Source organism: Perca flavescens, chromosome 12, assembly GCF_004354835.1.
Source record: "Perca flavescens isolate YP-PL-M2 chromosome 12, PFLA_1.0, whole genome shotgun sequence".
Taxonomy (NCBI): domain Eukaryota; kingdom Metazoa; phylum Chordata; class Actinopteri; order Perciformes; family Percidae; genus Perca; species Perca flavescens.
The window spans coordinates 15,007,144-15,151,322 of record NC_041342.1 but is presented as its reverse complement, the minus strand read 5'-3'; the positions used below and the strand labels follow the sequence as shown (position 1 = coordinate 15,151,322).

The window sequence follows — 144,179 nt, the reverse complement described above, 5'->3', positions numbered from 1 at the left end:
ATGCTATGCTAAATTATCTTCTTTATTTTACTAGAATTTGACACTCTTGCTCTTCTGCATTTTCTATCATGACTTCATGCACAGTATAGGACACTTCATAATTATTTCCACATATCAGGCCATGTTAACCTGATGCAAATCTGTGTTTATGGGCAGAAGCAGAAACAGATGCAAAAGTGTAAATGTGTAAACATGCAATCGGAACTGATGCGCCTGTCAGCTGGAATGAGGACCTACAATGAGAAAGGCCCCATAATAGGTTGATTAATCAAATTGTGCAGCTATGAATTTTTAAATAAATGACTCATGTGCCCTTAAGTGAAAGAAATTACCACATTTTCTATCAGCTGCACCGTCCTTCACACCACCCGCTGCACTGTGAACATGCTTCATCATGTAATTCAATCAATATCCACTAAAAATATACCCAGATGCAGCGGAGAATTGCATTAGGGAAGCTTTGAATCTCAGGTGTTGGCATCAGTGTTTGAAAAAAGAAGATTTTCCCCAGTGGAAGGGTTGGACGCTGACATACATAGATGTGTGCTCCCCCTCTACTCTCCCCCTCTTTCCAGCTCCACTCCTGCTGCAGTTATGTAATGAATGTGTTACGAAACCTTACATAGGAAAACACGAGCCCACTGATCAGAGCACACACTCACAAACACACACAAACACACAGAGCTCTGTGAATTTAACCCCCTTGTTTGTGTGAGCGAATGCAAACGTTGTCACCGTAGTTGACAAAGGTGGCCGTGTGTTTGCACATGTGTTTGCACATGCACATGTTTGTGTGTGCGTACTATAAATTAATTGAATACATGGGTGTAAATCTGAGCATGATTGTGAGGCTGTTAAAGTGCACAGAGCTCGTAAATAAATTATTTAGTATGTTTGTGGGTAAGCGTGTGTATAAAACACATAAATAAAAGTACAGAAAGTAAATAATGAGGGTTCATAGTTGCGTGTTGCAGTACAACAAGCGGGAATACTGGGAGCTATGCTGGTCTAGAAAGGACTATGGCAAGAGAGAGGGGGATGGACACAAAGAGAGATGTAGGCTATAGGATGGAAAGGAAAGAGAAAACAAGATAAGGCAAAGCAGAGATGGCTAAGATGGAGGAAGGAAAAATATACTGATAGATAAATACGCTAATAAACAGACAGAAAAGGAAAGGAATTGGCTACAGTCATATCTGGTCACCTCTGGCAGAAAGACTCATGAGAGGAAAGAGCTGTAAGGCAAGGTGAGCTAATCAGTCAGCTGGAAATTTCACTATTAAGACACAAAACAGACTAAATACAGACACTACATTCTCTTGTGTTGACAAAATTAAAACTTAAAATTAAAAATTGTATAATTGTATAAGCATGCATGACCTGATATAAAGAATAAATACAGTTTATTACAACCTTGGCCTTGTAGTTTTGGCCATCATCTTTATCAATTATGATAATGTATGTAATCTGCATACATGCACAACTACAGCAGGTACAATAGGTCAAAGACCAGGCAAGAACGCAGTCTGTGAACTGTGATGGATGATTACAATGGACAGTTTTGGTATTTATTTTACTTTTCGCCTTGCGTTTCTTGCCTTGTCAGACTACTTTTTAGCATTGTCGCCTCATTCCGAAATCTCAGAAAATAACTTGTTAAGTATTATATCACAACTGATAGAAATCATGGCCAAAACTACCAAGATAAAACTGAAATAGTAATATGACGATATTATCCTTTGAAGAGCAAAGCCAGACACACAGCCCTATAGTGGCAGATTCCTTTAAACAAAAGCATTTCTTTCTCAGCAGAGATGCTGTAAGGTAAGGACAACGAAACGAGCAAGCTGTCTGACAATACCTTGCATCACACAGTGCCAGGCTTATTTAAACAATGATAATGCTTATCTCTTTATTCTTAAGGTTAACAGCTCAGAAAAGACTTTGATGTCTCTCTCACTTCCAGTGAGCGTCTAGTATCTTGCCAGCAAAAGGTCAGATGTATTCCCCATCAAACCCTCCAAGTGCTTATGTAACGCTGTTCCATGTAGATTGAGTTAAAATGGGTTATACACTTGTTTATCAGTGTGAAAGGAGATGGCTATTCCATGTTGGGAAATAATAAATTATCAGCAGGTCATGAATGCGTGAAAGGGGGGGGGAGGCTGTGCTTTCACACACAAAATAAAGCAAGCCTGCACACGTGTGAACTGAGTTACTGTTGTGTGATAGTGCCCAGTTATGTAACGTGTTTCCGTCTTACATGCGCACACACACGCACAAACGTATGCACGCACAGGTTATGCACATAAAGGTTTAAACTACCGTGTGTGCATATTTTAATGTTTCAGAGGGCAAGGAGGATCTCAGCGGAACTGAAATTTCTCATTTTTCCTACTTATCTTCCTCCATTACCCATTCCCTAAAGTATATGATGTCAGGCTTCAATATCTACAGCTGTCGTCCACAGTCTAACTCTTCTCTCCCTACTTTCTTCTGCTCAGATTTAAAGTTTGAGTGGTTTTATGTGGCGGTCTTTGCAGAGAATCACAATTTCTAGCCCAGCTTACTTGTGACCTGACCTCTCTTTCCTCACATTCTTACAAAGCCCTGGCCTTCTTTTGAAATCACTCAGTACGGGGCCCGTCCTGCTTAAGTGTCATTAGGTAGGTGGCTGATAATCTTCTCTGAACTCCCCAAAGAGGAAGAGAAGCAAAAAGAGAACTTCCACAAAAGGGACAGATAGTATAGTACATTAATATTAGTGTCCTATTCAGCCCTCCTCTGTGTTCACTGATTCCTCTCCAGCCCCCAGACTGGCACATCCATCCCCTGGCCCCACCCACAGCCCTCCACATGCCAGCGGTCCCTGCAGTGTGTCCTCAGCACCGCCTGTGCCATCACGCTCAAGGATATGCTGTTGACAGCTACGGGTCACTGCAGTCCAGGCACAGGGTGGCACATGAATGATGCAGTACTCGCCGTCAGTCCTACAGTCCAGCTCTCTCACTAACACACGAGGACACATAATCCGGCTTGATCACGGGCAATGCATGCCCAATGACACAAAGGCGGGCCGCAGCATGTAGTGAAGATGCAATTAAGGCAAATCCCAGAAGCCAATAAAGAATGTAAGTCAACATTGTGATAGATTCTCTGCCTGGACAAGCCTTTGCTCCTTTATACTTAGCCTGACTCAAACTTATTTTTTATGGATCAATGGAACTCCAGCTTAGTGCTTCAACAATAAGTCGATTTGTGGATTGACACAAAATTAATATACCTTATTGTTTAAGGTCTTATTTTTTCTACTACTTACATAGAGTTTGGGCACAAGAAAAGAAAGATAAGAACGGTATAAATCGATGCAGCAAAGGCCGAGATGTCCTGACTTTTGGTTCCTCTTATGAAGTTTCAGTTTCCTACACAACCCGTAATGCACTTGATAGCGTTAGACTTTCCCTGCCTGGTAAATTCTCATATTTATCAAACTCCATAGCCCCAGTTTGTGAAGATCCAAAGGTTTTACACATGTGCAGTGAAATGCAGGTTGGTATGCTCTTCATCAGACTATGGATAGTTCTCTCCAGAACCACAGCAGACCTTCTATAACTGTTTTCACAATGAATACTACTTCATGTTTTGTAAAATTGGTGGAGGGCCCCTTTAGTTCCAGCCTCTCAAATGGGAGGATTTGCTTCTTTTACACCTATAACTGGTCAGACAAAATAAGCTAATTGAAGACACCACCTTGGGTCTGGAAAAAAGTGATTGGCATTTTTCACATTTTTCTGTCGTTTAATATGGACCCAAATGATGTAAGAAGTTTCTCAAACACACACATTATCTCAAAATTCAGGACACCAAGGGTTGCTCATCAGCAGCGTCACTGTGTCACTTCAGCCTCCGCATTCTGTCACTCAGCAGTTGCTAATGGCCTGTATACAGCAGCAGCCTGTCTCTGCAGCACTCTATACAGCCTTAATAAAGTGTGGCGCCCTAAACTGTATGGCTTAAAGTGAGCGAGAAAAGAGAAGGGAGCGATGTATTGTCGTCTTAAGCACCAGTACAATAACCCCCTTCCAGACACAGAGGTTTAGGCTTACCCTAGCATTCAACCCCCCTGGGAAGTGCATCAGGGGAGGGTGAAATGTTAGAGAGAAGCGATAAAGGAGCGGGCTGACGACACCTCCCTCTGATACCGAGGCTAAAGAGACGAGATGAGAACGGTAATTGGCAAGCCAGTGAAGTTTTGATGTCACGTAAAAGGTGAAAGCTGAGTGTGGTGAAGTGTACATGCACGTAGTCACGTACACGAGTATGTGTGCGTGTGTGTGTTTGTGTTTATGTCAGTGATTAATTAGCTTGCAGGGACTCCCCCCTGTTTGTCGCCCTGGGTTTCCCTGTTGATTTGTAGCACTGCATTAATAATGCCCGTCGCTGATAGAAATGAAGCGGGGACATTTTACATTTAAACTTCACCACTCTCAATCTTTCTCTCCTCGTCACTCTCATGGTCCTTTTAACAAGATCATAGTCATGATCAATATTGCCTTTAACCAAAAGTGCTTCCCGAAGTGTCTTATTCTCAATACCAGCATCATAAATTCTCTTTTAGTAAATCTGACAGACAGCGGTACAGCAAGCAACAATGTCCAAAATCAGTCCCTTCACATACAGTAGGTAGGATCAAAGCAGATTATGCTAATATAGGGACAATGAACTTCACCTTGAACTTTCACAATTGAACATAATGGGCCCTATCTTGCACTCAGCGCAATTGCCTTTGTACACCGACGCATCATTCCTATTTTGCACCCGACGCACAGCGGACTTTTCCCTCCACAGACGCACGTCGGTAAAGTAGGGAAATATTTGCGCTCCCGGGGGCGGTTCAGCGAAAAGAGGAGGCGTGTTCCGGCGCAAACGTTCCTTGGTGCTATTTTGCAGTTTCAGAAAACAATTCCGCCACTGACCAGGAAAAACCTGGTCTAAAGTCAGTGGCACGTTATTCAGATAATATTTTAGGGGCGCATGCTTGGTCATAATGTAGCGTGTGCACAACGCTTATACACTTTGCTTCTCACATCTAAACGGACGCAGCAGTTCCCATTTTTGCAAACCATACATAATAACAAAGAAAAATATTACTGAAAATGTACTTCAGGTGTTTGGATAGATCAGGAGGCAATTTACAGTACAGTCCTCAAAACATTGCAGCATTCTTTGTGGCTTGTTGTGTTTTACACAACAATTCCCATGAATCATGTTGATGACATAAATGATGAATTATTAGAAGAATTAAGAATTAAGGAGATGTGATGAACTACGGTGGGATTGGACACTCCGGCGGAATCTGGTCCAGGAGTGGCATAATGCGCGATGCGCTCCTGGTGGAGCGGGTGGACGGAGATGGAGTGGGGGGGAGGAGGAAGGAGCACAACAGGAGCAGGTGGTGCGTTTGGAGGCCCACGCTCCATGGCTGCAGCAATCCTCTCAAGACTTGAGGAGACGCGCCCGAGAAGCCGCAGCACCATCGCCACCCGGTCAAGACGGGCATTTATTACTTTGCCGAATCCCGGATAGCTCCCGCTGGCGTGTGCCAGGCAAATCCGCCGTTATAATAGCAATCCGCCATGGAACAAGCGTGCCTGCTCTTAAACGGAATGAGAGATGACGCTCTGATTGGTTATTTTCACGTTACGCCCAAACCACACCTAGCTACTTCAGACCAACCCATTTTTGATTTGCGTCGGGCGCAAGACTCATTTATCCCGCCGGTATAATAGCAACAGCGGCAGAGATCCGCCCACAAAGCTACTTGCGTTTTGCGTTTCATACTTGCGTTTCAGATCGTTAAAATAGGGCCCAATATGTCATAAGCACAACTACAGGCCATTTGAATTGTTTTATCTGAGTGGAAAGTAAAAATCCTAAACTGAATTACCTTCTGTATTTCAGCAATCCCTCAAGCAATACTAATCTTGCTTAATTTCTGTATGTGACACATTTAATTAAAGAGTTTAATCTTATTTTTGACACTCAAAAATTGAGGCATTAATGGAGACTTTGCAACAACTCCACTACCCCAGCCTGAAGGCCAGCATGAATGTCCATTATAGGAGGACATTTAAAAAGGTCACAAAAGCGTGAAACTGCGGATTGTTTGTGTCGCAGCGCTGGGTGAGATGTGATACAATGACATTTGGCCATTTTTAGCATTGCATAAATAACTTCTCCCTAATTCATGAGCTGTGTTAAGTGTGCATTATACAGCTCTAAAGACCATGGTCTTATTTTGCAACACTGGAAACCCAGAGGAATTCAAGTATCAATTCTGAAAGGATTCATAGTGTCAGTAAGCTCAAATTAATAAAATAAATTCTAATACCATTGTGTGTGTGCCTGTTTGTGTGAACACATGTCAGCCAGTCAGTCGCTCAATCATGACGTCTTTTATCACACATTCATTTTCAACAATGTATTGAATTATTAACATTAGGGGTGGGAAAAAATGTTTTTATGCATCGTGATTTTTTTTGCAATGATTTTTAAAATATTCTTTTCCCTAGAATCAATATCTATATATCTATCTACATTTTTTTTTTACCAATGATTCACCTAAATATTTTCTGTATACAGTACCGCTGACGACGACTACATCATATCTATTTCCAGCTAAACAGACCAAAAGCAGAAAATGCTGTTATGTACTTCTTTAGAAATGAAATGAATGCCAGAATGATTAACATGTGATGTGCATTATTTTTAAAAAACAATTAGTTTTTAGAAATGTCTCATGACATATTGTGTCTAGAAGTGTATTATTCAACTTTTGTTTTTGTTAGAGAAGGAAAAGAAAATCGCAATACTCAATGCTATCAGATCGCAATACTTCTAGAATCGCAATAAATGAAAATCGCAACACAAATCAAATCGGCACCCATATATCGTGAAAAAAATCAAATCTGAACAAAAGCATACCGTCCCAGCTCTAATTAACATGGTAACACATAGCCTACCATGCAAGTATACAGTTATGTGTTATAAACGATATATGCTCACTTATAGTGTCTCGAAAAGATGGCATGTCAACTTTAGTTTTCCCCTGTATGTGATGGGACTTTATGTACTGTGTTCACATTGAGCATGTGCTACCAATCAACGAGTAGACAGATTCCTGAGTAGAGTAAAGCAGATTTAAGTAGGCGGCAGCAGCATTTTCATAGATGTGTTACAAGAATAGCAGTGGGGTGACCAAGAGACTGGGTGAATACCAGAGCAGTGTACTGTACTATAATATCATCAGGAGCGTGTGTGTGATTGGTGGGATGACTATTTTGCTGGGCGGATCGACAAACTGCCGCCCGCTTGGGGCTCCTGTCTGAACTTGTTTTGCTCATAAACAAGGATATGAAAGTGCCATTTGATAACACAAATACACCAAAGCTGACACACTTCTTTTCAAACCTTTAACTGCTAGAGAAATATGCAGTGAGTTTAATCAGTTGGCCCACTTAAACCTAATCTCTGTAAATAACTCTAAACTCTGTGACAATGCACTCTGTTGGTTGCAGTTTGCCCACAAATTTGGCCCAGCTGATTCAAGGGTCTCATTCATCATAATGCATTATGCATGATGCAAGGGAACTTCTTTATATGAGCAGTGTGTGGTGACAATGAAACAATTTGTATCGCTGATTGGAATTATTAAGCGCTAATCCACAATGAAAGGCAGTCAAACCACTTCCAGTTTCCACTGAGGGTAGAGCACAGACACACGAATAAGCAAATTGCTGTTATTGTTAACCTCTAATGCCATTCATTATCAGAAGCTATGAAGGACTTTCGTAGCTTAACTAAATCTGACAAGGAGCCACTGATGTTGCAGGCATCCAAGTTGTTCTGGGAGACTGTATATTAAAAGGTTGCCATGTTAAGGCATTCGTTTGATGGTGAAAAAGGAGTAATAAGGGGATTCATACAAGGGAAGAGCACAAGCAATAATAAAAGGCAAACAGTGAGTGTTATTTCTCCATTCCAGCTATTCTCCCCTTCCATAAAAGTATTAAAAAATGCATCTGATGGGCAGTAGTTGCCTCGGGGTAACTGAGAAGGAAGTTGTCCATGAAGACAGCAGCTACAGAGTCAGTTGTTCTTTAATCCCACAGTAGAACAGGCCACAAAGTAATCAGACCCCAGATCTGTGGTTAAAGTTACAAGCAGTCTAGTTCAGAGCAGAGAGAAAAGAGGGAGAGACAGAGAGGAAGCCTTTCACACAAGCAGAAAGGGGGGGGGGGAATTAAAGGGCCGATCTCTCCAGATGATGCACAGGGACAGGACGAATGAATGAATGAGATTGTGATGTTGTTGCACATTCCCCGTGCCCCACGTGCTCACTTTTCTCTTTCTTCTCCTTCTCCCCCCTCTCTTCTTTCCTTTCCTTTTGTTTTGTTTAAAATTTAACAAGGTCTGAAACAGTGGAGGGCTGAAGCGGGCATCCAGGGTGTTTTGGCTCAGCTTCATGTCACATGCAGGGGCCATGTGAACACAGTGGCACTGACAGAGAGAGAGAGGGTGGGGGCAGTGAGAAGAGAGAGGGATAGTGAGAAAAAAAAAGAACTATAGAGGGGAAGTCTTTAACCAGAGCGACTGGGAAGCAGTGAGAGCTAGAAGTCCAGCGAGAGTTAATAAAATGACTGCATTTATGAGAGACACGCCACAGACAAAACAGGAACTAGAAACAGAATAAGAATGACTAAAATAATAAGCTTGTGCAATAAAAAACAGAATAACATGCAACGACAACATGTGCAACATAACTTCCTGGTACAGCAAGTGACCGCTCCACTTCTTTTTTTTTCCAGGGCCTGGGTGATTATCACACTGCACAGCTAAAAGCAGGAGACAAGAAAATTAGGAATTGAGATTGGCTGCACGTGCAGTTATGTCTCCAATATAACAATCCTGTAATAAATCCTATGGTTATGAAGCTTATAAAGTTTTAGGGCTAGCCCCTATTTGTTTTGTTTTTTGAGAAATATGTTTTTGATTTGAATATTAGAAGTACCTCTCTACACAATGCATTCCAACACACAGTGGTCCATTGATTTAAGTGCTACACTACGTACAATTTTATTAGTTGTACTTGAATATGTCCATTCTTTGCTACTTTATACTTCTACTCCACTTCATATTACAGAGAAATCCTGTACAGCTGTAGTTACTAGTTACTTAGATTAAGATCTTACATACAAGACATATGATTGCATTTTAAAATATGATACATGGTTATAGATTAAACCAGCCAACAGTATATAAAGTGGTTAAAATGAGCTCCAGTCTGACCAGCTGCAGTCTGTCTGCGGTTTGTGTTTAGAAGACAGCACGCAGTGGGTTTTTAGAGCATATTTGAGGAACGCAATGCTTTAAACTATGAATTATAGCAGCTTAAGTATATTTTTATGATAGTACTTTGGAACTTTTACTTGTGTAAATGTTACTTGTGATTACGTATTTTTACATTGTGATGTTGCAGCACCACCACTTACAAAAGACTCATTTGTTACACAAACTTACACAAAGATAGGATGTATTGCAGGTCTAACTGTACTTAATTAGGCTGCGAATTTGTAGCTATTAAACACAATGTAAGATGTGGAAAGGTAGCAAACATTTGGAATTGCAGCATCTAGCCTGCAAGGCAAGGCAGCTTGAACGCAATAATGATGTGCTGTGGATATACCTTCAGGATCAAAGTATGGAACCTGTGCATTAAACCGTAACAGTAACTGTGCAAAGCATGTACGTCTATGGGGTTGTGGCAGTGTCCTTCGGTTTTCTTTCAAAGCCTCTCTCTAAAAAGACACACTTGAGGAAGTATCATTCTTGTGCTTCAGCCTTTTTGGAAGGAGATGAACTTTAAACTAGGTCATTTCATATCACCAACTCTGCCGCTTTCTATTGGAGCAGAGTCCATAGAAACGAGCTCAGCTCCACCCAAACACACCTTATCTACCTGTGTCCAGATGACACAAACAAAGATTCGGGACAGTTTGGTAACGCTTTGAATTCCTATCACAAAATAGCCTACTATTCGATAAACACTTCATCTAGGCTACTTAGCCTTTTGTATCTGCGGTGCAGGAAGGTGCCTCTGTAAAAACAAAATCACAAATAAAACAGCTTCCCCAAAACTGATCCTTTTGTAATTACTAAATGTGTGTAAAAAAAAAAAAAAATGTAATTCTAATACATTTGAATTATAAACACAATGCAAAATAACCTCTCTGGAGACTCGAGCTTTGTAAAGCAAATCATTTTAAGCACCACTGGAGCGCTGGTATTTTAAAACCTCCCATCCAGGAATTGACACAGTTCTGTCCTGTACACAAGCAGGCAAGCAGGCCCTGTGTTCCCTAATCGGAATGTTTGGGCCTCTTTAATGTTGAGAGTTGCAGATGTTGTCTGGTATTAGGCTGTGCTGCTGCTGATCAAAGCTGCAGAGAGTGAGCCCCTGCTGGCCTGCCTCTAAACCCCCCCACTCCCTCCCCCCTCATTCATACAGTATGGTGAGGGCAGGGACTGGTGCTCAACTCGGGTACAGTCAGCCTACTCCATGACCCCACTGGGGAAACCTTTTCACTGCCTTGGCTCGTGAACACCAGATACTGCAACCCTCCGAGGTTTCTGGGGAGCATTCGGCAAGGGCAGTTTGACAGACTGCTGAGAGGCCGGGCTGCTCCCATAAGGCAGGCTGCTAACCTTCTCTACCCCCTCTCCCAATTTCCTATCTCAGAATGTGCCGCCAGGCAGACACAAATGACATATCAGCATGACATTGTTCAGCCTAGATTTAGCTGCTAACCACAAAGAAATGAGAATTTCAATTGCATATACCTCTGTTACTTATTTCCACCGGGGGCATGAACCAAACACATCTGTGCACCAAAGCATGCACATTCACACACAGAGAAGACAGTGAGAAGAGTGCTAGACCTGTAGAAATAATAACCTGAGCGGTTAGTTTTTTGCCTTTTATTATTATTATTAATATTTTGTAGAGGCGATTATGAGGGTGACCAGTAATTCTTGGGAGTGAAACGCAATAAGCTGGTGAGAGATAAAGAGATATGGGAGGATAAATGGAAACTGTCAGATGGTGTGAGGGAGGAGATGCGAGGAAAGATAGTGAGAGAAGAGGGAGGGGGATCGATCATGAGAGAAATTGAGAGAGGGAGGAAGATTCGGCGCGAGAGGACGGTGGGAGGATGTCAGCCAAGAAGGCGATCTATATTAGACAGCAAACAGTTCCCCTGGCTTTAACTGCTACAAGCTGAAACCACCGTCCTCTCCATGTCTGCCTCAGTAGACACACACGTGTGAATCCTCAGAGACACACACACATCCACCTCCACGCTGAGGCTGTATGACCACATTTCATTTAAGACCACGTCTACACGTGTAGCTCGCACGTGGAGACATGAAATGCATAAATCTATTCTTTGATTGCACGCTTTTTACCTTGGGCGCACACACGCAGTAGCGAACGCAAAAAACCTCAGCGCACACCGACACATGCGTATTGGATTTGAGCTCTAGAACGTGTGAAATCTGATTACACAATTACATAATGACTCAGCAATAGGCCATTTAGAAAGACCATTAGCGGTCAGGCGAGGACCTGGATGTGACAAAGGATGAGGCAGCCTAGTGCCTCACTCCTGCAAAGTCCTCCCAGGAGTGTTTGCATACATGGAGATGCGGTAGTTTTGGTTAACTAAGCCACGTTTTATAGATTCAAGTCCAACTGACACTCAAATATTGCAATTAATAAATCCCTGGAGAGTAACACATCATTTGAATAGCAAACTTTCATTCAAACTAAGCTACTAGGAGGGATCCCCATGTAGCTATCAGGATAACCAATGACCAACGATAAGAAACCGACGAAAAAACAATGACAACATTTGCACCGACTGTTCTCCTTCTGCCTTTAAAATGTTTTCATAGAGATGCGAGTGTGGGAGCAATCTGGCGCGCTGACTGTACGAAGAAAGCAACGTGGCACATACCAAACTGTGGTTTTCTGCTTAATAGCTGCAACAGCCTGCTGGAGAAAGTTGGGAGCTTCATTAAGCCTTTAAACCCTGCCGAGTGCCTTAAGTCATCACGTCACCAACCGCTGCCTCCTCAGAGAGGGCCCGAGGTACGAGTGGAAAGATCTGGCATTGAGATTCCTCAAAGCTTTTAGGGTAATTGAACTATTAATTAGTAATCTAACTTATCCTTGTCTTCTTAAAATGTTAACATCTCATGTCTACATGGAACATAGACATCCTATCAGCAGGACTCCTGGTGTTTCCATTACTCATGCCTCTGTTGAGATTTTTCTCTGGTTATACTGTAGATTGAGTGCTTCTAATATTAATAAAAACCTTATTTGAGTAACAATTTAAAGCCAAAAGTGTATCAAAGCCATACGTGTATTGCAGTTTTATATATTTCTATGATGTCATTTGACAATACACAATATTGTGTTCATTTTATTTGTTTTAGTCCCCTGATAGTCCTGTGGTCGTCTGCTAAAACGTGACTCAAAATTAAGTTTGAGAATGAAGCGGCTCTTGTGAGAAACAAGAGAAGATTTATAGAGAAACACAAAGAAAGTAAGCAAGAAGTGAAAAAGTATGAATACTCTACTGTAAGTACACATTTGAAAGGATTTTTTTTTGTCTTTCAAAGTCTCAATATGAACACACTGTTTTGGTCATTTAAAGATGCTGTGGATTTAAGAAGGTGATGACAATATATAATCGTTGCAATGTTAGCCTTAGATCTGTACTGCAGCTAGGCCCTAAAGCAATACAATAGTAAGTTATTATTTGACTACTATGTAATTTTAAAAAAAAACTGAGAAATAAGGGTTCCCATTACTAATCATGATCACAACTTTTGTGAAATTATAATTATTATATAATTATATAACTTTCACCAAAGTATTACCATAAATGTGCAAAGCTATAAAACGTGTAAACAGGTACATTCAACGCTTTTGTTAAAGCAGAGCCATTATCTGCAACATTCCATTAGATATCTCTGCTTTTATTAGTTCTGCATGAACAACTCCTCCTGCCAAGTTCACCTTGCTGGCAGATACTGAAAACAACATGGGAATTACCTGAAAATTGGGTGCAGCATGTTAAAGCTGTTTTCGACCCTGACTTTGTTTCACAGAAACAAAGTCTTGAGCTATAAACCTGAGTGGAGCTGAAAAGGGATTAATACCTTGACAGTTTCCAGGCCAGTATGTGCCAGTGGTCATTCTTTTTATTTCATAAAAACAAGCCAAATCTTAACACCATTTACCTTTATATTAACATGCAACTGCTTTTAAAAAAAAAAAAAGAAGCATGCATTTCAACTTTAATGGGGTAAGTAGAAAGCTCTCAAAAAGCAGTGGGTACGAAGTTCATGGATGTGAGTTTTTGCAAAGCTGAGTAGACTAATGAATCTAAATAATTGAGTGTGCTGCTTTGGTTTAGTTAGGAACTCTGGGTCCTCCACCTCTCTAGGGAAGCCCTGTGCCACTATATGTTAGAGTCTCTCTCTCTCTCTCTCTCTCTCTCTCTCTCTCTCTCTCTCTCTCTCTCTCTCTCTCTCTCTCTCTCTCTCTCTCTCTCTCTCTCTCTCTCTCTCTCTCTCTCTCTCTCTCTCTCTCTCTCTCTCTCTCTCTCTCTCTCTCTCTCTCTCTCTCTCTCTCTCTGCCCTACCCTTTTACCTGAATGGGCAATTAAATCAAGGCTATGACTCAAGTGTACAATTAGAAAAATCTGTTTTTACTCTTGAGGAAGTGTACTCCTATTTACAGTGTTGGCATTTTGGGCCTCTCAGCAAGAATGTGAATGTATTGATTATATGAGTCTGTGTATGTTTTTGTTTTTTTTACTCTTTACCCTTGTACTCAAACTCTAATAAAGCTGGCTAGGCATTACAAGAGGCTCCTGTGTGGGCAGCCCTGAAAGGATCACTCGTCAGCCTGCCAAAGAGGACAGCGGCCCTTTGATCTAGGCAGCCTTCTGTACATGTGTACGTGTGTGTGTGTGTGTGTGTGTGTGTGTGTGTGTGTGTGTGTGTGTGTGTGTGTGTGTGTGTGTGTGTGTGTGTGTGTGTGTGTGTGTGTGTGTGTGTGTGTGTCTAGCAGGGCAAAGTGAGTCCTCTCATCTGGCCACTGCAGAGTCTATGCACTCAAACCATGACCTGAACCCTTCAAAGTCAAACTGGCCTCCGCATTGTCCAAAGGATCTGGCAAAATGCATCTTAGCAACTGTTCGACTTAACAGCCTATTCCCATCATTCTCCTGCTTCCCAAATCCCGCTGAGTGCCTCTTTGGTCAATCTTTTTTAAGATACAGTACATTTTACTGGCTGCTCATGTACTTAATAATATAGGTTATATAGCATCAACATTTCACAGTGCTCTTATTGAGCGACTGGGCAATATGACAGTTTAGATACTGGACTTCCTGTATTAAAGTCCTCTTTGCATGCACAGGCACGCAGAAAAAAAGGCCCTTGGTGTGACTGAGGTCTACAGTTGTGGCAGCTGTGTCTCAGTCAGCCAGCAAGTCAGCTGAGACTGGCCCTATCTCTACTATCTAGGCAGGACAACCATTCAAAGGCAGCGCAATATGTGTCGCTGCGGTATCCCCTCGTACACCGCGTCCCCCTAACCCCCTCGCTCTACTTCCTCCTCAGCAGACGTGACTGACATTCTAGACGAGCCAGCGTACATTCCTCACATGCTTCCATCGTGTAAGGAAAGAGAGGAAGAGTAGGCCAGACATGTCACCAGTCAGCGCGGCTTTCTCTTTACAGTGCATGCATCTGTGAGTGCTCTTCTGTGTCCTTCTCTATATGACTGAATGAGAATTAGGCCTTTTGTGCAGACTGCATACTGAGTGCTGCGTAGTGTTATTGGCTGTGTGTGTGTGGGGGCTGGAGAGAGCTCAGGTGACCACAGTTAAGCTGTCTCACATGGGATGTGGAGGCGTCGCCCTCCGAGGGGCATCAGGGCTACTTTTGCCCGCCTTTAGCGGCGGCTGCTACTGCTGGTTGAGCTCAGCTGACTGCACAGGCTCGTGTAGAATTCATTTGTTTTTTTCCCCCTAAATGCACATCCACCCACATGAGTCCCAGTGTGCATGCTCATACATCCTGCCATATGATGCTATTGAAATGAAATCATTCTACCTCAAGCAAACCAGTATTCAAGAGCACAAAAGGTCATGACGCGCATGCGACTGTGAACGTGAATAGGAGGGCATGTGGCCATTTTCAGCTTCGTATTGAGTGACCTCTGGTTCAACTGCCTCTTGTTGGACAGGAAGAGTGTTAGCGCCTCTCTTTTCCATACTTCCAACAAACTGTTTCTCCTCAACTGTCCTCACCAGACACTCAGTTTCACCCCCCTCCCAATTTTTTTTTAAAACAAAACAGCAATAGCAGCAGTGGTGGAGGCAGTGGCGTGGTGAAGAAAAGGGCTTCCTGAGCTTTTGGAGGAGCACGTTAACCCAGCTTGGCAGGCAGTTAGTTAGTGTGACAGTAGCCACGCTGGATGCCAATAGGATAGGCACTGTGCAGCATCTCAATGACCAGAATTCACTGGGTACACAGAGAGGGTTTATGGTCCTCCCACCCCTACTCTCCATCCAACCACAAAGGCATTCAGCCTTTTCATTAGGATGATAATGGGGCAAAAGCCGGAAAGGGCCCCATGTCCGAGCACCATAAGTTGTGGTGATGGCTTTGTGGCGATGTCATGCGTGTCCATGGGAGCACAGTGTGCTGCTACGGACCGACAAAGACAGTCCAGGACAGAAGAAGAAAAAAAAAAAAAAAAAAAAAAACAGACCTGAAATTTTAAAGGATGTCCCTGAGGCAAGGTCGATCTGGCAAACCAGCAGCTTTTACACCCTGACCTCACTCTGACCCATTCATCCACCACACAGTTAAACCTGAACATGGTAAACCATCACTGGAAAACACACTCAGGCTAAAAGACTTTTAATAATAACCCTATAAATTGCTGCCGCAGTTATCAGTAAAGGTCTTGAGCTGCACTCACCTTGACTGACAGCATTCACAATGCGGACAGCGGACAACAATAGCAGGGACATGGGTCTGTTCTTTTCAGTCCTACAAGAATTTCCATTAAGACTCTGAGCTTACGCCACTAACTGTGTGCTCCCACCGCTCTACCCTCTTGTGAAAATGAAATTCTGTCTCAGCAAAAAAAAGAAAATAAACTGTTGCTTTGCTCTATTAGTACAATGTCACAATGCACCCCTGTCCTGCATATTTGTGCATGTCTGCCTCATTTTGTGATAGGATACAGGTTGTCAACCTGTTACAAACACTACACTAAGGATCTGCAGTCCAAACTATGTAATTTGCAACAGAGAAGGCCTCAACAAGTCCCAGAATGAGCAGAAACCTGATCATGAGAGAATGTGATTCTATCTGAGTGCATCATTTCACTTACCTGCATAGAAACGTAACAAGGAGCCAATTTCCGTGTTAAGCCCTTCCTCTTGAACTCTCCACGGGTCCTTAAATCCAAGCTTAAAGAGAAAGTCATTCTGGATCTGCAGAGGACTCTCATCTGGGCTAAGCCTCCTGACAGCCTCACCATGCAGCTGAACATACAGTGTGGGGCTGGAATCACAGGAATCTCCACTGTGTTCTGCTGTCAGCCCTGATTTTACAGCAACTTGGCCACAGTCTGGATCTTGGATATCAGGTGTATTACCTGTAGAACACTCTCTTGACAATGAGCCGGCACTACTGCTGGGTGGCAGGCTGCCCAGACTGTGTGGGTTGAGTCTGCTGTCTGGTCCCATATTGTTTGCCATGTCGTTTAAATGTCCTATGTTGCACAATTTGTAGTTGGCAGTGACAGCACTGATTCCATTGGTGTGATGTTGCAAGATGGGGTCCATGCTTGTGCTCGACGCAGGAAAGTCGAGGTCCAAATCGTCCGAGGAGCTGCCATACATGTCGTGGCCCTCTGTAGCACTATCAAATGAGGGGCTGAGGATGGATGCCTCTGTGCCCAGGACCATGTCATCGCTGAGGGAGTCCCTGTGCTCGCTGAGCGTGGCCCCGGAGCTCAGGTCATCAAACGCACTGCTCTCCACATCTGAGCCAGAATTTAATCCATAGCTGTCCAAACAGTTCCTGTGCTCCGAGTCATCATCATTGAGGGTCTCCATGTTAGAGTTAGAATTTAAATCTGACAGTAAACAGGCTATGTTGTCTTGTGACTCTGATTCTGGGGTGAAAAGTTTTCTATCAACGTCCTGTTGCTTTTGCCTCTCATCTGCATTCTCCATGAGCAGCAGTCTCAACCTGCCACTTGGATGGCCCCTTAATTCTGTGGATTCCAGGGGAGTCAGGTGGTTGCATTGCATACTCGAGTCTTCATTCACCTTACATGGGTTATCATTATATTCATACTTCACATTGCAGTTGCCATTTTGGTCAGTCTTGGGGTTATCTTTACAAAAAATGCGCATAACAGAGCTGGACTTACTGCAGAGTTTACTCAGACGGAGCGCCACCTCGCCGGCTGTGGTGTCCATAGTGCAAAGAACCGGCTTGGGATATGAGGGCGTCAGTTTGTCGTGGACATGTATGGAGCCCCGGTGGAGATCTGCTCTCACCCACTCGCGATCTGCGGGCTGCAGCTGCATGTTCTGTCGGTGCTTCAGCAGAGTCTTCCTATCCAGACTCCGAGTGTGTAAAGACGCAGAGGACAGGGCCGAATTCATCTTGGCGGTGACAGCTGAGGTGGCGGCGGTGGCTGCAGCTGCGGCGGAGAGGTTTCTCTTCAAGCGCCTCCGTCTCAACAGGAGAGCGCTCGAGTTGCTGGCTGAGCCCCGGCCATTAGACGCCACAGATCGGTTTGACGCACTAACATTAGATCCCGCTGAAGCGGAATGAGAAAAGCTATTCCCATTCTTTGCGTCTGAATGTCCACCGCCATCATCCGCTGGACTCCCCCGGGCGACAGACAGTCCGCTGGGCTTCTTCATTAACTTGGTCGCGCCTCCATCGGACACACCATCCTGAGCGACAGCCTGCACGCTTTCCATCTCTGCCAATGAAAAGTCCCCCACTCTAAATAAATAACGGTGCGCACTTGGTTACACCTACAACCACTACATTTAAAAGCGTGCCCACCGTGGTAAATGTCCGCCAACTGGGCGGTGTTGCTGACTTCCACTAGTAGTCATTCACTTCTTGCCTTCCTTTCCCTGTCGGAGTCTCCTCCGCTGCTCCTAAAAAACATTTTACCGATTAAATTTGCTGCGAAGAGGCTGGGCGCGCGGAGACGTGACTGTGCGTCCCATTTGGACTGAAATACAGCGCTAGAATATGAAATGAACGTCGGCCGACCTCCTACGCAAATGCTGACTGATATATATTCATGAGGACACAAGATGGGGGTCGCTAACAACAACGCAGTGGATTGTGGGAAGTGTATTGCGCCAGAAAACGTACTGCTGTCACCGCTGCAGGGAAGAAATGATGTCATGAATACATTTCCCAAGAAGCTTTTCTTCAGTTTCAGTCAAGTGAGGCGGTGAGCAGATGAGAGGCGTAAACATAGCTCGTATAAAATGTTTGGTGTGCAGCTACAGAAGTGCTCTTATCTGCTGTAGTGTGTTATCTCTGTATGCTAACACTGCAAAAAAAAAAAGCTCCCATATCACTCAATGTAGTTACGTTACTGCACACGCAGACAAAACTTATCAGCTGTCAACTGTTGAATATGAGAGAAACGTTGAACTGTCATTTAGGCTATTAGGGTTCCGCTTCATTAAATTCGGCTTCATAGCAATTCGCTGTATGTCTATTTATTTTAGACTAGTGGTGACGAGGCAAATAACTTCAGCACCCTCTCATCAGGACGCCATTTCACAAGGCCATTGCTGGCTCAGATGCGCCTATATTCTATTGTGTTTCTCGCCATCTAGTGGCGCAAACCGCAAAGCTTGACCTAAACTTTTTCTCCTGTTGAGGACACAGCGACCCTGACCAAGGGGAAAGCTGGTGGTTTTATATTTGTTTTATTTTTTTCAGGTCACCTTCTTTTAAACTTAACTTTAAGCCAAACGGGGTTGTACTATTATTAGACGTGCAAATCCAAATTTAGGCTGTATTGTCAAGTATATTAAGGTTTGCAACGCTAAATCCAGAACATTTACAAACTGACTTTTGTAAAAATGCTGTGCTAGATATGCAGATATCATCTTACATTGGTATCTTACATTAGTTTATCTTCAAAATCATTACCTGTTAAAATAATGAAAAAGCTCTGCCTTTATTAATAATGAAATAAAACAGACCTTTAATTTCTCTGCTTGGTGGAGAAACGCAAACAAAATGTAGATTGCAGCCTACATCTAAAGCGTAAACACAAATGTGAATATCAAATATGATCAGCTTTATCTGGTATAAAAGGGTCACCTTTTCAACCCAAGCACAGGTTGTTGAGCATCATCCTGTCACTCTGCAATTGCTCCCTGATTTAAATAAACTTTATGTTTCGATTTCAAAACCAAATCAGAATATGTTTATCAAGTTGATAAGATGACGTAATAATCAGTGGAAGGCCTGCAGAAAATAATTGGAAACATCACACTTGAAGGAAAATATAGTATTACCTATTTTGAATGTAAAGATAGAAAGTTATGTAATATTGTAAATCTCTTTATTTTATTAGGTAAGTTCCATATCCATAAGGCAAAATTTTCCAGATCTACACCGTGCTTCAGACTATTCCAGGTTGAATTTGACAAGTAGGCTACTTTGAGTCTCTTAAGTTGGTATCCAATAAGAAAGCTATCTTAATATCTGATGTCTACTCAAATTTCTTTAAGTGCTCCTGATGTCTATATTATTAACGCAAGTCTGTCACTTTTGTACGTGTGTATATATATTTTTTCTTCTTCATTTCTCTGTTTAGATTATTACTTTCATACTTATTTGCATATTTTTTGTATAATTTTATTTGATTACGAATTGTGATGACTGGATATCTGTAATCTATATTTTCAAAATAAATAAAGCTGAAAAAAAAAATTGGAACCATTGCCAAATATTTACTTACATTGTGTAAAGTTCTCTGTTAAGATTGAAGAGGTTTCAAATATCTTGTATACATGGGGATTAATAAAAAAGTTTATTGAAAGTGACTATAGTTAAAGGATAGTTTCTAGTCAAGTCTTAAAACATCACTCACATGCCCATATGTACATATTTGGCTTACTGTAATCATTCCTCCGGTTTATGCTGGTTACTAAAAGATCCCTTCCTATTTACATATGGGGGCGTGATTATTTTTTTTAAGACAGACTTGAAAAAATGTGAACCACTTCTTTAAAAAAAAAAAAAAAAACAGGATGACATGGTATGTCAAACAACTTCTTTTTACATTAGAGAAGGGACAGACATTGCCAGGCTCAACTGGTCACGTTTAACTATGTCCATTCGTTTGTGTTAAATTTACATGTTTAGAGTAATGCATTTTTGACATCTCAATGGCTGAGTAGATTATAATGTGTCACTTATTTGCAGCAAGTGTCAGACCTCCCTTGGTTAAAAATGGGACAGTACGTATGCCACGATACCATTGCATTCATGAATTCTTTCACGGTCTGAGCCTGTGTTTCACCTGAACTACCTAACACCAGTCATTATTTAAATACACATTTGTTATGAAGTACAGTATAATACAAGATTTAACACAGGCCTTACAGAAGAATGAGTAAAATGGGGAATAAAGTACTAAACCTACAGGGCAAAACATCTGTGAAGCAAGCCTAAATGTAAATACCTGAAATTGAAAACCTTGGCAATAAGCTTGGATGCAGCAGAATGTTAAAGTGGTGCAAGTACTATGACCACCCCTATGGCACCTATGGACATAGGCAGCACTAAGGGTGACTTTTAATCTAAAAGAAATGATAAATCAAACAATTCAAATGCATTCAGAAATGGAATTTAATTGGCATGACATATCCTTTACATGGTATTCTGTATTTAAAAAATGAAAAAAGGAACACTTTCAAATTCGTTCAGATGCTCTACCAACATGTTAAAGGAAACAGATTATTGCTGAATTCATGTTCCTTGATTCCAGCTTAAATGGAAAACCTCATGCTCAGCCCAGTGGCTCAGGTTTGTTTCTTAGAGCTGAAATGAGAACTGGAGAACTGTTTGTGTAAATTCATTCCTAATTATGCTCTATTGTACTGAACCTATGGATGGACATTTTCAAATAATGGCATGATGCTGGAATCATACAGAAGCTTGTTCTAACACAAGAAATACCTCATATTTCAAAGTCTCTGAGATTAGATGACCCAATGAAATTTTTATTTAAATAAAAAGGAGCATTGTGATATGAGAATGACCTGTGTACAGATTCTGAGGATAAACCGCTCCAAAATCCCCAAAATCAACCAAAATCCCCATTATTTCACATAAAATCCATAAAGTGCAAAACAAATTTTCTATGTTCCCAGGTTTTATTGGGTCATCTATCCATCACTGATCAAGACCTTGAAAATAAGGGAGAACACATTTTCCATTGCAGACAGATTCATTCTAGTAGGCGGCCAACATCCAGTTACCTCTACTACTTTTCTTCATCTGACAAAGAATTTCATATTGCAACTTTAAAAGTAATACAGTAAAAATATTAAAAAAAAATATTTGTGTACATAAAGCTTATGAACATTGGAATACTGGTGTAGGATCAGTGATCAGGTAACAAGACCGTTAAAGTGAAAAGACAAAATGGTCACCGATCAGATATCGAACAAATGTTTACACACTTGGGCCCTGACCTTAAAACAGTGACCATTGTAAAGCCAAACTCTTAACAGTGCAAAGAATTTTAGCAATAAACATTTTAAATTCCTGACTCAATGAATTCACTTATACCTGTACTCGTGTTTCAAAATCGAGAGTGCATCATCGTGTTCAATTGTAGATCTGAGCTGTTAAAGAGGCAGATGTTTTTGGTGGCTCAGTCAAGATAAATGCAGAAAAAAAGTCCTCCTGAATAAAGCCTTCCTAAAGTAAAGTAGAAAAGAAAATGAAAACCCTGAAGTGAGGCGTAATGTGTAAGCACAGTTAAAAAAAATAAATAAATAAATAAAAAAAAACAGAAAAAAGTGGGGGTAACACCTGTAGTTTAACTTTTCTCTACAAACAACAGATATTGCTTAGCCAAAACCTTATAATGACATAAGTAGAAAAGTAAAGTGTATAATACAATGCACACATTATGAGCAAAGATCATTAAACACACTGCTGCAAACGGAAAACAATGACGTGGTGAGGCAGCTCTTGGTATTCCGTTTCAGAGCTGGGACATGTAAAAACATGTAAATTAATCATTTATGATCTAAGTGCCTCTATCAAAAACAAGTAAAAACTGACAAAACATTATAAAACCGATAATTGTTGCACACACTGGAATCAGAATATATCTGCCAGCTGCATTTTTTTTACATTACATTTTTAAGATTGTGACATGAATGAAACTTGGTCAAGCATGGTTCTTCTTTAAATGTAACTTTGCTTTTTTCAGTATGAACAAAATGTACATTTGGAGAGAGTGTGGGCATTGCCCAAACCCTCAAATTCACAGTTAGCAATTAAATGTCAACATGGCCGTTACAGTAAGAATTGCACATAAGAGGGAAGAACAAAAGTCAGGACTACGTAGTAATGACACAGAAGAGACTCTAGGGGGTGCTATAACCTAGGAGAAGCAGAAGAAAAAGAATATTGCACATGATTCTAATGTTGCACCCTTCCCTCCCCTGTGTGTCTTTCTAAGCCATTTCCAAAGTCGCCAGCAGGTGCAGTAAAGATTGATCTCCTGCTGATGTAGTGAGCTCAGAACAAGCAACTCTGCATCTTCAACACAGAGTTGTCCATAAGGGCTCGAGGAGTCCAGAGTGACACCATGATAACGAAGAGGGATAAAAACACGTCCACTGAGACAAGTCCACTGTTGTTATTGAGGAACAAAGGTACGGTTGCCCTCAGTAGATGTTGAAAGTGTCAATCAATTGCAACAAAACAAAAGCAAATTCCATAGAGGGGCGATGTGAGTCAACTGGAGTCCTTATGTGCTACTACAGTGGATGGAGTAGTGGGTGTCTGCATCTTGGAGCGTAGTACCGACTCAGTTGTGTGGGTCTTGAAAAGGCATTTCAGAAGACATGGCCTTATTGTATAAACTGGCACCATTTTACTGTCCAGCACTTAAGGTTCTCAGTGGAGGAGAGCGCCGGTCCGGCACTGCTCAAGACAGTGGTGGTCTACTATGGTCTGTGAAACCTAAAAAGATTACAAACATTTCATCACCTCGCCTAGAACTCACTGCAGCATACAGCCAATACCTTCAGCATGTGAATAGCTCCAGCTGTATATGAACTGATGTTAAAGGAATGCACGGTCACATGCAAATGAATGGATTCTGCACGTTACCTGGTTAAATGGCGACTTGATTCGTGCACTTCCATCTCATTGCTCTTGAAATCGTTGAGTTCCTTCCGTATAGCTGCCTGCAGAGGACAAACAAGAAGGAGATTTGAGAAAAGCTGCTGAGGCTTAGTACACAAACGGCAGCCTCTAAGTCCTGGCTCTACCTCCTTTTAGCGTGCTTCATGCATCATTTACGCCTATCTTAAGGCCATGGATGATTCTGTTGAATTCTCTTCTCACATCACTAAGAGCCCATCTAAGAGCATGAACAACAATGATGTACAATCTGTTGCTGGCCTACTTGGGCAGTCAGCTTGTGTTTTTATAATATACAGTATGAAGTGGTGATACCATGGATTTACATAGACTTAAGTACACATTGAAAAAAACATTGAAATAGCATTTTTAGTTTAACCAACACAGGGTTATTTATTTTTATTTTTTAGAAAGTAAAAAGCTGTACAGTGTATTTAGGTGTTACAGGCTGTCAGTCCTTGGATGAAAAGCTTAAATATTATCCCAGGTTGCTAAAGATCAGAGGTATGCATTTAAGGGTTAACAACACTTTTTTTAAACATCTTATTTTCCTAGTTTGTTTTGAGAACAAACCAAAGCAGTCTTCCATTCATGTAGTTATACACATTTAACATTTGGGACAATACTCAGTGAATCATGGCCTCTAAGTAGCACCACTGGAGCAGTGGAAGGCTAAGTGCCTTGCCCAAGGGTAGGATGACTGCAAAGAGATTCTCAAAGTGGGGGATGAGTCAAGGTTCCAGAAAATAAAATGATGTGCTGTGCCTTTTTTAATAAGCTTACGTCCCGTCTTAAATCGTATGTGTGACAGCAACCCAGCCGGGTGATGTCATTGCTTCTGCTATTCAGCATGACTCAAGAGAACGTCTCCAGCCTTGGAGAGCATGCTTCCGCAAGAGGAGAACAAACAATATTCAAATCTGTGCTATATGGAGGAAAACATATCTCATCAGCAGAGCCTCGCTGCGGCTGAGGGGTCCTGAGGCACTGCTTGTCCAGTAACTCGCTTACGTAAGGGGAGTTGCGCAATCAAAACGCTGAATGTTCCCACGATTTGTCTTCAGGTGTGACCTGCCGTGTTCAGAAGCGCGCATCATCAAAGCAAAGAAGGCAGCATCACCGCTCAAAAAAAAAAAAAAAAAAAAATCAAGAACTCATTAAAAGTCAGACGCACGGACCGCTGCTGCTCCAGGTTGTGTACTCACAACTGGGAACCAAACAGCTGAGGTGGAACTACAATTACTCTCCTGGGTTATGGTTTGCGTCAGATACGACACAGGGGGGGAAGCAGAGCATGATGGTGTTTGAAGAAATTTGAAAGCAGACAAGGAGGGATCTTGAGATTTTTAAAAGATTAGCTCAATTTGACTAAGTGTAAGAGACACTTGCCTTGTCAGCTGCGGTGAGCCGGGTCCAGGGCTTATCTGCCCGCCTGTCGTAGTCCTGGGCATCGGACACCTCCACGTAGTCACTGAATTGGATGAGAATTTTGGCCTGTCTCAGCTCCTCTACAGTGGGTCTCTGGCTCAGCTGGAAAGAGAGGAGAAAGAAAGAGTTGGGGAACAGAAAACTAGGTGGAGTATTCCTAGACTTCGCTGTCACAGTTAGCAGCTTCTCCGAATTTGCATATGTTCAATTCCTTATAGAAAGATAAAAAAAAAAAAAAAAAAAGACCTGCACATCCAGTATTTCTTATGCAGGTTCGTCAGAAAGGAGTTCAATATCACATTGCTTTGGTATTCAGGACTTTTATTGAATCAATGGTCTAATAAATCTATCTTAAAAGAATATGCATAAAAACAACAACATATCAATTGATTATTCAAGATAAGGGGATGAAAATCACCACCATCTGGCCAAATCAGCCAGGGCGCAATATCGACCAATATTAGCTTATCCCAGTTATCTGTAACGGCTTTAATGACAGTCGATAAAGAACAAGAAACTACAGAACTAAGATGCCAGAGGTCATTTAGAAACCGTGACGGCATTACACAACTTGTCCATCGGGGAATAAACTTCAACAGTTAAATGTTCAGTACATTTCCTGATCAAAATGTGCTAAAAACTAAAATCAAACGTAAGGGATCCTTACCTACAGCGCATGTGCAATGTTCTATGAATGCGTAGTTAGTGCGATATACAGTATAGGACGAGCAGGTTGGTTTAAAACGGAGTGAACGTTTTTACACTGTGATGCATACAAAAAATTCCCTCCAACAGCTGTGAGATTTTGGTTTTAAGCAGCATGTCTGCAGGCGATCAGAAAGTGCTATAATCTAATTGAAAGTGAAGGGAACACGCTCAACACCTCCATATGGGGGCCAAAGAATTTGGCAGCCAACACGTCGAAGGGCCAAGGGTAACAAGGACGTCAGTGTCTCCCGGGGAGACCTGAGAACTACAACACCGGACCTGTAACAAACTAGATTTTTACTGCTCGCTACAGATGAGTCACTGTCACAGTGTTTGCTTATCCTGGCCAACAATTTACCCCCTCCAAATTTAGTGTGCGTTTGCACCTTTGGAGCTATTTTGGACTCACCTTTCGTGATAGCCTTCGTTTTATCTCCCTCTTCTCCTCAATCTCCTCTTGCTCATTGCGAGCTGCAGAGAAAGAGAGGATGAGCGTTATACTGCAAGTGCAAACAGTGGACTGAACATGAAATGTTTAGAAAGTACTGAAAGGGGAACAAACACTATTTGCATAATGTGGCTCATTAGATTCACACTAAACTGGATAAGTTCCTTACAGCCCAAAATAGTTTCCATCATTGGCGGTTTAATGCTATTAGGCATGAGTATCAGGGGAGAATGATTGCTTTGTTCCTTTTAAGTTGTCCCAGCGCTTTTTGGTCCATGTTTCTGATCAAGTGATTAACCTATTTAAGAATAATCATTTCTTTCTTTTACAAGAAAAAAAAACATCACACTAAAATTCATCCATGTGTTGTATATTCAGTGATTTACAGAGACAAAAAGCTCCAACTCAGAGGACGAAGTTAAAAGGAGACACGTAAACAAGAAGCATACTGGGACACTGCTCCCGTTTGCAAAAGCTTCAACAGTTAAATGTGTACATGTGCTGAACACATAATGTTTTCTGTAGTACTACACAGTTTTGAATTCCACTCCAGAAAACCAAGTCCTGTTTATTTAACCTTGTATGTGGGAGTGTGATAACAAGGACATGACTTGTCACTCATGAATTCCTTGACTTTGTATTTTCCTCCTGCACTCTGCCAATCATGAAGGAGCCTTTAGGAAAGCAGGAACTGCTGGTAAATCAGTCTTTGATGTGAGGGACGCAGAGTACCAGGCAACAGAACGGCTTCTCCCTCTGATAGTGCACGTGTTTGAGCAAAACAACCCGGCTCTCTGGACACGACCCCTTAGGGAGCCGTGCTGCCTGTCTGCCTTAGATGAAAAGGCAGACCAAGGAGGAATAAAAAGAGAAATGTATGCCACTAGCTTTCACATAACTAGGTCTCTAAAAAACAGGCTGCACCATGAAGTCTTCATGCACAAAAGGCTGCAACAAATAAAGACTCGTACTTTGCTACAATGTGTTTAATGAAGCGTCACGGGGTTAGAGAGGGCAATTTTGGAACCGACTTCAGCAGCTTAGAGATTATGTTAAATATATTAAGACACTCACGTTTGAGGATGTTCCTCTGTTCCAGCTCCTCCGCTGTGGGTCTCTGACTCAAGCGCCTGGTTAGAAACATACATCTATGATCAGCACATAATCACAGGCAAGAGGTCAGCAGGGAAACACTAAATCAATACAGTTCCTGATGCAAATCAACTTACTTTACATAGAATATCATGTAATTATCAACTGTCATTGTTCATAAGAAAATCTTTGCAAACATGTTGCTGGTTCTTCTTTTGTGATATATGTAGTTCAGAGAAAGCTGCTCTTTTTTTCTTCCCTCCATTTTGCCCAATATTCACTTCCATGCTTTGACAGCAGCTCCCAGTAAGGTTATCTTGTTCACATTTTGCTGCACAGCATGAATGCTTTTACAACTGACAATCCTTGGCTTTAGAGTAAGATGCAATGCCTGAGTCCCAAACTGAAATAAATAAACATCAGCTCAATGTTTCCTTACTTTCAGTACAACTGGGTTCAATGTTGTTTTCTCATAGTTGAAAGGTTTGCATCGTTTTTAGGGTCTTGCCTCACGACAGCTTGACATGAATTGTGCACTTCCCAAAAAATTCAATCTGCCATGATCAACAATGCCTTTTTGTATGGAATGACTGCATGGTAATACTGTACACTGGTGCAATGCAGGGAAGAAGGCCAGTAAAAGCCAGATATTCCTGAAGACTCAGCTCTCATCTGATGCTGAATAAGACAATATGACAGTCAGACACTGTCCCCATCACATTTTCTTCTTTTCTGCAACATCTGAAGAGATACATTTTGCACACATTATCTCCAATTTCCTCAACTTGAAAGTGGCTGAAATGACTAAGATACCAAAAGGCAATCTCTGTGAGGTCACTCGAAGTGATTTCAACTGGGGACTCTTAATATAGCACTGTGTCAGGACCCTGCGGGAGTAGACCTAACAGTAGGCGCTGGATCAATAATTGTCTCCATCTCGTTCAGATCTGACAGCCATCTGGAACTGTGCTGCCCAGTAAGCTATTACCGTGCCACTTGAGGTTATCGTTCGGAAAAAGTCCAAACACTGACTCTCAGACTGGAGCTCTCCGCCTCTCTACGTCTCTAAGTACTGAGCATCATATCGGCATTGCGCCAGCAAAAATGCAGCTACTGTGAATAAACATGCCCAGACTGCTCAACAGACTGCTCCTTTCCAAAGGATTTATATCACACCCAGATTTATTTAAAGGCACTGACATTATCTACTAAGAGAACTGCCTGCTTGTTCTCTGCAATATGAAGAGTAGAGACATGAGTATAATGACATTATATAAGGAATTACACAAGGTTTTAGGATGTGGCTAACATGAAGAACAATTTGTTTAAAGCTACATTAATCAATATTTTTCAATAAAATAATGAATCAAATGTGCATTGTGAAAGCCGTCACTCATAATGAATAACCTACAAAGAATTATTATATACAGCATTGTTGTAGTATTTGAGTTTTGACTTTTTGAAGGTCTCATCTCGAAATGTTACTGTCTTGTCTCGGTCTCAGATAAAGAGGACTCGGGATTGCCTTTTGATTATTCTATCAAGGCATTTCTCGTAAAACTTATTGCAATGAAAGAGGTGAATGAAGAACAATCTTAATTTGTTTCCTGTCTGTTTTTTTTTTTTTTTTTAAGCATTTTCCACATTTTATCGTGTCATGCAGTGTGGGACTCGCACTGGTCTGGTCTTGGTCTTGTCTCTTTCTCAACCCCTCAAAGATTTGGTCTCGACCCAGTATCTATACACTCTGACTTTGGTGATGACTTGGTCTCGGTTTAGGTGGTCTTGACTTCAACACTGCCCTACTTCTCTTTAAAGAAATTGTTCAAGATTCCAGGAAATAAGAACGAATGGCCAAGAAACAGTCTCGCACACCACAACGGATCAAACTATATGTTCATGTGTAAGCTTTAGAAGGTGCTGGTAGGCGGATGTTTTTACTAGCCCTCTCCCCCTTCTTCAAGTCTTTATGCTAAGCTAACCCTCTCCTGGCTGTAGCTTCACAATTACCTGACGGATAAGAATGGTATCGATCTTCTCATCTAACTCTCAGCAAGAAAGCAAATAAACCCATTTCCCAAAATGTAAATCCATTTCTTTAAGAGACTAAACTACATATTACATGAAATATATTAAAGCAAGTGAGATTCACAAACAAGTAGCCAAAGACACGGCAGTGCACTTTCGCAAGGGTAAAAGCCAAAACTCTTGCGTTGAGTTTTCTCCCTTGGGATACTGTAAGTGTCTTCAGGGTTTTCCCAGTGAATCAGGTCAGTAGAAGTAAGCTGAGGTCAGCGTGTCCTAGAATAGCATTATCATAATCAATTCTGAGTGGCCTCGCACAAGCAACAACATTACAGGACACAATGCTGTTGGCAAAAAGCATGAAATTAGGTATTGTGCATCAGATGACACTGTGCAAAGGACACTGTGACAGAGCTTTTTGGGAACATGACAACTAAGCAGGCAGGCCTTCTGGGAACACGCACTGTGTTCCAATCACAGTGGGGAATAGTAACTTGAGTGCCAATTTCTCTAGATTATACTTCATCCCTCCCTTGCAACCATATTTCCCACCTCTCATATCTGATTATACTATTCGGCTTTCATTTTCACCCATACGCTTGGCAGTCTTTTTCATCTCCCAACACATTACATCCCCTTCATTCAGACAGGCAAGACGTGTTCAAAGAGCGCATTGAAATCAAATGAGGCTTGTGATCCGTTGGAGAAAAACATTATGTCGTTGGAGCTGCTCAATTACTAGAATTTCACATTTATGATCTCAACATATGTATACAAATCCCTGTGATTTGTACGCACTGCACCATTGTAGAGCGTGTGTGTGTAAACTGCTGGTATAAAGTGGCTTGCGTGGTGCTGCTGTGTGGAGGAGTCGGGTGGAGATAGTTTGGCACATGCATCACCGTGGTGATTCAGTCAGCGAGGGAGGAAGTCAGGCAGGAGGAAGAAAGAGGAGAAAGAGAGTGAGAGCGAGCTAGAGAGAAGACAAGAAGAAAAAAAGAGGGGAGGGGGAGGGGAGTGATACATCGCTGAAATTAGGTCAGCTCCATTTTCAGAGCCTCTTTTTAACAAGATAAAACGTTTATCCTTATCGGATGTCGAGAAGGAAAAAAAATATATGAAAGGATATAAAAGTGTTTCAATAGAAAGAAGGCTCACATTTGCAACGCTTAGTCACAGTTCTATCAGCCGGGACATTGGGCCATCACCAGCCCAAAGAAAAAAAAATGCTCAGTTTGGTTGAGAAGGGTCAGTGCTGTTTTCCAGCAACAGTTGTTGCTACAGCAACATCAACCAGGTTTACTAAAAATATTGAAGTTTAAAAGATGCATGTGTGTATGTGTACTCACCTTGTGAGTTTGGTGCCTATCTGCTGCCTAGACTCCAGTCTCTCCTCGTCTGTCTGCATGGGCAGGATGTTTTTCTCCTCCAGCTCTCTTTTGGATGGACGGTTACTCAGCTTGATGGCCAGAGAGTCTTTCCTCAGCACCTTCTGAGCCAGAGAACCTAAACCCAAACACCACGGTCACACATGAGAGGGGCTGCAGGCATAAAGCCAAGATGTCGGGCCTCATTTACCAAAAATGTGCTTTGACTTTTTTTTTTTCCTTCTCTCTTCATCATTCTACTGTAGCTCTCAATTGTTTAGCATTTTTATTTTGTAGTTTCGATGCTGAGATTTAAGTAGTTGCAAAATGTTTGAAAAATGAAATACTGCTTTACCCCATGGCGAACTATTTTTTAATTAATTAAATAATATATATATATATATATATATATATATATATATATAAAATAATATATATATATATATATATAAAAAAAACAAGATTCTAAATCAAGTGTCCTGTACCTTTAAGTATTACTCTTACTTTCAAAGTCATGATGTGGCGTATCGAACAATTCTGTCACACATGGCCGATCACAACCTTTAAAAGCTCCCATGTGAAAACCTGACACAGCTTTGCACAGTTCAGCGTTTATGGCTGAGAGGTTGAGCGTTTCCATGGGCAACAGCATGATACTGGATAAACTCCTGTGAACCTAATTTTTGCCACGCTTTAAAAGGTCAAACTATAAAACGGAGTTCCAGGAGCCTTCAGGGGACGCCAACAGTACTGTCCATCAGGCAAATGTGTCATCATATCTGTAAACGTGAGCTATTCTTACCAACAAAAGAGAGGCAAAGACAGTTTTCCTGCCAAGGCACACTGTTTTTGTTGTAATGTCATGCCTTTGATAACACATCCTAAATAGACAATAGTATATATCTCTGTTGAAGGAAAACCAATGTTAGCCACTGACTTTGCAATCACCGTTCTCTTCATTTGCGCAGTTTAAACATTAAAGACTCCTTGGGTCACTAGAACGTCTGCTGCTCACTTGTTAATATGTCATCTTCATCATCGTCCTCGTCATCATCCACATCGTCGTCCTCGTCCTTATACATGCTGGGCAGATCTTCGTAGTCGGACTCGTTGGGCATGTTCTCCTTGTCATCCTCGTAGTCGATGATCACAGATGGCACTTCTCTCCTGTCCAGGGGGACACACTGACCGACGCCGTGCAATGCAGAGCTAGTGGAGAGAAATGGAGAGGTGTCTCTGGCCATTAACTGAAGGGGTCATGCTTATGGCCATAGCATTTGGCCTTGCTTAGAAGATGAACATGACAAACCCCTCAACATCGAAAACAGAAATCCAGTTTACATGGGAAACCTCACCTACTCAAGCTTAGATCTATTTCATCTTTTTACAGTCAGCAAATTGTTTATGAGATGTAGCATTACTGAAACTATAACCCTCGCAAACCTTCTCAATCCAGAACAAATGGGATTTAAAATACAATAATGGAGCTTCTGGTACATAGTATAATGATAGCTTAGTGGGTTTTTAATCCAAGTATAGAGGGAGAGGAGATGTATAACTGACTGAAACTGCAGTACAAAGAGCCTGAATACAGACCAAGTACAATTCTGTGCAGTCCTACGCAATAACATGCAATCCTCTGAACTACACAAGAGGAAAAGAGTAACTGACTATACAACTTGTATAATTTGAAACAAGGTGTCAGAAACAAACTTTCAGGAGCCATCAATTGCATGCAAGCGCTAACCGGTCACAAATTTGATAGATTCGATTAATCACAGTGTAGTTGGAGCTTCTTATGATGAGCCGCTGTTGCGTAACCATTTTTCAGACTAATTGTGAGCAATGTCAGGACCATAACTTCCTCATCCCTGTCCAAATGGCTTTGGAGAAAAAGAGATCCTAATGTACGAGGTTACATAATGTCCAATCCGCTACCCTGTCCCTTTTCTCCAAACACGAAGAAACGCAGCTCTTGTAAAGAGCAGCTGGTCATGTTATTATGGCAGGCCAACTGCTGGAGGGACGCCTACTTCATGAGCCTGTGCCCACACATACACACATTTACTTTAAAATTAGGTCATGCTGCCCTGTGAGGCAGGGTGCTGAAATAGACCTGTACACCAGCGCTACATGGCAGGACGCGACCTCAATAACACCAGGATATATTTGTATTTGGAGTAGCGGACAAGACCTCACAAAATTAAACCTAATAAACAGAATGTTCTATGCTAATTATAATGCTTTTTATCAGCAACTATTCTGATTAGAGCTAGTTTGGCAACAGTTTTTACTAACAAGAGAAGACTTAACCACAGACTCATTAAATGAAGGAAAATTAGTGGTGCACGATATATCGGCCGCCAATATAATATCGGCCGATATGGTAATTTTTTTAACACATCCGTATCGGTCTGATGTCAAATTATACATAAATTATAATTTTTTTCTTCTGAAAATCTGATGACGGTCATATTTTGCACACAGGTAAAGGTGCCCAATATCAGTCATTTCGGAAAATAAATCACAAAGTAAAAAAAAAAAAAAAAAAAAAAAAAAAGTGTTTTGGAAAATAGTTCTTTATTTGATTATCATAAAAATTTGTTTTCTATACAGAGATATCAACATCGGTTAATATCTGTATCGGCCATAACAGCGATATTAATATCGGCCACAATTTTCACATCATGTGAATCACTAAGGAAAATAATTCTATATAAAAAGGAAACATGTCACCGCCAAGCCTTTGGGCCAATCAGTATCAAGATATAACTTCCATACAGACAGATGGACGAACATAGGCCAATCCATAATCCCTCCCTGCCTTCACTGGAGGACAATCACATTTAATGACCCGAGCAGTGATGGCTGCTAACCTTTCAAACCTCTGCATGGAGAGCGCCAGGGTTTTGTTGAGCTCCTCGATGATGCGGCTGGGCGCATGCAAGCTGCCGTACTGAAGCTGAAACGGGTGACCGTGGCTCTGGTGAAGACTGGATAGAGCGGCGAGCTGAGAGGGCAGCAAGGTGCCGTGATATGGGGGCATGCCCTGGGGGGGCCCGCACTTTTGGGAGAGGCCGCAGAGGGAATTGGGGGGCGGAGAAGGGGAGTCCAGCCCCCCTGGAGGCACACAAATCATCACTTTCTTGGGAGGCAGAGGTGGAGAGTGCTTTCCCCCGGGCATACAGGGCAACTTCATCGGCTGGCAAGAATCTAGGAAGGGAAGAAAAAAAAAAAAAAAAAAAAAAGGTATAACAGGACAGAAAGAAGGATTTATCGGTTAACATATACTATATTGCATCAATGCAGACAGATAAACAGCTCATGTACAATCAGACATGGCTCAGAAGTAAGCGCAGGGTGGTGGGAATTAGGCCAGGGTAATGTAACTTCCCTCTGACTGACAGATTGACAATGACAGAGAGAGCCCAGCTGACATAACAACAGAGGAATTTAATGAGACTACTCTAATCCTGTGCACACGTGTGGCAACGCAGGTAAGAGTTTAAAGCAACAGCAGTCACGGCTCACTTTTCAAAACAAGTACTGTGCATAGTAAGTAGGGCACAACACATTCTGTATATTGGTTTGGAGAAAGGGAAACTGAGCATTTACTCAGACCACTAACCTGTGCTATGGTTTGGGATCCTAGAGAAAGGTTTTGGAGGGAGAGCCGGAGGCTGTTTGTGGTAATGCGGCGGCTTGGCGGGGATATCCTGAAGGTCCCCTGAGTAGGTGACAGATTTCTTGACGGGCAGGACCATAGATGACTTAATAGAGGGCTCCTGAGTGCAGACTCCGCCGTCCATCGAGGATCGGAACTCAAAGGTTGCTAAACACAAAAAAGTAACAATCTGAAAATGTGTTTGACTGCACAAGAAAAAAAAAAAAAAAAAAAAAAAAAAAAAAAAAAAAGTTCACCAGAAGACCATTTGAACAAAGTTGAAAATGAACTCTTGGTGCTGGGTTTTGAAACAATGCAGAAGGGGTGATGCAGAAAGCTAAGACTGTTTAACGACCCAAGAGCCTTTTATCAGCACGAAGCAGACCACGGAACAGTGTCAGCCAAACAGTTTGACAGAACTTTTGCTTTTTAATTCTTCAACAGCGCTGAGCCATTTGATGGTTTTTGCATGATCACATTTTAAGGCTGACAGTGCGATTCACAACGCTGCTCACATATTCTGACAAACAATGAGTGGGAGCTTTCCCCCATTCCTACATTTCATATTGACTGCCATTTTAAAACAGACAACCACAATAATGCTTATCCCTGTATAATTTGGAAAGAAATGTTTTTTGGGGGCTTTTTTAACATTCAAGGCATTATTGTAACCAGCTGTCATACAGAAAGCTTTAAAAAGGCCCTCTTTTTGAAGCATCTTCATGAGGAAAGATGTAATGCATCTTTAAATTTAGCCGTTAAAATGGCGGACTAGTGATAGGGTTTGGCCTGGCGTGTGCCACATTCAATCCAGGAACTCAAGAGTGCCAGTCAAAGACCGCGACCAGATAAAGCCGATTACAATCCAACAGCCAATCAGATGAAAGTTGAACACATTTTTGCCAACATGGGATTTCTTTTCTTTTTAATATAGTTCTATTTTTGGATCCAATTCTATTTTGAGCACAACAAAGTGAATTGTGTGGTGTATCTATACATCAAGGGATGTCAGTGCTAATAAAACATTACAGCTTTAATAGAAACTGTTTGCTTAGCATGGATAAAAATAACCACTGCTGATCTATCAAGCTGTGCGCACAAGCTTTTTATTATTATGGAAACAAGGTTGTCACTGGGCAGGAGAATTGAGCACATCTGGCCTAATTAATATGCATTGTAAGGAGTGGTACAATTATTGTGCAAAAATAGAAGAAGAGGTAGATATTTTGTTTATCAGTTTTGACTAATTAACTGAGCTGGACAGCGTCTGTCAGCTTAAGGTGCACATGGTAGTTTAAACCCAAGAGTGGCTAGCATTCTATAAATACAATATACTATTTATAATTGTACTTGATTTAGGTATGTTTGTAAGAGATTTGAGACAGCCGTCTTCTTATTTTTGAACAATGTCCCAAAAGCTCAATTTGTAAAACAATAAAATATGCCACACATTTTCCTCATTTGCTCTGTTCACATCTTGGCAATAGTTAATGGACTTTCTTAGCTTCACCAACTTTGTTTTTAAATGTCCCGAGGCATGGAGTACCCTGCTGTCAGACTTAAATATCCTCTCCAGCTTTGAATATGGGGCGTCTAAGGCACATCAAATCAAGATCAAAGAGTTTATAAAACCATACTAAATTTCAATAATGAAAGATTATACCACTAGTTGCCCCGTGCCAAATCTTGAAGAGTGCACTTCAAAGACTACTGATTAATGAAGAGATGAATAACTTTATAATTTTCCAGCTGTGTTAAATCAGACTGATTTTATAACATTAGCTCACCTTTTTCAAAGATCTCTTTAAGCACTCCTCTCTTGATCAGCTCATCTCTGCTCTGTCGCATCGACATCTTCCTTTCCAAAGCTGAGGGGGTAAAGGAGAATAATGTTAAAGTAATTTTCATATTTGTCAAACCATTCAATAACACAAAAGCGAAACTGAAAAAGATCTCCAAATCCCCGGGCAAAATAGTTTGCAATCACTAGCCATGGTTTTTAGTAGATTTTGGGTGATACTGGCAATACCTAGCAGTCTGTGAGGGACTTTAAAGATAGCAGTGCATTTGTTCTTGTTCAGTTGTATTGGTCGGTTCAAAAAAATAAATAAAATAAAAAGTTAATGTTTGTTAACTCTCTTGAGTTTTGTTGTTGAAAACATGTGATATGGCAGGCATTTTTCTATATTTTTCTTATTGTCAACAAATCCCATGAAAAGACCAAAACTAATGATGCAATAGTCTATTCTTTCAGTGGCACTCAGCCCCAAACCCATTTGTTCCAACTGAATATGTAAACCTTCGTTTAGGTCGTTCAGACAAAAGTAAGTAGGGCATTTCTTGGGGACTAGTTTCAGCTGTGGATTAATACATATTTGGTAAACTATTGAGTATTTATAGCAGCGGCACAGTGTGTTTTACAGAAACTGAACTGCAGTGTCCATGTTCATTGTAATGAGGTCATATGTCACCCAGTGCAACAATGGGACTCATTGAGTTTCTAATAGGTTTTGGACAACAATACAGGTATATAGGGTATAAAACGTATCAGGCTTTATCTACACAGTAGTAGTTAGGATCAATTCATTGTTGGGTTGTCTTTTTATGACTATCACCAAACTTATTCTTTAAGTAAATGCATTTGTTTACTTATTTACCTGAACACTACTGTATCACCAGTATATTAATGGTCTTTCTGTACATTTATGTGTAACTGTACATATGAATTCTAAACGTCAGTTAAGAGACCAGTAGTGTTAAAAATGCTGCATTTTGTTGTAAAGATAATCTGTAACTGTGACTTCACTTATAACCACCTAAAGCTACAACATGAGATCTTTACTAACAAAAGAGATGGAGGATGGAGAGGAAGGATGGAGAAGATTTTCCAAAAACACTTCTCACTATAATGCATTATGCACACGTTAACATGTCCCATTGCTCCTGCTTCTATTTTAAGGCTTCAAAAGTTAAGGATCTTAACCTCTTCTGACTATCAGTAGGCTGAACAAAAGCAGTTTAAAGAAAAAATAAAAAAAGAATCATGTTAGTAATTTCAAATTCTACCCCTGCATAGAAACAAATTAAGAATGTGAAATGAGGATCAGCAGCACTTGAGAACACTGCGCAGGAATCTCCCTGCAGGGCTCTGTAGCTCCTGCTTAAGAGGGAGCTCACAGATTGTGCCATGTGCGCTTTACATATGACCCAGGAGTCCTGTCCCAGCTCCATCAGGGGCGGTGTGTTCAATGCTAATACATCCTCAGTGTGGATTCATGAAAAAACTGACAGCTTGACCTCTCTTTTCCTTGCCCTTAGTCACAACACAGTGGATTTAAAAGCAACTGCTGAGAGTCCAAAATTAAAAAAACACAAATGAGAGCCATACAAATGTCAGACGAGCAGGCCTCCGGGGCAGAAATTTAAATCCTCAGTGCTTCAGTGTTCGAAAAAAATCCCCAGCAGAGTGAGTTATCATCAAACAGTATGCTCCATTAGGAGTTCCTCCAGGATACCAGATGTTTAATATCACTCAATCCTTCAAAGGTTTTGGGGCATTTTAGGCCTTTATTTATATTAGGATAGCTGAAGACAAAAAAGGGTAGAGAGAGGGGCGGCCTCTTGCTCACCCAGTAAGAGCGTGCGCGCCATGTAGGCCGAGTCCTTTGCAGCACCGTGGGTTCGAATCCGACCTTCTGCCCTTTGCTGCATGTCATCCCCCATCTTTCTCCCCCTTTCCTGTCTATCCACTGTCACTATCTAATAAAGGGAAAAGCCCCCCAAAAAAATAATCTTAAAAAAGGGGAGCGAGAGGGGGAATGACATGCAGCAAAGGGCCCCAGGTCAGAGTCAAACCTGTGGCCACTGCGTCGAGGAGTAAACCTCTATATATGGGCACCTGCTCTACCAGGTGAGCTACCCAGGCACCCTTCAAACGTTTTTTAATAAAAGCCTGTTCAAGATCAGCTTCAAGCCAGGAATTAGTTAAGCATCAAAACATTTGTTTGGGAAAAATATGTGACCAAAATATTACCAATGTGTCACACAAAGAATCATCTTCACTGGTGAAGAGTGTGAAATGAAAGGAAATTGTGCCGTTTGTAGATGCAACTTGGGATGCTAATGCAAGCAACTCCATCAAAATGTGATTTTCTTTTCCGCACAGACACAGCAAAATTAAATATTAAATATTATAGAGGAATGTTTCTAAACTGAGAGCAAATGCAGCCCAATCACTACATTGTTTCCCACAAAGCAAGCAGGCATCACGTTTCACTTCTTTCTACCTGCGCAGTCACACGACAGAAAAGGGAGAGGTTTCTATTAATGTCTGCCACATGAGCAGTACATGGTTAATGAGAAAAGTGAACCTTGTAGTGCTCTGAAATTGTAATCAGTACTAGGATATCTCTGCACCGTGGCAGCCAAATTTCATAAAACTCCCACAAGCTTCTATTTATGAGAAGCAACGACTTCTTCTGTTAGTGGTTTTGAATACTGTCAATATCTAAGAATTTTTTAGGATGTACATCATTAGAACACAAAATGTTACAACACTATGTCAGCCTCTCTACCATCCCTTTTCATTAAATACAATTCCTTCAACAACACTTCATTCCGGCACCTTGCATGAAGTCAGTTTAAATTAGACGTTACCATCCATGTTATGAGTTATTTGGGGAAAAAAAAAAAAAAAAAAAGAGTTGGGTGACAGACACATGGTCATAAAAATGACAAATCTCTTTAAAAACATCAGCACCAACTCTTTGCCAGAGTAGGTAAACCCAGGGCAATAGGTTGACGCATGGCTGGCGGTGCTGTAATAGGTTTAGGGATTATATTGCCGTTTCATCCAAAATGAAGAGTAATTACTCAAAGCTTCATGACATAACTGCTTTGCCATGGGATGTGCACAGTTACGTAACACCATTAACTCAAAGCCTTTGTGAGGATATGTCTTCAGATTGACAGATACTGTGTGCTCATGAAACAAAAGAAGAAATAGTTTAAATGGACACCACAGACGGCCAAGCATTGAGTCAGGAGTTAAAACACTGGCTAGTCTTACAAAAAAAAAATTTAATATTTAGTGAATACATTAATATTGTGGAATTTCATGTTCATTTCATCAGAAAAGTCCTGGGAGAGCCATAGAGAAAAAGACATTCAGTGTGGATAAATAAAAACTGCTACTCTCACCAAATATTTAACTTTGATCCAGAGTATGATTGACTGGATCACCAGAATGGCAAATCATAAGCTGTACATTTGAAATAAAGGTCTATTACTTACATCTATTAAGTACATAAAGTGTAGCGCTGAGGTACACTAATTGAAACATGCAACATACTTTATTAAAGGCCTATCAATACCAAAGAACGCAATGCAATCTTTCATATCAGTGTAAGAAAAGCACAAGCTGTCCTCTAAATCCCTTCGAATATCAACCGAGTTTTATTTTGGACGGTCCACCACGGGCCCAAGTGGTGTCCAACGCTGCAGCCACACAAGCTGTACCAAGATGAGAAGATTAGATGCCTATCGGGGAGACTCAGCTGAGAGCATATTAAATGAAAGTGGCATATCTTAGTACAGCCAGTATTGATCTGGGAACACAACACTTAATTTTTCAGAGAAATATATATTCCACTGAGAAGTGACCCAGATAGTCGGAAACATCCTACCAACCCCGAGGCTCAGTAGCTCAAAGTGGAGGCTTTTACCGACGCAATTCTCTCAGCCGGAGCCTCACAAAAACTGTATTAAAACTTTCATGGAGTCTTTTATCAGTGAAAAGCTTAAGTGTTAAGGCTCACACGTCAGAAGCTTGGATGTGGCTAAACCAGGCATTGATACATGCATACAAAGGATACAGCAGGTTTGTAATGTGACATTGGTTTTTCCTCTCCATGTCGCATAAGATCAATGGACAGGTAGGAAATCTGTGATGATTTTTAGTTAAAAAATATGCCATTAAACAGCAGGAATATTGCATTTAGATTACTGCTGTTAATAAGGAAATGCCAACTAATTGGATTAAAAATAAAAATGAAGATGAAGAAGCATGTTCTTTTGATGAATCTCTAGTGAGATCTCTTTGTGATACAAGCTCGCTGTGAGAATATACTGAGCACGATAAGACCGCATGATAAGACGTTCCAACTGTCAGGCCCTCCCTCCCTCCTTCCTTCCTGAGGTGAAGAGTACAGTATCCAGAGCCAGCCTTCATCTGCTTAATATCACAACACATTCATAATCCTCTACTGTGCTCAGTGTCCAATTATCTACGACAACATCTGCATGCCCAGTGGCTGGTCTGCTCCCCGCTGGCACAGGAAACATAATCAACAGTAAGGCAGCACTGACAACCGCAGAGACAAGAAGCATGGATCACAGCAGCACAGCAGGAATGGCGACATCGTCTCTAATGAGATTAATATTGCGACAATATTGTAGGGTTGACAATTGGTGCTTTAACAAAATAGTTTCACAATTAGATTTGAGATAAATAATCATCAATAATGTGAATATAATGATTAATTAGTAAAAGGCAAATAATAGAACAGCTAGAACAGTCTAGTAAGTTCAGAAAATTACATCACTTATTGTACTGTAATGCAGCCTGTAAAACCAGGAAAAGACAACACTTACCACAGAACGATATCTAAAATGTAAGACGATATCTAGTCTCATATCACGATATCGATATATTGCCCAGCCCTAAAAGTACAGCACATTTTCCCAGTCCAAGTATTGTTCCTAATAATGTGGCAGCAGCAGCTTTCTTATAGTTGTTCAAATGAGGTCATCCCATTCCAGGCTTTAAAGTGAGTAAATCAATTTAAAAAAAGATTTTTTTAGCATTGATACATTTAAATGAGGCCAAATGCACAGCTGCATGTGTAATTTTTTTCATTTTAAAAACACAAACCAATAGTGGGGCTACAGGTCAACCAAAGTCAATACAGTGTCCTGGTTGAGGGGAGCTTGATGTTTCTTGTATTAAATCAAAAAACAAGAGATTCAGTCTCATAAAAGATGTGCTGTCACAAGTTTTCCTTTAATGGATTGTGGGTGCACAATTGGATTAAAGAAAAGTCTTTAAAGCAGCTCTGTCGGTTCATCACTAGTAGCGACCCCTTTCACATTACACACGTGTAGTCATTTGAGCCATTGTTTATATCAAAGTATTGGTCAGTGCAGCTTTCAATCCCCATTTAAGTGCAATGGTCCATGTGTTGACCGCAAACCCCTGAGCCACCTCCTGTCATTTGAATTTACTACACTGGCTTACACTTGTCTTGACTTCTACTCTTCCACTGCCGGCTGCACGAGTGCAGGCCACATTCCTCGTTTGGGGCTTTAGAAGTCATGTTCACGCTTCTTGCTGAAATTGATGTGACAGTGCGCTGTTGTAGTGGCGTCACGGTGGCTGAAGAACCTGCCTGAGCATCGGAGCTACTTGCAAGACTGCACACCGCCTACAGCTTGAAACAATGAAACAAATTACCACTTAGAGGCCGCTCCATCGAGACATGCTGGTGGGCCATAATGCACCAGAATGCTGCTATCAAAAAGGATTGAACAAAACAATAGTAGCAAAAGAATTATTTGGAGTAGCATTATGCATACAAAACAAGTGGATAACAAAAGCGATGAAGAGAGCTTTTTTTCCCCCACTCAACTCCACTGTGCATTAACACCATTGTAAAAAATCTTTTGTTGCTCAGCTCTTCCTGGTTGTCTTTCGCCACAACAGGGGAGAGGCTGTTATCATAGAGCATACATGATTGCGCCAATGAACAGAAAACATCTACATGATTGTTTCACCAAGTACACACTCGCTATTAAAATACAGTAAAATGTCAAAAAGTCAAGCATCTAAAGCTAAAAAATAGATTTCATCAGCAGAAGTGCCAGGGCACAAACAAACTACAGCCAAACAGCACCCTGGGAAGAATAACAGGCAAATCCTAGCTGAATGGTCTGAATATCAACCAAAAATTACAAAATGAATGTTTTGTACTAGTGGGAAGTGACGGAGATGACAAGATATCACATTAGTGATCACATAAGAGACTGACATGATCTGCGGTGAGAGAGCAATGAGGCAGCCGCAGCGATAATGATCAAATCAGCCAGAGGACGGATTCATTCACAACTGGAAGATAAAACTGAATCAGAACATCCTGTCCTGTTCAGACCGGATTCAGGTCTCTGTGCAATAGCTCATCGTCTACACAAGCAAGAACTCTGCTTCCAACTCTACAAGATGCGGTCTGACAGTGTCTCCTCCTGTCCACCAGGCTGACGGTAGAATTCAGGATGTGTCAGCCGAGGGAAATAAATACAGCCACATCTGAAGAGAGCATGTCCTTCACTCGCCCCTGACAACGTCTGGCCTGCAAGATCAAAAGGAACTCTAAAGAGACCTCAAAACATGAAACTCCAACGCTGCACTTTTACACAACCAATTTGCAGTGTTTTCAATAACCCTGGAAACTGAAACGTGGAACTTTTTTTCTTTTGGCCAAATGATATAAACTAACTTTCTTCCCAACAACCAGACCGGGTATAACATAGTATTGTTTATGATACACTTGGCACTTGCGTGTGGATTTTTTGTGCTTCTATTAACATACATGTAGAATTAAAAAAAGAATGTCTAGTACCAGCTGAGGTCTGCTTGAACTTCTCACTCTTCTTCTTCCTCCATTTCCATGGCTTGAGGAGGCGTCCCAGAGTGGCAAACTTGCTCCGATGACGGATGGGTGGAGTGTGAGTGCCGGAGAGCAAGGACTCAGAACGCATGGCGGCCAGCCTCTCTCCTTCCTCAGCTGTAAAGGAATACAAAGAGGAAAAGAAAAACAGGGTCTAGTTTAGGTGAGGATTTCAGAAGAGGCGATATTTTGGAAATCATGCAGGAGAGCAGTGAATGCAGTTGACATGTTTGCTTACAAAAGATCCAAGCAGTAAGAAGCTGTGCCAAGTGGCCTCCTGAATTCCCTCCTAACTGAATGAGGTTGGGAGAGGATAAACAAACCTGCATATCAGATATTATTACACACATGGTGCTCCGAGTCTAAACAGTTTGACGCTGCATCACACTCAGTGGCTGGCATTAGCTTGCCAAAAACACACTAAACAGACTGATAAGCACCTCATTAAGGGGAAATCTTTCTACTCCTCATCAAATATTCACAAGGCCCAGTGCGTTAGACTTTTACATACCGTTGGATATCAAAAGCCAAGAATGTTAAGCATTTTATTCTAACACGAAATATTAAATGAAAAGTGACGTTAGGTTTTAAAAGATGCTGCAATCCAAGACTACAAACAACCCCACTTACAAAACACTAAGCACCAGGGCACACACAAATGTGGCAAAAGTTGCCATGTGCTGAATGTAACTGAATGTAAGGTTTTAGCTGCAGAGGTATGATCATAAAGAGGTGTTCAAAGTGAAATTTCTGTCTTCCAACAGACTCACCATCATAAGGACAGAGCTAAAAAAAAAAAAAAAAAAAAATGTGATGTGCATTTAGATATACCCAGCTCTTTAGTCTCCTCACCAATGTACTCAAAACTAATGTAACACAGACAGACATTTAAGTAATAGTCTTTCAAAAGCAATATATAGGAAGTAAAATGCCCGGACAGTCAAACTGTTAAATGCAACCAACTTGCAAGAACAGAAGACCAGCAAATTATTCACTAAAAACAACAACTTATTCTCACCTAAATTAGAACAGCACTCACAGGATCATACAAATGTTTCAAATTTCTGAATGTAATTTACCGTCTGTGTCTTCTGGGTAGCAGTTCATTTCCATACAGTATAAGATCAACTTGAAGGGACTTCATATTTGCTCGAGATGGGTAATCCATCATGTCTGCTTTTTTTTTTTTCTAACTTACATCATCATTTGCAAAGATAGCATGGGTCTTGCATTGCCAGACGTCAAGATGTCTGGCACTGTCGGAGCAACTATAACCGATAACAGTGAGAGCAGAGGACATAACGCCTCAGATCACTGCAGAATGAATTGACCAAATGGCTGGTTCTCCAAAAACAGAAACACAGAAGAGGTCACATTTTCATGACTGGGTCAGCATGTATGAGGTGACTTCTAGCACAGCGTGTTGTCAGTTGTCAGTGTCACCACATTGCGTCAGATCGTCACCCATGACATGCTGTCAGGGAATGTGCTGGTGGCTCGTTTTCTGAATAACTACGTCGCATTCACGATGTTTGCCAACACGGACATATTACTTTGCAGGCCAAGTCTCCTCCCCAGGGATATGGGACAGCAGGATAATTAATGTGACATTAATGCAGTGGAAATCAGTCCCGCGGACCATCAATTGAATGCTCTGGTGCCTCAGAGCCAACCATCTTAGAATTCCTGCCACCAAACTACTGTATAAATAGCTTTACAGTCGATGCTAATTAATTAGGAGGTCCGAAAGCTAGATAAAGGCAAGAAAAAAAAAGAACCAAACCGCTGAGTAACATCCAACAGCTTCTCACAGTAGGATAGAGAGGATGATGACACTTTCATTAACTTCAATAAAATAAAATACTTACAAACTGAACATCAGTTCACAACATCAAACACTTCTTTATAGGCCTCTAGACATCCCTGAAATATATATTATATTGACAAATGAAGCAAGCTTTTGATTTTTGGTGCATTCTGTGAAGATGAAGGATCTGTATATTGTCTACCCAAAGGGCTGTGTGTGTCTGTCTGTCTGTATTGGTGCTGTGTTTAATGCTACCCAATTTTTCTTTTACTGAACCATTTCCAGGCAGAAAATAAAGAACCAGAATGTCTACAATTTAAGTGCATGGTGATGTAATTAAACCCAATCTTCTCAAGCCCAATCTGCTTGATGAGAACATCCTCTTCCAAGTATCTAGGGTGATTAAAATGGTGGGTTTCTTTCTTTATTTTTTTAAAAAAAGGTAAGTGATCATTTCATGACATCAGGCACATACTACCCCATCTTCACAGTGTTCACCTACGTTCTCCACTACTCTCTCTCTCTCTCTCTCTCTCTCTCTCTCTCTCTCTCTCTCTCTCTCTCTCTCTCTCTCTCTCTCTCTCTCTCACACACACACACACACACACACACACACACACACACACACACACACACACACACACACACACACACTTAATTAAAAACACTTGTTTGTATACCAAGATGGCTACTGGATGGCTAAGTGACGATGCAATGACGCTGAACTGGAAATGGCTTTGTGCATACAGCCTGCACAGTTCCATTCCATTTTAATAACATCCATATGCTAAATTAGGGTAAGACATACCTCAGCTTCCCCCATAATAAGACTAATTCATAAAATGTTTTTTGTGTGTGATGCAAACCAACAAAGTAGCAATTTAAGAAGTTCTGATCCAGTCAGACGCACTTTCCACAACAGCAACAGCGAATCACAGTCGCTTTGTGTTAAAAGGTAGCCTATATATATACACTGACCAACTTCAAATTGTAACTACAGAATATTATCACACAAGCGGACACATCAAGGAAACGCAAAGCACATTCGTTGAGCGTCTGGTGTGGATGTAAAACACTTAGCAGCCCAGAAGCATGGCCCCAGATAATGAGAGGAGTAGCCCATATATCCTGGATGGCAGTACCGCAAGGCTACCGTGGGCGAAACCGTACACAAGGCTCGAGCCTGCAGGCTACTCACCGTCCCGTGTGTCGTTCCCGCGACTGCAATTGCTGCAGATGTGCTTTATCTCTTTCCCGATGTGACAGTGGATCGTAAAGGGCATGTTATTGTTGTGGTGCGGATGCTGGTCGTGCCCTTTCTTGTTGCTGAGAGACATTATTTTGACCAGGCTGAACGCCTTTTTCTTCGGTTTCTCCACCGCCACGGGCGTTTCTCGGCACCCCGTGGTAAACCAAGTGCCGTGCATGATGGTGGGCGCTGGATCCACCGTCGGGTAATTAGCCGTCCTGAACATCGCGGACGCGAAAACGGAGCACGGTGGTGGATTTAAATTAAAGGGCCATCAACTGAGTCCTACCTGACCTGAACAGTAGCAGCTTTCATCGATCCCAAATCAGCCGCTTCTCTCTCCTGCGTTCCCACACATTTACCTAACACATTTACCTGAGTTCCCAATAATGTGCAGCTATTTGGTTACGCAATGCAAAAAAAGAGCCCTGCTGCCAGATTTAAGTAAGCTAATAATAAAATATCGGGTGAGCAGCGAACAGCAGCGACTACCTCTCCCTCCCAGCGCTGTAGACTGCAGTCGGTTGTAGCTAATCCACGATTAGTGGAGCTGATCAGTGAACGCCTGTGATTGGCTGCACGGTGCGCTCCTCCAATAGGCCAGTGTGGACGGAGGAAAAGTTGCTCGTCTGATAATAGAATTCCAATTTTTTTTTTTAGCAAGTTACCTTGTGTGACAGACCATTTCTGTAACAGTACAAAAACATAAAGAGCATCATATTTGCAAAAATAGTGAGTTATGGTGTTTTTGGTCTAATCAACAAATCTATTATTTATTCAGAAGAGTGCAATAATGAATGCAATCTAATATGAAAGACTGACTCTAAGTTTATAAAAATAAAATAAATAGTCCAATCAAGGGAATAGAGCCAAACATTAGACAATTGCGCACTGATTTCCTTAGAAAGGTCATTGTAGTACTGTATAACATTGTATATCTTGACTTCAGACTTGTGTGACTACAGCAAGTGCTATACAATGAAGGGGACTGGACCGAATGTGAAAGCTCGAAGAATAACAGAATGTGGTACCTCAAAGCTAATATGTAGATTTTGAGTTGCCAACAATAATAGATTATTTTCTGTCTGAAAGGAAGGAAATGAACTATGCATGTTACCATGTCAGCGATGCCAGTCAGGTGCGCAAAACACTTGATAAAAATGAGATGGTCTACTGTGATACAAAAACAAAAAAACATACTGAGGTCAAATTTTGTATCTACGGTTAAAATGAAATCACATTATTTACTACACTAAAGGATAACAAATTAGGAGTATGTCCTCCACATTTATCCACCCCTCTTACAGATGCAAACAAGGCCAAAAAGAAAGTGCAAGAGGCAACAGAGGTGAATGCAAAAATTACATCATATATTTAATTTGGGCATAATAACAGACAAAAACTCAACGAATTTAAAATCAAAGAAAGGAAACACAGCAAAGGGACCATAATCAGTTATCAGAAAGCCCAATACTTCAAATGAAAGAGCTTAGCCTCAAGTAACAGCAAAGCATTAAATATTAACATCACAAATTCCAAACAGCAACTCGGTTGATCCCTGAAGTTACTGAGCACATTTTCGGGGTAATTGATAACATTAATGGCCAGTTAATGAGGCGTTAATTATGGAAATGATAAAGGACCCCACGGTATTTCCAATGACGTTTCCTACAGAGCAGTGAATGGTCGTGAGCTGGGGAGTATCTTTGATGTTCCTTCAATGAGCTGCAGCTTATTCCAGTCAAACATCAAGACATCAAAGCATTCTCTAAAATTAGGGGCACAGGCACTTGATTTACTCCCACAACGGTGCAATGCAGCAGCTGCCCTCAGTTGCCTCTTTTTCGGTGCAAAGTTTCACACTTTTGCATTCATGTGTGTTAAAGTTAAACATTGAACACTGAAAAACATTTTGCAACAAAGAGTCTGAGGTTAACGGATAAAGGGGCGAAAGTCTTTGCCATGCACAAAGTAGATAATATTGCAGCAAAGTGTGACTCTGTACAGTATGTGTGTGTTTGTGAAAAAAGAATAAGAGGCTTTAAACACTCAAGAAATGTATGTTGATGTCTTTCTGCACTGCTAGTTTCATAAACAAGGAGAGAGATAACCTTTCTCTGTTTACTCCCATCAGTGCACATTATTCTGCCTATAGACCTTGACTTATCTTTAAATGTTAAGGCTCAAAGCTGGCATTGGCCTCAAAAGTATGTTGACTTATATGAGCCTACGTCTTGTTAAAGGTCCCATGGCATGAAAATTTCACTTTATGAGTTTTTTTAACAGTAATATGCGTTCCCCCAGCCTGCCTATGGTCCAATTATGAGCTCATAAGGAGCAAGGTTACCTCCCCTTTCCTTGTAGGAATTTCTCCCATCTAGCGTTAAGATCATATATTGCAATCAACTCTCTCGCACCACGCAGTTCAAAGTACGTATTACAGCTACGGTAGCCTTCACACTTCAAAAAGCCGGTCTCTTGCTCTTTTCGATATCCTTTTTCTTTTTCTGGGCGAAGAAGAAGACTCCTGTTCCTGAAATTTGGATTTTGAATACGTGTGCTCCTCCATGTTTCCTTCTTCAAACTTTCCAGGGCCGGGAAGCTACGATACCCATTAGCAGCTTTAGCAGCACCTGTGAGTTTATCATGTGACAGCGAAAACGCGAAAAGCGGAGCAGTATGTCCTGTATGACCCTTACCGGCTAACGTATTTCAAGATGGCGCATGAATATGGAGCGTCTACCCCAGTTCATGCGAATGCAAATGTAAAATGTCAAGCCAAAAAGAATACTTGGAATTGATGGTGGAGGTAAATATTCATGAAAAAAGGACAAGTTTGTGAACGGGCAACACCGATTTTGATAATGAACAACTAAACACGTTACACACTGGACCTTTAAGCTCAATGCCACTTCAGCCTCATTTTTCTATTAGATCATTCATATAACAATCAGATAAGCTACAAGACAGGTCATTTGTCAGATGCCAATGCATTTTCTGTGTCAGGCAGTGCTTATCAGTGCTACATCACATCACTTATTCTTCTACACATTTAAAAAAAGACTTTAAAGACTTGAAAGTGGAAATTTTAAGTGACTGTAATAAGAGTAATGGACTAAAGCTGACCACAGCTGTCATTTGTGAAGGAGCACACTTAACACCTTTTAGAGCCACCTTTCAATCATACAATACCCAAAAGAAAGATTGTTTTTTATTTTACTTTGAAATGTATTTATAGTACTTAGTGTTCCACTGTCTTTACTGCCATTATCTGTCTAAGTGCAGACTTGTGTTAGAATGGTGTGAAGAACTAATGTTAGATTTATAATGTTAGGCTTATTATATTGCACTTTGCACAATTGCCTATTACTGTACTTATATATTTGTATCTATCAAATTGCAACAATCTTTGCAAATAGCTTTCTCCCCTGTCCTGACCACAGAAATCATTACTTGCCTTACTTTTCCTGCCTCAGTAAAAAAACACTGAAGATTCATTGAAGCATGTGTGTGTTGTGGTGGTTTTAAGTTTCTTTCAGAGGTGCTTCCAACGGGTTTTTGTGTGAACCTTTAACTAATTCAGCATTAAATTCTTGGATCAGTGCTGATCTTCAAAAACTAAGTCTACTTCCTGTGGTTGACAACATACCTGACACGTGGCACAATAAAGTTAAACTGACACAGTAAGCTCACCCAAAGCTGCTAAGAAGTATTCGCCAATCCTTTCTGACTCACCTTGGATGGACATGTTGGCTCATAGAGTTGTTGCCATTAAGCCTTATTAGTTCTTATACACTGAAAAGCAGTGAAAATGTAGTTTCTTATACACTTATTAGAATCAAATGTAAAATGGGTGACGTTTTACTTGAAAGAGAGTTAACAATGCCGTTTCTTTCCTATTTTGGATCCTGGTTTAAACTGGTTTCCATGGATGTAGTGCAGGTTTTAGGCAAAACAATTGTACAACTTCTGACTGAGCAGCCTGTCACTACAAATTTGCTGTTCCTGTTCTCCCTGCAATTCTCTGTCTCTTCCCATCTGTCATTCTCTCTCTGCATTATTATCTGTCATACTCCCTCGCGTACACACAGTACCAGATTTCCTTGACACAATCTGAAAGAGAATTAATAAGATGGTATAAGTGCAGTGCCTTGCCTTTTCTACTTTTGATGTAAGGAAATGTGAATGATAGTTATGCAATCATAATCTGTAAGGAGAATGACTCCACACATTTTTTAAGCAGTTCTTGGCTCCATCTTCAGCATTAAGCTCAATCTTCCCCCTGACAGGCAGCAGAGTAATAATGTGACATGATTATGTGAAGTCTAAACAGACTGCAATCCTTCAGGAGTGAAACAGTGATGTATTCATTTTGAAAATAAATCAAACACGGACACAGAGCAAGACACAGACATGTCAAACTGAGAAATGTATCTACTTGTTTTTAGAAACAGTTGTTCACGTCGACAACTTTCCCTCTTAACATTAATAGTCACTGTGAATATAATTCTGCTCAGCCACTGAATCCAACAGAAATGTCCATAGTACTGTCATAAACTGTCAGGGATTGTTGTAAAATGCTTGCAACTACAGTTTCAGAAAACTGTAAACAGATGACTGCTCGCTTTTCATCTTTGTTATAATTCATTTTGCCCGTCTTTTACTCTCCTCCTCCTGTTTGCTTGCCATGTCTCAGTATGTTTTCTGGAAGAATTGACAAGTCTGAATGCCAAGGCAATAACACAATGTATCAAATGGTGCCTAATATAAGGAACAGCTACCACTGAATAATGTCACAATAAAACTTAAAGAAGCTATTGAAGTACAATCCTAATGTAATCACTAGCGTGTCATATCATAATTTAAAAATGTGTCAGTATAGGCTTAAAATAAACATTTATTACATAATATGCAGCTATCATTTATTTTGCACGGTTTTGATGTTATAAATTGCTGAAAAATCCCCAAAAGCAAACAAAATTGCTATTTAAATGAGGCCAGTCCAAGTGTATCCCATGTGACAATGCCGCCATCTAGTGGGGTATTTTGGTAACGTGGCGACAAATTATTTCATACCACCCTTAACAAATCATAAACAGAGAGTAAATTCTAATTTTTCTGCCGCTCATGTGCCTCTTTCATCACAATACCGATTGTGTGTTATTAACAATGGCTTTTGTGCTATCTAAATGCCGGAATACCATTATTTAACAGGCTATGCTACTAAAATAACGGAAATGTGCATCTGCCTTGCACGTTTGTACGTAACTACGTAATGCGTATACTTCCCAAAGAGAAGTCGGAAGTGGCTTCCATATTCCACACAGTCAGGCGTTTTCCTATTCTGCGACATAATGATTATATCCATAACGCCAAAATGAGCAAGATATTAATGGACCATGGTGAGTGTTTAACACTCAACTAAATCTTACCTCAGTCCCTAACGTTAGATAAAAAGATAGCGATAGAAAGTGATGGTTTTGGGGTAACTTCATGGCTAATGTTAAGGGAAACAGTGGCTGGTAGTAACGTTACTGCAATAACGTGTGGTTTATGTTCACTCTAGTGATGAAAGCAGTTGTCTCTGTTACCACACAGTTTTACCATTTGTTTCCTCAGGTTCCCTTCCTCTTTCCTCTCTCCGTCTTATCGTGCCCCCTCTGCAGCTTGTGTCTGCAGCTCTGTGGGAGATAGTGAAGCAGGGAGCTGTGATGTACTATGGTCTGCTGGAGGAGTTCGTTACCTCCGTGCTGGAAACAGTCCCTGAACTGCTCACATATACAGAGAGAGTCCAACTAGCTATGGGCCTACGTGCAAAGGTAAGAATTTAAGCATAGCCTACTCAAGTGCTGTTCCTATGTTCAATTTTGAGGTACTTTCCATTTCAAGTTTTACTTCTACTCCACTACATTTTAGAGGGAAATACTTTTTCCTGCACTACATTCATTTGACAGCTCTATTTCAGATTTAGATTATTAATTAAAAAAAAGATAAATCAACTTATAAATTATGAAATATTGTAGCAGCATGTACCATAATCAAAATCAGCTCCACCTTTACCAGCTGCAACATGAAAGTGATTCACTAGTTATAATCCAATAATATAATATCCTAAACATTATTCTGAAATGGGCCATGACTACTTTTACTTTTGGTACTCTAAGTAGGCCTATATTCTGATGCTAATACTTTAGAACTTTTACTTGAGTACAATTTTGAATGCAGGAATTTTACTTGTAACAGAGTATGTTTACACTGTGGTATTACTACATTTTTTTCTACTTAAGTAAAAAAATCTGCATTCATACTTATACTCTACTGAATTTGAAATGGAAAATGTACTTTATTACTCGAAACACATTTATTTGACAGCTACAGTTACTCTGTGGAAAAAAAGATAATAAACATGAAATCTATAATGGTTTTATGAAATATGGTGATTGTTTTTGATTAAACAACCAACTGTATCAAAGTATTTCAAGATAGTTAAAATGAATAACCAATTAATAAAATACTGTAAATAATACTTTAACACAATAATACTGCATAACAGGCATTTTTACATGTTGCTGATAATACTCATAATTAAGATCATTGTAGTATTGCTACTTTTAGGTTAATGATCTGAATGATTTTTCCATCACTGCTTGTCTGATAATTATAGCCCTAATAGACAAATGATATATGCCTGTTGATCTCTGGGTCAACTACAAAATAGCACCTCTGGATCTGGTAGAGAATCGGTTTACTACAGCTTAAATATGCTATGATCATGATCATGTGCAATGTTATAATGCACATTTAGTATGTGGGAAATATGAGTAAATCAAACTGCATCATTAAGCACCTAACACTTGACTTCACAATGCTGTTTTCTGTTCATACTTTGCATTGTTATATATGGTACTATTGGTGATAGCTCTCAGATGATGGGCCATGCTACTCAGGGCCACACCTTCACATGTGACTGAGTTGAAAAATAAAGGCTTCACTGAATTGTTTAGTCTCTTTCTATGCTAACAGGTGGTGCTGGAGTTGTGCAGCAACAGTGATTTTGCCAGCCCAAAGGCCATCCAGCCTCATCTGAGCAGAATAAACACCTACATTACAAACCAGGATAAAGAGGTGGGTGCTCTTGTTTAATCTCCATCACTCTTTGTGTCATGTGCATTTACTTCATGTGCACTTTTATTTGCTTTTTCAAAGACTTCCAGCTCTGAGGTACAAGCATCAGTGACAAACTTCCTGAAGCTTGTTCAAACTCTAGTGGATGATCAACATCACAGAGATGCATTTTATCAGGTGAGTTGGTTGGTACTATATCTTTTAATTATTAAGATGATGTCATATGAGAACAATGCTAAAAACTAATTTAAAAAGTCGATTTCTAGCTCGATCATTATATACCATTAAATGTCTTGATGATTGCCTTAACGTAAATCTCAAGATCTGTAGTGGTATCAAAAGGGCCTTCCCTTTGTTGGATAACATTTAATGAATACTTTTCTCTTTATTCTTTAGAAAATCTTTCCAACAGTGTTCGGCCCTAGATATGACTCAGCCCTACTGGCTCTAATGAGAAAGTTCCTCTTCAATCTGCAGAAGTTTTTACCTGTTCCAAACCTTGAACAAGTAGGTACCTGACAAACCGTAATCCTGGAACAAATAAAGCACAAAAAACTATAGATATTTAATATTTTATACTGAATCTATTAAGTATTATTGTAATATTTGTTAGCAGTATGTTTGTATGTTAGCACAGAACCAATTAATTGTTTATATTGCTTTTCCTTCCTACTTGTTCTCTACAGAGCATGTCAATTGTTTTGTCCTTTGATATACTCTACTCATCAAGTAGAAAGTAGAAAATTCAGTAATTTAGTAGCAGGCTGGAGAGTTTTGTAACCTGCATGTGAAACCGTCCAGTGGATATTATTTTTCCTGACTTCATTAACTTGTTAGGTAATCATATCTAAATCCATGCATATATTTGTGGTTACTGTAAGAGGAAGAACAGTTTCACTAGCTTACCTTTCTCTGGGAAATGCTGAGATGAGAGGGAAATGTAGAAAAGCATTACCTGATTTGAGGCATATGAGGGGCGTTGTTACAATAACAAGAATATTAACAACATATATGAACACGACTGAAATGCAAGGAGGGATTTTGAATATAACAATATTTGAAATTGATTCTAACTGTCCTGTTACATTTCAAGGCTTCCCTTTGGCTCAGTCTCTCTCCTTCTATCTTGAAAGAGTGTGTAGACTTCCTGAATCAACCTGAGCCCCTGAATACACTCATTCAGCATCACAAACATCATGGCCACAAAGTTCCACAAGGTAATATTTTCACACAACTCCCAATTGTCTGTCATATTATTCCTTCTGTTTTAGTTACTGAAAATAATTTGTTTTGTCATTTTTTTTTTCCTAGCTTTATCTTCCTCCGGTGATGATTGCATTCTTTCCAGCCTGTCCTATCACCTACCACATGTGGACAGTGACAAACGAGACACACTTGGCAGTGAGTCAAAAAAGAAGAAAGAAGAAAACTCCAAGGTGAAAAATTCAGAATTGTTGCAGAATAGCGATAGCAATGGACAGAAGTATGTTATTGATCTGACTGAAGACCAAGGAGCTTCTGTTGAAGTAATACTTCAACCTTTTGATGAAAGTGAGTCTAATGATGATGACGACATGGACAAAGAATGGTCCCACCATTTGAAAACTGGCAGTACGACCTCCTCAAAAACCTTCAAGTGTCTTGTCTATGGCAAAGATTTTGGTTCCCCAAGGAAACTAAAGGAACACAAGATTAGCCACAGGGGTTGCTGTACAAACCCAACAAGGAAGTCAAATTCTGTGGGCCACAGTAGCTTTTTTGAAAAAATAAATTTACATCCTAAACCAAAGACTTTTGAGAATAATCCTTCTAGAAGTGAGAGTAGGCTTTCATCATGTGCAAGTGCCACAACACATAACCCATCAAATCTACACAGTCTTCAGAATTTTGAGCGGTCTAATGATGCCTCTAGTCTTGTTTGCCATGTTTGTGGCAAGGCTTTCACTTACCCAAAGAATTTTGACAAACACCAGAGGACTTGTCTGGTTAGTAGTAAACGACAAGCCGAGACAGACCCACAGTGTTCCACAAGCTTAGCTCATCACTCCAAACCAAACCCTGTTGATAAGACCAAAGACTCTTTCTCCACTGAAACTGGGCTTTCAAATGGTCTACCTCAGGAATCAATATCTTCGGACTCCCCACAAGAGCAGATGTGTAAAAGAAGCAGTCGTGTCAAACAGTGCTCCGCATGCGGGAAGGTATTTACTTGTTCTGTTGACTTGATGAAGCACATGAGATGCCACACTGAACACAGTCCTTACCTTTGTTCCTGTTGTGGGAAACACTTTGACAACTACGAAGACTGCGAGACGCACCAGGAAGGTAAATGCAGCGTTTCACACCAGCATTCGCAAGACAATTCATCGAGCAACGCAAGTAAAAGGAATCGGGAGAATGCCGTTGTTTCAAGCGGTATAACTCCGATCCCGACAACCCGAGACGCATCTGCCAACTCGCAGGCTAAGTCACCTCTGACGTGTCAAGAATGTGGCCAGGCTTTTACTTACTGCAAGAGTTTTGAGAAGCACCAGAGCAGATGTTCCAAAAGAGCTCCTCGAAGGAAAGAGCCAACAAATGCAAACCATTGCGTTATCAATGCTTGTAATTTCGGATCGGCCAACAATTCCGATGGGAGACGCGCTGAGGCAAGTCCTGAAACGAAGGAAAGTGAAACTGCAAAAACTCTGACCTCGGCAGAACACGCAGATGACTCCCGGACTGAGTCTCGCGCCATCAAGTGCACCATGTGTGAGAAGAACTTCTCAGAAATTGTCCTCATGAAAAGACATTATTCCAAATCCCATAAAGTTAGAGGCTCATACCCCTGTCCTCTGTGTAAGAGAACTTTTGTGAGGTTGTGCGAGTTGGTTCGACATCAGCAAAACAAAAGATTGTACCAGTGCGGCGCCTGCAAGAAATGTTACACAAAGCCAGGACTACTAAATAATCATGAAAAAGTCCATAGCGCGAGTGTGGCACCACGCATCTGTGAAACGTGCGGGAAAGGCTTCAAATCTCTCGCTCATCTGATTCTGCACCAGAGCAAGCATAGAGAACGGCAACCTAGTGTTTGTTCCTACTGTGGGAAACAGTTCAGTACGAAAGACTGCCTGAGAGCGCATATGGTGAGGCACACAGGTGGTTACCCGTGCCCTGTCTGTGGGAAGAAATTCTACCAAAAAACGTACCTTAAATGGCATCTGTATAAACACACGGGGCAAGAGCCGTACCTTTGTGACACGTGTGGGAAAGGCTGGCCGAGCGCAGCTCAGCTCAAGCTTCACATGATCGAACATACGGAGGAAAGGCCGTTCAAGTGCGAGGACTGCGGCGCGTGTTACAAGAGGGGATCCCATTTGATGGCTCACCGCAGAGCCAAACATATCAGGCTGCGGCCATTCGCGTGCGAGGTTTGCAGCAAAGCCTTTAGATTAAATGGTGAGCTGAAAAAACACATGATGGTTCACACAGGGGAACGGCCATTCACGTGTCCAAGGTGTGACAAAAGATTCACGAGAAATTCTCGCCTTAGGGAACACAGAGAAAAAGCATGTCTGTAACTTCATGCTGTTACTTACTACACACCTGTCCTGTAATAAAACCGTTTATTATTCACATGCCGTACTACACTCTACACTACATACAGTACGTACATGTTCTATCATCAACTATGTCTCAGTGCTGTATATCTATGATGGCTTTAATAACAAAGCTACAGATGTGTGAATAAACTACAACATTTTGTCTAATTTTGTAAGTGGTTTCCATTCACTGAGAATAACAAAAATCAACATTATTGTCACAAATCAAGGATTTTGTAAAATGTGCTGATGTCTACAAGGTTTCTCCAAGGGCTACAGGAAGCTCAAGGCTGTGATAGAATTTGGAGGATGCCGACTGACTTTTTGGGTTATACGGACGGGGGTATCCAATCCAAATAAATTGCATGAGGCCTGCCTTTGCTTACACTAGAGTAAAGCTGAAACAATTTGTCAACAAAAAAATTAACTGGTAACCATTTAGTTAATTAATCATTTAAAGTTTTTTTTTTAAAACAAAAATGCCATACATTGTGTCGCACCGGCTTCTTAACTGTGAGGATTTGCTTCTCTTTATTGTTTCATATCATACCTTTAGGTTTAAGCTGTTGGTCGGATAAAACAAGCACTCCGAAGACGATACCTTGGGCTCTGAGAAAGCGGCAGACATTTTTCTGAAGTTATACACCAAACTATCAACCGATTAATTGAGAAAATAATTCTCATATTATTTGATAATGGAAATAATATGGCAGTTATGGGAACTTGTATATTAAAAATTCCCACAGCTGTAGATATCATCTTGACAGTGCTTGTGTTGGGATGTCAATTTAAAATGATAGGAAGGCCATTTTTGCTTTGTAGATTACTTATTGGTTAATCAATCGTAGTATCAGCACCAGTGCATGTATTGATATACATTTAACCTTGTGCAGTAGCCTACTGTTGCAGAAAAAACATTGCTCCACCAGAGAGCAGTGGTGCTCCAGGGACTGCCTCCGTTTGATCAGCCAGAGTCAAACTGTATTTTATGTACAGTATCTAGAAGTTGATTATTTAACCGTTCTTCAACAGGTCACATCCCATGCAACACATTTTTTTTTATGTCAAACTGAAAATGACTTGGTCTGCAGAATATTTTGATTTTGGAAGTTGTTACATATGACTGTAATCTTTAAGTTTGCGAGGATAAAGATGCAACAGTGCCACTGTAAATCTTTCATTAGGTCTGTTGTGTCCAACATCAGACCTCTTTTGTCTGTGTCCCTTTCATTTGTTCTATGCAGAGCCTTGTCTCTGCAGAGCATGGAGGAACCCTCAGTTTGGGAATTTCCACTTTGTCTGCTAATTAAGAAACAGTGTTGCAGGCAAGGTGATGGAGGGTGACAGACAGCAGCTTTTTTTCGGTAGGGGAAATTAACATCTCTATAATGAAATGAATGCAATAAGGGGAAAGAGAACACTGTATACTTTTCTATTTCAAGCCTTTGAAAGGTCTATGGACGGGATGTGCTATACAAAAGCACGTTTTTGCGGCACTAAGGTTCGGTTACAAGCCCACAAAATCACACTTCTGTGCTTGACAGCAAAGTGAGTGAAAATCGAAATGGAAGAAATCCCACAAAATGAAAGCAATCTTCAGTGGGCTCTGCAACGCTAACTGGTTGGCAGACTGCGCCACTCCTCTGGGACATTCTGGCTGTCTCTTGTCTGTAGAGACACCCTGAGATTTTTCTCTGAATGAAACCTCCATCTGCCCTGCTCACTCTTGATGAACACTGCAGCATGGAGAGGAGTGGACTATCAACTAAAGCGCTTAGGTCCCCTCTGGCCTCTTATGCCTCTGCTGAAGTTAGGACTAATATCTCAGGCACAGGTAAAACTCAGCATTATATAACATGTCCCATCAAAGAGTTCTCCTAGTTACTTATGAGCCAGGACTGCTATCACAATTGCAGGTGTTAGTACAGAATGTTTCCCCATGGACCATTACACAATGATCCATACGGCATATGAGTCATTTTAAATCTTCTGGTATTGATACAGTCATAGCTCTAGATGTGATCCCATTCACTTATTGACCCCAACCACCAGACTAGAGGCCAAAATCTTTCTCTTAGAATATGAACAGAGACCCCAGTATCGTGTTTTAACCTCTATAAGGTTAGTGGAACTTTTTCCGCTCACAATTGTTCCTGTTTTGGAGCACCCTGGTGGCCTAGGGGGCTAAGCTAACCATGAACAATGTCAACATGCAAACTGCTGTTTGCGTGCAGCCAGGGACCTTAGTTCCATTATATTCCCCATATCATTTCCTGGCATCTCTCTACTGCAACTATCGCATAAAATTACAAATATTTTTGATTTTTTTGTTTGGTTACTTTTAAAACATTGCATGTCTGTCAGTGTGTGCTTTTTGATACTACCACTGTGGTTTTTCAAAGCCAAATATTTTCACAACCTACACACAGGGCCTTTAAGTAGTATTTAGAACATTTTATCACTGCAGTTATAATGTGATGTGACTACAAGATTAATTCTACATTGAAGCTGTAAGATTTGCTTGAGAAAGGGTAGCAGCAAAATGTCCCCTCGGTTTAATTTCACATAATTGTCCCGCCTCTCCAGATTTCAGTCATTTCTCCTGTAGGCTAGTAGTCGGTTTTTACAGAGTTACATAATTTTCTGTTAATTTCAGACATAGATCACACACTGTACATCTTTGTTTGATTTGAAGGGCGCCCCTCCAAATTAAGTCCAAAAAAGGTTTATACTTTAACAAAAAATAATAATATCCACTTTGATTTATAGCATAACTGATAGGGAGAGATGGTATGACAATATGATAACTAATACAGAAATATTTATATTCTAAAAATACCAAATAGCAATGCTTTTCTAAAATGGAAGTAGCATTTGGGGATGTTATTAATTTGTGGTTTATATTGACAGAACATTTGAGAATGACTCATGGCCTGAGGATGAACAAATCAAATCAAGTGGTTTAGCTAATCAAATATAGTATAATAATACACATCAGCTATTAATGTAAATCCCCCCCTCATTTAAATAATCTAAATATTATAATAATTGGAAGTGCATGAGCCAAAATCTATAATGACTTTTCTCATTAGAAATAGGATGCAATTTTGAAGGACTGCTGAGTGGTGCAATGCAGCTTTGATTGAATTGACTCCCAGGTTTGCAGCAGTGTTGAAAGGGATTCTGACTCTGTAAAATCTCTTACTCAGCAGAAGTGTCCTCAAGAGCTGGTGCACTATGGGAGCTGCATTTTTTACGCCAGCAACAAATGCCATTCTGTAGACGTTGATCATATCCACATGACGGATGCCCATCTTTATCCCCCACCTGCCTGACATTATCTTGCCGAGAATATGCATTTTGTTGTCATTGTAGATATTAGGGATATGACCTACCCATCCTTTAGGGAACAGACTGGATACAGTGTGTTGCCTCTTTTGTCTTATTTCCTTGGGCCCCACAGAATTCGTTGAATGTTGCTTTAAATTCAGTAAAACCATCATTAGAGAGTAACAGTGATTCCGGCAGAGCTCTCTCCTCCAGCGTAATTGGTCCTTGGCAATGCGGCCTTTCAGATTGCAGTCGAATCTTTTCCCAATGTGCTGCCACACTTATTGTAAATATGACCCATAAGCACATCGCCATGCCGCGTTCTCCAGCTTGGGAGGCTTTGGAAAAAGGCGTTATTTGTCAGCTGGCGTGTGGAAAGCACATCACAGCCAGGAGCCTTTCTCACACTTCTAAGTGTGGCAGAGAGAGAAAGCAGAGAGAGAGAGAGAGAGAAAGATCTTCCTGCAGCTTCCTGCAGGCTTTTATAGAAGACACCTGGCCGTCCTTTTCTTTAAACCATCTTGGCCAAGTGACACTGATGGTTGATTGAACTTTAAAGCAGCAGATGCATCCAGTAAGGGTCCTGGATATAGCATTGCTATTTCTCCCTACTGATGTTTTATTCAGACACAGGATGCTTCAGCACAAGAAGGCCTATGTGCAGCCAAGTAGGGAAGATGGATGCCAGGTTGTTTTTTTAGATGCAGCGCTGTGAGTCTATCATATGATGGTCTGTAAATGCCAGCCATATGCTGTGTGTGCATGCATTTGTTAGATGGGGGTATAAAAGAGAGGGATAGATTGGGAGCGACCGAAATAGAGAACTCATGCTGAAATCTCTTGCCACTAATTATCACCAATTTGTTAAACACTTTTGCTAATAGCCTCAAGTGCCACAAACTGCTAAGAAACATCACAAATTCAACAGCCTCTGCACTGGCTCCAGCCCAGCTAGTTAATCTGAAATTCACTTTCCCTTTGAAAAAAAAGGCTGACAGTTCGAATTGGTGATTGCAAATTCTGCTCGTTCTTGACCTTGTAGTCACATTTAGCTGCTTTTTGAATTCCAACGAAAAGTGGATCATCTGACTAGACCTTCTGTGAGAGTGAATACATGCAAATCATTTCTAAATGATTAACAGAGTAGTGAAACACAACACAACATATCTGCACACATGTCCTGTTAGAGAGGATACAGTTAAATATCTCCCAGTGCGTGTACAAAGTGTGTCTCTTGCACACTGTAAATCCTCAGGTAAACCCTGCACACACACAGAGCTCTGAAGCAGAAATTTGTCCCATCCCACCATGCATCTGGTATGTATTGATTGTACTCTTTTGGACAGCGGTGCTTACTGTACACAGGGGATTGCAATACAGAGCAGAGAGAGAGAGAGAGAGAGTCAGGGAGTGGTGGGTGGTGAATGAGTTGAGTTTAGCTTTTTTTAGCTTAATGTGGCTGCAACACAGAGCCAGGTTTGAACATTGAATTGTGAGACAGAGAGTACTTGTGCATATCCAAATATTGTGTTCGAACTTGTGTGCTTACATCTTAATTTGTAGACATGTTTGAATTTTAATACAGTATGCATGTTGTTTATGTGCAATGGTAAGAATACATACCCAATATTATCTATCCTCCAACAACTGTAATGCAGCAAAGTCTGGACTTCAGCCTTGTCTATTTGCATTCAGGCCAGGTATAATGGTGGGAGCTCCAGCCATCAGCGTCCCCACACTTCTACACTTCACACAGCACCCAGCTGTTCAGCACAATTAACATCTGTACAGTAGGTCTGCTGTGATTAATGTTCCATATGCCAGACCAGACCTGAGAAGACCCTAAGCCTGTAAGGACAAGCTGACCTGTGTGTCGAGGCTGCAAGGTGCATAGAAAAAACAACAACAAAATGATTATCAAAACACATTCGTGGCATTCTAGATCACAATATGCTACATGACTGTTATTAAGATATGAGATTTGCCTAAATTCTGGCATGGCAAGTTCTAGTGTATATACAGAATGTTTTCGATTGTATTAAAAGTAAAGAAAGCTTACCTAGATTTCCCCTAATTTAAAAACGTCTGCCATGTGGCTATTCCTGTTTAAATCACAATACAAAAGCATTCATGTGCAGCATACATAACACACCTGTACGGTAAAACACAACTGAATTGCACCAGGAAGTCTGGTTTCTTTGGTAGGAGTGTGTTAGAGGAATATCAAAAAGACACTCTGTAATTGAGTTTCTTTTGTGTATCATGAGCTGTATGCTGTAGTTGAGCTGCTGAATGATGGGAAAATAAAAACAAGCAGACAACTTCTTCCAGTGAGACGGATGCTGTGTCAGCAGGCAACACATGCATATCACACTAACAAGGGACCAATGCATGCACGCTTGGCGGTCACAAACACACATACGACAAATACACATGTTCTACCTTTTGGCTTAAAATCCATAGACAAGATCCTTACTTAAATAATAATGATTGTAGTTCAACAAACACTGTTGGTCCAGATGATGATGATGATATGTGTGTGTGTGTGTGTGTGTGTGTGTGTGTGTGTGTGTGTGTTTTTCATAACAGGCAGTAATGATTGAAATTAAATCTGTGAATTAGGTCAACCATCCGTCTACACCTTCACCCTTAAATGTTTTATGACAGGTGACACAATCGTTGATAGCTGCACAGTAACTGACGCCATTATATTGTTATGTCTTTGTGACTGTGTGCAGGGCCATTTAACGGTGGGGCAAATTAGATTAGTGCAGACACTAAATTCATATGTGCTCGCTGATTCCATTAGAAGCCCATAGAGTATCTGCCATTTGTATGCTACAGCCTTGTTTCTGCAAAAGTCAAACTGAATCTCCATAGACACCACTGACGCATGCATGGGTTAACTACGCTAGGTTTCAGCATCAGGGAATAAAGCAAAGTGTCAGCTGTTTAAACACTAAACAGTCGAGTTGGCTGTGAACCTCCGACTCATCTCCAAACCATCACATACACAAACTCACCACAAATCCAAAACAAATTACACAACTCTGTTTCATTGAAGCTGGCTGACACTGGCAGTGTCTTGATTATAACGTGACTGTGTGAGATACTAAAGTGCATTTTCTGCTCTCTGTGAGCAGTTCATTGATGAAAACATGGATACAGTCATTAATAGAATATAAGGCTTAACCATTACAATGACACTGAAAAAGCATAAAGAGAAACCAAAGCTATTGCCTTGTCCAGAACTAAGCAGAGATAATTGCTTAGTTCTTGTTTCACATCTTTGGCAGCACTGGTCATTTATCATTATTAAGCACCTAGGCACACACAACCACAATGCTTTTGGTTTCCTTGGCAATAAGCAAGCTAAAGCCTGCTCTACTTCTTCAGGTGGAAGTGAGTCAACAGTGCTGTTGTACAAATCGCCCCCGTGCCATCCTCATGCTTTGTATGAGCTCAGTGTAGAGTAGGAACACATAAAAAAAGAAGAAAAGAGACAAATTACAGTGTCCCGTCATTGACAACAAGCTTATCTCCACAGGGCCAAACACTCAGTTGGCATGAGCAGCCAGAACTACAGAGGCTTATCTGAGATAAGCATGCTGGGGGGCTTTTTTATTCAACATTCATTCATCCAGGAAAACACAACTGAGCACCAAATGCGCTTTTCCAGCAGCACCCTGGTTCAGAGAGCTAATACAGCAGCTACACTGTTGGCCACTGAGCAGCTGCACTGGAGAAAGGTGCAGTCACTTTATCTATAACCTGATGACCCTGAACCTGAGCCCCTGAAAACACAATCCCCTCACCATCCAGAGTCTACACTGCTTCTGTCCTGACTTGAGATAATACAAAAATCTGCTTAGTGACCTCCCACCTATAAACACATAGTGCTGAAATGATTAGTTGATTCATTGATGTGCTATATCAGCTTTTCAAGTGTGATGAAGGTTTGCTGCATTTCTCAGTTTATATCTTTGTACATCTCTAGGATTTGGGACTGTTGGTCGGACAAAACGAGCAATTTAAAGATGTAACTTTGGTGTCTGTTGAATTGTGATGGATGTGACTAATAAGTGAAAAGCACATTTTGATTATGACTGCTGCAAACATCACATATCCTTTAGAGATCATGACATGCTTAACATGACTACCATTAGATCTATAGGCTTAAACAGACAGCTGGATGCAGAGTGTATCTTAATAAAGTGCAAAAGATCTGAATCCGGTTGACTCAGCATAAAATGCCAAGTCACCATGGTAACAGGGAATGCAACACGCTTTGTAACTGGGTGATGTGGACAGTAGGCTATTCACAATTAACTAGCAATCACGGGATCTATTTAAAAACTATGTTTATTGCGGTGATTAAAGTCTACAAAAAAAAAAAAAAAAAAAAAACGCTGAACCAACCATATGACATTTGATTTTGTGCTCCACAACCACAGCCAAAGCTTAGGCTATATACGGGTCACGTTGAAGCTTCTTCATATTATATAACTACGTTAAGGTTAAATTACAGTGGTAGAAATGACCAAGCGCTGACGAAATCAACATTCACACATGAACGGTATTTAAAGCTATACAATTGCTGCTTTAATATCTGGACTCCTTCACTAATGTTTTTGCGCCAAGCACGTCAGTATAACCACCAGCGTTAGCCTACAAAGTTGCATAACATTTCAGTCACATTTCCCCCTGCCTTACAAGAATATTTAGAGCTGATCCATTAATAAATTATGGAGGGATACACACATTAAACTAGCGCCAGTCCACAAGAACAATAGCCGGATCGTTGTAATTTTTCATTCGCGTAAACCAGAAGCGTATCTTGGGCGATAATTCCCCCACAGTCCACCCACATAAGACATCTGGCAGGATGGGGACAGGATGGATGGATGGATGGATGGGTGCGCGCCTACCTGTCCGCAGGTTGAAGGAGAGTCTGGCTTCAACCAGATACGGGATATCGCTCTTGGAGCGGAGTCTCCTGATCGGTCTGCGGTCTGTGCTGCTGTCTGGAGTGGTCGCCATCAATTTGAACCAGTGTCCAGGGATGACTGCCGGCCGACTTGGGCAGACGCAGAACCACGGCCACTCACACCGAGGTAGCTATTGATGGGGAGGAGGGAGTTCAGACACACACAGAGAGTGAGCAAGAGAGAGAGAGCGAGAGAGAAAGCGCGCGAGAGAGAGAGAGAGAGAGAGAGGAGGCGTTGGTGGCATACGGATGGCAATTTGGGGGGGGGGGGGATCTAAATTGGCTTGACCATAGTATTGTTGTACAATGTTTAGTTACAGTATTTATATAATAATAAATTACATATCAAAAATATGAATATGTATGATCATCTATAGGCTAATTTATAATAGCCTAAACAAGACAGTTATGGCTTTCACGCTAACATACCTAGCTATCACACTATTATTAATAGGCCTATAACAGTAAAATTATATATGGTAAGAGGACATTTTTATTTAACACGTACATGCAATGGTGAGAACCACAGAAGAAGAGATCAAATGGCAGATTTTGAGAGTTGCAGTTTTTCATGTGATGTGTGATACGTTCAGATCTTTGTTGCCCGACAAAAATAAAAAATTTGCAGCAAGGCAGCATGAAAACATGAATAGAAACACAGTCAAAACAATAAGACTTTAATGGTGTAGCATGAAATGCTGCTTTGTCTCGCTAATTTGGGGGAATAGAATGAATGAATCACACTTACGGCAGTCTACCACCAGATGGCTCTCCTAAACCTACAGAGCGCGGTTTACGGCAGTGTGGTACATTTACGGCCTCTCATGATAATTGCGGTGAGGTAAACAAGCAAACTCGGCGTGACTTTCTACTCGGAAAAGTGGGAATATCATTAAGCGAAGTAAGTACGATAACGTTTCTATGGCAAGGTCATTTAAATGCGCATGTATCGGTACTGTTTTCATTGGATATTACGTGTAAATACACGTTGAATGAACACGTTTATAATTTTTTGTTCCTGTTTATGTGACAGACAGCAAAGCAATAGCCTATTAATCTAGCAAGCTACCGTAACGCTAGTTCACGACGCTACAAGCGACGTTATGTTAACGTAGTGCATTTTAGAAGTTTGTAAAGGGCTTAACCTGTTATGCTAACGTTAGCTACGTGTCCTCTAAATATATAGTTAACGTGGCTGGTTGCCGTGGAAAAAAAACTGTTTAAGTCGTTTAAAGTCGGTTTGAAAATGGCTAATACGAACCTGGGCCTAAAACCTTTTTGGATACATTTTGGCTTGTATGTTCATGCTTGTAGCGCTCCAAATTTCCTGTTTTTATAGGCCGTTTAAAACCTGCCTCTTACTTTTACTTCCAACCTATTCGTTGCACATGTATACCTTGTCTTATCAGTGCCAGTAGCCAGACTTCCTCAGGTTTGTTGCAATCGCAGGCTACAAGAAAAGAGTATCGTTGCTCTAATTGCCCAACCACTTCAACTGCATGCATTCCTGCAGCCATATCTTGTATTTATTTTTGATATATTGAAGCAATGTTATGAAGTGGGACAGATACACATACACAGGCTCCATTCTATTGAATTTCCCACTATTTGCATCATCATTTGCATCACAATGTGCTTACTCTTCATTGCATATAAACTCAACAAGACAGCATGTTCGTTATGGCTGCACTATTACACCAAATGCATATATATATATATATATATATATATATATCTATCTATCTATCTATCTCGCTTTAGCATCATTTTGTATATAAATATAGCGTGACATATTTGGAAACTTTGGGATCCCTGTAGGGATTTAAGGTAACGTTTTGTGGGTTAGAACATGCTTGACTGCACAACATGACTTTGTAAAGAAGAGTTAATGCTAAAGGATGATTTGTCATCTTTATATTAATTACAGAAAAGTAAGAATGCATGTAACAATACGAGAGAAAATCTGCACTTGTGTTCATCTCCATACTGTAAATTAAAACAAGTCGGTGAGAATAATACAAACAATTCTTTTCATTTTGTGTTCTCTTTCATGTTTTTCATGTGTTCCTTCCTTGTAACAATAGTGACAATGCTGCTTCAAAATCGAGCTGTGTTTGCACTTGGTCTTCGCATGTACTCCACTCATGTGATGAAAGGACCTTTGATGGATAAAGCAAATCCCAACTCAGGTACAATGAAAGCTATTAGGTTTATATACTGTTGGTTTGCTGCTGTGTCAGGTCAATACTGCTCCTTCATTAAGCATTGATTATCAGCCAGTCAGGGGTCATCCTTCCGGACAGGCATTGTGCATAAGAAAATCATTCAGGAAAATGTTGAAATTAAGTGTTTTTATTAGCATTTTGCAAAAGGGCAGAGACGGATCTAGGACATGAGTGAAAAATCAATCAAGTAGTAACTGAATTAATGAAAAACAAACAACTCAATCAAGATCTACTCAGATAATGATATTGTAAGTTACTATCAAACAGACTAGATTCTATGTTAAAGATCCCATGACATGGTGCTCTTTGGATGCTTTTATATAGACCTTAGTGACCTCATAAGGAGCAAGATTCCAGATCGGCCCATCTGAGCTTTCATTTTCTCCAAGGCAGAGCAGGATACCCAGGGCTCGGTTTATACCTATTGCCATTTCTAGCCACTGGGGGACCATAGGCAGGCTGGGGGAAAGCATATTAATGTTAAAATACCTCATAAAGTGAAATTTTCATGCCATGGGACCTTTAATGAACCAGTGTCTAATGTTTACTTATCTGTACATTTGCAAACATGACTTCTTTCTCAAATCAGTTGTTCTTGACTTCCCTAATGGAAAGTTTGTGGTAGGGACACTAAAACACTGTAAATTATAACTCAAATATTGTGATAATACCAAATGTAATATTTACTGATATTTCCCTGCATCCATAGTGCTTTAGTGGACAAATTGTTGGGTGGACTGTTAAAAAAGCTAGGATCAGTTGTTGAAAGTGATCATCTTAAAGGTCCCATGGCATGAAAATTTCACTTGATGAGGTTTTTTTAACATTAATATGAGTTCCCCCAGCCTGCCTATGGTCCCCCAGTGGCAAGAAATGGCGATAGGTGTAAACCGAGCCCTGGGTATCCTGCTCTGCCTTTGAGAAAATGAAAGCTCAGATGGGCTGATCTGGAATCTTGCTCCTTATGAGGTCATAAGGAGCAAGGTTACCTCCCCTTTCTCTGCTTTGCCTGCCCAGAGAATTTGGCCCACCCGTGAGAGAGAGACATCATATCATGGCTTGCAAACAAGCAAAGTGGCAGTTGGTCAAGGCCACACTTCCACCCTCCACCTTGCCCCCCCCTCTCTCCTCCTCAATAGCTACAGACACAGAAATGGCACATACTAAGGAAAGCTTATTGTGGGACTGGCTCTAGTGGCTGTAATTCTGTACCAAGGCTGGATTTTGGGAAAGAGACTTCAGATACAGTTTTAGGGGACCACTAAGGTCTATATAAAAGCATCCAAAGAGCACCATGTCATGGGACCTTTTAAGATCAAAATAATTAATCTCTCACACTGCTTTCATAGTTTGATAGTAATAAATATGTTAGAGAATGGTTTAAAAAAATATCAAGACATTTAGAAAGCATTTCATTATATACAGTATGTTGCTTTGTCTTTTATTTTTCTAGAACTGTCTGAATTCCGCAAGGTCTTTTCCAAAGCCAAGCACATAGCAATCATCACAGGGGCAGGTGTGAGTGCAGAGAGTGGAGTACTAACCTTCAGGGGAGAAAATGAGAAGTGGAGGAAGTGGAAATCTCAGGTAATTTCTTAAAAAGCAAAACAAACACACACACGTTTGTGGCTGTATTATCTTTTTTTGTCTTTTTATTTAGGTCAAAGTTTTATGTTTGGTCTAATTTCCACCTGTGGTTTGGAGTGGGTGTATTAAATGTTTACATAATACATCTTCACAGCTCAGTGGATTTATCTCAGTGGCAACAGCCAGTAAAGAGAGAAATGGTGTTTGTTGCATAATCCTGATTCTTGTCGTGGGCTGCAGCAAGATTTACCTCCCAGGAAAAAAAAATAAAAAATAGTCTTTTCATACCAAAAATGATAATCTCCCTCCCTAATTGAGGTTTTTAAACTTAATCTATGCTGCCTTTCATTATCTGTCTAATTCTTGCCTCTGATTACTACACTTTTGATTCCTACCTTCTAAGCACTTCAGTTTTGACCTAAAACATGCCTCTGTTGATGCATCCACAGGACCTGTCGACCCCAGAGGCCTTCTCTCGCACCCCGTCTCGGGTCTGGGAGTTCTACCATTACAGAAGGGAGCTGGCTATGAACAAGACGCCCTCTGCTGCCCATCTGGCTATAGCAGAGTGTGAGGCCCGGCTGAGGAAGCAGGGTCGCTCTGTGGTTGTCATCACCCAGTGCACAGACGACCTCCACCGACAGGCCGGGTCCAAAAATGTGCTCAAAGTTCATGGTGAGGGGCAGAGTTGGGCCAGAACTACAGACCAACATGCATCACACTGAAATAGTGAAATTTCACAGGATATAAAAGACATAATCATAATAATTTTGGAATCAAGTATCTTGTCCCTCGGTTTCGAGGGACAAGGGCTAGGGGTAAGAAGAAGGGGAAGGGGTAAAACAGAGAAATGAGATTCAGCCTAATTTTACAGGAAAAAATCTAGCCTCAAACAGAAGTGACGTGTATTTTTATTTCAATGTTTTGAATTTGTTGCCATCTAGAGACAAAAATGCTTAGTGAAGGTAAAATGCAGCAGATTAATTTCCCTATCTAGCTAAGTACATTATAACTGGAACCTGAAGTTGCTCCATTGTCAGTAATTACTGGAAACTATGGCAGCACACTATGACAGCATATTCCACAGTTTTACTGGCTTATGGAAACATAACATCATTTCAAGTGTTGATTCCGTCGTGTTTTCACCCAGTTTTACAGTGGATTGTGACAAAAACGGAGCGAAAGCATTTGACTGATTTCATTGTCAATACATTGTGTGGAGAGGGAGATGGGTTTTTGTGAGGCCTTAATGAAAAACAGCTGTGTTTCCCGTGTGTAACTGCAGGCAGTCTGATGGAAACGCGCTGTGTGAGTTGTGGATATGTCACCGTGAACAAGCGAAGCCCCATATGTGCTGCCCTTAAGGACAAAGGGTAAAAGGCAGCACCTTTGGAGTGTACACACACACACACACACACACACACACACACACACACACACACACACACACACACACACACACACACACACACACACACACACACTCTCTGATAAACAGACTTATTTCTTGGGATAAAATTAAAATGACATTTAACCCACTGTGTTTGTTCTCCTAATGTACAGTGCACCTGACCCAGATGTTCCTGATGCCCAGATTCCTGTGGATAAATTGCCAAGGTGGGATTACTGTCACTTCATATTAATAACACTGAGGTCAGATTTGCCTTAGCCTTTTGTACTTTCTTTTTTTTTGTTGCATACTGCGCCTGGAGTTTTCCTTTTATTAAACAGGTGCACCAGCCTGAAAACACAATTTGCGTGTGATCTTAGGTGCGTTTAATCTGCATGGCAGCAGTGAAGTTTGTCTCTCTCCTCTAGTTGTATATGCATTTGAGGTAGGATTGTGCAAATACCAGGAGGAGATTTGAATTTGCTTAATTGTGTGCACAAAAAAACATGAATGAACCTGTCTTGCACAGAAATCTCTTTGGAGGCAGACAAGTGATATAATAAAAGAAACAATACATCTGAAAATTTTATAACACTAAAAGCAAAAGAAGACAGTTTGTGCTCATAGAACATTAACTTAATGTTTAGTCTATGTATACAACCAATTGCACTCGTCAGATAAGATGAAGTGCAATTAATTTGGCATGCTTGCGAGACATTAGTTGTATTAACCACCATCTCCAGCCTCCACCTGCTCTGCTTTAAGCTTCTGCTGGACCTGCTGCTCCTTCCTGCTCTGAGCTCTCTCTCTCTCTCTGTCCCAGCTCTCTCTCACCACCTGTTGCAGTTGCTTGTAGATCTATTTATTATATTGTGCATCTTATTAAGTTGCCCCTATTCTTTTTTTATTTACTTAAAATAACATTGAATGCCTATTGCATAATAATATAAATACATAAAGCAATAGATCATTTTTGTTTGGTGAAGTTAAAGTGGGATAACCGCGTCCATTACTTTTTTTGAGTTGCCAACTAACTCTTTTACTCACAGAATGCACCTTGCGTTGGTGTGCTGCCCGAGTAAATCTGTGTGAGAGCAAAAGAAATGAAGAGCTGTAACTCTGGCCCCCAGGACTTGGTTTTATCATGCCTTAAGGGTTACACTCAATTCCTATGTCACTGATAGTGGAGTCAGGGCTTCCACGTGGGGGCATTGGTGTTCTATGAAAATGTTAACTTTCCTCTTAGACTTTAGGCTAGCAAGTGTTGCTAAATATGGCCAAAGAGTTGCAAACTGACAACAAATTGAGTTTAAATTCAAACAAACACACATACGAGGAACATTGGTCATACCGTTGAACCATAAAGAACAACAGAAAAAGGGATGCTTTAGTTAGTCTCTGTCTGACCCTACATCCTCATCGATAGGACAAAAAAAACTGCCACTTCTTCGTTCTTTATGGATTTTAACTATCATGAAACTATGTCTGTGTGGAATTTTGCGTTATGGCCAATTATTGTGATACTGTGATAAATGCAGAATGACTCAATTAATCATCTAAGGAGTGTTTGGTGCTGCTGTATGAAGGTGTGGCGAAAGTGACTGCAACGGTCTGCTGAGGCCCAATGTGGTGTTTTTTGGAGAAACTCTGGACTCTCACATCCTGACCAAGGTGGAAAAAGAGATGGAAACCTGTGATCTCTGTCTGGTGGTGAGTCATCCTCATTTTTACATGTGTGTCATATTCTCCTCTTGTGTAATATTATTACATAAAGCAATATTTGTTCAGAATCTCAGGGACTGGACCTGAAATACAATTCTGTACAAGCTGACACTGGTGTCATTGCTCCCTGTTGTTAACCTATAGGTGGGCACGTCTTCGATCGTTTACCCAGCAGCCATGTTTGGCCCCCAGATTGCATCCAGGGGTGTCCCAGTGGCGGAGTTTAACACCCAAACAACACCAAAAACGGAGTACTTCATGTAAGTCAGTCAAGAATGAAAAAGTTTTGAAAATACATTGATTTAAAAGTGAAACCAGACTAGTGGGTAATGATGCATGCGTATGTTGATATTTAGTGCCATCCACTGGCAGCATAAGCAACATACAGGCCCCTCCCCAGTGTTTGTTACCTTAAATCAATTAGTGACCTTCCACCTGGTGTGTGTGTGTGTGTGTGTGTGTGTGTGTGTGTGTGTGTGTGTGTGTGTGTGTGTGTGTGTGTGTGTGTGTGTGTGTGTGTGTGTGTGTGTGTGTGTGTGTGTGTGTGTGTGTGTGTGTGTGTGTGTGTGTGTGTGTGTGTGTGTGTGTGTGTCTCTCTCTCTCTCTCTCTCTCTCTCTCTCTCTCTCTCTCTCTCTCTCTCTCTCTCTCTCTCTCTCTCTCTCTCTCTCTCTCAGGTATCACTTCCAGGGTCCATGTGGAGCTACGCTGCCTCCAGCTTTGGCGCAACATGAGTCAGAGGTTATTTAACAGCCACAGGAATGACTCTACAAACAGCAACCATTGCCTTCTTCCTACTAATGCAATCTAAGCCTGGGGGGGGTTCATCGCATATTTTATTCCAAAGGTAGAGGGAGAGTTAAGCTTAGAATTGAGCTTTTTAAGACCTTGAGATGGATCTTGTAATACTTGAATATCATGTATAGTCCGCTAAACTGGAAATGGGATATTGTAAGTTTTACATATGTGCTGCTTTGAAATAGGCAAGAGCTTGGTATACGAAAGGGAATGCACTATGTATGTAGTTATTTGCATAGGATATCGCCTCCGATATCAGAGGTTATTTCTATTCTTCACATATCTTGTGTATTAGATGCTGCTGAGGGATTGTCATATTTTGCTGTAGATCAGAACATATTACTCCTGATGCCGATGGAGAGTATTCCTCTTTTCTCTTTGCACCAAATAAACAGATGTACAGAGTGTGACATAATCTTGTGCCTTTCAAAACTGTTTACACAACCTTGACCAAACGCTTGCTTTAAACCTCAAGTGCAAATCAACCAATGTTACAGAGATGTAGTCAAGTGTACAGAGTTTTCTTTTGACCAAGGACAGACAGGGTAGAAAGAGAAAATGACCCTTTTTAGTGATTCAGCCTGATTCAGCATTATTTCTTTCTCACGTGGTTTGAATGTGTTTATTTTGACATCCGTATAGTTACACGTCCTGGGTTATTCATGATGCATTTTTACACATTTTAGTGTCCATTTTCAAAAAATGTGTTTAACAACTGTAGATGGAAATTGTCTAAAATGATACATTAAACATTGTGCACATTTTCTTAGAATGAAAACTGCCAATGCAATTATACAGAACATAATAAATATTAAAACACTAACTGTATAGTTGCTGTTTTGTGTCTTATTGTGCATTGAAAAAGCATCCTTGGCTTTTCTTGGGAGTGGAGTTTACTGTGTGTGCCCAAAATGAACAGTAGATGCCAGCATGTAGCTTTCTATCTTTAACCAGATTATACAGTAACAAGTAACTCTGCTTTGAAAGTGGCACAGAAATCAACATTGCATCCACTTAGATTCTTCTCTTAGTATGCACGAGTGAGTGGAAATGCAGACTTAAGAACTCCGAGGCCATCAATGAGCTCAGATTTGTTACGGCTGAGCCGAGGAAACCCGTATCGGCCTCAATCATAATGCTGCTGAGAATGGAAACTGTTTGAAGTGAAAAGCAGTCTATGACACAATGAGGCATCTGTTGTCACAGCAAATCTCTTACAGGGATCTCAATACATTTTATATTTTAATAGTATTGCTTGAGTACAAAAACATGACGGGGAAGGGAGATTGTTTCTGGGACACTAGCATATTTTCAAATAAACTAATAATTAAAAAAAGAAAAAAAATTCTAAAAGCAGAAAATCCCACTCCTAAAATTGTTTGTCTTCATTGACTGACTCAACCAACATGTTTAAGTCACCCAGTGCATATGAGAGAGACAGAGGGCATTCAAATTAGCTGTGGAAGGTTATGTTCATTAGACAGTGTTATGATAATGTAATGATAGTCATAAAGGAATTATCTCAAGAGAGCTAGGGAGAGTATGTGTGGCACACACACACACACACACGCACGAGAGGTGGTAATCCATCTTCAGTATCTCAGGGAAGTCAGGGTTAGCGCATTTAATGCCCACTGTAGTTTCATTACTCTCCTTATCCAATTGTTTGTCCAAACAGCATTGCAGCCCCTCAAAACAACACCACAAACACACCACAGTTGGTCCACATTGGTGAAACAGCACATATGCGGCACTATTTCCTCATAAATTGTATTCTGTCTTCACTGTGGTGCCTCACCACCTGCTTTCTTTGCTCAACAATTAGCATCCAAATCAAATCCTTCTGTCTGTCCATAAAGTATCTCCACCTTTTAATGTATATCATCATCATCATCATCATCATCATCATCATCATTGACATGATTAGATTTCCTCATTTCCTGTTCTATTACTGCTGCTTCCCCTTCAAGGAGAGGTAGGCCACGTCCCATTTCTCATCAGGAGAAAAAGTACACGGAGGGGCACTTAAGAGAAATCTCAGCCATCTGATACAGTCATTTCTAGAGCTGATGCAAACAATTCTGCCAGAGAGCTAACAACTTGGCTTCCAAGTCCTGCAGCTCATTCATTAATGAATGCAGTCGGGAGGGCTAAAATAGTAGAAGTGGAAAGGTTCTTGTCTGACCCAAAAGCCTTTGGGTTAATAGACTCATCTTCATTGGTGGCAGCTCTACAAATATCTCTCTGTCTCTTTGAATGAGGTGGTAGATTGACCGCGAGATGGCATCTCTGTGTGTGTAGGCATATATTGGTTTTAGTATAAGTGTGTGTGTGTGTGTGTGTGTGTGTGTACATGCGTGCGTATGTGCATGCGTGCGTGTGATTGACTGATTTATTTTGTTGGAGTCTCTGTATTTAGAAAAAGCTGAGAGTGGTATTTGATGTCCAGCTGGATGTGTGTGTGTGTGTGTGTGTGTGTGTGTGTGTGTGTGTGTGTGTGTGTGTGTGTGTGTGTGTGTGTGTGTGTGTGTGTGTGTGTGTGTGCGTGTTTTTGCTGTAAGTGTACTCGTGTGATTTTTCCTTTCTGTATGCAGACCAGCAGAAGTGTCAGACCAAACCAGGTCAGGCTTGGTGAGGAGCTGTGAATATTACACAGATAAGCATACTGTAGCACTGTGTATAGTACTGTAACACATTGTGTATAGCTACAGGCATCAGTGGCATTACAGTATTTTTTTGATCATCACATATTATTAATGTGTCTATTTTCATTTGATACAGTAAATAATTTGTTATACATCAATTGGAGGCTATTGGGTGTGGTAACCTATAGTTCAGGAGAGACTGTTGAAAGGTGCAAATAAGTTTATTCATCGCATGATGCACAAGGTTGAAATGTACAGTCTTTGGAGATTAGACTACATCGCTATGTAAATTTTTATAAGGGGTAGAGAGGCCATGAGTAGGCTGGATCTGGATGGATGTTATGTGAGCAGGGCTTCTGGTGGAGAACCGTGGGTGCTGTGAATGATGATGAGTAGAGGTGAATGGGGTGGAGGAGCGCTGCTCGATTTGCCTGAAATGACAAATGATAGCGTCAGAAAGGAGAACAGATTTTAAAGCAGGGATGCAATGATGTGATTGGCTCATGGAAATCATGGCAAATTCTGATTGGTTTAACTGAAGAGTGAACGCCCAGAATCAACTGATCAGATTAGGAAAGAGAGAGAGAATGAAAGCATGGAAGTCTTCCTGAATGAACTTACGCTGAGCTTTCGGTTGGTTGAAATCATACCTAACTAATCATATTCAGTATGTATTAATGTCACAGGTGGCGTTCCACAGGTATCGATCTTAAGACCCTCATTATTCCTAATATATTCTAAATATAGTGGGATATGAAATCGGCACTTGATTGTTAGCTTTTTCTGTAAGCTGACAAAATAAAATGTCTAAAATGTTTTAACAGAAAAGACTCTTCCTTAATATTAGTTTCAAGAAAAAGTTATGTTTAGTTATGTTACAATCGAGAATTGATTATTCATGTAAATTATGTCACTATGATCAGGCTCAGTTAAAGATTATACATATATTTTTAAACAATAAAAGAGCCCATTTTATCATCATGAAAATGGTTAAACATTGCTAGCAGGGTTCCGTATTCAGTACCAAGTCATTGTGTATAAAAGAAGTACTATTTGTACAGTACAGTATAATAACTATATCTGTCCAGTATCCTCATGTCCAGGTCCCATGTTGGATTAAATGTGTGTCTTTGTCTTTGTTTTTTCTTGTTTATAACAGAATATAACCACATGATAAAGACATGCTTTAATCGATTAATGAGCTTCCAAAATAGATTGCATTTTAAAATGTGGCTTATGTATTTTCTAACAAACACACACACACACACACATGCACACACACACACACACACACACACACACACACACACACACACACACACACACAAAACACCTTTCCCTGAACTCTTTGTGTTTAGCAAACTTGGCTGTGATACCAAAGGTTTACAGCTAATCGCTCCATTGCCATGAGCACCATTGTTATTTAAAAGGACCCCTTTTTGACAGACCCACCTGTCCCCACACTGCGATGATTATGTGTTGCTTTATTTTTGGTTAAGCTTGATATTTCCACATGAGATGAACCATAAGTGATATGTGAGAAAAAGGTTTCATATACTGGCTGAGTTGTCTTTCCTCCACACCAAAACATATCACTGAATTTTGCTGATGCTGGTGCTTCTAGGTAGCCTGATTGGGAGGGAGCTGTTGTTTGAGAAAGGCTGAGATAGGGGCTCAGGTGCAAGCTAATCTGCTCTAACCCTGCACTAATTAGGATCAGGGCCAGTGGCCACTTTCTCCTGGTAATTGATCACCGCAGAAGTACTTGGCTTCTATGAGAACAGCAGCACAGGACACACATAAGAGCAAGCTCTCCCCTCCCTGCCTGCTGAATCTTGTTTGTGTCTTTGAAATTCAATATCAAGTTCCTATTCAACATCAGGTCTTTCCAAGTGTTGCTGAGTCTCATCCGTTACGTGTCCAATCAGCCTGCCACCATCTCTCTCTCTCTCTCTTTCTCTCTCTCTCTCTCTCTCTCTCTCTCTCTCTCTCTCTCTCTCTCTCTCTCTCTCTCTCTCTCTCTCTCTCTCTCTCTCTCTCTCTCTCTCTTATTTTCCCTCTTTCTCATTACACTTCACTTAAACTTGAGATAGGCTTTGCTTTGACATACACTATTTCCACTCACTCAAGTAAATTGCTAAGATCTGGGAGTCTGGCAGCATTGCTGTAAAGTCAGGAACACAAGCAATCAGATCATAGAGGTTTTTCAACAATCCCCCAAGTTATCCAAAATTATTTGGATGAGAAAGCACGGGTAAATGGTAAAAATGATAACCCAAACGTACACGACATACTTGTGCACGCACACAGTTTTCCTGTCGCCATGTTTCCAGATCTCAGCAATAACTTTGGTGAGTACAATGTTATCGGAACGGCAGAAATGTGCTCTCATGAGCTCTTTCTCTTTTTCTTTCTTTCTGTCTCTGTCTGTCTCTCTCACTGCACAGTGAACACTCCAAGCACTTAAATTCAATGGGGCATGTAATACTTTGGAAGACAGCCTTTGTGGGAGGGGACAAGGCACATGGACTAGACACAAACACACAAACACATACGCACACAGATACACACTCACACATTGCCCTCTCCCAGATTACTCAAACTATCAGAAGCTTTAAGAGGATTTCACAATGGGGCGGGTGCTGCACTTGAATCTCATGCACCTGATGGCTATTGATCCATTTTAAGCTTGCACACAGACCTATGTCAAACAGCCATGAGTGTTACTTCTTGTTAAGAGCTTCATCTTTCAGCGTTTAGTGTTGTTGGAGGTTCTAATCGGTTTCTGTTGGACAGAAAGCACCCAAACAGTAATCCACACCTTATAAAAAAGGATCAAACCAACATGCAAACCACTACCATGTTTTCTGGGGCGGCCCGGTTATCAAAGACTACAGGAGGGGGGACACGCAATGCCCTGCAAGAGATCAAGAATATGTATTTGGGAATTTAACTCAGACATGGTTTATTGAACATTCTGTTGGTTGCAGCTAAAAGGCTTTAACCAGGAAATGGTTATCACAAGAGAGCCTGACTCTAAATGGATGGATGGACATCACAATGGACATTTACAATATGGAAAAGATAACAGCATTTGTCAATCATAAATTGGAGCAATTTACCTCACACTGGGAAAAATTGATTCACTATGTAATTCCCCATAGGGCTGATTTTGTTTTCACAGATCATTAGCTGTTGTAGAGAAAAGACTACTACTACTACTACTACTACTATTTAGTTATTTCATTGTCGGTATGTGTGTACTTTTGAAATGGACATTTCTCAGATCTGTATTGTTCATGTAAAGGAATAAATACAGAGGAAAATCCTGAGTCACTATCCTTACACAATCCCATTTTCATTGTAGTCTGCAGGTACAATAAATGTGTCCATAAACAGTATATAGTAACTAGCTGTTGGGCTCATTAGCAATACTGATGTGAGTGGAGGATTAGAAGGGTGGTGTTGTCTGTAATGGAGGAGATGATGAAAAAGGTCCCTCAGATGTGTGTGTTGATATGCAAAAGGTTGCAATCAGCAAGCTGTGGTGAAAAATATGTATGCTGTTTAGTGAAAGGAAGGTGCTACAACAGGATTTCATTTGATCTGCAAATTATACAGATGCTACTTTAAGTAGTCAGTTAGGATTTTATTTCCCTTTTCACCTCTATTATTTAACCTCACACATATTATTAGAAGGCAAGATCGCTAAATATTTAGTAAGGAAAAGACATCTAAGGTCAAAAGCTGGATAATGTCATTTATTTGTTAAACCATGTTTTTGCACATTCTTTCCAAATCATTCTTTGACTCAGAAAATAATTTCTCAGTCCACTGGGTGGGAGTGAATGCATTGATCCCAAAATCGAGATTAATTTAAGAAACAATGCCGATCACACCTTTTTAAAACAAGACACACTACATAGATGCTGTTGTTTGTTTCTACAGATGACACACACAAATCAAAACAGTTAAAACTGTCTGTAAAAGTCATGTGTCATCATCTTTATACCATGTGCAATGCATCTGAGAAATAATCTCAACAATTGTTTTTAGCCACGCTTACATGACAAACAGCTGAACTCTGTTAGATCAAGATTTTGTTGTGCAAGGTTTTAAAAATGCAATCCAAACCTGTTCAATGACCTCGTTGACACTGAACTGACAAGTGCATCAACAGACAGAATTATGTTGGAATCATGGATTCTGGGGTAACTTAGCTTTTACGTTGATCTGTTGTGACGTGTTTTGTAGAGGGGACAAATCATTCTCTGTGCTGAATAAAGGATAAGCTTGTGGATTTTTTCCCCGGGTCCAGTTTTGATTTGGTAATCATGTGTGCATTATGTTTTCAGCCCTGACAAATGGAGTTCTGTAGGTTCCCGCTCAAGGCTGAATTTGGACTCATTACTTTTAAGTTCATGTGAAAAATAGGTGACGTGTGGCCATGTTTGATTTACACTTTCTATTTAATTTCAGAAGTAAAGGAAAAGAAATAAATTAGATCCATCACCATGGTATGAATGTAAAATCTCATGCATATAATGTAAAGCTCATATTCTCACAGAGTTCTCCATCTTTTGTAATTTTCTTATCCTTCCAAGATATAGCCGTTTCTCTGAGGAAACCAGGAATAGCACACCTGACTGACAATCGTGGAAAAAAGGTGTTTTGTTTCTTAGCACATTTTAATTAAGACTGACATTAGCTAATTCATAACATGCATTGCCTGTCCCTCTTGGGTCTGGCTTGGCTGTTTCATTTGCTGGTGTTAAGCCAATGTGTCTGTGATTATAAGACCAGCAATGCCTCAGCCACATCTGGACACTTGTGGGACTTGCCAGCTGCTGGGCTATCATTACAGATGATCACTTGATGACAGTGAGTTTGAAGCAATATTTAGATGAATGCAGCAGATCTAAACATTTCCTATTTTTAGGAATGCTCTGCTTTTTTTCATCTGCTTTTTATCCTATTGAAATGTGTGCGTGCGTGTGTGTGAGAGCTATCCGTTTTATGATACGGAAACACCCTGCTGTTTGGAGAATTAAAGGATGTGTAAAACTTTTTGCAAGAGATGTAAAGAGGGTGACATTTCTCACTGCTCAATTGACAAGAGGAGCCACATTTGAGACATGACCAAAGGCCCAATATGAAACAAATTTGGTTGCAAGCATTTGCTAGATCTTATGTGCTATAGATCAGCTTTTGGGAAGAGGCTATACAACTGACATGTGGCAGAGAAGACTTTAATTGCTCCAGAGAGCTCAAGCTGTTGAGTCATCAAGCTTTTATTCAAATAACGATTTTGCAATGTAAATATGTCAGATACATAATTATCTGTTTTACCACCATTTCAGACGCTCAGCTGTTTCATGTCTTTCAGTCTGAGTCAGTCTGAGAGGATTTTTTTTTGTGTGTAATGAAAGAGAAAGAGACAGAAATAGAAAGACAGACATAGAGGAAGCGATGATGATTTTTAGTAGAGAGGCACGCAGTATGGAGCAGGCCGCTGTCTCCTTGTCCCATGCCCTTGGAGTGCAGCTTTGTGGTGTGAACTCCTGTGAGACCTCTCTTTGTTCTCAGAAGATGAGGGCTAGCAGAGTGTGACCGTGCACTTACACCTGAAGCCATCAAAAGCGCAGGGAATGACACTTTGATACGATGCCTCTGCTCTCATCCCCCAAAGTTCCTGGCCACAAACAGGCCAAAAGGTCCTCCTGGAAATACCGCATGCCTTCACACAAATGGGAAAGAAACCATCTGTCAGTCAACTGCAGTCAAAAATAAAAAGCACAAACCTGCATGTGCAGATACATAAATGGCAATCTGAATGTCAGATTTTCATCTTGTTTCAATGCACAGTTTGACATTTGCATCAAAGAAATGCGAGATGTCTTACAAAATTGAAAAATAGCAGTGCTCATTATTGAGAATAATTTAGGAGCTGCTACACAATGAATATTGAAATATTGATCAGGGCGATGGCAGAAAATCAATGCCAAATTAATTACACTCTGGTCGATAGACAATAATTAAATGAGGTCACTGATTTGTTTCATTTGTCTATCACCTCAGGCTTGTTACAGTATCCCTGTCACTGACAGGCAAACTACACTAACACATCAGTGTTTGTTTGCCACCTAATGAAGTCCAGTGGAAAGTGCAGAGAATGAAAAATGTTGTAGATAAGACAGAATTTCCACCTAACAGCAATGTGTCCTACATCATGTGTCCCACATCGTTCTCTCAGAGGAGCAGGAGATAGATAACACAGAGGAGTGAGACTGGCAGGCAGACATGAGGGGAAGGTAAGGGACACTGTTGTGGACACAACAATATCCTGACAAATCATTTAGTGCGACAGCAAGCGTTTTGCAAGTTTGATTATAGTAGTTTATATCAACTAGGGCTGGAACTATTGATTATTTTCATTATAGATTGATAGATTATTTTTGAATCATTGTTTGGTCTATAAAATAAAAATAAAAATGCCATTTCCAAAATGGAATCCTAATTGTCCAAACCCCCAAAACATTCAGTTTACATTAAATATCAGAGAAGAACAAGAGGATCATCATATTTGAGAAGCTGCAACCGTAGAATATTTGTTGTTTTTGCTCAATAATGCAGATTAATCTTCGTCAATCCGCTTGATTTATCTACTAATTGTGTCAGCTCTAATACAGCATCGACTCATTCCAGCTTTTTGTTCTCAGATGTGTTAAAATCTCTTATTTTTCTCATGAAACACTGGCTTTGATGTTTCTTTGTGGCCAGACTAGTCTTTTATAGCACTGCTTCTTTTTTTGTCTCCGAATTTGGGCGGCTGCCAAATACTGTTTCTATATTCACTACACCCCATCCATTTCTCTCTCTCTCTGTTTACCTGTCAAGCTGCATACACTCATTCAATAGCTGAGTGAGATCAGTGAAAGCTAGGGTACTAATAGCTGAGAGAGAGAGAGAGAGAGCCAGGAAGGGGAACAGAAAGCATGTGAGTGTCCTGGTAGCATGTAAGAGGGCCGGACTTTGGCATGGGCCATCCATCTGTCACTTTCTAACACCCTCTCTGGCGCTGACAGCTCATGGCAAAGGCAGCCCGTGACGGATGACTAATCTTCCCATGGTAATGAATGAAACACCACCCCCTGAATGCCAAGAGGTTGCTGGTGGTAAGGGTGCCTGCCTCACTGGCAACACAGAAATCATATGATGAATGGTATGCAAGCATGTTATCTCATGTGCCAACCAAACACAGTAGCTGCCAGCTCAGCGAGAATTCCATGTATCATGGTCTGAAAACATTGATACACAGTAGGGCTACAACAGTATTCATTCTGCATTTTACTCTGCTCCTAGTGTGTGTGAGTGAAGGAGACAGGAAAAGGAAGAGCATTAAATGAATTAATATATGTAGAAAACAAAAATTGATTGCGCAGGCTTTAATGATGGAAACATGTCATGTGTGGGTGGAAAAGAAAAGGACATTGGGATTATGGATGATGTATGCACAGGCTCTGTCACATTGGTGAGAAGAGCTCTGCAGCCGCACCAGCCAAATCGCCTTGAATGTGTGTTCAGTAGCTGAGACCTGTCTTATCTTCACCACATAATGCGCAGGCGTGATCCTATCTGAGCCTTGCGAAAAGCTTTACCATCTGAACTAGACGTCGTGTGCGCTGCTCTTCATGCGCTCTCAAACGAATGTTAAAAAAAACTGATAGATATATATTTGCGTGCAAATACAGCCGGGACATGAAGGTTTATATCATAAGGTTAGCTGATCTATCCGAAGAACACAATTCAACCTGTAGATAGTGTGGAGCGCGTCTGTGGCCACCGGTCAGTCTCCAGCTATTTGGGACGCTCTGCCTCCAGCCTGCTGTGCGCGTCTCTTACCGTTGGCTCCGGTCTGTGTCGGCGTGGGATCCGGTGTTCCGTTTGACCTAAGCTGTGAGCAGGTATTCAGTTTATGAATGGCCCTGACATGGAGGAAATACCGTTTCAGAAAGTCAAAACCAGGCGGAAGAGAAGTCACTGTCCAAAGGGCGTCCCTTTGACCACCATCGCATGTGAGGACGAGTTCGACTGCAAGGAGCTCGAGTCCCTCTTCCAGAACTATAACCTGAAGCTGGAGCAGACGTCCACTCTCAAAGCCCTGGCCGTCCTCATCTTCATGTCCTCGACACTGGCGGTGGTGGAGTTGCTGTCCGGCCCCAGCCTCACCATCTCCAAAGGGTCCCATCCGGTCCACTGTGTCATCTTCGTCTCCCTGTTCATCGTAACCAATGTCAAGTACCTGCAAGTGACTCAGCTACAACAGATTGTTAACCTGACGCTACTCTTCGGCTTCACGTTCTCTTTCCTCTGCTGTCCCTTCTCGCTGGGTGCGATGGGGATGGAGCCCCCGACGTCCCCGGAGCAAGGCGTGTGGCAGCTCATCCTGGTCACCTTCGTCGCCTATGCGCTCCTACCTGTGCGGACACTTTTGGCGGTTGTGCTTGGAATAATGGTCTCCATCTCGCATTTGATTGTGACTGCCACTTCTGTCACAGCGAAAACACAGCAACTGTGGAGAACGGTACGTATGTGCTACACGTTAATTATGGTGCCTTTGTATGTTGTTGTTTTTTTTAATAGGCATATACTGTAAAATTCATCATTATTTTACCTTCATCTACACACATGCATTATACTTTAAATACAAGTATAATGTAGGCCAGTGCAGTGAAACACACTATTTAGACTTCAGTTCAGCACCAAGGACAGCTCCCTGTTGTTCGACTTAATAAGATTTGCTCAGGCTGATCAAATTTGACAAAAGTGTAATTCTTGGTTGCAAAAAAAGACTAGCTAGCTCATGTCAACTCAGCCACAGACGGGATCAAATACAATTATGAACCATGAAGAAGAATTTTAGATGAGAAGCTTGATCTGTCTGCTGGACAAACAACAAAGTGAGACAGTGTGGATTTCTGCTTAATCACCTTTTGCCTGTCCTCCCTACTACAATATCGCACCTGTAAGAAAGTCTACATATTTACAGAGGTTCAGTAATAGTGACCTACTGTGTATAGGCCACAGTTGTCGTGATGCATAATTGTAGGCCCCTAAAAAGAAAAGAAACTCAAAAAATGAATGAGCAAAGCCGTCTGCATGCCCATGACTGTTTCCCTGGCGATGTGACACAGGCCAAAAGGAGCTGGTTGGGAATGAAGAACCACAGTGACATCCTGCTTGCACAAGAAGTAGGGCAAACAGAGGCACACACACACACACTCACTCACACACACCACACTTTCACCACACTATATGCTGTTATGAAAAAGAGGGCAAAGTCATTAATGTCATGTCCGCGCCGAAATAGGAATTGGTAAACTGCTCTCTGTGAATGTACAGTATATCTATGGACCTTTTTCTATCACAATGAAACATACACACTCACAATTCTGACTGTTGTCAGGTGTGAGGAAAAAAAGATATGTCACATCAGTCAAACCCTCCAGGGGTAGTGGAACATTTCTGCCTCTGTGCAGCATATGGCATGAAGATCGTGCATTTCGTGGAAACGAAATAGAGATGTGATCAGTTCATCACGCCCTCGGATGATGACAGCGTATTTGCAGAGGAGATTGTTTTCCTGTATGTAGGCTATGAGATACCTGCATTGCCATGTGAAGGACAGTGTTAGCTGTACTACCAGAGATAGCTAATCCATTAAGCTTAGCAATGAGCTGTGTGGCATGACCCCGCATGGCCCAGGCTTGCACCAACCACCCACCTAGGGCCCAGGCGCTCTACAGTAACGTCTGCTTTCATGGCTCAGTATATACCTGAAATGTCTTATTACTAAAAAAAAACAACATAATATTGCTTTAAAAATAGGTTATAACTAGTTCTTTACTCTTCCGCTGTGAGTCTTGCTGTCATCTACTGAACGTGTTTTAATTGTGTCTGTCAAGAATATATACTACTCTTTACAGTGCCACATTTCATTGGTACCTCAAAGATTTGGGAGTAATAAAATGTTATATAGAATTAGTTTAAAACCTTGCATGTCTAGATTAAGCCTGGATTAGACAAATACAAAACAACAACAATGAACGACTGTTAGATTAGATTAGATTAAATCCCAATCCAAAACACATTCACACCATATGACTATAATGACGGCTTTTTTCTAGTATGGGATCTTGTATTCATGCATACCTGCACCTTTGTTTGTTGCACCTTACCGGTCCCGCTCCGTCTTATCCCCTGTTGTTTAGTTGATAGGAATTATACGATGCACTGTGCTATTTAATGTATGGCTTTAGGCTACATTTGTATTTTTTGTACATAAAGTCACATTTTTCGATTAAATACACCCTACGCGACCAGGAGCCCTTAACCTCTCCGACCTCTCACGTTGCGCATGCGCATCTGTCCTGCTATAAACAGTGTAACCAGTCTCTGTGAGTTTGTCTTTTGTGTTGCTGCCTAATAACGTGCATTATAAATGAAAGTCCTATTGTACAATACAATGCTATACATGTATACATTCACTACTTTAACAAATATTGAAAATCATAATTTTACATATTAAAAACCAATGTAAAAGTTGTAGTTTCCTCACTGTATAAAACTACAAGGAGCTTTCTTACTGACAGTGAATGGGTAAGATAGCTGCAAGAGTGAGTACAGCGCAATGAGGTCAGTTATCGCCATCTGAAGAGAAATTGGGGTTATCACCACAGATAAGCAGAGGAGTGTTTTACACCAATCATCTCAGACGTCCACATTTACTTACTTGAGGCTGTAAAGTAACTTGAGCATCGCTTGAACATGTCGATGCTTGCCAGCACTGCTGCCAAGCACAATGACTGACTGCTACTGCCAAAACGGGAATCCATTATTCATTGGACTGGAAAACATGCCTATCTGTGGCAATAGAAGTTTGTTAAATTTGAGATCATGTGAAGCTTTGACAGTGTATTTATGATGCCCACTAAAAAACATGAATGCCCCAAAGTTGCATTTGTTGTTGTTGTTTATAAGTGAAACGTAAAGTCATTTGTTATAGATTTTCTTTTGAGGTCAAATATGCTCCACCATTGACTCCAGCTGTAGAATACACTCATGATGAATAACCTAAGATATGAGGAGAATACATTCCTTTATTCTTCTGAATATTTAAATACTGCCAAGGGTAAAATCTTTCTAATGTACACTCTAGGTGGATATATTAGTAGTAGTTTATTAGTAGGACTTTGTTTGGTTTATGTACGAAGTCACAGCCAGCCAAACTCAGTCAAGTAGAAAAAACCTTTGTTTGTGTCCTGCACAAGGTTGTAGCAGTCATGCTGCTGTGCATCTGCTGTGATGGATGAACCAGAGCAAGGATTCTCAAATACTTAAATCTCACAGACCAAAAATAGAAAAATATTAGGCCCCACCACCCTCTCACCCATCTCTCGTATAGGAGGATGTTTTAGGAGGATTTGTTACTCCAAATGTAATAGATTTTTTCAAGTCAGTACAACTTTATTCATCTCTGTAAGCAGCAGCTTGCCACACAGATTTACACACACACACACACACACACACACACACACACACACACACACACACACACACACACACACACACACACACACACACACACACACACACACACACACACACACACACACAATAGTAGTAACATAAAAACATAGAATATCAATCAAATTACATATTTAACATTCTTTCTTCTTGCATGTAATTTAATTTAAGTGACACACGTAAAAAAATACATACAAACAATCTTCATTCACAGAATCTCTTGTTTTCCTTTATACTTGTGTGTCTTTAACGAGAATTAAAACAGTATGTTTCATGTTTAATTTTGTCTTCTGTTTGCAGTTGGTTGCCAACACAGTGCTGTTCACCAGTGTCAACCTGTCAGGGCTGTTTGTGCGCATCCTGACAGAACGAGCCCAGAGGAAGGCCTTCCTGCAGGCTCGCAACTGCATCGAAGAGAGACTCCGCATGGAGGATGAGAATGAGAAACAGGTACAGGCACCTGTACTCTGCTGAAACTATGGGTAAAATTAGATGTGTGTCGTTTTTTTTTCCCCTTTTCCCCCCTACCTCCCTCTCTCTCTTGTACCGTGAGTCATTTCGACACATTATTCATTTCTGTTAGATTTCATGCCTTTTTGTCTAGCGCATTTCTTATCGCTACTAACACTTTGTCCTATGATAACTTTGCTGTGTTTGACTGTATAAATGTATATTTAAACTTATTTTATCCTTTCGCTTTTTCATTCTCTCTCTCTCCCTCTCTTTCACACACACACACATACACACATACACACACACACACACACACACACACACACACACACACACACTCAGGAGCGCCTGCTAATGAGTCTGTTGCCCAGGAACGTAGCTATGGAGATGAAAGAGGATTTCCTGAAGCCCCCAGAAAGGATCTTTCACAAAATCTACATCCAGCGCCATGACAATGTCAGGTAGGATTCTCATATCAACACAACACAACTGCAGACAAATCCCAGTGGTATCCCTCCCTTGAATTGATTTAATTAATACCACTTTTAAAAGTGGCATTTTGAGATACAATATTCTCCTCGTGGGAGAATGCCAAGCTAAATTAGAATAAAACGGTTTCCTAATGAATTATAGGGCATGCTAATAAGGAACAAACATGTCCTTTGGAAAGAACACTGAGGGCTATGCAATGTAGTATGATCCAACCCAACAGTGTCCTAAAATAGTAAGACCGCCCCCAGGCTGCAAAAACTGAAATATTTAATTTTTCACATTGAATATCAAGGGTTGACCCCTGACTCATTTAATTATTATTTGTCCTTATAACACTGAATCCAGACTTTAGATGGAGGAGATTCCTCTGGCACTTATGCAATGTCCTGCACAGTTACCAAGCTCCTAGTTTGGGAGCAATACTTTCTGTCTTACAGTAAGATCATTACTCTTTGCTACAGGTTGATGGCTATGGAAACCCAACTGCTAACCTTGATGAATGACAATACGTGCATGTATATTTATATATAATCTTCAGAAGACATTAGCTAACATAATGTACCAAAACATTGCTGACACAGTCATCACAAACATATCAATCATCTTTCCTCCCTCCCAGCCATTTTTACTCTACCTAGCAAACAAACCAGCTGTTTATCAATTTTGTCTGACATTTGTGAATGGACCAGCCCTTCAGCAGTTGAGCACATTTAATGTAACATGTAATTAAGTGTAGTTTATTTACTTGGTCTTCTTTTGGCTGCTATTATTATACAATCTGCAGTGATGGGAATAAGTAGATCCAGATCCATAAGAAAAGCAGCAATACTTCCATGTATCTACATTGTGAGTTAAAGTCCAGCATTCAAAAATGATAAATAACAGTATCATCAGCAACATGTATGGAAGCTATTATGTAGCAGAATTGCACCTTTCAATCATATATTATTGTATTATTATTAATAATATTACAGATGCATTAGCATGCACGCAGCCTTTTAATGTTTTTGCCAGTCGAATAACTACAGCTGTCAGATAAATGTAGTGGAGTAGAAGTCACATTAAATGAAAATACTCAGGTAAAGTAGGAGTACCTCAGAATTGTACTGAAGTACAGCACTTGAGTATGCACTTAGTTCAAATCCACTAGTGCAAATCTGCAGTCTGCAGTAAAATCTTGCATTTTATCTCCTGACTACTGAAGCTTTAGTTGGCAGTGATTGACCTTTGAACCCTTTAAACATTCTCTGCAATTTATGAGTGCAAATCTATAAATCAGATTTTTTGCCTTTTCATCACCTCCTTCAATCTGTGTTTCTTACTGTATTCTCAAATCTCTTTTTATCATGCTTCCATATTTCCTTGTTTCCTTTTCTTATCTCCTCTTCCTCCTTTCCTTTGTGTTCTCATAGCAGCAGGAAGGCTTGAGGAGGAGAGTTTGCTAAACCCCAGGATTAAGTTGCTACAGGGGATTAAAAGCAATGGAGACTAAATTCTTGTTGCATAACGCCGTGTGTGCGTACGGTGGTTAAATATGGACACATCTCAGTGGAGCTCGGCTGATTGCTTTTGTGCCTTGAACTCCTTCAGATAGCGCCACCCTTTGAGAGTGATCTAAACTGGATGCGGGCATGATTTATGTGATTTGGGTGGACTGTAATTAGAAAGTAAACAGTGTGGTGCACAATGCACTCTGAGTTTTCTTCATTATGTTCTGAGACTGTGGGCAGTATTTGATCTGATTAAAATCCAGCCACAGAGATATTGTAATAATCACTCACAAAAAAATAATAGAACTTCAAAGTAACAAACATGCAGTTGAGTAGCAACATATGTGGGATATTATAGCCCCCATATGGACATAAACTTAAAATTTTTTAAGGGGTTGTAGTATCGTAACTACTATAATACAAAACATATGTGAAAATGCTCTTGAGCTAAAAACAGTGATTACTATACTGAAAGGACATTTTTCAAACCACCAGTAATTCATTCTGAATTGTTTCTTAATTTATCAAGTCAAACAAATTGCATTTTTATTATTTATATGATGTGAAAACAGTGATAAATTATGAGTGGGAACTGTTTAATATCATATTACTCTTTTAATCAAAGAGCTTTCAGACTTATCATCACTTTATAATTTAGCCCTCGCTTTAACACAACACACATCTTTATCACTCTTTGTTTTTTAATTCACAAGCATTTCCATCATGTCTACTTGTAACATTTCATTCCATGACAAAACAAAACATACTGTAAATACAGTCTGCACAAAATGCTAACTAAAGAAAAATTCCCGCCGGTAAAGGCATTCCCTTTACTAAATAGATGTAATGTTGATCAGTCGACATATCACGTAGGAAGCTTTTAACGACTTTTATTACATCACTTGAGTTTGCGTTAAATAATTCTTTGAAAGATTTGAGGAAAAAACAAAATGATATAATTCTCTTTCCCAGGTGAGCTACTTGGGCCACTTTCAGGGTTTTTGTTTATGTTTGTAGATGCTCACTCACACTATCACTAAGAAGTTACAGTTTATCCTTCTAAAATGTCCTGTAAGTGTCTTGCATACTCATCTGTGTTAGTGCCTCTATTGGCCCGACATCAGCACATATACTGCACACATACTGTAGCTCCTGAGGGGCCTTTCCAAAGTTAACCCTTGAGTTGGCTTGTCTCTTCCGCTACATGATTAACTTGAAATCACATCTGCCAAAATAGCTACAGTAATGCCTCCCATAGAGGGAAATAGGAGATAATTGAGGGAATAACTTTTCACGAGTATGTGCCATTGGAGAGGAAATAATGGATGAGGGTGTGAGGGAGGTCGAATTAGACAATATTATTACACAAGTTGTAGCTACCACAGGAAAAATCATGTTTGTATTACATTGCTTAATCATTTGAATTGTTGTGCTTTGCCCGAGTTTACTGAGTGAGAAATTTAAGTTGGGGATGAGGTTTTGGCCTTGAGCAGTGAACATGGTATAGTCCAGAACAGTGGGTTTGCTGTAGACAATGGCTGGGGGTAGACTAACTTATAGCTGTTGCCAATGATATAATAATATTGTATAATAATATTTCCTATATTTGCTAAGTACATTTACAACGGGGAATGTATCTTCAGCATTCAACCCATCCTAACTAATTAGAAGCAGTGGGCAGCCATAGTCCAGCGCCTGGGGACCAACTCCAGTTGTAATGCCAGTACCTATACATCAAGGGCAATGGCAGGAGTTTCCTAGCTGCTAGGTAACTCCTGCCATTGCCCTAAGTCCTAGCATGCATGTCTTTATACATTACTATTCATTACTAGACAAGAGAGCTGCAGTGTTTGTTTTGACTTTTTTTGCTGGAGGACATTCAAAATCAGATCCAGAAGCTCCCAGTTGGTGATCCCTGTGCTTCTCAGTAGTCCAACTCATAAAAACACGAGTGCCTTTGAGGTGTGAGATCACTCATTGAAAATTAGTCTTAATGCAACTGCAAATTCTCTGTCAAATATCTCTTGCAACACTTCAAATGCATATGTGTAAATTTTTCATAAATAGAATCAGAATCATGTTATGCAGGCATATATTAAAAGGAATGCTGTGTAGTTAAAAATGAGCCCTAGTTGTTTGTAGTAAATAAATGCATGCTCAGCACACACCCCACATTCATATTTGTCTTTGTGATTTAGTTTACCTGTCCTGGCACACTTGGACAGGGTTACTAATTGCCAAGTAAGTTTATGTGTTCTCCTATTTAATGTGTACATCTCTGATGTGCTGAGTGGGACAAGTTGCTCTTGTTGGTAAGGTATTTAATCATAAACATTTTTATGAGCTGAATGTGCAGTTACTTACATAACATTTGTGGCTTATTTTGAATTTACCAGCATCATTTGACCCCTATTACATGCGGATAACAATATTTTTCACTAATGCTGTACAGTGTCTTTACAGAGTATGCCACCATAATAACATGACAGAAGGTTTCTGCATCTCTGTTAACCAGGGACTGAGAAATCTGACCTGAACTTTGAATGGAACACAGCCCCCATGCGCCATGCATGCTTCACATTAAAGTGGAGACAATGGTGCGCATGTGCTCTAACTGAGGTAAACACAGCCACAAATAACTGAGTGCAGTGAAGTTCACACAAGGTCACAATACATGGGACCATGCACTAAATGGGATGCCCTCTGTAGCACGTAGGAGACTCATTCTTACTTTCTTCAAGTTTTTTTGCAGAAAAATCCCCATACTTTTGTTTGCCTGTATGAAATACATCCTATACATAACCAAACTACTTACTGAAGGAAAGCAGTTACAGCCTGTAGTTGGGCTGCAATTATGTATGTTTCACTTGTGTTAACACATAATACTACTACTACTACTACTACTACTACTACTACTAATAATAATAATAATAATAATAATAACTTTATTTATATAGCGCCTTTCACAAATGGATGGATGGAGGAGGTCGGAGAGGTACTGTGGGGCCAGGGCATGGAGGGATTTGTAGGTGAGAAGGAGGATTTTATATGTGATGCAGGACTTAATTGGGAGCCAGTGAAGGTGGATGTGGGTTGGGGTGATGTGCTGCCAGGTCTTGGTGTGGGTGAGGACCCTGGCGGCAGAGTTTTGGACATACTGGAGCCTGTCTAGGGTTTTGCTAGGGACCCCAGACAGGACTCCATTGCAGTAGTCGGGAGGTTATGAAAGCATGAATGAGGGTTTCTGCCACGGAGTCAGAGAGTGATGGCCGGAGTCTGGAGATGTTTTTGAGATGAAAAAAGGCTGAACATAACATAACGCATTTATAAGCTTCCAGTCCAGTATTGGCTGAGCAAATGAGGGACATGATTCCAGTGTTCACTTTTTGACTTTTTAAGTGATACGGACCTGAAAGCATTAAAGAATGTGGAGAGACATTTTATACAATACTGTTTTGCAAAAGAGCACTTGAATTAAAGGCGTGCAGTCATGAAAATTGCAGAAACGAAACAAATGTTTGCTGCGAGGAGCCTCGCAGATATCATGAACCGAACATGGACTGTGACATCAGTCACTTTGCAGGAGTCTGTTAGCAAGCACACTACAGGGATCATCCTAAAATGTGTGTGGAAGACTACTATCTTGCCTGTGTAACATCATCACGTCAGAGAGAGATGCACTATAAGCTACTCCAGGCAGATATTACAGTGCTACTGTGCTATTTTTAAAAAAGAGCTCTGAAATAATTAGCATTTCTTTTCCAGCAAAATTAGTCCTCTACTCTTAATAGCCAACAGTCTATGTAAAGACACACATACATGAGAAACAACATGATTTAGTAGTGTAGTTTGCCAACTTCCTCTTTTCAGGCACCTGCCAAAGAAAGTAGTTTTCTTGTGATAAGATGATTTGAGTAAAATTTCACTTTTAAGATGGTTTATTCAAGACTGTTTACAAGAAATAGTTTTGGCCCAGAATCAGCAGCAGGCATGAAACACAATTTGTTGTGTTAGTTTGAAGGACTAAATAACTGGGCATCAAAATCAATCTGTGTTTATCCAGCTCTTTGCTCTATTGTTGGGTAGTTCAATGCACACAATAAATATGATGTGACTGCATCCGTATACTTTTTGTCTGCATTCTGTGACATCTGTACCTGGTAAAGATCTAGCCCTCTGTCACATTGTGAAAACACCCGGTCCACACACAGGCAAGTCTGCCGTCAGTACGAGAGACACAGACATGCAAGTTGGACATGATAGTCAGAGTTTGATGACTAATCCCCTTCACACCCTCAATGGGAGGACAGCACTCAGGGCAAATCCTTCACGGGGAAAAACGTTCCCGTTCTGCTCTGATGCAGATTGATAAGGAGTTGTTTCTCAGGCAGGTGAACCGTGTTAAGACAACAAAGTTTTTCAAACAAGTAACCTTTCCTCCAGGGCCTGTTGTCATGTTATAATGGAACACGATGCATACGATAAATAGCACAAAACACTAATAGCACAGGAAAAAGCTATAAACAGTGAAAATAACTTCTACCAACCCTTAGAAAGCAATGTTTAAAGTCAACCTGAAATTCTGAATTATCCGCACTTTTAGTGTAAGGAAGTATAATCTAAAATGTAGCTATTGTTCATTATTTTCCATTTTTCAAAAGAGGATGACATTGTTTTTGTCCATTTTTGGACACATTTGCAAAAACAGTGTCTAAGCTTAGAGTGTCTATGAGGGTGGTGTCATTTCTTTCTCATTGTTTCATTTCATTGTCCAGTTGTGGGGACGGCACATAATAAGACTGAGAAAACTCAGGTAACCTCAGCACTGAGTACGCTACTCTGTGATTCAATAATCACATGGAGTAACTAACAAGCAGAGTCACTGAGTAACATACAGAGTGCTCAACTCACAGATGCGACTACCAGCAAAAAGAGTCGGCTAACAATAACATTAGCCCCCCAGCTGGTTAACTGCTTATGTGGCTGTTGGAACTAGAGTGATATTCAGAACTATTTTCAGTTCCCACCTACACAGATATCGGACCAATTGCATTACAGAACCAACATCTTCAGTGGTAACCAACAATCCATGCCATCTGGAGAACATTAATGTAGGAGGTGATATCACAGCAGAAAAGTAAAGTAATCCTAACATTTCTTCTTTTTGGTAATTGAAATTCTGACCACATCAGTACACAAGTAAAAATAAACACACACCTATTTCTTAGATTTATTTTTAATTCCAGTTCAACTTTAAACCTCAAGCCCTCTAAAACCTTGTAACAACTGTCAAAAGGGAGTACGAGTTGACCTGGAGAGCGTGACATCACCTTGATGGTTGCAATATATCCTAGAATGGCTCCTCACTACCACTCCTAACAGGACATGTCTTCACCTTGTTCCCCATGAGAATGCTCTCTCTTCTATTTTGAGTTGCTCTGCTTGACTGCACTCAGTTAGAGAACCGAGCACGTTCTCTCTTTCTCTTTTTTATTTCTGCTGCAGGTCATTAATTTAAATGTTTGATTAGTTTGCTGAAAAAAACATTATCCAAAGAGAATGTTTAAATTGACTTACTAAATGTCATTTAAAACAAATTCCTGTGAGCTAATCTGATCAGGCACCCAATACTCTTTTCTTTCCTTCATACATGCTGCTATAAATAACCTGCATTGACTGAAACACTTCTCTCTCTCTCTCTCTCTCTCTCTCTCTCTCTCTCTCTCTCTCTCTCTCTCTCTCTCTCTCAGCATCCTGTTTGCAGATATAGTCGGTTTCACCAGCCTGGCTTCCCAGTGCACAGCCCAGGAACTGGTTAAACTGCTAAATGAGCTGTTTGGAAAGTTTGATGAGCTTGCCACGGTGAGTCTGTTTCCCCTCCTTGAGCACATATCCCTCAATTACAGTCACAGTTGGCATGAATCGCTGCTCTTTTTCTCTGTGTACACTTTGTCCAAACTTTGACATTGCAAGTGTGTGTGTGTGTGTGTGTGTGTGTGTGTGTGTGTGTGTGTGTGTGTGTGTTTGTGTACTTCTTTGGCCACAGGCTGCTGGCACATGCCACTATTGTACCAGCTTAGCATGATGTCACTGTGAATACTGGAAGCCCATACGGTGCTTAATATGATTATCCAGTGCTTCATTTGAGGAAGAGTGGACAGACCCCTTTAATCTAGGCCAGATTTACCTAGGGCTAAACCTTGCCTCAACTCTGGTTGTCGGTATGAACTGAATGAAGGGACCACTGCATTGTCCCAATCTATCTTCTTTCACATGGAGAAAAGATTGCAGCTCTCCCATCTGTCAAATATCACTCTTTGTGATTTCAGTGCTGAAAATCCGCTCAACTTTTGCTGTATATATGACCGTGGCGGTTAATCCAGTCACTTTCAAAATGTGACGCTCTTAGTGCTTGTGTTACAAAATCTTTTAATAAAAATAGCCCTGGTACCTTGACACGCTTATACTTTAAAATGTGCTAATCAGAATCAAAGCACATCTCCAGAAAAGGTATGATATGGCTCCTTTTCCGTCACTGTGAGTTTGGCTGACACATACAGTATATTTGTTTGGTGAGAAGGTTGAGCCCCTGCAGATCACCCTGCCACAGCCTTATCTACGTATGTAATCTGGCCTCTATTACTTACACAAGGCACATGCCCTTGTCAAATCCATTAATCCACAGGATTACAACTAACCCTTTTTTGCTTTCATGGAAGGTTTTACTTGGCTGTGTTGGAAGCTTCTATTTTTAACTTGATTGTTTATGGTCACAAAATTAGAACTAGGGGACCGTTCGGTATTTATGGAATGGACCACCGGAGGAAAATAGGGGAGGTCATGTCTTTTTATTCTTTGTTGAGGGGAGGGTCACCCAACGTGTGTGTGTGTGTGGGGGGGGTATTGTATTCATGAAAACAGCTAAATTTCAAAGTGGCTTGTTTGGTGCACATTTTATCCATGTAGCTCTCAGTCTCGGCCCCCCATCGGACGCTAGCTGGAAGCACACAAACCTAAGAGTTTCAGTCATGCCCCTGTGTACGCATTATCCGCGTTGGGTGGACAGCACCCCGCGTTTGCATACACCAGTTTCACACAACTAACACAGACCTACCCAGAGCACCTAAAGGCAGCTGCCATGGTGGGATCCGCACTGGTATCATGATGCCACGACTACCAGATTACAGCAGTAGGCCCCAAATATATGATGAAATAAAATGATTTTATAGGCCTGTAAATATCCAGACACACTCCCAAAGTATGTTTGGCTATAAGATTTGCTATCTTGAGCTATGTCAATTTTCTTGCTGTTGTAATTAGAGTAGTCTCATTCTTTGGATTACAACTGAATAGATTGGTCTAATCTCTACTCATGCCTCATGTTAAACTGAAAGGCTGTCCCCAGCTATGAAACTTGTCACCAAATGTTCTAGCCTTGCCCTGACCCAAAGCCCCACTCATTCTGATCCACTTTGGCAGGAAGTGGCAGTGCCACTGACTCATAGCCGTGGTCACTGTGGGCACGCAGATTCGTCTCATTCCATACGAAGAGCCGGCGATGCCACATGGCCACTGGGCATCAGCTCATAAAACCATTCCAGCACCATCCCCACACCACCTGTCCACTTTGGACTTGTCAAGCTGCATGGGAAGTGAGCCAGGAACGCAGTGTACTCCTAAGGTGCAGCTGTAGTAGATCAAGTCTCCTCTCCTCTCCTCTCTTCTCCTCTCCTCTCTTCTCCTCTCCTCTCCTCTCCTCTCCTCTCATTTTCTCTTCTCTCCTCTCCTCAAGCCATCTAGCCAAATGTTTTTAACACAAATGAAGAGATAAGCCTTTTAAACTCTGTCTATTCTGTTTATCCATCCTGTGTCAAAGAGACAGGCTATGATTTATTTAATTTCAATTTCAAACACATGTAAACTATTACTATGTTCTCAGTTGTATGCAGCTGAGAACAAGCTGTTAACAAAACACTGACATGTTACCTATTTACACATCAATTATTATTATATTGTATATAATGTAGTTGAATATAAGCACTGAGACTATATGTAACTCTCCTTAGTTGCTAAGTGCTCCACCATGTTCACCAGCTAGTCGTAATCTTTGCCTGGCTGCCTTTTTTTATCCAGGTACTGTAAGTCAGTTGAAAACAACTTCTCATTTGCACACAGTTACACATTCATTCCTAGAAGGTGCCCACTGTAAACTCCACTGGAGCAGATGGGGTTGAATGGTAGTAACGAGGGAGGGGACTAGCACTGCTCTTTCACTTTCCCCACTGTCTAGTCTGGTTGCAAACAATGGTTTTGGCCTGTCAAATGAATGTAGTGGAGTAAAAAGTACATTTCCCTCTGAAATGTAGTGGAGTAGAAGTAGAGCATGAAAAGAAAAGACTCAAGTAAAGTACAAGTACCTCAAATTTGTACTTAAGTACAGTACTTGAGTAAATGTACTTAGTTACATTCCACCACTGAGAACTGGTTTTGGTGGAACATTTGCACTCAGTTTGCACTGCATTCTCACTACAGTAGCTATTGGTTTCAATATATATGTTGATAACAGTGTGAGCCTTGCCTGAGCTCAGCAACTCAGTGGACAACAGCATTAAAGTTACATTAGGAGGTATAACACACAATAATCTTTCCTTCTTGGATCATGCCATATTACTGTAAGTAGGAGGGTAGCCTGCAAATTGAAATTTACAGGAAACCCACTCACACTGATCTTTATTTGCTGTCTGATTCTCACCACCCACAAGAACACAAGCTGGGTAGTAATTATAACTCTTCACCAGCCTGAGAATCTGCCGACTTTATATCACTGAGACCGAAGACAAGAGTCACATCTTTTCTGACATCTCAGGAAAGCTTTGAATCCTTATCACTACCTACACTTGGCCTTTGGTGAAATAGTAAAACTGTAACAGCAGACTGGCACACAAAGCAGAAATAATTGCATGGCTGAAGGGACAGAGTGGTCCAAACTTGACTGTAAGCAGAAACAGGGCATTTTATCTTTCAGTTGGAATTTTTCAGGGCTGTAGTCAAGACCACCTTTGTCGAGTCCAAGACACGTCCAAGACCATGACTAGTCGAGTCCAAGTCAAGACCAAGTCCAGTGGGGTTCGAGTCCAAGACAAGACCGAGTCCAAAAAGGTTCAGGTCCGAGTCAGCACCGAGTCCAGGACAGGAAAAAAAAAGTCTAATGCATCCATGACATTATCGGTCATTTGGGGTTATTATTTGTTGATTTAAAAGCAAAAACAGTGTCACAACACCCAGGATTTTTAAGTAAAGACATTCCCCTTGATGTCATATAATCTAATCTAAAGAAAACAGAATGATGATATATGGTGATACCTCATAATAACAGTGTTAGAACTGATATACAAACACCAACCCACTACTATTACCACTTCTAGGTACTAGTACTGAGCATTTGAGTAACTAAATGACAATATAGCTTCACTCCTGATGTACAGTAGTGTAGAAAAGAAGTGACCAGTATTACAGAGTGGGTTGGTTGGTTATAAACCCTATGGTTGGTTTATGCCTTCCCTGAAAAAAAAATATTGTATTGTATTATATTGTTATTTTGAAGTGTGTGAATCAATGCAAATTAGCAGGGCACGCAGATGCAGAGCGTGCCGTGCGAAGATAACCTCTAGTGTGTGATTGGTTATTAGATGGCCAGTGTTTCACTTTCCCTCCAATATTATTATGTTCCTAGTAAACAAACATAGGTAGCGGCGAAAACGTTATATGGGAACATAGTAAAGAGTAAAGACACCTGGACTCGGTCGAGACCAAAAGCCATATTTGGCAAGACCAGTGGCCGAGACCGAGACAAGTCCGAGTCCGAATACCAGCGAGTCCGAGACAAGTCCGAGACCATAGAAAAACGGACTCGAGTCCAAGACCGGACTCGAGTGCTACAGCCCTGGAATTTTTTAAATACAGGTAACATAAAGAAATTACATATTATTCACGATAATAATGGCATTGTTTGTTTTTTTAAGGAAAGAAATTGGAGAAGGAGATTTATTTTGAAGAGAGATAACACAAATATAAATTAACACACCAACTCACTCTATAAGCACTTCCTCCCTCTCCCTGGCTAAGGTTCCCACAGTCTGGCTGGCACCTGAAACAACAATGTGAGAGGGAATCTGTGATTAATTTATGGTTATTGTGATGCTATATAACATTAACAGCTCTGGACTGGATGTGCTTTTGTGATTGTCCGCATGTGTATAAGCATGCGTGTTTCGTGGCTGTTTCCATGGAAGGGTTTCACAAAGCTTTTCATTCTTGTCTCTCTTTTCTCTCCTCTCGCAACACCTCCCTGCATCACAGCTTTGAGACTCCTCCGCTCCTTGTTTCTTTGTTTTTTGATTGACATGCAGCAGCCTACTTCCCTCAACTGTGTCTTTTATGCCCCGTGGTTCTCTGCACTCTCTTCCTCTCTTGTGTTTCCATTTTTAGGATGGATCAATGATGTATCTACTGCATCTCACTTCCTCGACAAGTCAGAGTTCCCTTTTCATTCACACATATATGACTGTGAAGGCTTACAGAATAGCCAGCATCATATGTGCAGTGCATGAATGTATGCTGGAGTTGACATAATTCATTGCCATATTTGCATCCCAAGTCTTTTTTTTAAACCTTTTTCCCACTATTTTGAAGAGAATAGCAATTCACCCAAGCACATCTGTCAGAACTAGAATTCCCTGTTAAAACATTTAAGTACTTCATTAACAGGAGGAACTGACAAAGCAAAGACTCATCTAGTTGTTACAGAGTAACCTGAGCTGGTGCAATTTTAATTGTAATGTCTTTTTGAGAAACTAGTTTTTGTAAAGATTCCCCAAACAGTGAAATAAATTCCAACTGCTTTGTAGATGTGATCATTTTTACATTTGCAGGTTTATATAATACCAAATCCTATGCCAAAAAAATTGCTTAGGATGCTAATAAAAATGTATTATTCTTAAATTAGACACAAGGACTGGTCATTGTCTACACTGTGACAGCTGCCAGAAACTAAAGTCTGGGTGTAAAACAGCTCAAATAACCCTGTTTGGGTTTGTCTCATGAGCAGGTGCAAGGATCACTGTCAAATCCTGCAGTTTCCCTCAGACGCCTGTGTACTAAAAAAACAAAACAACTGTGGACTAAAGCAAAACCAAAGCCAAACAAGATAGCTTCAGATCTTGATAGAGGAGAACAAGAGAAAAAAAGCGTCTGTTTAAAAGAAAATCATGATGATAGGTTGCTATTGCAGTAAGCATACCATAAAGTGACTTGCACTTCCATAAAGTGGGGAACTCACATGAGGCAGATTAAAGAAGATGGTCAAAATTGAAGCAGCAGAGGCCGAGATATCCTAACTTTAAGTCACTATGACAGGTCAAGCTTGCATCGCTCAGAAATGCTGATTTCATGGAAAGACAGAGACATTGTTTATGTGAAATGATTAAGATGAATACATTCTGGTTACCATTTATTTTGATAGAGAACTTATTCTTTTACTTTTACTTATTAGATTGCCATATCTGCTGCATTACACAATTAGCATATGCTGTAGGCGGCTTGGATGTCCTGAAGTATTTTAACAGCAAAATAAATATATTTTTACCAGTTTTAAAAAACACATCTTAAATCTTTTAGTCATTCCACCACAACAGTGTTCCTTGTTTCCAAGTCCAATCAAATTATCAGAAAAGCAGTGTCATCTTTGTAAATAAAACACTCCTCGACTGCTGAACATTTGTTGTTTATTTTATCCGTTATATCTGTTAAATATATCTAAATTAATATGTTAACCTAACAGATTTCCAACACCCGCTCGCTCCAACCCACCAGTTTGTTGTGGGTGGAGGAAGTGTTGATATATTATTCATTTGTTGTTGCACATAAATTATTGCATATTAATTCAAATCAATGAGGGAGCTGGGTGACAAAAAGGGAAAAATCCAGTCACTGCTTGCGTGCAGGCAGAGATGGAGAGGAGTCAGTGGAGCAGGGGAAATGTTGGGTAAACTTATGTACGTACATTTAAAGATTTTTCCCAACAGAGGGACCTTGCCCCTATGGATAATCGTCTGCCATATTGATGAAATGTTGACATGAAATAATTCAAGCCAAGGTAGATTGGAAAATGTTTGTTGAATCTATGTAGTGACCTGACGTGAAATGCATTTAATAGTTTGATTGCTCGTGATTAGAATTAGGAAAAGAGTTTCAACTCTGTGCTACAAATCTACAATTGGTATTGTGTCCTTTTAACCCCCTCAAAGCTACAGGATTGGAAAACCTAGTATTTAGCCTCATTAATAATGTGTACACAGCACTGATTTTTGCCTTTTTAGTGAAGACAAAGCACGGTGTGTACTGCTCTCTTCTTTGGGGACTTGTTGGAAATGAACTGCTGCTATTCACTGGCTCATCTTTTCCTTCATAATCATTTACCAAATGTCCTCTTGCCCTCTCTCCTTGTCCTTTTTTGTCTTCCTCTTTTTGTCTGTGGGCAATGAAGTGTTTGCTTATTTGCATCTCTGAAAGCATATGGTTATACTGTATTTAAGGTGCCTGGTAACAGGTACATACACACAGACATCAAAAGGGGCTTGAGCACATGCCCTTTTTCCTCCCCGAGAGAAAGTGCCCTTTTTCTGGATGCATGTTTTTTTTTTTTTTTTTTTTTATTAATGAATATAGCCTATATGTATATTCCTGTTTGCACACAGCTTCCCTGTCAAACAAATGTATTTATTTAATTAAAAAATCAAAATATCAGATCGGGAGATGAGACTTTGTCGAGCCCTCTCTCTCTCTCTCTCTCTCTCTCTCTCTCTCTCTCTCTCTCTCTCTCTCTCTCCCTCTCTCCCTCAGCGATCGTCAGCAGTGCGCGCCGCACACAGACACACACAGAGAGGCCTCGAGCAGGGGTGATTCTAGGATCAGACCTTTAGGGGGGCTCAGCACCTAATGAGAATGTGACACGGATACAGTGCCTTGTTAGTGTTAACCCCCCCCACTGCTAAATCAGTAATTTCATTATCTGATAATCGCTGACCTAGCTACTGAACAACAATGTCAGCTAACGGTTTTTGATGCTGTTAACACTATGATAGAGTCACAGTAATAACGACCAATTTGACACAGTGTTCTAACATTCAGCAATTTTAGTTGCTTATGTTTCAATTTGTGTTCTAATCTGCGCCATGAAATTACCAACTTCTTCTCTGGGGACTACAAACGTTAAACTTCACAACCGGACTCCTGCTCTCCTGCTCTCCCTCTGACAGATTAGATAGAGAGTCAGCCAAAGGTGAAACTCTGGCACAACTACCTCAGATTGGCCAACACTACGTGTCTGTTAATGGTAATTGTTTGTCCTCTGTCACTAGCAGACAAGTTCACAAACTCTCACTTAAGCTCTTAAATTGATTTAAAAAATATATACTTTAATAAATCCAAAAATGACCTCAATCAGATATTAAGGAAAAATGCTAAGTCCAAATACTATCTTTTCTGCCCAAAAGGACACTGAGTTGTCTAATTTCCTCCTGAACAGGTAAGCATTAGCTTCAGGCTAATTTATCACGGCTACAAGGGACCGGCATTTTATGTAATTTCAACATTCAACATTTATGTACTCACATTGAATTATATAGCTACAGTACCCGAGTTGGTTACTTGCAAAAACAATTGAGACACAGCCAGTAAAGTGATCCCGACTGGTCCTGGCTAATGCCGCCATGCTAACCCTGCTAACTGCTAATGTTACCGGAGGACCAAACGCCTGTTTACAACGTGTAGCATGTTCAGCATGGCCGACAACGGTGAGTTATTTTAAGCCAAGAGAGGGAGGCTGTAAATCGGGAAGAGAGGACCATGAGTTTGCAGTGTGTTTAGCGATTTTTCTAAGCCGAAAAAGTGTGTCTGTCAGCTGGGTACAGAGCTCCACATGAGCACAGGCTTTTATGACTGTCAATATAGCCAGCATCTAACGTTAGCTACTCCACTGTGCTGTGAAGTAACATCTGGCGAGACAATGTGAGACAAGCGTCTAGCAACATTGTTGTGGAGGCTGCGGTCTCAGCCTGGCAACCTCCATGAACTTTGAGTCTGGAGAGGAGGGGGTGGAGGAGACGACTCTATCCAGTATTTTGAATTTGTACTGCAGTAACTATTTGCCGCCCAAAATGTCTCTGCACGTCCCTGCCTGGTAATATGATGGTGTTGTTCGCAATATATTCTGACATCAAACCCTGTCTAAAACAATCATCTTGAAAATATATTGTGTTTCCATTGTAATTGAAATTGTGACCACATTCTACTTGTCCCTACCTAATACACTGTACCCATCTTGACCACCCATATTGCCCACAATGCGTCAGTCACATGATAGTGGTAATCCTGTTTGGGACTGAATCAGCCCCTAAGCCCTCACAGTGCAGATTAGCACAGGAAAAGTACAGAGTAGGAGACTCTGTAAGTACCAGGGCTTTCCCCAGCTTCCTGTATAGCTTCAACTATGCCTCAGTATAGTGCCATCTGTTACTGCTCCACCATGACCTCAGTATCCCCAAAAAGACCTTATTGGCTTTGTTACAGTAAAACAAGTTTTATATACCTATATATATATATATACCTAGTTTTTAATACCTTATTTGAGTGTCATCTCAAATTATTTCTCTAGCAGCTTTATAAGTAAATAGATTAAGATGTAGTCCACAGGATACCAAATATACATTTCCAAGAAAATAGGCTTCTCTCTTTCGACCTATGTGACTCATTGCTTGGTTTTGACATCCATTCTAAGGTGTCTATTTGAAATGTAGCTGTGAACATTATAATTATCACAGCAGTACAAGAAACAAAACATGGAGTAATGTAAGAACAATAAACAGATACAATATATACAAAAATATACAACATGCACATAACAATATATCAAATGTAGAAAGGAACACACTATACAGGAAGATACCCAGGGCCAGTGTGCATAATAAATATACTAAACATTGTGTTAGGTAATATGAAATAAGTAACCAATATATTATATATAATAATATGTATATAAAAACATGTTTTATAGCCTATATATAATGGCATGATGTCTATTTACTTCATTATTGTATCGCAAATCATTTTGAATCCTCATTTGAAATCACTAGTTATTATTTAAATTTTCATTCAGTATTCAGAACAAAACTTCTGCTGACCAGTCTCTAATATACTGCTAAGTGTTTTTTCTTTTGTGCCTTTGTGATTCCATACATTATTACATGAACAGCACATGTGCCTCAATGCCACTGAGCACTCAGAAAGCATGACCACAGCATGTACAACTACATGGGGCAAATAGTTGCAGCGAACAAGACTTAGCTATCGCTTTATTCTGAAACTCATGTACCGTAGCTTGCATGTTAAAGAGCATCGGTCTTGTCTCATGCCCACCGATTGTGCATCATTATGAGTCTTTGTGCACTTCACATGCATAGCCAGTGATCCCATTACCTTCACGAACAATAAAGGGTTAGGAGAAGGCGTCCATGGTAACCCAGTCTCCCCGGTAAAATCTCTTGCTCATAGTCATAGTCTGTTGCTCATATCCTCTAATAATGGGTTATATTTGTAAGCCGCCTTTTCATCCCACTGCTTATTGTCCCTAAAGTATAAGAAGCCACCTAGGCCAAAATTGAATACTTGACTTGTACATACAGTACATATATACAAGTACTACATTAAGCACTTGCATATACATGCATACTCTCATGCATATACATACATACACACACATGCATGCATAACATGAGAATGTATGAGGTTATGTAAGTGTGAGTATGTACGTATGTATGTGCATGCTAAGTATGTATGTACCATATGTGCATGTGGTAGGAGGTCAGGTAATGGTCGGGACAAACATGGTGTATGAAAGTCAACTTAAGGGACTTTGACGTTGACAAATTCACTTACGTTCATATTTTAATTTACGTATCAAATGTTCTTTTTGTTTGAATTCACAATGTTTAAAACTGTAACTGTGCATCCGACCAGGAGATGTTTCCTTGTGTGCAGTCATGTGATTCTGATGATGCGTGATTCAGTAGAAGTGAAAAGTAGAATGGATTGGAGTAATTATGTGAGTAATATTGACTGGAAGAAAGAATGTAAAAAAGTGCCTTTTAAGTTGATCCACAGATTCTATCCAGTGAAACATTTCTTACAAAAGTTATAGAGTGAAATGTAAATTTTTCTTTCTTTTAATTACATCCTGAAACTTGTTCCCGTTTATTTTGATTTTGTTTGGGATGTAAGTAAGTATGTGTATTACGTAAATTAAGTTACAAACACAAGTTAAGTAGTCAACGTAAAAAAAAATCACAAAAGTTGAACGAAAAATGGGTCTCCTGGGTGAAAGTTGCGTTTGTTCGACCCAGCAATCCACCCAGACGTCATACCCCAACGCACATACAATCATATTATGCACATACATACATATTAAGCACATACATACTTAAGCATACATACTCACATTCATATACCCTCATACTCATACACATTCTCACATTATGCATGCATGCCTGCATGTGTATGTATGACTGGCTGACTTGCTTTGATTGCTTTTTATTCTTTTATTAACTGCCTTTGTCTCTCAGATTGTTTGCCTATGTTCATTTATTTCTCCTATACACAGCGTCTTTGAGAACTGTAACTCTGTTGCCTTCAACTGTCTCTGTGATTGGTCATTTTGGTCATCACAGCAGATGTTGCCAGTGTATCTTTATGTGCATGCTGTCAAACAGCTGCGCTGGCGTATAACACTAATTTATTACTAGAGTATCAGGCTATTTCTGTCAACAGTTTATCCATTAAGCCCCTCCTCCTAGCCAGACTGATTTGCTTACTTCAAGAAGAAGAAGGATGAACGTAAAGCAATAGTTTAACATTTTGGAAAACACGCTTATTTGCTTTTGTGAGTGAGTTGAAAAGATCGATACCACTCACATGTCTATACGTTAACTATGAAGCTACAGCTTAGTTTAGCATGAAGACTGGAAACTGGGAAAACGACAAGTTGGTGTTTTGCAAAGGGTTATGTACCAGGATATTTATTAGCCATTAGCAGTGACTTCCCAGTCTTGTCATCACTTTGAGGTTTCCAGGCAACCTGTGGAAAGTTCAAGTTGCTGCTACTGGCTAAGAAATAGTCATGCATATTACCCCCTTTGAAATTACAACATGTTTACACTTTTCATGGATTAAACAAACAAGATATAGACATATAAACATTACATGTGTTATGATGACGATGTAACAATTTAAGGTCAATTTATAAATTAGGTTATTTCAAAAAGTCATAGCTCCTGCACCATACACCCAATTGACCTCAGAACTTGTAGCAATTGATAGCTTGAAGCTATACTTTCAAATTACACTGATTGATCAGTGTAATGGATGAACTATAATTAAATGTCAGAATTTTTAATTCAAACACCACCACTGGTGCAACTTTGATTAAAGTGAAAGTGAAGTGAAGTAATTTTTTTTAACGCTAACTGAGCTGACCATGATGATTAAAGGTTCAATTTGTATCCTTTGAAAGGTCAGAGGTGCTTTGTTACTGATTGGCTCATCTTTCCAGGAGGAAGACATGGAATCACAACCTCTTTTTTAATTGGCAGGAGAACCACTGTCGCAGGATCAAGATCCTGGGGGATTGTTACTACTGTGTGTCTGGACTGACCCAACCCAAGACTGACCACGCCCACTGCTGTGTAGAGATGGGTCTCGACATGATTGACACCATAACGTGAGTGTTCATATTTGTTTAAGTCTTTCATTTTGCAGTATTTATAATAGTGACATTTTAAGTATTAATCTATTAATGTAAACAAATGAAATCACTGTTAGCTGGCGATCCATTTGCTTTCTAAAGAAGTGCGATAGAAGCAAAAGAAATATTCCCTTGTATCTTTCTTCTATTCTAAACACACAGTGAGTCCATGTTGAAATTTTCCTTCAACTAGGGCAAATTGCCGCCTGGTTAGCCATGTGTGCTGTGAGTGAATTCTTACACTGAACATCTTAGTGAGCAGAACAACAGTTGGCTTAGAGAGAGTGAGAGAAAAAGGCTTTAATGGAGAAAGAAAATAAGATATTTTATTGAGTTTGAAAGAGCTTGTTACCCTTGCATACCCTGCATAGTTTGGAAGAGTGTGTGTGTGTGTGTGTGTCTGTTTCTCACAAAAGAAAGTGAGAGATTGAGATGCAGCAGAAGATTAAATCAGAAACTTTCATGACTTGACTGGAAGCCTGTTAATTAAGATTAGACTTTTTCCTCAACACTGATTAAATAGAGATGCTAAACTTAGCAATCTTTTTTGTTCCTTAGTCTATTTTGGTATGTTAGAGCAAAGTGGAGCATTTTGAACAGTGTTTGTTCCCTGTCCACTTCTTGACAGATTGCCACATCTCATTAAAAAGAATGCTTGTAGTACTAGTTTTATTCTATGACCTGTTCTCAATCATTATACATAAAGATTGCTTTTAACAGTAAATATTCTGATGTTATAGCAATATTGTTGTTTAAAGTAACACTGATGATTTTATTCAAGGTTTGCGCATAAACATACAATGTTAAGAGTAGTGCTCTCACCTATGATGGATCACCTGTAAAACATATAAGGTTGGATCGCCGACTGCTTGAGAACCTTTTAATATCATAGATAAATGTTTCAGTTTATGAAAGACAACATCCTCTCCCACAGTTGTCTCATTATTTGTCTAGTTTGTGATAGTCTAGTTTGACAGACATACGTATTATTAGTATAGTAGAAGTAAGTCTTATTGAATAACTGAACAGTGCTTGTCTACTAATGCAGGTCGCATTGTTGATGTCACATTGTATTTTTTTGTCACATTCTTTGCTGCCTTTTTATGCTCTGCCTAATTATAGATGTTCTGTAGATATAGATACAGACATATAGATATGACCTTATGACCTCACTCCAAAACACATGTGTTCTGCACTTGCAGGTCGGTAGCGGAGGCCACAGAAGTCAACCTAAACATGCGTGTGGGCTTGCATACAGGTCGGGTGCTGTGTGGAGTGCTCGGCCTCAGGAAATGGCAATATGATGTGTGGTCCAATGATGTGACCCTAGCCAATGTGATGGAGGCTGGAGGACTACCTGGGTCAGTACTGGACATTTTACATAAATACCAGCCTCAACGGCTATGGACACTGCACATGCACACTAACTATGCCATCTAGGATTGACACATGAAATCACCTAACACTGTCTGTATACTACTACTACGTCTTCATGCTTGGTAATTATGTTCAGACAAATCAGGGGAAAAAAGGCAAACTGCAGAGGAAACAAGTGCAGTGACCTCAACCACGTGGTTGAATTTTCACCTGTTTGCATAAATACATACATAATTACAAAAGACTTGACTATAAACAAAATAACCTCTTTGAAGAATTTTAAATAGGCTTAAGAACAGGTTCTCAGGCTTTATTTTGACAGTCTCCTGTGACTCTCGTCTTCAAATGACCGGCTCAAAACTGCCAAATGCGCCTACCTGCTGCATCTGCATAGAGACTATTATCCTGTGCCATATTTGCCTGTGCTCCACAGGAAAGTCCACATCACCAAATCTACGCTGGAGTGCCTAAATGGAGATTATGAGGTGGAGCCTGGAAACGGCCACGAAAGGAACGCCTTCCTCCTAAAAAATGAAATTGAAACCTTCTTTATAGTGCCATCTCACCGACGGAAGGTATTATATTGTAAATCTGTGCTAGAGAAATGCATATACTGTATATTTAGCTTTTAACAGAGGATGATTAAGATGAAAGCATCACTTGTATCTTGAGATTACACTTCCTGTAAGAAATTGGTCTTAGTTGAACCTTTTATTACCGAGACAGTGTGTACACATTAGCAAAGCCTCTGCAGGACGCATCCTAATCAGTATTAATGGACTTATGTGGTAAGTCAGAGTAGGCTAGGTTAAAAAAGCAGACTTATCTTGACCTGTCTTTACATCTAATATATACAATACAACCTTTAAATAGAAATATAGTGTTGACTAAAGCATCCAGCATCATATGATGGAGCTCTCACACATTTGTTGTTGAGCTGATCTCACTTCCAGCCTGTAATAGATTTGACTGGGGATAAAAAGCCTTTGGCATCTATCATCTCGAATCTGCACAGTCCTAAAAAATACAGAGATATAATGTGCGTGTGTGTCTGTGCATACACATAAACATGCACGTCTCCAACAGATGTGCCACAAGCAGCTGGAGAGGGAATTTCAGTCTTGGTTCTGTACTATTCCTCCTCTCCTTTCCTCTCCTCTCCTCTCCTCTCCTCTGCTCTCCTCTCCTCTCCTCTCCTCTCCTCTCCTCTCATCCTCTTTATTTCTTGCAGCAAGTTTTTACGTTATGCAGTATTTTGCTTGCACATAGGTTACATGGGCCTTTAATGAACCTGTAACATCCCAGTAGCTTGTATCTTTCTTCGATATGCGGGAGACTTTGCTAATCCTCTTAATAGAGCTGATGGTTAGACTTAATCAAAGACTTGGCTTAGAGAAAGATGTGCCCTGACTAAGCTGTGTTGGACAGGCTGCTACTCACTCTGCTATTATGCCTTTAATTACTCCTGCTTAGGGACTCCCTTCCAACCTTGTGTATTGAACAAAAGCTATATCTCTTACTGCAAATGACATTTCCTCAAACTCTTTAACATACGCTTAATCTTTATAACAGCTATTTCTAAAATACAAAGAGAAATGAAGGCATCAAACTTCTAAAACTATTAAAATCACCTCAGGGACTGACCTACCTTATTTTAATCACTTTCTAGTAAAATTCCTGAGCCTAATCATAATGATTGCATGCGTGTGTGTGTGCATGAGCATGTGTGCACGTGCATACTCTCCAATGCATGTGCATGATATATAGACCCTTACATAATACATATTACTGTGTGGGGTATCATAACTAAATCCTTGTGTCCCGTTTCTTATCTGGTGACAGATATTCCCAGGATTGATTCTTTCGGATATAAAGCCAGCCAAAAAGATGAAGTTCAAAACTGTGTGCTACTTACTTGTGCAGCTTATGCACTGCAGGAAGATGTTCAAGGCTGAGATTCCCTTCTCCAATGTCATGAACTGCGAGGACGGTGATAAGGTATAAACTCTCAGTGTCTGTGTTGTAGTTTCTGTGTTTGTTCGTGCTGTGATTTACGTTAATGGAGACAAAAATATATTCAGTCTGGATGTCTAGAGTTTTCTACAATAGTGAAAAATATTTGATAAACACTTGTTTGACTGAGCTAAATTTCTAAACGCCCCTAAATGTGGACTGATCTCTTTATTTAACCAGATCTTGAAACTGTATTCATGGTATTGTTTAGGCATTACAGTATGTTATTAGTGGTGAAAACTACTTTAGCAACAATATATTTCAAGCAAATGCTTTCTGTACTTTTCAGCACTTAAAAGGCATTTTAAACTATTATTCTTTATATATATATATATATTCATTCATTTCATTTATATCCCTGGATGTCTTATAAAAAAGCCTCACTTCTGGTCATGCCATAACATTTCAATGCGATTAACACCAGGACTTGGCTGTTCCACAATACAAATTTCTATTTGCTTAAGACATGAGCTAAAGCTGTATAGAACATATAGAGTTGTGAATCATCTAAGGGGCAAACATTAGAGGAGCAACAGTGCGTGTTTGTGGATTCCTTCATGGTTTAGCGGCTTTCTTAACGTGAACTCTTGGACATACAGTAGATTAGCGTGTGCAAGAGATGCTCCCATATCCAACGTTGTTACACAAATGTTCTTTGTCACCTCACTGAACATTGTACATCACACTCTTGCAGTGATATTTGCAGCACAGCCAGCTCTTGCTGTCTGTCTCTTACAGATCTCTGCTGTAGACTCGTAATTAGAGCTGAAAAACCAGCTATTATGATAATGCATTTATCCATTTTCTTTGTCTCATGTGATAGTTTCTGTAATGGCATATTTCTGGGTTTTGGGTGGTCAATTGGACAAAATAAGCAGTTTACAGATGTCATATTTGGCTATAACCAAATGATCAAATGATTAATCGAGAAAATAATTGGCAGAATAATCAATAATAATAATAATAATCATTATGCAGCCCTACTCTGAATCATAGGCTCTCTGAGAGTTGACTCTGTTGCTGACATTGAGTTGTTTTTATTGAGCAGGAGATGTCCACCCACAACAAAATGTCATCACACTGGTTGGGAATCATGACTCCCAATATTCCACTTCATAGATGTCCCTTTCTTAGTAGTTCACGCATGCTTACACTGAATTAGCAAATAACAGTTTAGGAGGAGTCTAGGTAATGCAATAAGCTTTAGAAACTTGTTCTTGCAACTGTACATCTCAGTGGATAAATACATGGCTTTCACAGGATGTGTATGTATCGTAAAAACAGGGAGTGATGCTAAGTAATGATCCTATCATCTATAATGACCTCAGCATGTCGGAGACCAACACACCATATCCCCCCGCTTATACTGGCAGCGACACTGACAATCTGGCCAAATCTCAAAGAGCTAACTTGACCTTGTGTGCCTGAAAAGAAATCGTGTGGCCTGGCAGCTGTACAATCCTTGTACCAGTTGTTTAAATCCAGATTTTCAGGTGTGTGTGTGTGTGTGTGTGTGTGTGTGTGTGTGTGTGTGTGTGTGTGTGTGTGTGTGTGTGTGTGTGTTTTCTTGTTTAACTATATTCGTGGGGTCCAAAAACCGGGAAAACAGTATACTTGTGGGGTCCCGACAGCTTTGTGGGGCCAAAATGCTGGACCCCACAAGTTTAAAGGGCTGTTTGAGGGTTAAGACTTGGTTTTAGGATTAGGGGATAGAATTAGGTTATGGTTAGAGTGAGGGTAAGGGTTAAGGTTAGACATTTAGTCGTGATGGTTAAGGTTAGGGTAGGGGGCTAGGGAATGCATTATGTCAATGACGGGGCCCCACAAAGATAGTGAAACGCACTATGTGTGTGTGTGTGTGTGTGTGTGTGTGTGTGTGTGTGTGTGTGTGTGTGTGTGTGTGTGCAGCCACTGAGTGTGTTGCCCTCAGTGGCTGCATCCAGTAGATCTTTACCTCACACTACATGATAGTGTCTCCTCTTAGATCTACATTAGTAGTAATGATGACATCCTCACACCATAGACAGAAGGCAGATTAGTATAAACTGAAAGACAAATGGAAAGGCGGAGAGAGGTTAAGTCATACATGCACCTTCTACTGAATGGTATTTTTGCATTCAGACCACACACTCTTGAATTGTGTAAAATGGCATACACATTCAAGACACGGAGGAGAGTAATATGAGGGACAAGGGATGAATCAATAGGATTTTTGGTGCAGCAGACATGCTGCATGATGTGTCCTGTGCTACGTTGAGCACAAGATGGAACATAAGTAGAAGTCGGCATCTGCAGGTCACTGTGCTGCTGCCTCATGAATAACAAAAGAAGCAGGGAAGTAACGAGGGAGTAAGAAAGAACATACAGGACCAGGGACGGAAGGAAAGAAGGAAGAATATACAGAGGCAGGGGAGAAAAGAGGGAACGGAGGAAGAATGGATGGAAACAAGAACATAAGGAAGAATATACAGAAGTGGGAAAGGAAAGATGGGAAGGGAAGACTATGGAAGCAGGGAGGGAAATAATTAAGAATATATGGAGGCAGGGAAGAAAAGAAGGAAGAATACATGGAGGCAGGGAAGGAAAGAAGGTAGTAAGGAAGAATATTTAAAGAGAAAGGAAGGAACAATATACTGAAGCAGGGAAGAAAATAAGTAAGTAATGTAGAATAGACAGAAACAGGGAGAGAAAGCAGGAAGTAAGGAAAAATAGGCCGAAGCATGAAGGGACAGAAAGAAAAGGATGAAATGAAGGAAGTCAGTGTGCTGTACACATTCATGTGTCATGAACTCATAAACAGTCTGGTGATCCTTGCTCACCCTTTGCTTCCCTACTGCGCCACCGAGCTACAATTCATCCAGCATGCTCACTTACATGCACACACACCCACATACACACACACACACACACACACACACACACACACACACACACACACACACACACACACACACACACACACAAACATCCACTCTGCCATGTTAACTCTCTGGATTTGCTACAATGCCCAATGTTTTGCAAAGCTGCTCACTTAGGCTGCCTACAGACACTAAGACACAGCGGGGTGCATTCAGTAATGAAGTTAAGTGTGAAGGCAATGTCCTAATTTGAAAGTATTATCAGCTGCCTGTGTTTATTGAGTCAACTCTTATTCATCCTTGTTCCTAATATGATAATACTCCAGTAGTGCAGAGAATAGAGGGTGCTGCATTGCAGCCTATTCATCACACTGTTGTTTTTCAAGTTCTACATTTTCTCCACCAGCGGAGGGCCATGCGGACGGCTCCACAGAAGCTGAGGAATCGTTCCAACACAAACCAGGCTAACGTGGTCCAGAGCAGCCCCAGAACCCGGGTTAACCGTTACATCGGTCGACTAATCGAGGCCCGCCAGACCGAGTCAGACACAGCAGACCTCAATTTCCTCACACTTATGTATAAGTGCTCTGAGCGCGAGAAGAGGGTGAGGACTTTAGACACTGCAGACACATACGGCACCTGTACATGTTGTGGATGAAGCCTCTGAATGTATGTGATACTTTGTTAATAATAATAATAATAATAATAATAATAATAATAATAATAATAATAATAATAATTTTTATTTGTTGGCGTATTTCAAGACACCCAAGGACACCTTACAAAACATTAATAAAAACATGTTACCCATTCTTTTCTGGTCTCTGGCCTTTCATAGTACCACCAGGTTCCTGATGAGTACTTCACCAGTGCAGTGGTCCTCTCTCTGATCCTAGCTGCCTTGTTTGGCCTTGTCTATCTTCTCATCATACCACAGTATGTACAGCACATTCTGTTGTTGTTCCTTCTTCTCTCTATGGCTTTTTCTCTTTCCATTTATCGCTTAGTTACACAGGTCTCTGCCTTTTTAACTAACCCTGCCATCTCTCCTTTGGTTCTCCTCTCAGGGGCACAGTGGTTCTTGTCCTTCTCGTCTTCTGCATCTGTTTCCTAGTAGCCTGTATCATGTACCTGCATATCACTAGAGTGCAGGTAAATGCAGCTGCTTTGTTATCGTTCTTGTCTTCCTTTCCTTAAACACTTCTTACTAACTAACATTAACTTCTTCTCTCTGATATGGTGCCTAACACAGGTGGCAAGCTTCTTCATTTAAATTCTTCCTCTTCTTTTCGCTGACTAAACGAAATATGTAAATGTATTATATACAGCCTTGTAATAACGATTCAGTATTCATTGGCTTTAAGATTGCTTTCTTAGCCCCTATGCTGTACTTAAACTCAGATAGCTAGTCTATTAATTTCAGCTTTTGTTGAGGTTGATGGTCATCCTCAAAGCTCCTTACCACATCAATTTGTGTTTTTTTTTTACACTTCGTGACTTTTACACATGTTCTCCCTCTCTTTCTCTTTCTGTTCTGTACCTTACTTACCTTATGCTACCCCAATCAGCCTTTATCAGTTTGATTTCAAGCCTTTTTCTGTATAGTATTCCTACAGCTACTAACACACTTTGTGTCGTTGTTGTCTTGCCGTATATTACCATAATATGTAAATATGTTGTTGTTTTTCACAATATCATTTTAAATGCTCTTCATGGTGTTGTTCTCTTTCATCTAACATTTCTTTGTTTTTGTCTCTCAGTGTTTTCCAGGGTGCCTGACCATTCAGATTCGCACTGCTCTCTGTATTCTCATAGTGCTCTTAATCTACGCCGTGGCCCAGACCTGTGTGGTAAGTGGGAAAGGCAACAATAAAAATGTCATCCACCAAATATGACCAACCAGTAAGAAAAATGTTGACATATTTTTGGCTGTAATTGTACTTCCTTTTTGGTTTAAAAAGGGTATGCTTGGATGCTAGACTGTACTGGTGAGATGTTTGATTATTACAGTTGTAAGATATTGCATCAGTTGTTCTTTATATATCGGTGGTGTAAGTAAGGAAACAAAAAAAAGCTATCTCATAACAGACTGTGAGAGTAGGCTGATATTGAATTATTCTCTTCTTTGATATCATCTTTATGCACATGTATCGTCCTGTTTGCCTCTGTCAGGTGGGCTGTATGCCCTGGTTGTGGGGTAGTGCCAACACCAACACCAACAGCTCCATCGTCATCATTGATATGGACAGCGGCGCCAACCACACCATGGCGGAGCTGCCTTGTGACGGTGCCGGCTATGCCTTTCTGTCCTGTGTGTTGTGCACACTCACCCTGGCACTTTTCCTGCGGGTCTTCTGGCTGCCTAAGATGGTGCTAATGTTCCTACTGGGGGTGCTGTATGTCACTGTGTTGGAACTCAGTGGCTTTCGCAAGACTGCAGGGTGAGAGCTTCACGGCACAACATGACCACAAACTCACTGATGATGGCATCTAGCTGAAACACGTTCGTTTTTTGACCACATTAAATAAGAAGATTACTTATCTGTGAGTGCCAGAGTTTTTGTTTTCCACAAACACCAGACACACACAATCATAAAAAACACTGCTTGTGTGCTGTTTTAACTTCCATCAATTCCTGAAGTTGCACAAGGCAACGACTGGCTGTGAATGTCAAGCCACGGTTTTACTTTGTGTTTGATCCGGAGAAGGGACAGATAACCAGGAGTTTGGAAGAACATTTACAGTACACGTGGTGAGGTGTGTGTGTGTGTGTGTGTGTGTGTGTGTGTGTGTGTGTGTGTGTGTGTGTGTGTGCAAGTAAGTGAGCTTGCTGGATGAATTGTGTAGCTCGGTGGCACAGTAGGAAGCGTGTGTGTGTGTGTGTGTGTGTGTGTGTGTGTGTGTGTGAAGGAGTCTTTGCTTGTCTGAAGCCCACATACTCTTTCATTTTCCACCATTTGAAGCAGCACGTGTGCTCCTTAGTTCCAAATCAGAGGACAATGTAGGGGAGAGCTTTAGTTGTTTCAACCCAGTACCGAGGGGCCTGGCCAATTTTGTTGGAAATCAGATCATAAATGTGCCCCTGGAAAGTGATTCCTTTAAATTTGTTAAGGTTATTAAGATAAAGATGTCTTTTGAAAAGCTAATTTTCTGTAGACGCAGTTATGCTTTAGTAACATTTAAGGTCTTTCATTTATAAGTTTTATTTTTGTTTTGATCTTTTTTTTATAAAATACAAAAAATCATGTTTTTACTTATTTATTTAAAAAAAGTTTACTCGTGATTTCTCTTGACACTGTGGGGGGTCCATTTTACCCTTTTGTGTAGTTTTCTGTGTGGTCCAGTCCAGTGCTGACTTGTGTGTTGGTGTATTCCACAGTGGGGGGTCTTTCCACATCCGAGGCTATGAGCCCATCCTGTCTCTGTTGCTCTTTGTCAGTGCCCTGGCCCTCCACTCCAGGCAACTTGACCTCAAGCTACGCTTGGACTTCTTATGGGCTGTGCAGGTCAGGAACTGTCTGTATCAGTGTGGATTTTGAGAGGCTTAAATCTCATTATCATAATATATGTTTTAATAGGAGTGTGCTGTAGAAATATTGCCATTTCAACTTTGATATATGTAAACTATTGGGGTATGCATGGAGGATTTGTATTTATAAGCTGCCAGCTGTCTGTTCTTTGGCAAAAATGAGGGTAAGAAACATGTTTTCATTTGGTGCCAGGATTTTAAAAAAAGCAACAGTGAGTTTGCAAAAGCTGAATTTTAAGCTGTCTAATCATTTAACTAACAGCAGTCATGTAATGTACCAACGTCCATTTAAAATCCAACTAGAAGACATATAGGCCATGTTGTAAGACTCGTAAGGTTTTTACTGACCCCGTGTGGTGAAAATGTGGGACAAGCTACATTCCTCATGGCTTTATCTGTATATTTTTGTGTGTGCTACATTTGCTGTCAGGCGGAAGAGGATAGAGATGGCATGGAGAAAGTGAAGCTGGACAACAGGAGGATTCTCTTCAATCTTCTGCCCGCGCACGTGGCTCAACACTTCCTATTGTCGAACCCAAGGAACATGGTGAGCCTCGCTTATAGACAGGCAGACAGAAAAACAGACAAACAGGTAGATAAACAGACAAACAAAACATGCATCAGAAGACATCAAAGGACACATTTTATACTGTTATACTGTATTCTTTCTTTCTACATTAGGATCTCTACTATCAGTCCTACGCACAAGTTGGTGTCCTGTTTGCCTCAATCCCAAACTTCAATGATTTCTACATTGAGCTGGATGGCAACAACATGGGAGTGGAGTGCCTGAGATTACTGAATGAGATCATCGCTGATTTTGATGAGGTGGGATGCAGATTTTTTTCCCAACTTCGAACATATACTGTACTTCTGGGAGATTTTAAATGTGTTGCTTTGTGTGTCTATTTGGATGTATGTTTTGCAGCTCATGGATAAGGAGTGCTACAAAGACATAGAGAAAATCAAAACCATTGGCAGTACATATATGGCAGCTGTGGGCCTCGTCCCCACCGTTGGTACAAAGGTAGCATGTCATTTAATGTTTCTGTGTGAGTGTTGCACATGTATAAATGGATGTAGTACTTTATAATAGAGACAATATGAAGGACCAATTTATGCATAAATACAAACTGTTTGGTGTGCTTCCTCTCTTTAGGCCAAGCAATCTGTTTACGACCATCTGAGCACAATAGCAGACTACGCCATTGAGATGTTTGACGTTTTGGATGAAATCAACTATCAGTCATACAATGAGTTTGTGTTGAGAGTGGGTACGTCTACCCTTGTATTAAACTGTTAACACAATCACAAAGTAAATCACAATGTGACTATGATAAACCTCAGTTAAACATTGGTTTGTGGTTGTTGTTGACATGTTCTTATGTTTGCCCAGGTATCAATGTGGGTCCAGTAGTTGCGGGGGTGATTGGGGCGCGGCGACCTCAGTATGACATCTGGGGGAACACAGTCAATGTGGCCAGCAGGATGGACAGCACGGGAGTACCGGGAAAGATACAGGTATGCGATGCACCTTAGATTGCAATACGTATCTAAAAGTAATTTTATTATAAGGCAAGTTTGGTTTAAACACAATGCTTATAAGGAAAACTGAATTCAAAACATCAAAGTTACATTAAATTCACATTATAAAAACACAAAACTAATAATAAACAGTGCATTTTACATGTCTAAGTAGACCAGCATGAATCAGGACCTGATGTTTGATGCATTTTGATGCAACAAACTATGTTGTCCCTTTTGTTGTCAAATTATGTCAAATATTTCAACATTCAACACATAGTTTGAGGCCCGTTTTTTTTTTATTACAGACAAGTAAATAATAATTTCCAGCTTTATTTATAAAGCACATTTAAAACAGCAGAGTTGCACAGTCAATAAGCAAAAGGGTCACAATAACAGAGAGACACAATTTTATATAAAAATAATAAGTAAATAAATAAAATAAATAAAAAAACAGGGATTGATATACATAGAGAGAAGCAATAAAACCAGCCGCAGATAAGGAAAACTCTCATTATGGGTTTTATTTTGTATTATCAGATTGAATTGGTGTGAATAGATACACATGTATGTTTCCTTGTTTTTAATATGTTTTATGTAAAGCACTTTGAATTGCCCTGTTGCTGAAATGTGCTATACAAATAAAGCTGCCTTTCCTTGCCTTGCTTAATAATACAGGTGACCGAAGACGTCTATCGCCTGCTGAGTACCAACTACGACCTGGTATGCCGGGGCAAAGTCAGTGTCAAGGGTAAAGGTGAGATGCTGACCTACTTCCTGGAAGGCAAGGTTCAGGGTGTGGGCACCATAATCACTTCTTCAGTGGTGCGTTCCGCCAGCCTGGCGCGCCGAATCCACTCCTGTGGCAAGACAAGCGTCCCGACCAATCTGGGCAGCAACATGCAGATGAACACTGCCAACAGCAGCAACAGCCAAGTGACATGTCTGCCCTCATCCTGCCTGCCTTCAGTGAGTAAAGAGGATGAGGAGGCCATAGAGGTGACACAGATTGAGATTGAGGCTGTGGCAGATGTGGCAGTGTAGGAATAAAGACAAGACTACAAACTTCACTGAAAAGAGGAAAGGAAACCCTGGTTGGAGGCCATGAGAAGACAGGGCTGTCCAGGTGTTTCCTATAAATCCTGAGCTACTGGCACAAACCAGAAAATGCTCATTCAGGATATGAACTTCCAGAGAAATTACATGGTGATACGGACCCTGTTAGGGATTTTTAATCCCTAAATCCTGTTAGGGATTTTGCTTGCCACTATTGGAAAACAAACGAAGAAGAAAAATAACCAGAATTTCAAATCCTTTTTTTAACATCTCTATAACAGATGATTAGATTTGTGGTGTTCCTGGGTTCCCTCAGATCCAGGTATAACGTGTATCTTTGTTTTCTATGTAGTACATATACCATGTACAGGAGATATGTGCATTGATATCCAGACAAAAGACTGATCATGCTATTGCTTTTGCACTGTCTTTCTGATTATGCCAAGGATACATTGCATTATTTACGGTGTAAAATGGTGTTGTTTCTTTTTGGTGTGTGTAAGCATGCATGTGTGTACTTGTGAGTGTGTGTATGCATGTGTGGCTAATTCTGAATTGTAACAAAACAGCACAGAGTACTTTTTATACTCAGAGCTTACTGGATGAAATAGGCTTTTTTACAGTTATAAATAACATATTTACAGTTAATAGTGCATGACTTTTTAAGAGTTGACAGCCATAGTAACGGTACTCCTGTTGAAAGAAAACCAAAGTATTAAGCTTTCCATAGATCTTTAGTGTTACTGCTTATATTGCCTCATCATAGCCTACAAGAGAAAAGAGAAAATGTTGCAGTAGGTTGAATATATTTGTCATATGGGACACTTTCAGATGTCATCAGTAGACTTAAAAAGGGTCTTTTTGAACTCCAGAAAGTAGAAATAAGGTTTTCAGAATATCCTTTATATCTTTTGTCCTGATTCACAATAGTTTAATGTAATGTGTGCGTGGTGTGTTAAGTCTACACTCAGACAGTGGTGGCTTTAACACTGAGGAGGCAGTAAAGGTCAATGAAAGGAACAAAGTGTCATTGTCGACCGATTCTACAGGGTTGAATGTGTGCTGCTATGGAAACTAGTTAATGCCAAAACTGGACCAGTCACAAGGTACAATCAACATCACATAGAGGACCAATACACCCCTATGTATGGTGCAAACATATATGTAGATGTCCAGGAAGGCATTCATCCACACAGAAGAGAGCACATACATTGCTTAAGCACATACAATAAGCACAAAACTTCTACAAATGCACGACCTAGTCCCTAAGCCTAAGCCTTGCAAAAGCTCCATGTACATGAACGCATTTTTATCGAGATCACATAAACTCTGGTGCAGTGTCTAGCTACTGTTGTCTTTCAGGCATACATTACCGTACTCTAGCTTTTTCGCTATATTTAAGCTACATTTTGAGTTTTCTTAAAAAAACTATAAGCTTTAGCACGTCTCTCAGATCCAGTCTCAGAAATGCTAGGCACATCAGATATCTTTGTAGCCCAAATCTTTATCAGTGTTGAACTTTCACTTGATCTGCAAAAGTGTAAATAAATCATTTTTCAAGTTTTTTGCCTTACTCAATAAGCTTACAGTGATTGCAACCTGCCTTTTTATATATATTTACTTTGATATGCAGATCATACTTTTTGTAAATAGCCAAAAGCTGTAAAGTATGTTGTATCTTGTACAGTGTAAAGTTGGGTTATTGAATATTTTGTAATAAAGACAATATTGGTGTATAAAATAAATGAGTATGGCTATGAATGTTAATTGCTATGAATGTTAAAAGATGAAGGTGTGTGGTATTGTGGTTGAGGGTGTAAATTTGGGTGTGATTTTTAGGATGAACCAAATGAGGATTTTTATGGAAGCCCTAAAAGGCAAGGTAAAAAAAAAATTTCGGGCATTGTTGGCAAAAACATAAGTTTAACTCGTAGGTACGAGTTAACCTTACGTTTTGATAATGAATTGTATCTCCTACATAAGGGAAACTATCTTGTACGTATGACTTAAACTTTTACTTCTTTATTAGGCTGTTTTGAGGGCGAGACAGTCACGCTGATGCAATTAGTGCATGATACAAAGGATAAACAAAAGGTTTTATCTGCTTAGTTAATAGTAAATGTCTACTGTATAATATAATGGAACTGTGTAGGCACCGACTTGGGTTAAACACTGTAGATAGGCTATAGTAGTGCACATGGCTAATTAATATTATCTCCCCTGTAGTCCGATGATGTCATTCACGTGAATATTAATTAGCCATGTGTTTCGCTGGAAGAGAGAAAAACTATAGCTGGTTGCATCAACAAGCTGCAAAGTTTACAAGAATTTTCTTACTAAGGTCAACAGTTAGAGTACATATCGTACAACTTTCATTTCAGCATGTTTGTAGCAATTCGCTATTTGTGCTGTGTAACACAGTGGCAGCGGATGAGAGCAGACTGAAATATCGGTTTTCTACATGTTAATGCCTGTTTAACAGGTGTAGCCAAATTATTGCCTTGTTACTCATGAAGGTTTTATTGCACTTATAGATAGATAGATAGATAGATAGATAGATAGATAGATAGATAGATAGATAGATAGATAGATAGATAGATAGATAGATAGATACAGTAGATAGATAGATACAAACCCCCCCAAAACTTTTTTTTTCACCTTGCCTTTCAGGGCTTCCTTAGATACCCTATCTAAAACTCAATATTTACATTTTGTCCCCCAAACCTCAAACACAGCATGCATCACAGCAAACGCTCAGCAGTAACAAATATGACTTTTATAGGCAGTTTTCCATGTTAGTTCCACTACTAAAATTTCATTTCTCACACCTTAGTCTTAAAATACCAGTTTTCCCTCTACACAGCAAACTATGGCAGACAATGACAGGTTTATTATGCCAAACGCTGGACTTCCACAACCCACAGCCAGATGAATGTCACCATGCAACACTGAGCAAGGCCAAAATTGTTTTCCCAGCATTGATGTAGAATTTGTCTTGGGTTCACACAGTGTAAAAGTTGAGTCAACAAACAACTGGCTTGCTCAACCATTTCAGTACAGTACAGTGTTGGATTTTTTTTGATTTGGAATGAAATACAACAAATTATGTTCAGTTATTAAAAACTTCTGATTAATTGTAATGTTGATGTATCCTGAACGAGTTTTAAAAGAAAAAAGTTATAAAGTTCCCGAGTCCAAGCTGAAGTTGACATTAAGCAATAAAGAGAATCCAAGGTGAATCATGGTTCACAAATAACACTCCCACTTGTGTCATCAGAGCTAAAAAGGGTCAAGATGAGTAAATAAGGGTTTTGGCATTCTTTAATAATACAAATTAAACAACCAAGAAAACTATAGAATTCTTTTGATAAACCTGTATTTTATGAATAGAATTTCATTATAATTTCCAAGAAAGTCTCCTGGAAATAACTATGTAGTTTGGAACTCTTTTAAGGGAAAAAAGAGACAATGTTCTGAGACAGTGATATGAGCTTAGTTAGTTGTGTTAAAGTAAGTTTATGAGCAGTTGAGGATCTCCAGATGAATTTTCATGAAATAACTGCTGAATTTAAAGTAAAAATTCATCACTTATTCACTTAGTAGCGGAAACAATCTTTTCTTGTCATAATAAAAATAAAAAAATGGAAGTTGTGTTTATATAAAATCTGTTTCACACTAAAATGCATTGTGTTTATCCTAGAGGTCTAACAAATGGGTTGAATTATTTGTTATCCTCTTGAAACATTTGCAAAGCAATTTGTTGACGTTTGTCAACATTTACATCCATGTCTGCCTTTATTCATATAACTTTTTCGACATACTATACTATACTATGACTATAATTTTCTTTCCTCAGTAATGTTGAACAACAAATACAACGTTAAACTAATGACATCCAAGCTTCACATATAACTCAGTGTGATAAATACCTGGTAATCTGTCTGAAGATTGATAGTTGTCTGTTCATACCCTTTAAAGTGCAACACATTTACTATTTGATCTAAAATCAAAAAGATTTAGAAAAAGAAGTAAAATATACTGTATATGTATATATTAAAAGTCATAATATAGTATGTCAAAAAAGTAACCCCAGCTCTGTCTTCAGAGTTTTTTTTATTTTCTGTCCTCACTAATTTGGAACAATACATACGACATCAAACCCCTAGATTTCACATCAGCGCGATAAGGCACTGAACATTTTAAATTTAAAATAGCTTATTATGTAGGTGTGCGCCTGTGTTAACGTGTGCTTGTTGCCCTGTGTGCGCTGATGCACTCATCTGTTGACATTTCCGAATGCCTTCCTACAGTTTCTTAAAAAAAGCGGGCTTTCCACACAAACAAACGTACATGTGTCATTAGTATGAGAATTCTTTGTTGATTTTAACTGTGTCGGGCTCGGGTCGGACTCGGACATAAATATTTGAATGCCTGTCTGGCTCGGGTTGGGTTCGGTTACTAAAGAAAAAATGCGGCCTGATCTGTACTCTACTTTGAATAAGAATTTTTTAGACTTTCTATACTATGACGTTTTTATGACTTTTTTTACATACCATACTATGAATTTTTTCGATATACTATACTATCACCTTTTAATGACTTTTTTCGACATACTATACTATGAATATGACTTTTTTAGTCATTGTATACTATGACTTTTTTGACATACTATACTGTGACTTTTTAATAACTTTTTTGACATACTATACTATGACTTTTTTATGACATTGTATACTATGACTTTTTGGACATACTATACTGTGACTTTTTTTATAACTTTTTCGACATACTATACTATGACTTTTTTTGACGTTGTATACTATGACTTTTTTGACATACTATACTGTGACTTTTTTATAACTTTTTCGACATACTATACTATGACTTTTTTAGACATTCTATACTATACTATGACTTTTTTCAACATACTACTAGTATGACTTTTTTGTCTTCAGAGTTTTTCATTTTCTGTCCTCAGTAATATGTAACAATAAATACAATGTCAAACCGCTAGTCTTCATACTAGACTATGACTTTTTTAGGACCTTTTTCGACATCGTACACTATGACTTTTTTGAAATACTATATTATGACTTTTTTGAAATACTATACTATGACTTTTTTACATTCTATACTATGACTTTTTTATGACTTTTTCGCCATACATTACTATGACTTTTTTGACATACTATACTATAACTTTTTCAAGACTTTTTTCGACATACTATACTATGACTTTTTTTGACATTCTATACTGTGACTTTTTTCAACATACTATAGTATGACTTTTTTGTCTTCAGAGTTTTTCTTTTTCTTTCCTCATTAATATGGAACAATAAATATGATGTCAAACCGCTAGACTTCATACTATGCCATGACTTTTTTAGGACTTTTTTCAACATATTGTACTATTTCTTTTTTCGACATACTATACTATGACTTTTTTTGACATACTATAGTATGACTTTTTTGTCTTCAGAGTTTTTCATTTTCTTTCCTCAGTAATATGGAACAATAAATATGATGTCAAACCGCTAGACTTCATACTATACCATGACTTTTTTAGGACTTATTGTACTATTTCTTTTTTCGACATACTATACTATGACTTTTTCAACATAGTTTACTTTGACTTTTTAATGACTTTTTTCGACATGCTATACTATGACTTTTTTCGACATGGTACACTGAACTTTTTGTCTAACATTGTTGGTGTCCCTTTGAAATAACGTGTTATTCTTCACTGTTGAATAGATATTTATTCTTCTTAAATTGCTTTATTTTTCACTTCATGTGTCAAAAATGACATCCACCTCCACCAGCCATCTGTCTGTAATCAAGCTTCCACACCTGATTTCAATAATCAACTAATGACAACCTCAAACTGTAGCATCCTGACACATCAGCAAAGCTCAGCCATACAGCAGCATGGACATTCAGCAGCAAAATGTAAGTTTTAGTACACTGTTTTTCATAATCATAAGTTTAAAAAAAAATCCTAAAATTCATAACTAAATGGACATTTTAGCCTATGTTAATTTTCCTCTGTTTTAAAATGGTGAATAGAGGCCATGTCTGGAGACCATACGGGAAGAGTCCGAGCAGAAGGATAAATTAGAAGGAAGCGAAACAGGAGGAGAGGAGAAGGATTTTCAAATTCAAGTAGGTGTGGAGACAAAGGAGGTAACGACAGAAGAACAGAACAAAGAAGATGAAGATAATGATGCTCCGTTTAGGGTTCTGAGAACTAAGCCTCGTTCCCTCAGCCAAGATAGTTTTCTTCAAATCCAATCAACCAACAATCACCAGGAGGAAATAGAGAATTTCTCTGATTCAGACTGGAGCATACACCGAGTGGATTTAAGAGATAAAGCTACCCCACCTCGACAGACAAAGTTAGGAAAGGAGAAGAGGTCCATTAGTAGGGAGCTGAGAATAAAGGTGAGTGTTTGTGGCACAATTTGCATTCAAATTAAATATCTGACAAGTCGAATGGAAAAGAGATGATGCTCTATTGTTTATGGTCTCCAAGAATATATGTCGAAAACACACACCAACTAAACTGTCGGTGCAGAAGAAGATGAGCAGGAAAAGGAAAACGGGTGCATCTTTGGTTGTAAGTGTTAATTTTAAGCAAATATTTTTAACCCTTTAAAAATGCAGACTATAATGCAGTTTTCTTTTTTCACCAATGTCCTCCAAAAATATTTCCAAGGAGGAGCCGTTTCCTGATTGGCTGGTGGACCTGATGGTCAACATTGAAGAGGCAACAACTCACCAACTGGTGGTTGAGTAACACTGTTCACTGGCCTCACAAGGTGAATGTGAAACATGTAGGTCACATCAACAAGTGACCTCCCATTCGTCATGGCCGGAATGTTGTGTTAAGGGCTGGCACTGCCACAGAGTACAGTTTATGTGCAAGTTAGTTTCTTTTGTCATCACCAGTAAATAAACAAGGTAGCTAAGATACAATAATAACGCATACTAATAAATGTTGACTTATACAGTCAACATTTATTAGTATGCGTTATTATAAGAATTATACTGTTAGTGTCAATATATGTATATTTTTTTTGTATAGTATTAAATACATGTTTTTTTCCCATGTTTCCCATTAGAAGTACTTTGAGAATTTACTTTAAACAAAGTATAGTAAAAGCAAAATGAGCTCATTATTTTGTGTGTATGTTCTGCAAAGTGACTTCTAACTGTCAAATGTAGTGGAATAAAAAAGGTATTTACTTTTCACATGTAAAAGTATAAAATAGAAGTAGTAAAATTGTACAAAATACACACAAGTTATTCCAAAATCAGTGAGTTTAATTGACTTTCTGTACTTTATCTAAACATTATTTAAATCCAAAACCAATTTTAACTTCAAATGACCATTAAATGTTTACACACATAAGCACATATGCTCATTATTGTTTTTTATTGTGCTGAAACACCACCTTCTCACCACCACTAGCATCCAGAACCCTCACTGATGGCATGAAGGGTTGCAGCTAAATATCAATCTCCATCTTATCTACATAGTTAATGGGAACTTGTGCTGTAATGGATTAATAAAAAATGATACAGGTAAATAATCCTGAAGGTTGAAGCATTGTTACCATGCATGTGTTACATGTCAGTTCTCTGTTCAAAAAAATAAATTCTGGAAAGCTTGAGGTCATACAGTCATACACAGCATGAGTGATGTTGGTGCGTATGTTTCACACAGAGTAAATAGAGGTATCGAGCCTCTAAAATACATGTTGTGATTCTAGCAGAGCAATCCATAACGTTAGGGTTGAGCAATGCTAAAGGGGAATGATCTTGTTTATTTGCCTGCCTGATAAGAGGAACCTTCACCAAAGTGACTGAAGGGACACATGGGGTTTTAGTGTGAAAACAGTGTCAAAGCACATCTCATTACTTCATTTAGTTTTTAGAATCACCCTCGTTATCTCATAGTTTATAACTCCTTGGATTAGTCCTTAATCTGGATATTATTCATTACTCCTTTCTCAATTCATTTCTTTAAACAGCAGTGTTAGTGTGATTTTTTTTTTTTTTTTTTTTTTTTTTAATTTCAAAGGCAAAACACAAAGATCAGTAGTTTGGTTGTTCGAAAACAGGGTTGTTGTTTTTTTAAGTCCGTGACTTTATGTTCCAAAGTCAATATTGACAACAGACCTTGTGAACCTGGATCTACGCACGTCAAGCAGGGTCATCCACCGTTTAAGCAACTGTGTCAAAAATATTTTATTTCTAGGGCAAGCATGTTAATCATTAACGCCTCTGGAGGCCAGATGTCCATATAAATACTGCTGGTTTGGAGGAATTGGTACAAGAAACAGTCATACTGAGAAGTTTGAAGAGGCAAGTCCAAAAAAGAAGAGCATATTTATCTGAAGACTGGAAATGCCTGAATTAAATGAGAAGCTGACTTCCGTGGCAGTAGTGACTCTGGCTGTCTTGGCCGTGGTGAGGTCGTCCCCAGTGGTGGGACCGGAGCCAATCCGCTGTGCCGCCTGTACACAGGAGAAACTGGATGACTGTCCTGCCATCCCAGCAGACTGCAAGCAGGTGCTGAGGGAGCCCGGATGCGGCTGCTGCATGGCCTGTGCACTGGAGAAAGGATCGTCCTGTGGGGTTCACACAGCCCACTGTGGTGTGGGTCTCCGCTGCACTCCCAGGCCCGGTGAGGCCATGCCGCTCCACGCTCTGACCAGAGGACACGGAGTCTGCACTGAAGACCTGGGCCAAGGTAGTCTCAGAGTTTTATGGTTTTCTCTTTTTCATATGTGTTAATATTAGCTACTTTTAAGATCTTAAGATCCAAAGCAACAGAAACATAAAAAAACTTGTATCTGAATTATTAAAGTCAAAATTGTTTTCTAAAACCTGAACAGATGGAGCTGGTGGAGTCCCTGACCATGGCTCCCTTCACTACCTGTTGGGTCTCAACCTTCCCTTGGACCACCAAGACTCTGCTGAGGGCCAAGAGACCATCAAAGTCAATGTCATCCGCAATAACCTGGGGCAAGAGGTGAGGAATAAGACATCTACCTGGCTTAGATGATTTAAAGTAATTTACCTTACTTCCAGTAGAGGGAGCACTTGTTTTTGTGGAGCAGCAGATTTTCAAGAGAGATAATTGAGATAATAGTGTATTTGTTTACATGTGGGCGCAGTTCTCACTGTTTGCCTTTCTTTTATGCACAGGGTCCCTGTCACATTGAGCTGCATGCAGCGATGGACATGATATCCAGCTCTCGGCAGACACTAGGAGAGAAGTTCACAACTTTCTACCTCCCCAACTGTGATCGGCATGGCTTCTACAAGCCAAAGCAGGTGAGAACTTTAGGATTTTACGAAACAAAATTCACCTGTGAAAAGAGACTCATCCTAAAAGCTAACTGGGTGATTTATTCATGTGGTTTCCTATGTCTTTTTCCTCTTTCAGTGTGAGTCATCTCTGGTTGGACCTCCCGCCCGCTGCTGGTGTGTCTCTTCCTGGAATGGGAAGAAGCTCTCAGGATCAAGTGACCTGCTCGGTGACTCAGAGTGTCATCAAGAAGTCACTCACTGAAGGATGGACTCTGTTATCACTCACAAACACAAACATATAGACACAAGCAAATATGTTCTGTGTAAGTCTACTTGCAACCACCTGATGAACTGACTTCCTTTCATAAAAACACACTCATTCACACAAAATGTAAAATCCAATTTCAGAGGGGTAATGTCCTCATTTTATTTACATGATGTATGTATCAAACCTTATTTATTCTTACTAGCACAAACCATTTGTCATTTTTAGATTTTTTATATGTTTGCTCATTTTTTTCTGATTGTAAATAGGGCAACACTGTATACATTTGTGTTTCTGACTAAATAACTCCATTGCTCAAAACCACAGGTCCACAGCTCTGCCAAGCCCATTTCAGAGTCTTCTGGATCAGGTTTTTTTTTTTTTTAATTTATTCAAAACTGGAGCTGTACATGGCACAAAACAACACAGCTGCTCATTCATTCAATGTGTTGACATTGTCTGAATGTATCTCCATTGGCGTTTCCTCAATGGGTATTGGGGGAAATACTTAAAGTGCCGCAAATATGTGCATGGTGGCCACGCACAAACATATCAGGGCTCATCCAAGCCACCGTTAGGCTTTGGATGGGTTGTTCTGCATGTCTACCTCTACTAGTCTCTGCTGGTCCACATGTTTAGCAGAGGATTGCTGAGGGCACTTCTAACCTATTTTAGCATCTATTCAAGTATTTATTATGCTTCAATTGTGTTTCTGCTTTTGTTTATTGTTGAGAGCTCATGTGCAGTGGACCAGATTGTTTGTGTATACTATGCAGGAATGCTGCTATTCTATTATTGGTTTTGTTGAATCAGTGTCATTCTTCTACAGTAATTCTGTGGATGTGCATCCAATAAAATGTTATTTCATCATCACGGGGTCATGTTTAAATGTGTTTTTCAACTGCCAAAAAAAGTCTGTTTCATACACACTCAAAGTGAGAGAAGGCATGATGAGGAGAAAAATACCTGGATAATTTTATACTGCATTTATTAAGTAAAAATAGACCTCTGAGGGTTGCATTTTACACGCAAACAGCGTATTTACTGAAACCGAGGAGAAGTGATGAAAATGATCCCTGGCTACACAGAGATCAGAGATAACGGTTTGTGGACTTTATCCCAACAATTCAGCTTATGCAAAGTGACAACAAAACATTAACAACCACAGTACAGACTAAAGAAAATGTCCGTCTTCTTGTGGCTTCAGATCTAGCATTAAAAAAAACTTTATGCGCACTGTAGTGTTTGAGTTGCACAGTCCAGTCTAACTCCTCGAGGAGCAGGAAGCAACTGGAAAAAAATGGAATTCATAGTAAGGCACTGCATGCTTACTCCGAAGGACATATTCATGCATACATAAATTACATGGTCGTTGTGACCACACACAATGTCTTTATAACAAATCACAAGCATACAAATTATGATTACACATCACAAGCATGTACACGTGTGCAATGCCACTTAATTGTGCGTAAATGAATAGCGCACTCATTCAATGTTTGTGACAAATGTCTTTGTGTTTTATATTCAGAATAAGGCTTTTGAGATTCTTTAAAGTGTATCCTCTTCTCAAAAGTTGTCCTGGTTGAAGTCGTAGACAAAAAGCTTATGAAGAATCCAACCATCGCAGAAAAGTACAGCATTTGTCACACAAGGGCTTTTTTTCCCTCCTGGTACTCTTCCTCTGTTCCTTATGCTCTGCCTCTGAAAAAGGTCCCACAGGCAACAGATAGAAAAAGCAAACATCCATATATCGGCTGAGCCATCTTTTGACCTCTTTCCCAATATCCTCAGTGTCTCCATTTGTTTACAATTCTTCTTGCTCTCACTCCCACCTTCCCTCCGTCTTGGTCCTGCTCCTATTGGCTCTCGGAGTTGTAGTACTGGGCGTCTCCTCGCTCCTTCCCATGAAAACCTGGCAGAGGATTCCCATATTTGTCCACAGACCAACAGAAGCCTCGCTTTCTGCCTTTGGATGGACGGCACTGAAAGTGAAGGAAGGGACAAGGTGAAGGGAGGGAAGAGAAAAAGGGGGAGGTGGGTAGAACTCAATGAAGTAGAACAGCAATAGTTAAGAGGCATTAATGGTCAGATTGTGCTGAGTCGACGCAGCCTTGGTTATCCAACACGCTTAGGTATTTTGAGCTGCTTTTATGGTCTACCTCCTGTTACACACACATATAGAGACCTTTAAAGTAAACAGAAACCTGGTAAAATATTTGCTTAGTCTTGTTTGTGAACAACTGAGAACCAAGATCTATTTTCAGAAGCTGGTGGCCAGTACGAATCATCTGTTGCTGATTATACCCCACAGCTCCAAATTATGGGTACTACAAATGACTTACAGAGTCTGTGGAGCTACCCAAGGGCTGTTATTTTACTGCCAATTTTACTAAAGGTCAACCTCCACTCTAGTAAAACATGCAGCCATTCATTTCAAGGGCTAACACAACTGTGCTGCTGCTCCACAAAGGAGTCAGAGCTGATCAGGAAGGAAGACATCCTTACTTAGTTCAATACTTCAGCGGGGTTTGACTGAGAGGCTGATCTGAGTCAAAGTTGGAATGTTGTTATCACATTACCTTTTGCATAAGAAGTATAGGGTGAGGAGATCTTATCTTCACTGCATTTTGTGAGGACAAAAAAAATGATCATAAGGGTTTTTAAATTGTAGCTGCAGGACAAAAGTATCACAAATTGTATGATAGGAAAAACTAATACAGAAATCCAAATTGTTTTCACAGTTAACTGTACAAAGTGCATTTGTTTCCAGCATTAAATCTGTCCTGGGTAATTTTTTCCTCTGAAAAGACATTTACTGTTATTAAGAGCTGTATGTTTTTGCTGAAAATTGTGCAAACGTCCAAATTAAACTGACCAACATTAAATGTCTGCCACTCCTTCAGCACCTCAGGGCTCAGCAGCGGAACACTATGTCCATTCTACATAAACAAAGACAATGAGCCTGGCGTTGTGAGGCTGGTTATGAGATGATTGCAGGTCAAGGAGAACACTTCCATTAAGCAGGAGGGACTGCTATGTTATAAGAAAAGCTGCCTCGGTGATGCAGTGGCGCGGGAGCCCTAAGTGACTCCATATGAATGCGTCAGAACCACTCATTTATTACAACCCGATCGTGGGTGAACCATGTGAGCGTGGGGATGGCTGCAGCTCTATTTCTGTGCATGCTTCTCAAAAGTCCAGCAATTATGGGGGGAGCGCAACGGGTGCCGGTGGCCACCTTGACGTCTGTCTCCCTGGGAGGGTTCCTGTTAAACGGCCATCGTCCCAGCCGTCAACCCCAGTGGGGTTTGGCCCCTGTGGTTCCTGTCTCCAGAGCCAGTGGCTCGGGTCTACCTCACTGGTGTGGTGGTGCAATGATGAGGCTCTAATGACTACCAATGAATACAAGAGGACAGCTACAAATCTGTAATTGGGCTGCAGGAGACCTTAAGTTTGAGTCCCTAGACTTCAGCATTGAATCTTTATTAATGCAGCATGTAAAAAAGGAACTGTGGATTTCCTTTTTACAACCTTTCAAAGTTGTGAACAAATTGAAAGTTTTTATCAGGTAGATGTTTAAATAATGTGTCGCCTCTCATGAAATTGATGCATGAATCTCTAGTTTAGCATACAGTCAATATCAAATGATGGTCCTTTGAATATGCTTTTTTTTACCTGTTTTTTCTTATAGAAGCCCTTCTTGTCACAGTTTGGTATGCGGAAACCTCTGGGGTTGAGAATGTCTGTAATCTTGAGGCTGCTGAGAATGCTCTCAATCTCTCTCCGACAGGGACCCTACGGATGAGGGAACACATTAAGCAGTTACTGTATTTTCTCTACTACTTAAACATCTCCAGCTCCAACTTCAAGAGTGCAGCGGATTCCATTAGCACACACTAATATTCCGTTTTGCAGTGTGATTGTGACATGAATTCTCTGTTGTTGTTTCTTGAAAATAAAGACGTTAACCACGCTGCAACGCACACTGCTCTGCCGTAATACCTAAACAATGGTGGCTGCAATATGAAAGAAGAGACGGATGAGATATTAATTCATCTGACCGACTTGTAGCAGCTTTGCTTTGCCAAAGCTGCTTAGAACTCTTACACTTTACACAAAGGATGAGGGATAAAGTGAATTCAAAGAGCTCAATGAGGGAGCCAAAAGGCTTGTCCTCAAGTCCAAGTACTCCAGTCACTAATCAAAACAGCCAGTCAAAGCACATTACTAGTGTGTGCTCACTTCTCTGGCCAAAGAGATCAAAATAGCAGCAGGGCTTCCCAACCGGCACTCACATAGGCCAATCCATCATTCACTGGCTCCCAGTACACCCGGCACGCGGACGCCTTGTGGCCAAACAACCGCCTGACCCAGGTCAGCCGCAGGGCCATCGTACCCGCTCGCTGCCATGCCATTCTACTGCAAACCATGCCTGCCAACCATCAGCACCGCTACCCAAAACATTTCATCACCCGTAGGGGGAGAAAAACACCAAAACATAGAGGAAGAGCAGAAAAACATTCCTCCAATATGCTCTGAAGACAGAAACAAATTGGTTTCGGTACTTACATACTCAGGCTCCTGTTTTGTCTCCAGAGAGAAGTTTTGTTGGTCTATGATAAGTGGTCCTGGGAGATCCTCCATTTTAAAGCACTGGGTTTTCTTCTGCTGCTCCCGTCCGAGGACCTCTGACTTGACAGAGGGGAAAAATGGGTGAAGAGGAGGTCTCAGGGGTCCCAACATGGGTCTGTGGGTGCTGGATGAGGTCTGAAGGCCTGAGCCGGTGGAATTCCGCTCATCGTCCTGAGGCTCAATATTCTCTGCTGAAGTTTGAGAACAACATGTTTTTTATTCACAAAACAGACCACAATCTAACATTTAAGGGAGTGTTTTTAATGCTGATTGAGACATATAGATTGTTTTCAGCAAGCTGGAGGCCAACTTGAGGGTCATGAAGAATCCAAGTTTCAGAAGCATTCCCTGAGATGAAATCATCTTTCAATTTTGGAAAGACACTGAACAGAAATATGCAAAATGACTACCACCACTTGATTCCAGATGTGTTTCTTCCATAGACTGTACAAATAAGGTTTTACACTAACCCTTGAATCCCTGAAGTCCCCTCCCTTTAAGAATACAAACTAAATAGTTACACTGTCTCTAACCTGAAAGTCAACCTTACCGATATTGAGCTGCACTCTCTTTGCAATCTCTTTTGCACCATCAAATTCTTACTAAGGCTCAACATTTAAATGTACCTATTCAGCCAGTCTCATCCTCCACCTTCTCTTTGCATGGATGAAGAGAATTCATTGAGTGAAATCAATTAGTGATTGTGGCTTTGAGATGGATTTCTATTCTCGTGGAATTGACAGTTGATTACCACTTGTGAACGGACCATAATTGACATAAGAAGTTATCTAACTACTCAATTATTCAATGATAAATAACACATAATAATAACAACATAATAACACAGTAACAAATAAAGGCCTGTACCGTTATTTTACATCAATATGCATATACAACGATTTTAAGACGTTTTCAAACGTTAATATACAGCTATAGAGTAGGCCTATATAGCATAACGTGCGCACAGAGGAAGCATATGGAAAAGGTACACGCACAAGAATTACCTGGCAGTTCATTGACTGGAGGTGTTGGTCTGGCGGTAAGTCGTTTATTAGTAGCGTTTGCACAAATCCCCCGTCCCTCCAGCAGAGCCTGCAGAGGTTTCGTCTCACCGGGCTGATGCTGACAACTCAGTCCGGAGCCACATCTCCCGGTGTACACGCCGCACGGCTGGCCGAAGCTCAGAGCGCAAGTCATGCAGCAGCCGCAGCCCGGTTCGCGGACTTTCTCGGCGCAGTCCTTAGGTAAAGGTTTGCACAAAAGCCGCGCTCCAACTTCACATGGCTCGCATCTGATAACCGGTCCGACCGCACCTGACCTCCGGGTGAACGATGCCAGAACAAAAGTCATGCAAAGTGCGCGAAAACGGGAATCCATTGTGGCGTCTGTGAGCATATGGTGTCAAAGTGAGGAAGCGCACTGTCCTACTGTGTTGACTTTTCACTGGGCAGCTTCTCTCTCATTCACATAAAGCCAGTGCCACCGGACAAAACATCTCAATATATAGACCCCAGTGACTGTAGTCACACCCCCGAATAGCTTGTGGTCTACTGATGAATTGCCTCGACTCCGTTATTCCTTTCTTTAAAACCATCAGAGCAAGTGCAGACCAGTAGAATAACATTTATGGTATGTATGTTGTTTTTATTTTAATAAAAAATAAAATGTAGCAACCCTTTACCTTAGCTGAGGGATTAAGTTGAGGTCTTAATATTCTGAATCTGAACACATTTCAATACATACTTCATTTGTCAGGTTATTATAAGACACACAGTCAAGGAATTACACGTGTTACCCAAATAAATACACAACAATGTTTTTAAATTGTATCAACTCCCACACAAGTCCAAGCATCTGCTATGCGCATATTCATTCATAGGGGGCGCTTATAATATGTGTGTGTGTGTGTGTGTGTGTGTGTGTGTGTGTGTGTGTGTGTGTGTGTGTGTGTGTGTGTGTGTGTGTGCGCGCGTGCGTCTCAAGCATTAACTGCTTTCTGTGTGCAGCTTTTTGTGGTTTTTGCTTGGTTGCGTGTTTAAATGTACAAGAGTTCGCATAAGTATGTGTTTGCATCCGTATGTGAGTCCACTGATCTGCGGCTCAAGAAGCTGCTGCAGATAACCCTGCATGACCCCTAAATGGTTTAAGCACATAATCGTTGGCCAATCCATGCATATGATCATTATTTAAAGCTTTGATACAGTACAAGCTACAAGAGTGCAGCCCTACATCAGATGACAGAATGTATACAAAAACCAGTGGTGGAATGATACTAAGTACATTAACTTAAGCGCAATTTTCAGGTATTTGTATGCCTACTTTATCTTCCACTTTATTCTTCTACTCCACTACATTTTCAGAGACAAATATTGTATATTTACTAGTTACCCTGCAGAATAATACTTTACAAAACAAATGGTTATCTTATCAAATCATTTTTTTATAAAGATGAAGCAACATTATGGGAAATTCTCCACCTTGACCATCTCAAATATTAAAAGGTTGCTTACACATTCATCTATCAGTATATTATAGAGTACAATATAACAACACTGAAAGGGGTCAATCTGCATAATGAGTAATTTGTACAGTTTTCTTCTCCTACCACTGTACAAAACATATTTTTATACACTATATATAATATAAATAATGATCTTGTTATTCCCCTTATTTATTCCTGTACACATATATATATTCAGATTAGGTTTATCTGCTTATTTACCTCAAATGTTGGCATTTGCAGAACTGTTTTACATTCACCTGTTCTCTCGATGAGACTTTATAATGATGTATAATTGATTCTGTTGTACTTGTATCTTATTCTATTGACTATTTTTACCATGTTTTATTGTCTATGCACATTGTAAAGCACTTTGTGACCTTGTCTGTGAAAAGCGCTGTATAAATAAAATTTACTTACTTACTTACTTACTTATAATAAACAGGTTTCATGTGGGCCAGATGAAAGTCAAATCAGCCATAAGATCTGCTGCTATCAGTCTACACAATCAGTTTTGTTCAAAACGTGGAGAATATCCAGCAGCTGAACATAACTCAAGGTGACCCGCCTATTTGGTATTCAGTGCTTTTGATCCGTATAAAATGCACCTCATGTTCCTGTTCCTCACATATACAGTAAAGCAGTGGTCTTTGAGCTTGTTGTTAAGACGTGTGACATAGTTGGGCCTGGTCTAGTCATTTGTCAGTGCTACAAAGCAGATTTTAAAATAAGGACACATACCACATGAGTGAGAAAATTCCTGAGTAATTACATCTGTAGCGTTTTTAGGTCCACTATTAATTGGTTACAGATGAGAGAGGGAATACACCAGCAAAAATGTCCAAAATACCTCAAAAGAATAACTGCAGGAGAGGAGAGGTGTACAGTTCCTCTTTGCTTTTGAATTTTCTTGGAAGCCAATGTCAAATCAGTTGCCAACAAGCCCTGGCGTACTGCCGCCTGTTAACAGACAGGTCTACAGCAGAGCAGTGCTCAGTGGAATGCCAAACATTTGTTTCATAAGCTGAAAAAAGACGGCTTATTTTCCTCCCTCTCCTCCACTCAGAGCTCTTTGGAAGGGGGTCTGTCAGCCACCTGTGCATATTCAGCATAGCACAGGAGAGCATCGGGCACAGGGAGTAATGTACTGGAGGAATGTCGTCGCAGAGCAGCCACTCAATAAAGAATGAGTGTGAAGAATTTGCTATTGCACACACAGGATATTACTGTACATGTGTTTAACATAACCTGCTGTCAAAGCCCACGCTGGCCAACCGCAACTGCTTGTCAAATCCTAATCTGGAGCAATTTTCCACTGTTTTAAGATGATTTGGATAAATCACATACACTCGCTTGCAGCTCTGAGAGTGGTCTTGCATTGCCTGTATCTTATTGCACTGAAGCCTTTGGCTAAATATATACTGAATGCCTGCTTCTGGATGTCACACATATTCTCAGTTTCATCTTAAATCTTATCAATGCCATAGGTTGCTGCTCTGCATCACTGTGAGCAATTATTTATATAAATATATATCTTTATCCCTGTATTTAGAATTATAAAACTGCAGCTTCAATTATTAAAGGATCAGTCCTCCTAAATTATGAAAAGAAGATTTCATGAGCTTAGAATTATAAGGTTCTATCGCCACTTTTGGTCGAAATTGAGTTTTTGACATAATCTGATCCATTCAGTGTTTATTAATGCCTGTGTGGTGTTATTTTTGTAAAAAAAATATTTTGTTAGTTAGTTATTAATAGTAGATCATACTACATAACAGTTTCGCCAGCTGGGATGTAAAAACTTTGATGCTCAATATCTCAGAACTACCCTAAACGGAGATAGAACCTTATAATTCTAAGCTCACGATTTTCTAGCAGCGCAGATCATTTTTTAACCTGACTCCGCCAGATGGATTGCTTCGCATGAGCTCGCGAGATCAGGACGGTCTCACGAGGCTAGATCATTTTGGCATTTACACATAATAGATCTTAAAAATGAAACACCAACATGTCAATTGCATGTGATATACCTGACTTAATGTGAGAAAATCTTTTTTGTGTTGGGTGAACTGATCCTTTAACCAAATTTATGGTAATCTGATGTTCCTTTGACAATCACAGGCAGGGAGAAAAAATATAGTTTACATTAATGATACATTAGCAGAATGACTTATTAGCATTCCTTTCATTGTTATTCATTATTTTGATGTATGTACTGTCGTGATGGGGAACAGCACAATAATCTGCAGCAAGGGCCAAAGCTTGAGAAGCACATAGTTTAATCAGCTATAGGTCTGCAGAACATGTCTGGGTAGACCCCAGAGAATGATGTGTGTGTGTGCGTGTGCATGTGTGCGCGCCCATCATTCTCAAACATTAGCCAACTTTTTCCCCATACTTACTTGGAATTTGGGATGGCAGTGGGGGTCCAGTGTGTCTGTGAAAGCAGAGAGAGAGTTTGTGGGTGCTGTATGTGTTGGAGTAAGAGGAAGGGGTGGGACTGTTTAGGAATGAGTCTGCCACAGACCACATGTCAAGTCTGGAATGGTCACTGTTATTCTTTTTTTTTTTTTCTCCATAGTCTCATGACCGTCTCTCATATAATTTCCCCGTCTGAGAGCTTTTCGAGCGGACTCTAAGCATTGGACGCAAAGGTCTCCATTATAATTAATATGATCATTTTTTCCCTTTGATTCTGCTCTGACCCATACAGAGCTTCGACAATTATTTGATTATTAGATGTGGTTTGAATAGTGGACAACATAAAGAGCCAAATGGGGCAAAGGCCACCTTTCATCTAATTCCACGGTCGGTTAATTATTTTTTTGGAGTGGTCTGTTCGTGGAGCTGTCATGGTCCCCATTTCTGGAGGCTTGGCCCCCGAGGCAATCCAAGGCTGTAATTAGGCCTGAGCGAAGTGGAGGATGGAGAGAGAGGAGCTCTCAGCACTCAGCCTGACAGATTGCAGAGTGCTCGGAAGTAGGCTGAGAGTGGCGCCGCTCACTTTGGGCTCCGAATCCCCCCTAGACAGTATCACTTCCTATGTCTGTATTTCTATGTCTCGTATATACACATTAGGACTTTGAACATGTATTCACACATGTATGTACATTTCCTCACATATTGCTATAACATATTGCTCTTTGAGCATGTAGTAACTGAAGTGTATTCAGAAAGCATGGTTTAAATGTAAACTACTGTACTGCCAATAAAGCTGTTTCTGATTGTGCTTGTACTTTTTCATTCATGCTTCATTTGCAATTGTTTTTTTCTTTGAGTGTTTGTGATCTACAACAATGGCGTCAAAAGACTTTAATACAAATGAAAGGGACAGCTACATGTAATTTATTCTTGCACAATCACATATCATTTTCTAACTGACACCAACACACCATTACTCATACTACTACTCATCGTTAAAAAAGACAAAATTATAGTTGGTGGAGGAGGGAATATCCCTTGCAGATGCAGGCCCTACAATGCTCCATTTATTTTATAAGTGAGGGTGGTCTGTGGTTGCAAGATGTGGTTTGATGCTGAAATGAAGAGAAAAGACAGATTTATCACAGTCAGTGTAAAATGTTACAGCTGTCTCTGACAGGTCCACCCAGCTAATCTAATTTACTTTCTGTATTTATGCAAGTATCTTTATTTAAGCCATATTTTACATGATTGCTTTGTAGTGTCCTTTTGTTGTTTAATCTCTTTTGGGTAATTATATGTGTAGTTTATTTTATGCTGTAGTTCATTCAGTTATAGTAGTCTCGCTTTGCCAGGCCGGCATCCACACGCTGCGGAGCGGAGAAGGGTCTGTTAAGTCCACACAGCATTCCGGGATGGGAGAGAAACGTGCTCTGGTTTATTGGCATTTCTTTAAACCAATCACAATTGTCATGGGCGGCGCTAAGCTCCGCACGGAGCCGCTGTAAAATAGTAATGCGAGAGAAAACTCAGATTGGACAGATATTCTAGCTAGCTGTCTCAATTTACCCTGCAGAGATCAGAGGAGCAGTCAACCATAGTCCTCATAAATCCACCAGAGTTTAAAATTCCAACACAAAGAAAGCGGAAGGAAGCGGAAGGAAGCGGAAGGAAACGGACATCGGCAAAAATCATGCATCCGGCGGGATTTCCTACGACACCGGATCAATCCTGGAAGTGGAACATTAAGGATATAGACTAATGTTATAGTGAGTTAGTCAATAGAGAGTACATTTAGGTAAATTAGGGGTACAAGTTACCCAACAAGAAACTATTCACCAGTTACAATAATTGGCGAGGAGTACTTGTACCCCAGGGGCTACTGCTGCTGTTGCCAGGGAGTATACGTGGAAAGATTGTAGAATAGCTCAGCTAACTTAATGCACATATTTGCGATTAGGAGGTAAATAAACATAAACAAAGCATTATGAATTGGTGTGAGGCTGATCTTTAGTATATTGTCATAAAAAATAAAAAATAAACCAGCAGGCTGTTGGCGCAGGACACACCTCCCACCAACCTTTGTAGGTAGTGGAAAGTTAACAAAAACCTACTGCAAAGCTTATATATCTTGAATTAAAAAAGATTGCATCAATATCCACTTTTACATAATTAATGTTAAGTTATACATCCAGAACACAACATCCAGTATTAATATATTAAAATGAATACAGTTGGAGCATGATCAACGGTGGTATTGATGGAGTAGAGAGCTCAAATTCACATGACAAAGGCAGCACTTGACCCTACTGCTTGGTTCTTTCCAGGCTTTTCACAGCCATAGTCAGGAGTCATGTAGCACCCATGAGCACGTGCAACCCTCCAGTTACATCACAAACTGTTTTGGTTTGTATGGGACAGAAATGTGCAGCTTTGACACTACATACAATTCGAAATAATTCTGAAACACAAAACTATTAATATTGCATTACTCAATAAAAAGTGATAATCCATTGATTGTGTTGGGCATCATTTTGAGCTGACATGGCCTGATATGGAAGCCCACAATTAATCACACAATGCATTATGAGCTTTTCCGTGTCTGCTGAAAACTAAATCTTTGGGGCCTCAGATTGTGCAGCCATGCCAGAATGCACTTTCTATTTTTGCTCCACAACCTTTATTATGCCTCTGAGGACTGAGATGAGCCCCGGACCTCTAATTAAGTGGCCGTAAAAATCCTTCAGAACTGGGGTGCTCGAGAAATGAAAATGAGCTCCGTCAGCCTGATAAACACGACCATTCACCTCCACATTATCTGCAACGTGAAATTTGATTGGCTTCAGTCTACTAGAAGTAAATTGTAAATGTGTAAATCTGTGAAGTTGATTGGAAAGCTGTTATTTGTTGAGAGAGGCATACTGTATGTGACAGGCTTAATCAGTGTCTGTTATGGGTCCTTGCTCAGGTCAGGAATGTCAACACAATAGCAGTGATTATATTAGGCTACAGAGGCTCATCAGTGGTCGCCATGTAGGTTAATGGTTGGGAAAATAAGCCAGACTCTGCCGTCGGGCATCTTCTTATCTGTTTTTCTTTTAAAGTACATTCTCCTATATATAGACATATACAGTATATCAAGTTTGATGGGGAATTTTTGCAGTATCAAGTTAGACCTACATAGGCCTCTCATGCTCACACACACTGTCATTATGAAATATTGTCTCCTGACAGGGTTTCTCTGCGGTCTAATAATGTTACTTGGTTTTCTGGACTTTCCCCGGTTTCTTTTATTTTGAGGCCACTACGCACTAAATAACAGAGGAAGACTGGGCTCTCGGCTCTCTGCAGTTGCCACACCTGGGCCTTCGCTTCCTTCCTGCCCTCCCCGGGAATTCTTCACTTTCACCACCTGCAGAGGGACAGTAGTGAGGAGGGGGAGGAGGGAGGGTCTACCCCATTACACCTTTCCTCCCTCTTTGGCTAGGCTATGCAATTTTATTCCCTCTCAGCACCATTAGAGCAACCTGCCCAGGCTTGTGTGGAGGTAAAATCCTCTTTTAGTGCACTTCATAAATGAGACAGTGGACACATGTGTGTGCACAGAGAAAGAAAGACACCAACAAATGGCACTTGTGGGTCAGCCTTATTAAAAGATGTGATGGTGAGCCACTTAGGTTCATCACCATTACGGTTTCACCTTTAAGCTACAGCTGAGAAAGTTCAATTTGACTGGGGAAATAAGCCACGTCACTAAACCACTCCACTTGACTGCACATGTTAAGGTTCAAAAGTGTTGTGTTGATAGCATCCTCTGCTGGCTGCAAATAGGACTGAAAGTATTCATTTCTCTACAGTAACACTAAATGTTTTTCCTCATTACTGGCCCCTGGGCAGTAGTGTCGTTTTCGGTTTACTTTTCAGTATTGTGAGATTCAGACCTGCAAACTCTATACTACTGAAAAAAGGTGACAAGATATGAAACTAAAAGAACATTTCAGTAATTGTAATACGCATGTGAAGCCTTTTGGAGCATTTTAAGATTATAATACAAGAAAACATCCTGTTTTGATAAACAAATATGTTTTATTGCATATACATTATTGGATTATAATTATTAATGCATTAATGTGTTAATCGTTTTCATTTTGCAGCTGATAGCCTAAATGTGGTGCTAATTTTAATTATTTTATGTATGACTTTACATACTGCTGGGTGGCTTGTGGATTTCCCCCTGGGGGCCAATATAGCCAATCAATATGGGTTTACTGATGATATTTTGTATTGTTCATCTAAATCTGCAAAGTATAGGCTCTAAAGCTGATGGATAAATGTAGTGGAGTGAAAAGTATATAAAGTAATATTTGCATCTGAGATGTAGTAGAGTAGAAGTATAAAGTAGCAGAAAATAGAAATACTCAAGTAAAGTACAAGTACCTCAAATTTGTACTTCAGTACAGTACTTGAGTAATAATTGGTTACTTTCCAACATCGGCAACTGAGTTGAGAAATGTCCCGAAGTTAGCTAATGCTAGATAGTTTAGCTAACAAGTTTAAACAATCTGCAACGCTGTTTACGTTGTGTTGTTCTGTAAGGCAGCGGCTACTGTGCCGTAGTCTCGCACTGCCAGAACTTCCACCACAGTGCTGCCGAGGAGGGTCTGGCTAGTCCACACAGCATTCTGGGATGGGAAAAAAAACGTGCTCTGGTTTATTGGCATTTCTTTAAACCAATCACAATCTTCTTGTGCGGTGCTAAGCGCCGAGTGGAGCCACCATGCCGCTGCAAAATAGCCTCGGGAAGGAACTTGTTTTGGTGGAAAGATTGGACAGATAGTCTAGCTAGCTGTCTGGATTTACCGTCCAGAGATCTGAGAAGTTAACCATAGCCCTCATAAATCGACCGGAGTTTACAATTCCAACACATTGAAAGATGAAGGAAACGGACATCCGGCCGAAAAGAGTGAAATCCGGCGGAATTTCCGTTGGCAACAGAGCAATCCAGGAAGTGGAACGTTGTGGATATATACTAACTGTGCCGTTACATTATGGTAACGTTAGGTAATCAAACTTGACTCACAGCAAACTGTTGCATGCCATGGACAATCGTTCTCGCGTAATACACTTTAGTGTGAGCAAATGCCGCACTGTAGCCTCCAAACATGACAAGTGTAACAATGTACATTAAAGCAATAATCTCGAAGAGGTTCATTTAAATAATGTTTGTTAAGTCACTATCTGAGGTAAGACAACGGTGATTGAGCCCACTGACAAAAGACCTTGTATTTGGAGTATTAGGAAC

At 40.3% G+C, this 144,179-nt stretch overlaps 7 protein-coding genes across 12 annotated transcripts in view; 4 read left to right on the top strand and 3 right to left on the bottom strand.

Annotated features, from left to right (window-relative positions):
• Positions 1-18,475, bottom strand: part of phlpp1 (PH domain and leucine rich repeat protein phosphatase 1) — a 48,784-nt gene extending 30,309 nt beyond the window's left edge. The window contains exon 1 of the mRNA XM_028593824.1: positions 16,544-18,475. Within this exon, the coding sequence (XP_028449625.1) occupies positions 16,544-18,155 (1,612 nt within the window). The 5' untranslated portion in view covers positions 18,156-18,475. The remainder of the gene's footprint in view (positions 1-16,543) is intronic.
• A 2,586-nt stretch (positions 18,476-21,061) lies between these two features.
• On the bottom strand, positions 21,062-65,160 carry LOC114565322 (phosphatase and actin regulator 1). Of its 6 annotated transcripts, XM_028593311.1 has the most exons (13): positions 46,065-46,125; positions 43,298-43,352; positions 43,012-43,176; positions 36,127-36,207; positions 34,304-34,507; positions 33,552-33,888; positions 31,691-31,884; positions 30,658-30,814; positions 27,266-27,321; positions 26,153-26,214; positions 24,997-25,137; positions 23,575-23,651; positions 21,062-22,146 (listed from the first exon to the last, which is right to left on the bottom strand). In XM_028593311.1, the coding sequence occupies exons 3-13, from the start codon at positions 43,148-43,150 to the stop codon at positions 22,104-22,106; spliced, it is 1,491 nt and encodes a 496-aa protein (XP_028449112.1). In that variant the 5' UTR covers positions 43,151-43,176; positions 43,298-43,352; positions 46,065-46,125; the 3' UTR covers positions 21,062-22,103. The 6 variants fall into 6 exon arrangements, with proteins under 6 accessions (XP_028449112.1, XP_028449110.1, XP_028449113.1 ...); XM_028593309.1 differs by lacking the exons at positions 43,298-43,352; positions 46,065-46,125 and adding an exon at positions 65,083-65,160; XM_028593312.1 differs by lacking the exons at positions 43,298-43,352; positions 46,065-46,125 and adding an exon at positions 46,608-46,675.
• Positions 51,400-56,969, top strand: LOC114565321 (zinc finger protein 814-like). Its single transcript, XM_028593305.1, has 7 exons — positions 51,400-51,517; positions 51,735-51,934; positions 53,139-53,240; positions 53,322-53,417; positions 53,637-53,747; positions 54,334-54,457; positions 54,552-56,969. The coding sequence occupies exons 1-7, from the start codon at positions 51,493-51,495 to the stop codon at positions 56,801-56,803; spliced, it is 2,910 nt and encodes a 969-aa protein (XP_028449106.1). The 5' UTR covers positions 51,400-51,492; the 3' UTR covers positions 56,804-56,969.
• Positions 65,161-65,901: 741 nt separating the features above from the next.
• LOC114565220 (NAD-dependent protein deacylase sirtuin-5, mitochondrial) lies at positions 65,902-73,689 on the top strand. The gene is made up of 9 exons (XM_028593128.1): positions 65,902-66,042; positions 67,226-67,330; positions 68,820-68,953; positions 69,403-69,628; positions 70,239-70,326; positions 70,517-70,570; positions 71,930-72,053; positions 72,210-72,325; positions 72,741-73,689. Coding segments are annotated over exons 1-9 (921 nt in total). The 5' UTR covers positions 65,902-66,041; the 3' UTR covers positions 72,814-73,689.
• A 9,792-nt stretch (positions 73,690-83,481) lies between these two features.
• On the top strand, positions 83,482-119,726 carry LOC114565945 (adenylate cyclase type 1). Its single transcript, XM_028594288.1, has 20 exons — positions 83,482-84,090; positions 87,393-87,542; positions 87,888-88,006; positions 95,278-95,389; positions 107,230-107,357; positions 108,584-108,742; positions 109,192-109,333; positions 110,601-110,756; positions 114,036-114,233; positions 114,468-114,565; positions 114,697-114,781; positions 115,390-115,479; positions 115,802-116,070; positions 117,009-117,135; positions 117,589-117,705; positions 117,840-117,986; positions 118,087-118,185; positions 118,318-118,432; positions 118,555-118,679; positions 119,361-119,726. Exons 1-20 carry the CDS (start codon positions 83,482-83,484, stop codon positions 119,724-119,726), a joined length of 3,411 nt encoding a protein of 1,136 aa, XP_028450089.1.
• Positions 119,727-128,095: 8,369 nt separating this feature from the next.
• LOC114565499 (insulin-like growth factor-binding protein 1) lies at positions 128,096-129,916 on the top strand. The gene is made up of 4 exons (XM_028593585.1): positions 128,096-128,493; positions 128,639-128,775; positions 128,952-129,080; positions 129,193-129,916. The coding sequence occupies exons 1-4, from the start codon at positions 128,148-128,150 to the stop codon at positions 129,316-129,318; spliced, it is 738 nt and encodes a 245-aa protein (XP_028449386.1). The 5' UTR covers positions 128,096-128,147; the 3' UTR covers positions 129,319-129,916.
• Positions 129,917-130,322: 406 nt separating this feature from the next.
• LOC114565527 (insulin-like growth factor-binding protein 3) lies at positions 130,323-135,408 on the bottom strand. Its single transcript, XM_028593629.1, has 4 exons — positions 134,961-135,408; positions 133,894-134,147; positions 133,000-133,119; positions 130,323-131,306 (listed from the first exon to the last, which is right to left on the bottom strand). The coding sequence occupies exons 1-4, from the start codon at positions 135,349-135,351 to the stop codon at positions 131,181-131,183; spliced, it is 891 nt and encodes a 296-aa protein (XP_028449430.1). The 5' UTR covers positions 135,352-135,408; the 3' UTR covers positions 130,323-131,180.
• Between the last annotated feature and the right edge of the window lie 8,771 nt (positions 135,409-144,179).

Bases quoted from the DNA above. Each gene is read 5' to 3' on its own strand.
- LOC114565322 (XM_028593307.1), bottom strand. From the start codon at position 46,341: ATGTTCAGGACGGCTAATTACCCGACGGTGGATCCAGCGCCCACCATC. The intron at 36,208-43,011 runs GTACTAGACATT...TTACCCCCTCAG, and splicing joins GTTCAAGCAGACCTCAGCTG to CTTTGGAAAGGAAGATGTCG. The intron at 31,885-33,551 runs GTTAGCAGCCAT...TCTCTCCACTAG, and splicing joins TCCATGCAGAGGTTTGAAAG to CTCTGCATTGCACGGCGTCG.
- LOC114565499 (XM_028593585.1), top strand. From the start codon at position 128,148: ATGCCTGAATTAAATGAGAAGCTGACTTCCGTGGCAGTAGTGACTCTG. The intron at 128,494-128,638 runs GTAGTCTCAGAG...AAACCTGAACAG, and splicing joins CACTGAAGACCTGGGCCAAG to ATGGAGCTGGTGGAGTCCCT. The intron at 128,776-128,951 runs GTGAGGAATAAG...TTTTATGCACAG, and splicing joins GCAATAACCTGGGGCAAGAG to GGTCCCTGTCACATTGAGCT.
- LOC114565220 (XM_028593128.1), top strand. The intron at 70,327-70,516 runs GTAAAAGGCAGC...CCTAATGTACAG, and splicing joins GCTGCCCTTAAGGACAAAGG to TGCACCTGACCCAGATGTTC. The intron at 70,571-71,929 runs GTGGGATTACTG...TGCTGTATGAAG, and splicing joins CCTGTGGATAAATTGCCAAG to GTGTGGCGAAAGTGACTGCA.
- LOC114565945 (XM_028594288.1), top strand. From the start codon at position 83,482: ATGAATGGCCCTGACATGGAGGAAATACCGTTTCAGAAAGTCAAAACC. The intron at 108,743-109,191 runs GTCAGTACTGGA...TGTGCTCCACAG, and splicing joins GAGGCTGGAGGACTACCTGG to GAAAGTCCACATCACCAAAT. The intron at 115,480-115,801 runs GTAAGTGGGAAA...TGCCTCTGTCAG, and splicing joins CCGTGGCCCAGACCTGTGTG to GTGGGCTGTATGCCCTGGTT.
- LOC114565321 (XM_028593305.1), top strand. From the start codon at position 51,493: ATGAGCAAGATATTAATGGACCATG. The intron at 53,418-53,636 runs GTGAGTTGGTTG...TTTATTCTTTAG, and splicing joins ACAGAGATGCATTTTATCAG to AAAATCTTTCCAACAGTGTT. The intron at 54,458-54,551 runs GTAATATTTTCA...TTTTTTTCCTAG, and splicing joins TGGCCACAAAGTTCCACAAG to CTTTATCTTCCTCCGGTGAT.
- LOC114565527 (XM_028593629.1), bottom strand. From the start codon at position 135,351: ATGCTCACAGACGCCACAATGGATTCCCGTTTTCGCGCACTTTGCATG. The intron at 134,148-134,960 runs GTAATTCTTGTG...CTCAAACTTCAG, and splicing joins TCCAGTCAATGAACTGCCAG to CAGAGAATATTGAGCCTCAG. The intron at 131,307-132,999 runs GTAAAAAAAAGC...CTTCACTTTCAG, and splicing joins GCTTCTATAAGAAAAAACAG to TGCCGTCCATCCAAAGGCAG.